The sequence below is a fragment of the Brachyistius frenatus genome, unplaced genomic scaffold (genome assembly GCF_029030835.1).
Source record: "Brachyistius frenatus isolate BFR_SWC_R1_liver_20210118 unplaced genomic scaffold, ASM2903083v1 Contig_3, whole genome shotgun sequence".
Taxonomy (NCBI): Eukaryota; Metazoa; Chordata; class Actinopteri; family Embiotocidae; genus Brachyistius; species Brachyistius frenatus.
The window spans coordinates 9,964,363-10,108,541 of record NW_027210602.1 but is presented as its reverse complement, the minus strand read 5'-3'; the positions used below and the strand labels follow the sequence as shown (position 1 = coordinate 10,108,541).

General features: G+C 40.5%; 1 protein-coding gene across 1 annotated transcript; it reads right to left on the bottom strand.

The window, feature by feature from the left end:
• Positions 1–58,499: 58,499 nt before the first annotated feature.
• On the bottom strand, positions 58,500–138,099 carry LOC138625296 (ephrin-A5b-like). Its single transcript, XM_069706122.1, has 5 exons — positions 137,225–138,099; positions 70,088–70,380; positions 61,737–61,802; positions 61,531–61,611; positions 58,500–60,603 (listed from the first exon to the last, which is right to left on the bottom strand). The coding sequence occupies exons 1-5, from the start codon at positions 137,347–137,349 to the stop codon at positions 60,479–60,481; spliced, it is 690 nt and encodes a 229-aa protein (XP_069562223.1). The 5' UTR covers positions 137,350–138,099; the 3' UTR covers positions 58,500–60,478.
• Between the last annotated feature and the right edge of the window lie 6,080 nt (positions 138,100–144,179).

Sequence of the window (144,179 nt, the reverse complement as noted above, 5' to 3'; positions counted from 1 at the left end):
GTCTGTTGAAATTAAACGTCCTACCGGAAAATCTTCTTTCCATTTATGTGTTTGGTTGGAAAATTGGGTCTGCAAAAGAAAACTGAGCTGTCAACCAAAGACAGACCTCGGGGTATGACATCCAAGGCCAGAGCTGAACATTGAAAGAGAGAATTGAAAGGACATTTTGATTCTTGTTGGTGACATTTTTTTTGCACTTGCGGGAAAATCAGAGTTCAGTTGGAAGCTGATTGCACCCAAAACCTGGGCTCATGTTTAACTGCACAGCATGAAAAACAGAGCAGAAGTGGGTATTCTGAAGAAGAGATCAAGAAACATTGATATCACAGGGATTTGAATCACATGTCAAATCCATCCATCCATCCATCCATCCATCCAAAGGAACTTTACTTGTAAGAAAACACCAGCAAATAATCCACTGGCTCTTCTATCTATTACTTTATGTGGCTTTCTTGTTTTCAAAATTTAGCAAGTGACTCACTGCCTAACAGACCGCAACAACATTTTTTAAATATATCAGACTAAATACAATACCATAACTGTAGTGGAAAGCTGACTGCACCACAGACCTCTCAGTCAAATAGTCAGCCCGGTCTAAATGGTTAACCCTCCTGTTGTCCTCGGGTCAAAATGACCCGCAGCTGTGTTCAACCAAGTTCTATTTTATTTCTATATTTTTATATTTTTTGGGACCATTGGTCATCATTCTTTAAAGAAACCCTCACAGCCTCCAATGATCCCCCAAAAATATGAAAATAAAATAGAACTTGGTTGAACACAGCTGCGGGTCATTTTGATCCAAGGACAACACGAGGGTTAAGTTCATGTGGAAATGCCTTAAAGTGCAATACCACCCATGGCTCCAAAAAGGCTCTGGCTACATATACTCCCATCAACTTCTCTCATGTAATACAAAGTGACACATTTTTTTTCCACAGGTCATAATGGTGTCATTCACTAAAGTAACTCCTTCTTAATGGTTTTCTGGTGCTCCGTCTAAAAATAATATTTTATCATTAATTATATATTATGCCTCAAAACGGTTAGTTAGGGTGCATGTCTGTTTGATTGACAGGCCAGTGGCGCAGTCACGTTGGGCTGCAGGTAGGCGGGTGTAGTGTCTTCAGGTTACCAATCAGCTCCTCCGCTGCTCGTCCAAATATGGTCACTTCTGGCTCTAAAATAACAAGATAGTGACATAAAAAATACTGAACTCAAGGCTTCAGGGCGGCAGTTCACAAACCAGTGGATGACGTCACTGTGTGTTAGCATTTGGTATTACTGCATTCTTCTTCTGTTTAATAAAATGTTACTTCTAATGACTGATTTTAGGTGCTGAGGAACAGTTGAGGTCTGTTGGACTAAATGCAACCAAAGACAAAAGGTTGCATGCAAAAAAGAGTCAAGCGCTTTGCACGTCCACCATCAACCCCGAGCACCTCCTGACTCTTATGCAGTTCATAACTGTGGCGCTTCATTCAATAAAAAAACAACAACAAAAAAAAACCAATAGGAGACAAAATGACAACAGGATAACATGGCAATGAATTAATAAATTACAACCATGCGGCGATTTGAAGACTTAAAAAGTATGATTTTAGTCTTACTTTAAATAGATATCACTTCACCAGCATAGATTAATATCTCGTTATATTAATATTAGGATTAAACCCTTTGAGACCAAGCATTGTGTCTTGTTTGTCTCTAAAATATCAGCTGGTGACCTTTAGGGAGGAGTGTGCCATCTATCTTCTGATATTAAAGCATGAAAGTCAAAGATTGGATATATGAGGTTTTGTCAGGACGGCGGTGATCTGCCAGCATGACAGACACATTATGAACAGCGGCTGCATCGCTGCACTTCTCCTCAGAGCTCCTTAAACTATTTCCCCGCAGCTCATTTTTAACCTGCCACACAGCCGTCATCATTTAGCCCCATAATTCCCCAAATTCACGCATAATCAAACAAATTAGCCTTTATGCTAATTTCTTATGACTCAATTATGTTAAAAGCCTGGCTTGAATGACAGTCATAATTACAGCCATAATGCCGGCAGAGATATTACTGGCGAATAATACGGTAATGGATATCAAAGGAGCAGGCTTCATCTGCTGTATGGAGACGCCGCTGAGTGGGTTAGCAGGAGTAAATAAACTCTGATGTGTTTGCTGATGAGCTGTTTTTGGTCTATAGCACTGCTGAGACTCCACAGAGGTCAGAACAACAAACACACTGATGGATGGATTTGGTTTCAACTCTGTGCCCTTATTTAATTTTCATCTCTTTCGAAGGTTTTGGACACTGATGTTTTACAGAATTTAGAGATAATGTGTTTTCTTCACCTCATAATCTCAATGTGTGATTTCTCACTCTATCTATGTCACTAGGACGAGTTTATCTCAAGCAGATGCTGCCCTGAGTCCATCAACTCTTTCCACCCGAGAGGTTTTTGTACCAGGAGGTCATAACTGTCATAAAAACACAGTAACTCCAATGATGAAAAGTCACCCCAGAGAGATGTTGTTATATAAACCTCCCTGACCCTGTCATCTGTTCTCTAATTTACAGTTTTGATTAGACACAATTCAAAATCTAATTTTTTTTGTTTTGTTGGAGGTTTGAAAGTGTCACTCTTGCCCGCTGATGAGGAAGAGGAGACTTATTCAATTTCAAATTTGTATCTCTTATCCATAGATGGTTGGGCCCAACAGTTGTGGAGCTGCCACTGACTGAATCTGAGGACGTTTACAGGTAGAAATTAAAATAAAGAAATAAACAAAACAATGCCTGAGGTTTAAGAGGTGAGATGTGCACCGACATTTGGGACTGCCAGCGAGTGTTTTTTGGAGTATTTCAAAGTAGCCATGATTTGTTTATGTGAAGTTATATGTACAATTTGGATGCAGTTTTTTTTTCATAGTTGTGTTGGCATCCAAAGACCTCCATTTTTCCTTGGATTTACACAAATTATATTTTTTATTGTTGGAAACCATTTTGTATCCAAAGGAGAGTTCAGTGCCAAAATATAAAGTTACAATTACTGCATTATGAATCAATGGCAATGCTGAAGAAGTATAAATGACCTGTCCAGTGATAAAAGTAAACTAATCTGACGGGGAACAAGAACGAATGACTAGAGGGCCACTGACATTTAAATGCGATCAGCGTGCAATACACCCGCCAGTCCACGAGAAGGACAGCGTGTCAGTGTGACGGTTGGCCTCGCCTTGGCGTGAAAAGTAGACGCACGAAGGTGATACGATGCGGGTCATTTGATGAGGTACAAAAGTGCGACAGTCTGTGAGGAAGCAGGAAGATTGGATCAGTAAAAAAACAGACTTTTTCTCAGGAGAACAGAGTTTGAGTCCAGCAGTCAATGACGTATATTTCTTTTAACGGAATCTTCATTTTTCGTGAGTAACTCTCCTGGTTTTGTTTTCCTCATGATAATTAGGAGTGTTTTTCCCCCCCTAAATAACCACATGGTTTTTCACACCAATCAAAACAGAGACACTAACATGCTGTCCTCTAGTGGACCGCTGGGTGTATAACATGTGTTGACATGATACTGGGTTGGTAGTGTTCTTTTTCATATTTAATGGCTAAATTAGTTTCAGTCTTTTGCATCCCCCTCTCATTTTATAATTCAGCCTCTGATGAGATTGTATTGTCGTGAAGACCTTTATTAGAAAATGAGGACGAAGAGGATTTATTTTCTTTGATTACATTTTTTTGATAAAAAGATTAAAATTTTTAGCGCTACAAGATCTTGTTCAAGTTGAGGCCTTTCCTCATATTTTATGGAAATGTATACAAAAGCACTTGTTTTTTTAATTAAATGAATGTGTAAGATAATCTGAAATAATTTGAAATTTCCTTGACATTTCAATGTTTACCATCACCATCACTGAAATGTTCAGCGATTAATGATGCTGCCATTCACTGGGATGATGGATGTAATGGGAAAGGAAAACGTTTGAGGAGCACTGACCCAGAAAGAGATGATCACCTACAGTAACAGAAGCAATCAGTTGATTTCAGCCTTCATACTTTCTACGTCCCTCTGAGACACAAAGATGTAGCAATCAGAGACTCGACCTGCAGTGGAGAAGAGAAGGCAACAGTTCTTCTGGCACATATGCTGATTATTATCTCTGTTTATTACAGTCATTAAGTGAATCTTAATAGAAGAATTCTGTTCCAAAAACAAGATATTTGATGTGAACACAAGATGGATAGTTTTAATAAAATGAAGTCAAGTCAGGCTAATTTCTTAACAAACGGCAGGAGCCAAGAATTGCTGTTGACAGAATGAGACATTAAGAAACCTGGACAGTGGATTTCTTTGGGGAATGATTTTTCTTTGTTTCATGATGGATTGATTGCAGTTTGGAAGCTGTTCATTTACTCCCTGGCTCCTTATTGTCGTGGGTGAGAGGTGAAAACTCAAGACTTGGCTCTTCCCTGTGGGGGGATTTTGCAACTCGTCAAAGTTTCCTCTCACCATTATGCGTTCTGTCTCAGATCTTTGTCTTGGTCTCGGAGAAAAACAACAAAACATGCGGGTCCATAACATTGCTTCACTTTACTGCGGTGTTGATGAAAGTGCTGCCTTTTGTGGGCGAATCTCTGAGCGCTGTGACAAATGGATCCGGAGCAACTGCGGAGTAATTGCATATTTTAGGGCCCTCGGATGAATTATCCAGCGCTGATCCGTCATTATAATTCCGAAAGTCAGGCCGTCATTTGCAGTGAGGAATGTTGCTCGACACTGGTATTTGCACAGCTGCAGGGGGTCATAAATTATTACAGAGGACACATGCACATTAGTTCAACTCTTTCATCACAAAGTCTCAAATAAGGTAGCCTCCTCCTTCCTTCCATGTTGTCGAGGAGGCTCTCTGCTGCTTCCTCCACCTCGTTTTATTCTATGTCTGTATGTAGTTATTTAACTGAACAGTCAACTCACACTTACTTTATTCTCTGGAGTATTTAAGACACCACTTCTCGTCATCCATTTCATATAAAACTGTCATATTCACATACTTAAAAAGCAAAGATAGATGTAGCATCATTTTTCAGTGCTAAAAAAACCCCAAAACATACAGAGTACAAAAGCCCTGTTTCCCTTCCATCATGCAAACCTTTGAGAACCTTTGAGGCTTTGACACCAAGTTCTGACTAGTGGTTCCACTATGTTGGGAAACTTATGATATACGTTTATTAAAAAGGCAACATTATGTCTGAAGCCCAGTTTAAACCAAAGAGTCACAAAGAGATGATTCAAAACTTGCTGGTTTACACCAAAGCAACTAAACGAGACGGAGTATCATCTCGTTAGTTACAACTCAATGTACTTCTTTTTAACTCCTGTTTTTCCACAGAATACTTATGGGGCTAATGCTAATTCGTGGCATGAAGTTGACACAGAAGATCCTCCTTTTGTTTTGTCAATCCCCACCTTCTTTTTTCAGAGCAGTTGGTGTCTCTCTACTTAGCAGGAAAACATGACCTGTCGTTTCTCACATTCTGCCAACTGCCCACTTTAGACTTTGACAAGCTGAGTCGCAGGTGACACGCTGAGCTGGCTTGAGTTGAGCTGAGACAGGAAAGTCTTTACTGCTGCAACGTTCTGAAACAGTTGTAAATCTTTAGTGTGAAATGGTCTGATGTCCCTCCACATTTACCTGGAATAGCTTTTAAACATAAGATTCATTACACTGATTTAAGAGGAAGAAGTGAAGTAATTTCTTCTCTTCCTTGGCCATGTTTCAAGAACCTTTGTTATGTTAAGGTATTGAGAAGTGCTCCTCACTTTCACTGTTACTCTGACTCCTCAGTTCTTGGTTGGATGTAACAATTGTAATTTGATACACTGAAGGTCTGGTAATATTTCTGATCTCAGTCATCCTCGTGGAGAGCAGTGGAGCCTCCTGTAGGACCCGTTTCAATGACGTGTTGCTGCTGGAGTAAATTTCAGGAGAGGATGAAATCCCAGCTGCAGATTTATAAACCAGTCCTCGCTATAAATCTGAGTTGACATATTGGCACTGAAACCAATAGGGTACACTGAATGTGTGTGTGGATGTGTTTTGAGGATGTGTGCGAAGTGATGCATGTGTGTGATGCTCCTAATGTCTCTCTGTCTCTCTTAACGACTCTTCACTCTCGTTGTGAGCAGGATATGGATCACAGGCGCTCGCCGCTCGGCTGCCGCTGTTCGCCGTCTGATAACTCTGTCCAATTAGATGCCAGAAGCTGCTCAGGCTCGCTGCCTCAGCTTGCCTCTGAGGGTGACAAATATGACAATTACCTAAAGTACCAGGCGCTGCTGTTCCTTCCTTATTAGAGAATCAATCAGGACTGGGAGGGCCGGGCCCCGAGGCGCCGGCACTTCCAGAGCCCCGAGGAAGGAAGGCTGGAAGTTATTTTGCACTTCGACTTGAGGTTTTTAAAAGAGTTGAGGGTGAGTCTCACTGCTGGGTATAAACAAAGGAGTTTATTTCTCTCTTGAACTTTGCAACATCATTGTTGATGTCCTTAAAATCTAGAAAGACTTTTGCAGGAGCACAAATATACTTCTATTATGCGACGATAAAGATCTTGTTTACACACAGACAAACTAACAGCATATTAGTTAAACAAAACTCAAATTTATAGTGCCCTGTTAAATGTTAAATCCATGCTGATTCTGAGCATGTTACCATGAAGTAATTAGCACTAAACACAAATTTGGTTTCAATGTCATCAGTCTTGCAGGAATCTGGTCATGAATCAAAGTAGTGGACAAATAAATTGAGTCCTTTCAGGGGGGCTTGATCATGTCCAACAAATTTCATGGGAATCCCTCCAATAGCTGTTGACATATTTCAATAAAAAACACAAATGTCAACTTTTTGGTGGGGCAAGAGAAAATGTTACTAAGTGTAATAATTTGGGTATTAATATTGTATGTAATAGTATACATTACTATAGTATAGAATATTGCTCAGAAGGTAATAAGACGCATAATCTGGGAACAAAGGAATATGCGTGCAAAATTAAGTGTCAACGCATTCAGCAGATTTTTAAATATTTGATTGTAAAAGTGAAAACTTTGACCTGCTGATGGTGCAAAAGGAAAATCACCAAATTCAGAGAGATTCATACTCTTTAGACTCTGAATGTCTGGACAACATGTAACTGCATTTCATGTGATAGTTGTTACCATGATCGAACTGACCAACACTGAGAGATACAGTACACAAGGAAAGGGCCCGAGCCTGAACTATGCTGCCTGGAGCTCCACAAAGCTCAGTTCTGGGACTTGGTGCACTTCTCCCTCAACACAAGAACATTTATTTGCTGCTACTCTTGTCAGCCTCCTGGCAACGGCTCTGAGGAAAAGAGAGAGCTCATTGTTATCATTAAATATTTTCCTTCTTTCACCAAACATCAAAACCTAAATCTTGTTCTAACCTTAAAGAAGAATGTAGGTTTCACCATTGATATTATTTCAAATCAGTGTTTACATATTTAAAAAAAAACAACTAAAAATGTCTTCAGTTGACTTTATAAGAAATAAGGTCAGTTGTTTTCACTTGGTAAAAATATGCTTTCATGACAAAAAGTTCTTTCCTGTTAATTTTAAAATATATACTTTATTTATTAAATAGTAAAAAAAAAGTATAGGTTGCATACAAAACCTTGTTTATCTTTACCTCTTCATTTGTGACATGATTAAATATTTATTAAGTATTCATTTTGTTGTACAGTTCATAAACATTTTTGTGTAATCATTTTCAAAGACATTTGTGTGTGTTCCTTTTATAATTCACAAACACTCATTGTTTTGAATAATTGTTTTAAAAAAATGTACCTCCAACTTTGTGAAGGTCGATGAATGCAGCTTAAAGCCGCAGCTGGACCTCACGCCTCTCAGATGTGAGAGCTGGATGTAACTCCCCAGCACGACTGCGAGGACAGTCAGAGGACAACAGGGACACTTTCTGTGTCCTATGGGAAGTAAGAGAGTATGCTATAATAACTGCATCTCAATACACAGTTTTTTATATTTGAATTTTGAAATACAGCAGCTGGTGTTAATTGATGTGTAACAGTAACAGGTAAAGTATTCCCCTGTGAGATGGAATGATGTAGAAGCTAAAAGGTGCAGTTTATAGACTGTTTATAAAAGTGGACATAGCTTCTGGGTCTGACAAGTGAGGCCAATGGAAAAGTGCTATATAGTGCAATACCACCGAGGGCCATGAGGGCTCTGGTTACATAGACTCCAATTCAACTTCTCTCATAAAAGTTAAAAAAAAAAAAAAATGTCCACAAGTTATAATGGTGTCATTCGATAAAGTCACTCATTATTCTGTTTCAGGCAGTCCATCTGAAAATAATCCCATCAGTAATTACATCAGGCCTCAAAAAGTGGTATATTTGGGGGCGTGTCTGTTTGATTGACAGGCCTGTGGTACAGTCAGGTTTTGCTATCCGTGGGCGGGACGTAGTATCGTCGGGTTTCCAATCAGATTGAGTCAGATCCACGGCTTGCTCGTCCAAATATGGACACCTCTGGCTCCAAATAACAAGATGCCGATGGTGAAATGGCGAACTTCAGAATGTCAGCCAATGGCAACCAATGGGTGACGTCACGGCTGGTGGCCGCTCGGTGCATATAAGTAACACCAATATTAATTTCAGAAATTGTACTTAAGCAAATGCACTTCCTCCTGTCACTGTGTATGTGGTGCATATGTTCTTTGAGGGCAGTTTTTCACTGTCGGTACTTTCTTGTCCCCACACACACACACACACACACACACACACACACACACACACACACACACACACACACACACACACACACACACACACACACACACACACACACACACACACACACACACACACACACACACACACACACACACACACACACACACACATCATGACAGCTGACGTTTGAACTGCAGTAACATGAGATGGACCGCCTACCTGCTGTGAAGTCAGAGTCCTCAGTGGGACAGTGTTTCTCCTACTGGAAACCATTTTCACCACAGAGAGCCATTCAAAAAGATCATGAGTTAATTTCACAGGCCTATGGATTTCTTCTTTTTAATTTCTTTTTCTAAAGTATTTTCAGTATATTTCCTTTCAACTCAGATTAAACAAGAAAACAAGACTTGAATAGCAACATTCCTGTTCGGTAACAAATCTGTTAGGATATAAAAAAAACTAAATTCTTTCATGATTTTTGTTCTTGCTGTGTGTATTGGCTCATTATAAAGTTTACAAGCATGATTACCACACTACTTTGGAAATGACTACCACTAATTCCTGCAGGGGTGGTGTCTCATTTGCGCTGTTGTGACTTGTCTGTGTCAATCCAGATATATGTGGGTGTATTCTGCCTACGCTGTTCAGCTTTGACTGGGCCTACTGCAGTAATACACACCTCTACCAGATCCTGAAGACTGATGATAGTAAACAGTTATAGATAGAGAGATAGATAGATAGAGAGAGATAGATAGATAGATAGATAGATAGATAGATAGATAGATAGATAGATAGATAGATAGATAGATAGATAGATAGATAGATAGATAGATAGATAGATAGATAGATAGATAGATAGATAGATAGATAGATAGATAGATAGATAGATAGATAGATAGATAGATAGATAGATAGATAGATAGATAGATAGATAGATAGATAGATAGATAGATAGATAGATAGATAGATAGATAGATAGATAGATAGATAGATAGATAGATAGATAGATAGATAGATAGATAGATAGATAGATAGATAGATAGATAGATAGATAGATAGATAGATAGATAGATAGATAGATAGATAGATAGATAGATAGATAGATAGATAGATAGATAGATAGATAGATAGATAGATAGATAGATAGATAGATAGATAGATAGATAGATAGATAGATAGATAGATAGATAGATAGATAGATAGATAGATAGATAGATAGATAGATAGATAGATAGATAGATAGATAGATAGATAGATAGATAGATAGATAGATAGATAGATAGATAGATAGATAGATAGATAGATAGATAGATAGATAGATAGATAGATAGATAGATAGATAGATAGATAGATAGATAGATAGATAGATAGATAGATAGATAGATAGATAGATAGATAGATAGATAGATAGATAGATAGATACTTTATTAATCCCCAAGGGGAATTTTTTTTTCCGCTACAGCAGCATTTATAGATACAGAAAATAAATAAAATAACAGTAAAAAAATATTAAATATAAAAATGCACAGTATATACAATAAAATAGAATAAAATAAAATAGAATAATTACATTAAATTAAAACTAACTAAACAAAACTAAATGAAAGGCATGCATAATCATCACTGGTCTTTCATAGATGTTAATGCAGTTTGTACAGCTGACCACATTAGCCCAAAAAACAACACAAACCCCTTATCAGGATAAAAGTAGCACCAGATCAGCACAAACAGAAGAATACACACCGCAGACCCATCGGTTGTCACTGTCAGTTCATCACAGTAAAATTAAAAACGTACCTCGGTGACCTGGCCCTCGACAGTCATGAAGCCCTGAGCCTGGTGGCGTTGGCTCAGGGCTGTCGCAGCAGCAGAGGGGTTCAGCAAGGCCTCTACCAGCTCCTTACTCACTGGGACTGGATAGCTCTGGAAAATCGGAGTCGTTTTGTTCATTTTAATTCTAAATGGTGGAGACTGCCCCATGAGGGTGTAACCCCTTATAATATAGTTATTACCTGGTCTCCTTTTAACAGTGTCCTCCTCAAACAACTCCACCTTGGTGACAGATGCGCTGTCACACAAGGCAGCAACTTGATCTTTTTTTAATTATTGCTGATCTTGCCCAATTATTCACAAATACCCAGGACAGCATCCTGCGCTGATCTATCATGGCCACCACCAACATGTGGTCTAAATCATATGACTAAATTAATTTGAGAATTTATGCCTCTGGCTTCAACAGGAGATGTTTGCTGGTAGTTTGATGCATTACTTTGCTACAGAACAGACCTGATTGAGCCATTTACAACAGCGTGAAGACAACTCTTTTATGCACAGCAGTCAGTACAATGTACTGATGCCCTTTCCTTTACACTGCTGCCTCTCATCACAGCCATCTCATGGCAGCAGATTCAAGTCTCTAATAGGAGTGAGGTTCGGCTTGCTCACAATCAAGCCACAAGCTTGGCAGATTTGCTGGTTAAATTTTACATCTGAATATGAATGTGATTATTTAAGATTGCTATAAACTCTAAAACACAAAAATACATAAAGTTTGTTTGATATGGCCCTGATGCACAGACAGTTTATAGGGTTAGGTATTTTGATGTCCATCATTCATTTTATTATAAAGACCTTGGCTTATCCAACTCTGAGATGACAAAAAGTCTACTGTAAAAAAAAGCTAACTGGCTTCCCACCTTTCCTTTGTTACATAATGTAATATACAATATTTACAGTAGTTATATACACAGTATATGGTATATGAGACCATTGTTAAGAGAAGTGTTAAAACTGTCTGAAAATAACTGTTGTTTAGCTTTTTTTTATTTAAAAATATGATTTTGGTGGCTGTTCATGCAATAGAAGTATTTTCTCCAGCCAAGAGGATCCTTGATGAATAGCAGATATGATATCCTCAGCAGATACAATATGTTACTATGATGTTCCAGCAGGGTCAGTTTCACTTTTTATAACAACTGCTGTCCTTCCTCTGTGTAGCTCATCTTCAAAGTTGCAGTTACAGTCGATTAAGTGTGTTGCATTTTTCTTATTCCTGTTTAACCATCATAGTCAGACTGTTTATGGGCCTTTAATCATCGTTTATTATGTCTAGACCTAACTAAAAACATGTTTTCTCATCAGCGGACACACTTGACTGGCATTGACATGGACACATTATTTTCCTCTTAGGAATTCTCCCCTTCTGGCGACCCAGAGAGACTCCACCATACTGACGGGATGACCGATATCTGATCCTGCACAGGAACCTCCAAGATCTTCTTCCCAGCCAAAACGAGCTCTGTGTTTAATGAAGAAATAATGGTTCAGCCCGGTACGCCAGATCACAGGCCAACATGTTTTTAGTTAGTTCTCGGCAGGAAGAGGCGACGCAGATACTGCCGGGAGAAATACGATGAGCGCAGTAATAACATTACGGGCAAGAGAACATCACAGCAAGTTTGATAGAGCTCTTGTTCACATCAAGACAAAGAGAAGGGTATGCTTCTGATGTGGAATCACACTGAGAGGACCAGGATCAGTTCAACTAGGCAATAACTGTACAGGTGGTCACCAGTGGAGCCGACTGATGACTTACAGACATTTACCCTGTACTGTACTGCTCCACAGTCAGAAATATTCAATATCGATATTTCCACATTTTCAATTTTGATATTCTCTTTAATTGCTTGTGTATTTTGAATCGTTGGCAGAAGAGTGCAACATGTTGGCTACTTCCCATCGTACCCGCCGTTGCTGATATCACAAGCTGCTGCTACATTGTATAATCTAATGTAGCTAAATGTCTGTTGGTCCTTGAATAGAGGTAATGGTTAGTGATATGACATTTATTATTGCAAGTTTAGCTTACTAATATCATAAACACTGTATTGGCTTATCAGACTTTGACCTCGATGTTGCTCCAAGAATTTCACCTCTCATTGGTCTCTGTTCTCTGCTGGTGAAGATGTGTCAAAGGTTTTTTTTTTTTAGAAAACTCAGTACATGTACGACCGCCTCATCTCCCTCCTTCTGCTGCCAAACTCTGCTGCTCTCTTTACATTGAAAACAATGGAAGAGTCAAACATTTGCTGTGTGACAGCACCTTAAAGATCATAAAATGCTTTAAAACCTTTACTGGATTATAATTAAAATGCGCTGTCACCAAGATTAAAACAAAACAGTTTTTCTTACTTCACAAAAAGTTGACATTTGAAGAGACAGCAGCCATGAAGTGTATCAAAAAGGGATGAACCAGATTTACATTTAGTAAAAAATAAGGGTCAGGATTATGGTTTTGCTGAAGAAATGGCTGGTAGTGAACTAAATTGATATTTTCACCTGTAATTCTACAGTTTTCCTCAGAATCCTTCTGGTTGATATTGTCTGACTGCTCTGTCGTAACAGAAACTCTTTTGTCAGATGTGATGGTTCCTACCACCAGTACATGATGTTGATTTTAGATGACAAGTCATTGTATCACTAAACTAATCACAATTCATCCTGGGGAGGCAGATATATGCATGTTTGTACAAAATGTCATGGGAATCTATCCAATAGCGGATTAAACATTTTGCTTGAAACCAATCGTGTCAACTTTATGGTAACAATAAAAGAAAGATAAAGGGATCATCAAAGTCATTAGAAACATACAATTTGTTACCATTAGGGAAAACATTGGGCAGACCCTTCCTGCCACTGTCACTGATGTGTTGCTCAGCACAGCAGCCCTGAAAGTGAGACCAAATTTGTACCTTAAACATTTCTCTCCTGTTGAGCTCTCTGAGCTAACTGCAATTATTTCCCTCATCTGGATCATCTACCTGTGTCTTGGATCCCATACCCTTCCCTTCCCTTTAATTAATACTTCCATATTAGATCAGATCAACCTATCTATTGTAACCGACTATGTACCGCAGGCTTTTAAAGTGGCTGTAATTAAACCTTTACTTAAAAAGCTGACTCTTGATCAGCTGTTTTAGGAAACTACAGACCAATTTCCAACCTGACGTTTATTTCTAAAATCCTTGAAAAAGTTGTTGCAAATTAACTTTGTGATCATTTACAGAGAAACAGTCTGTTTGAAGATTTTCAGTCAGGCTTTAGAGTTCATCATAGCACAGAAACAGCTCTGGTGAAAGTTACTATCGATCTTCTAATAGCCTCAGACAATGGACTTGTCTCTGTACTTGTTCTTCTGGAGCTCAGTGCTGCTTTTGATACAATTGATCACAAGAATCCTTGGAAGGTGTTACAAGGGTCAAAGGAACTGCATTAAACTGGTTCAAATCGTACCTATCAGATAGATTTAAATTTGTTCATGTCAACAATGACTCTTCCAGACAAACAAGAGTTGGCTATAGAGTTCCACAAGGCTCAGTGTTAGGCCCAATACTTTTCACTTTGTACATGCTTCCATTAGGAGACATCATCTGGAAGCACTGCATAAACTTCCATTGTTATGCAGATGCCACACAGCTATATCTTTCTATCAAACCAAATGAAACAGATCAGTTGGTAAAACTTGAAGAATGTTTAAAAGACATAAACGCCTGGATGACCAACAATTTCCTGCTTCTAAATTCAGACATAATGGAAGTTATTGTACTTGGTCCTAAACACCTTGTTGTGAGGTGGAGTTGGACTGGACCCAAACGCAGACACAGACTCGGGTAAAAGTTCAAAAACAGTATTTATTTGAACAGGTGCCTAAAAATGGAAAGGTGAATTTAAACAATATGGGACCTTTAATAATTCTTTTGTTTTAAAAGTGTGGTTTTTTTTAGTTTTCATTGGTCTTTGCTTTTAAGATGAACATATTTTTTCACATACCACAATTTACCGTTTCCAATGTTTTGACTGATATGACCTATTAAGATGTCCACGTATTGGATATATTTATGTGTTTTGGAATGGAGGTGCTCAGAAGAAATAGCTTGTTTGGTTGAGAAGGTTCATGCATGAGCAGAAGCCCCCGGGGTCCTCTCATTCAATTGGCCCCGCTCCTCATGTCATGACCCTGCTGTGACCCTCATCACTTCTTACTTCCCCCTCCGCATTTTCCCACCGACATAATGACGCACTACTGATGGCCTTCTAGGCCTCTTTGATACAACCGCTGCCACCTTATTTAATTTAAACTAAACAGAAAGCCATAGGTCAAAGTCATTTCAAAGATGTGTTCCTACTTGTTCTTTTCAAAATAAACGTCACCCTGCTGTTTTAGTGACACAATGAAGAAAATAAAAGGAAGGCTTGTTCTCACATAAAAATGAAGTGTTAAAGCCTAGACATTGTTTAAGCTGCAGGTGATGTGTGTTTATAGGTCAGTCCAGGGGTTCCTTTTGGAGTGACAGCCTTGTCAAATAAACATCAGACTAAGTGTTAGCGCTTATTCCCTCGTTTCCCCACAAAAGTCAAACATGTCATGGTCATATTTTATGCTACTAGCATGCACTTCTCCACAGAGTTCGTCGTATATGTTTAACTGAATTTTAATGACCGCTCATGAAACATTTGTCCTAGAAGAAAAGGCTGAATAAGAGCCCATGTTATAATAAAGCAGTGGATAATTTAGATGCCGGGGAAATTTCATCTTAAACCATAAGGCAACGAGAGAGAAAAGCTCAAGAGATGCACATACCATTTCCCCAGATATGAATTTAAAGCTATCATACGTCTGAGTAATGTGCTGCTGCCTCAAGCTTTATCATGCAGACCCTAAGGACTTGTTTCTCCCACAATATTTACTGCCCTTTTGCATTATTCATAACATTGGTATCATGTTGAAATATATAGATATGTTATATTAAGATGGTATCATACATGCTCTTAATTTATATGTGCATTACATCATACACTTAAAGGACCACTGTGGTTTTAGCTTGGTCAAAGGCATGGAAATGTCATACCTCAAAAACTAATGGATAAATTGTAATAATATTTTGTACAGATATTTTTGGCCCCCAGCGGATGAACCCTACTTATGGTGGTTATCCTATAACAGGTTGACAATATCAGGGTCAGACTTCACCTTTGACATTCTGTCTGCGGGAAAACATTTGGTGCAAACGACATGAAGTGTGGTGCGATAGCACATGACAACACACCCACTCACAGTGGCTGAAAAAGGGTAAACAAAAACCTGACTCCTTGCAACCAGCGCTCCCAATTTACCTACTCGTACCCACGTTGTGTGTTTAGTGCTAACATTGTAAACTGTGAACATGATAAACATGGCACCTCTTTAACTTCAGCATGTTAGGATTGCCACTGTGGCTGTGTTAGCATGCTGACATCCTTGTTTGACTCAAATCACAGCTGTATCCATGGAGCCTACAGTTTCAGAGAGTTTCTGTAAAGTCACAGAAACACATATCTTGACAGCTAACGGCAGATTTCATGGAATTTACTGGACATATTTGGATTTCAAGACAATTAGTACTATTCATTTTGATGACTCCCTTAAAATGTTCTGCTGCGGATATTCAGGAACCTCAGAAACATTATTGTTTACTACCTCACCACTCCATGTAGAAAAATGGGGACTGGCCTTAAATTTACTATGAAAATGAATGGTCCACAGGGCATGAACCTTTTTCTTGTTCTTCTTGACCACTACTTTGGTCCCCATCAAGGTATTTTGAAAACTACCTATGGTTCTATTTCTTTTTGTATGGGCTCTCATTCTTCCAGTAGGCAATTATCAATTGTTCATGTGACTTTTTAAACTTTACTTAAATATTTTGGTCTAAAATTTCCATTCTTGAACCCATGAAAAATTAAGATTTTAATGAAAATGTTTTTTAATGAAACATTAATGCTGCCCAGATGATGAACATTTTGATTTTTAATGTTCCTATGATCTTGTCACCAGGGTAACCATTTAGATAAAATTTCCTCTCAACCTGCTTTGACCATGACAAGTTATATCAAATAATCAGTTGTCCAGATTTCTGTAAAATGCTCTGTAAACATTTTGTGTCAACAGCGAATTAATCCTACAGGGACATTATAAGTATTAAATGGTCAGATTACCATCTGCTCTGCAGAGAATGAGCCCGTTTGACATTAATAACCAGCTGACCTTTCTTCTTGCTACAACTCAACAAGCAGCTCCTTGTTCTCACAGCTGGAAGACAGCTTCATAAAGGCATAGTGAGAAATGACAAGGACAATTCAATGAGATTAAATGTTTCACATTTCATAATCAATAGTATTTTTGACACAATACTAAATGAAACAGTTGTGTAGAATCGTTGTTTGTGCACTTTTAAGTTCAGAAAAAGTCAATGTAGCTTATTTTCAAACAGGCTGAAGGTTATCTGAATAAGTGCTATAATCAAGTGGCGGGGCCTGATTGTGGGATTGCTGGTGGTGTTGTTGTTGGCACCATCACCTTTCCTTCTCCACTTCTTTCAGACCTGGATCTATATATAGAGGACGGGACTGTGGTAATGGGATGATAAATGGACTCAGCAAGGCCTAATTTCATGGGGCAGGAAATCACTGGAGAAAAGTTAAACTGTAGAGGCTGTAATTATCCTCAGGGAAAGATCAGTCACAAACTACAATCCAGGAAATGGATGTATCATGATTCATGGTGAAGTAACATGTTGTACATTCAGTCTTTCACTGTGATACCACCTTTGTGTGCTTGTGCCCATTTATGTGCTTTCTCAGGGGATATTTTCTTTTTATAAGTGATAGAATATTCAAATGACCTCATCTCATTCTGCTCCACACGAGACACTGAGCCACGCACTGTTATCCACTCACCACTGTTTCCTCCACAGCTGTAGCTACACTGCATGACGCAAATGCACAAATAAGATAATGTAATATATAAACCATATTGAGTGATATACCGTTCTATGATTCATGTTATTCTTTGGCACGATGTGAAATTCTTTTGCTGCCTGTTTAATGGCCTGTACTGTAAAATACTTTAACTTATGTCTTTGCATCTGTGCCAAGAAGAATCTGGAGATAAAAACTGGTTAGACCGACAAGTCTACAGTGTCAATGTGGCTTTACAGCTGTACCTGCTGGTGCAATGCTATATATCAAATATGTGTCCTCTTCAGGGCTTGTTGAACATTCTTGCACATATTTGTAGTTAGTGTAGTCATCTGTGACCTTAAATGACCTACTTTGTTCTTAAAAACAATCAATCCTCTGCTGAAAATAGTCCCCAACAAATGTGCTATTTATTTTTGCTTGGGTGATATTTTCCAAAAAACACAGTGCCCAGCTGTGTTAGGGAAGTACAGAGCCCTTTGAAAATTAAACTACATATTTGTGATTATGTTTGTAATATTTATGTCTTCAGTGTGAATCATGTATTTGGGCTGAGGGATACACACTAGTTAGACAAGTCAAAACGTTTGGAGAAATCAACTCATACACTGTTAGTTCCGGTCTTTTAAAGGGTTTTGTTGACAGTGACCATTAAACCTTCAAGATTATCTCAGTCAAACATACTCAGTATGTATGGTTACTAAAGTTTCTAACTTGTGGATGTGGAAAAATGTGTTTTTCTTGAGCTTTCACCTTTTCCTAAGCATTTGAGGAGTTTTAAAATATGACAGAAATTACACAATTACACAAACTTGGAAGTTTAAAAAATAAATATTAAGAAAAGGTTTGAAGAAAAATAATTACATTATTAGTGGTCTTATGTATGTCTTCAATGTCAAATATGGGGTTCAACACATGCCATATTGTTTATTATTATATTAACGACTATATGCACCCTCTTATTATCATTCCTGATAAGTATGTTGATTTCTTTAGAAATGCACAATAAATTCTGAAGTAAGTTAATTAAAAAGGGTGCCAACCATCTCCAGTCTCATCTCCAATTTAATTAAGGAAAACAGCAGTCTTAAAGCGACTCTCAGGACTAAAAAAAGAATGTTACAATGGGACGTTGACCTCACCATGTTATATTTAATGGCTGCATGATGCCCAAGTAACGTTTGTGGTCTCTCTTTTTCAACCAGCAGAGGGAGTCCTTGCCAATTCGATGATATCAAGTTACGTCTCCTGGTTTTAACACAAGTGTCGGTGTTATCTTTGCTAGCCTTTGTCATTTCTGTGTTAAAAAAGTTTTCACAGTGTGTGTGTGTGTGTGTGTGTGTGTGTGGTTGTGTGCGTGTGTGTGTGTGTGTGTGTGTGTGTGTGTGTGTGTCCTGTAATCCAAGCTGGTCCGGTCAGAGTGCTGTTTGGCCTTCTGATGCTCCGGAGAAAATATGATAATAAAGCTTCACGCAGGAAAGCCCTAATTAGTCTGTCACTCCTAACTAACCGTTCAAACCCCCTCCTCACCTCATTCGCCCTCTTCAACCCCCACCTACCACGGTATTTTCTCCCCTTGTCAGAGTTGGTCATGAGTGTCAGATTTAATCTGGTGCAGGGGTCGACCGAGCCCTGAGGCACAGGAAAAACCCATCTTTTTGACTTTGTGTGCGTGTGTGTCTGTGTGTGTGTGTGCATGTGCGTGCATGTGTGTGACAGAGGGATATATCAGACATAGGGAAGGATCGGACGGCAGAGAAGGAAACAGCCTGACAAATTCAATAAAACACCTCTGAAGAGCGCCCGCCGCACATTCTGCTTCACTTTGCCTCTCAGAATAAATATGAGTTTGTCTAAATCCGCCGCGCAGCGCATTACCGTTGTGTATAATTGTCTCATTTTTTTTCTGGACCGTTCCTCTATTCTCTTGTTTCACAGAGTGAATCCAATTACAGGTGTCACCATCACTCACAGTGGTGGATGGAGCGGATGATGCAGGGATCTGGACGATTGATTGGTTGTTTGCTGAGCGATCACATTGATTATCCATGAAATGTTCCAAGCAACAGTTTCTATCCCTCACTCCCAAATGAGGCTCCAAAGGGTTTATTTAAACTGTGGGGAGAAGTGGGACTTTGTCACCATTTTGACAGTTTTGTCTGAGTGATGCCGGAAGTAGATCCGGGATATCTCTCCATCTTTGTGGGGTTTGAAAAACTTGTTTCTGGAAACAGCAGAGATCAACCAATCAGAAAACAAATGATCAGTTTCCAAAATATAAAAGATGTGGAGTTTAAAAATAAATAAATAAATAAATAAATAATTAAGGACTTGAAACCTTTCCAATATCTAAGCTTTCTGATTACCTGAAGCCATGATTCTGGATGGATGGATGAATGGATGGATAGATAAAAATCTGCCAGGTCCAGATAACTGAATTCATAGTTAATGGCAGCATCATATATTAACGATATTAAAATACTTTTATAATGTTGAGTCATTTATTCGAACAAACACAGGATGAGTTTCTGGATGGGAAGCCTGTGAAGGTTTATGTTCGTCCTTGCGCTAGCAGCGTCGGGTTGGTTGGGGTAACTATAAATGTGGCAGATGTAAAGAAAAGGTCTGTGTTTTCCCTTTCAAATAATTTCTGTTAATCTTTTGCGTCCATCTTCCAGCCCTTGACTCAGAAATCACTGGGGATGCCCCAATCTGCAGATGAACTTGAAATCACAGATGTATCATATGTTTTTACCTGATGTTAACACCCTATTTGATATTTTAGGATGTAGGAGGGGTGACTTGGTGGCGTAAGTCACAATCTGCAATACAGAATGACAAGGTTCAAATCTCGGAGATGATAACATTTCTCTTAAGTTTTTTTTATTTAAAAACCCCACCCATGTTCTTTTTCCTAACCCCAACCATGTTTAAAAAAATTTCGCGCCTAGACAGTGCAAAGCGTGACCATTTCACGTAGTGGACCAATGTGTCTATTTCACGCTTTGCTGAGATAGGCATTTTGGTCAGCACAATTCCACTGTCCTTGTGTCATCAAATCTCTCTCTGAGATCCACATTGTATAAACCACGGTTTATTTGATACGAGCTAGTTTGTATGTAGTGCCATCTGACCATGTCACAAATTTAAAAAAAAGTGAAATCTGGTCGTCACGTAGAAAATGGAGACGTATCATTGTTTTACATATGAGAAAAACGGTGGACATTTTCAGACAGTCACTCTTGGAGAGTTAGAAAACTCACAGTCACGATGTCATGATGGCTTGATTGTGAACAATTTTACTCAGACAGCTGTTTATTTCCTCTCGGGGATTAATAAAGTATATACCTACCTACCTTAATGTTTTATGTAATTGAACAGGATAATTAGTGATTGCGGATGCTTGATATTTTTTTTTTTTTAAGTGTTCCTATTCATCAGCTGTTAGAAGTGCAACTTTAAACACGTCAAACTCATCAGAAAAGCATTGAGCTGCATTGAAACAGGTGTTTATTCTTCCATTTTCAGTGCCAAATATCCTCCTCGTTAAAGAGCAAAGATCGGACCAGATCAGTGTCACTGTGACTCTGAGCTAATCGGCATGTTTCCTCCTTGGAATAATGAATATTTTCCAGCCAATACCTTTTCAATGTATGCATTCAGAGGCACAAAAGCCACTTCACATTTTGATCTTCTCAGATGCTGTCAGTTAGTCATTGGAAAATCTGCAATTTGTCAGCTAAATAAAAGACGACAGCAGCTGCACACAACAGGTTTTTAAAACTCAGTTTGACCTGAAGCCTGAAGTGGACGCAGTGAACCTGAAGAAGCAAAGCATAAGAAAACCCCTGAACTTGTCCACAGCCTCTTTTTTTCCTCATAAAATCAGGCAGACATGGATCATTTTGTGAGCTAAGCAGAAACACAACAGAGGGAGTCTGTTTTGTTGGCCTTGCGAAGGTCACACTTAAGTGGAGGGGTTAGAGGTGTAGAGAACTCACGCCCTGCCCGGAGTTGCAGGGGGCAAGGGCAGGGCGCTCTAATCAGTGGGCACAAGCTTGAGAAAGACTCACGAAGACCACAAACGCACTCGAACCACTGAGTTTAGAGAAAATGGACATTAGTGATCCCTCCGCACACGTTTACAAGGAGTTCATTTCATGATTTCGGTTGCAAATTATTGAGCTGATTGGAACTGACAATCTTATTTCACTTCAACACGACTTGTAAACATGCATTTAATGAATCTGAAAAGCTGACTAAACATTAAAACCTATAACAAAGACTTGAGCATTAACCAACATGACATTTTTTTTGTCCAGTTTTCCTGATTCCCGTTGACATAAAAAAGCTGAAGAGTACCGTTTCATAAATCTTTGTTTCATTAACTCACAGTACATGTTTTACTTAGCCTCTCTACAAGACCAGAATGTGCTACAACAGCTAAGTTCATGCTGTAACTCCAAGTATAGGGCCGGGATTGGGTTTCTTCGATGACAATTCCAATAAAGTTTGACTCAAACCAGATGGCTACCACCTGAAAAATCTTCACTGGAGAGACAAATGTTCTTATCGTGCAATTCTTATTTAAACAAAAAAAAAAAGAAAAAAGAACACGGAGCACAGTCTGAGCTACAACATGTGAATTCTAAACTATTAAAACAAGCTCCCTACAGTTTGATATATATTAGTATAATGGATCTTCTGACAACCAGCTTGTCGGAAATTGGACCAAAAAGCTGCTCAACCTGCTGACCTCCCAAAAACCCTTCTGATCATCTAACAGCCATATTGTTGATCATTTGAGCAATTAATCAGCACTCTGACCTCCTCAGACTGGATGTCAGAGGATTGCTGATCTGGTCCTGATTATACAATAAGTTGGGGCGAACAACTTGATCAAATTTAATCTGCACAGTGTCTGTTGCAGTTCACTGCTCTGCGGATGGTAAAAAAAACTCAGATTTTAAACAATATTTTGAAACTGGTGGTTTACATTCTCATTGCATCTAAATATCCCTGTTAACTTTTCAATTATTTTGTCCTTAATGATCCCTACAGATTCTAAATAGAACTGCTTTGGTCTTACATTGCATAAAAACTCATTTCCAGTGAGCGAAGAGAAACCTTTGTGGATGTCACCCTAATTAAAATAATAGTTTTTTACACTGTCTGGATAATCCAAAAGCTTCATTTTTTTTCTCTTTCATATTTTCACTCAGTGGTTTCATTTTCTCCTCCAATTGTGAATTCTTCTCAATGCATGTAAACTACCTTGAACTGTTGATAATCAATGTTCACCCATAAAACCTGGTTGAGCCGCTCTCCGGGGCGAAGCGTGGTAGTGTCTTATTTATGAAATTCAATATGCGTGCAGAGAGAGTGGACTGCGGTCCTCGGGGGTATCAGTAATCGTCTGGAATAACTTCCAATTAATGAGCCAGATGGTATTTTCACAGTAACACCTGGGATGTCCAGGCACTCAGCAGGCAGGAATTAATTCCACTTAGAGTAATATTTCAAAAAGTGTTATCCCCTACATCCCTGTCGCTGCTTTTTTCCACTGCTGGCTGCTTAAAGCTGTAATAAATACCCTTTGCACCTCTCTAATAGAACAAGCCTGATTCGTCCTCCTCTCTTGTTTCCGAGGGTTTTCAGTTCCCAGTAATCCTGCTGAAAGACATAACTGTCTGGGACGACTTCCAGAGAAGCACAAGGGCAAAAAAAAAAAAAAAGAAGCAAATTCCATGTGTTGGTCTGTTTATAACTTAATATGCCACTCAGGCTCCCGCAGTGCGGACTGAGGGCTCGGACCCAGAGTGCACAGGCGAAATCGTGTTAGTTAGGCAAACACTGCAACATGACAGGATTAACCAGGAATGTGAAGAAAGGCACAGCAGACGGCAAAAAGTAGGCTCAACTCACCCTGTTTTTACTGAGAAAAAAGGAGTAAGTATAACTTATGACCAGTCAGTTGGTCGGCCACAGTCACCACATCGATAAATACTCATGTCACATGCAATAAATGTCTCGCTATGGGACCATTTCAATAACACATTTTGGGAAAAATGTACTCACCACTGATTCTTGTTTTGTTAATTTCATCCGTTTTTAAGTTTAGTTAAGTGTGGTTGTTTCAGGTGATATGGCGGTCTTAAAGTGGAAAGTAAAACATTAAACATTAAAGAAATGTATTTGTTAATACAGTAAAATAAATATTGACCAAACCATTCTAAAGAATAAAACATAACTCATAAACTGGATCAAATAAGACTACCAAAAAAAGCAAACATTTTCAAACTTCAGAATTTAAAAAAAAAAATAACACTCCAAGCCCAAATATACACAAAATACTCAACAAACAAATAAACAAGATAACAAAAATTATTTTACAATTTAAAAAATGAAATGAAAATACAGTTTGTTTTGTGTGCATTCATTATCAATTCAATTTGTTTTATTATTTCTTAATAAGAAGACATAAATAAATAAAATAAATAAAATAAATAATGAAAGTAAGGAAGTCATGATGTTTTTTTTTTTTTTACAGATCAGTACAATAATAAAATACGCACTAACAATAATCCTTACACTACATGCAGCTGCTCAGACCTTCAGTATGGGTGGTATGACTATCCAAAACATTACAAAGCAGACAAATATGAAGAGAAAATACTCCAAACCGCAGCGCTGAGGTTCATGTCTTCACCCCGGGCTTCAAGCCTGCAGAGCGCAGAGTAGTTCAATGAAAGGAGCAGTTCTTTACAACATCTGCTTTTAAGAAGTGTCATTTTATGGCAATAGTGATAAAAATCTGTGAGTTGAGACATATTTTCAATTGATTTTAGCACAATAACAAAGTGTTGAAGACATAAAGACTCGCCACCATTTCAGAAAAAGAAAGCAAATGTGAAAAGAGTTATCAAAATTCAATCTCTACAACTTTACCAAGTGCATTATCATCTGTGCAAATCAAAATGATTTTTCCCAGAGCATCGAGAGATGGATCAGATTACACATTCAATGATGTCAACTGTATAATACTGTCATCTTCCAGAATTATAACCATTACATTTCAAGACTTAATTATACCAGATATCTACATTTAACACCAAACCATTTGTCGCGGCAATAAATTCGAAATGCTCCATTAAAAAAAAAAAAAAAAATGAGATTCCTAATAATGAAACTTGGCATGTTTTGTTTGAGCCTCCTTGCTGCGACATTGGGTTTATTGTCAAGTGCACAATAGGCGTGCTGTGATGAGCTGCCTTTGATGATCATAAATGAAATCAGAGCTCATTATGATGACTTTGTTGATCATCAGCCGTCCCCCTTTTTTTTCTTCCTGCCTGTAATGATCAAAGTCGGCTGAAACGCGTCTCCCCGGGAATTTCTCGTGGTTTGCCGTCATCTTGTTTCCAGGGGCAGAGCTGTGGCCCCAGGGGCTCGGCCCTCCACATGGAAGACATATGCACCCGGTTATTTGTCCATGCAGAGACAGACTGCCTGTACTCTGTGATGTAATTAGTAGCTTCCCTTGTCAAGAATGAGGTTACTGTTTATCTTTGTCACAGCCTGTCCATTAAATCATTATTAGCTGGCTAAATGCTGCAGGAGGAGTTTGCTGCCTGCATGGCCGGTTCACTGAGTTATGACCGAATATCGTCTGTCTCACTGTCCTATAATTGATGGCCCTGGTTAAGCTCGGGCCGATCCATAAAGAGCAGTTTCTGCACTGTGGTTAATGCAGGCCTGGAAACAGAGGAAATATGAGATAGAGGAGGCAGTGAGTCACAGGAAGACATGAAAGTCCCCACATGAAAGCCAGAACAGACATTACACATCCATGTAATGTAATGTTGCTTATGTCCATTCTGAACACACAGAGTATTACTTTTCAGGATCTAATAAGAGAAAAACTAAGCAGCAGTTCTCCTGAGGCCATTTTTATGGTTTCCTTTTTTTTCATTAGTGTAGCGCAGCATTCAGCACGTTGAACAACTGGGAGTCTGAAGGCAGGCTAGCAGCTCTGTAAGGCAGCACTGGGCGCTGTGATGGTTTGAGCCAAATGCTAACTTTAGCCGACTAAAATACTCACAATGATAATAGCATTATGCTGGTGTTTAGCTGCAACGACACAATCTTAGTTTAGTGTGTCAACATATTACGCTAATTAGCATTAAAGACACATTGCAGGTATTTGCAGTCATAAACAGCTAAATACCATCAACCGTTTGTACAAGTTGTATTTTCAAGCCTACATTTTGGCATACGTTTTATAAAATAGATGTATGTCCTTGCTTGTCCTCTGTGCACACTATGAACAACTTTGGGATTGGACAGAGCGATGCACGATACCTTCATAGTTTTGCCTGTTTCATTAATTCTGCACAGCATTACCTGATCTTCATCACCAAGCTGCTGATTCCACTCTGGTCATTGGCCCGTCAATATATATACCACCAGTCCACCATAGTCTCCAGATTATCTTAGAGCATATTGCCAAGCAAGCCAGTCTTGTTTCCTGATTACTTGTTTTGACCTTTCACCCGTTAAACAGAGTTTAAATTATGCTTGCCATAAACAACATAAACCACTACAAACTGTTCCTGTCTGCCTGGTCTTGGCCTGCATTTGGGTCCTCCTCCCTGCTTCCTTACAACTTTGACACGATGTAACAACTTTGTATTGTACTAGCCATTTTTATTTTCATGAAATACATCACACAAAAAAGGCATACAAAATATGGCAATACAATCAAAACAAATGGGAGCCATGAATGTCTGCACTGCACTGCACTGCATTGTTTCAATCCGCCCGGTAGTTGTTGACATGTCTTTAAAAAATGTATCACAAAAGCAAAGTCAGGATTAATCCCTGTGATACCTCCATTGTCTGTGCCAAATTTATTGTCAATACATTGAGGTGTTAGAATAAGTAAAACCTTCGACTTGCTGGTGGTGCTACATTGAAAGTAAGAGAATCAAGTCAGTAAGACACATCCTCTGCGTACCATGAATGTCACAGTTCACAGAACAACAAAGTGACAGCATTCAGTTTATAAATGGATGTTGTTTTAGTCTTTAAAGTTTGTTTGGTGGGCGGCGGTAGAGGATGAACCCTGTTTAACATAAACGGGGTTCATCCTCTGGGGAGCAGGAGTTTGGTCAGTAACTTTGCCCATTTAGATTTTGTTATTTTCTGTATGCAAAGTTCAGCATATTGACCTGATGGTAGCCTCAGAGGGAAATCTAGACTGTAGTTCATCCTGTGGGGAGAATGAATGTGTACAGAAAATTCCACAGGAGTCCAAATAGTTTCTGAGAATGAGTGCCATTTTTGGGGGGGATATGGTGGTGCTAAAGGGAAGGAAACATCAGGAATCATCATCTGGGGACTGTGAATGCGAACTGCAGCTGTATGCTGTATGCCTACAATTCATGATGGTCTTTTTCACGAGGATTGTTTCTTTTCAAGGAATCCATGTTGAGAAGGAAAGAAATGCAAAGAGCTGCTTGTGATCGGTGCATCTGGACTTCAGACTCCCTTAACTGTTTGATGTCCACGGCTCTCGGCAAACCTGCAGAGGACTCACGGAACATCTGTCTTCAGCAACTCTGTATGAGTGCAGGCCTTTGTCTGTGTATGCAGTACCTGCGAATATGTGTGTCCCTGTGTAGTCCCTATTTGCCAGGAAGTCTGGCTGTGTGGGCAACATGCAGCGATGCATGCTGGGAGCCTGAGGCACGGAGATATTAATTAGCTCAGAGGAAACGATAGATGGCTGGCTAACAGAGAGCAGAACACAATAAAGGCTTTCCAAAGCTCAATTTTATTCTACCTGAATGAAATATCATGATTTAAACAGCATAATTTTTCCATCTGTTGTGAAAAACATACTTCACCGCTTGGCATTTTTATTACGGTATAGTATGACAAGCTCATATCATATTTACGAGGGAGGGTGAAGCAGGAAATACAGCGCTGTAAAGAGATCTCCGAACAAATAAAACAGCTTATACGCCAAGTATTAAAAAGGCAAAACTGCCACGATGTGGCTCTGAGTGCAAGTCTTCATTACAGGTTTCTAAATTGTTTTCCAATATATTGCAGGAGTGGGTGATGCTGTTCGACATCAGGTTTCCCATCAGGCAGGAAAACATTAATTGAAATTTCTTGTGCAGTGAATTTAAACATCATGTTTTCATCTGCTGTGGTATTTTGATTGAGTTCTTGATCTTTCATTTGTAACATTAATTTTTCATTTCTCCTGTCAGGGATTTGGTTTGAAATGAGGACACTATTATGCTGAATTATTACTGAATCAGATTGCTTTTTAATAAATAATTGTATGAGGAGATAATAAACGAGGTTGAAGCTCGTAGTCTCATTTATTTGTGACTGTAACAAACATGTTAATTGATCATTTTGTGTAAGTTGCTAAAATGAAAAGTGACACTGCAATGAGTGCTCTTATCTTTTGAGTGGGGAAAAGATAAATATTCTCTTCACTGTTTTCTTCTTAAACAGCCAAAACAATATCATGATAAAAATCTCACATTCATGAGTTGATCTCAAGTTTACAGGACAGTGCTTTATTCTCCCAGTTAAGAGAAGAATGTAACCCTTGTAACCTTTGGAAATTATAGATTGGCTTTAATAATGCAAGTAAAAGCTCATGCAACAGTGACAGGTGAGTAGTGGCCCGTGGGCCGAGGCTGCCAGTAAAAGCTTTCCTTTGCATATTTTTTTTATCAGACTGCTGATTTGATTAATTAATTTACAGGCTTGTGTGACTCCCATTAAAATTGACATCATTTCAGCAAAATATAAATATAGATAGGTGTATTATAGATTTAGATCAACTGAATTTAATAATGTTAATAATAATAAACTTTATTTGTGTAGCACTTTTCTAAACTTAAGTTACAACGTGCTTCACATAAAATAAGCCATTAAAACAAAACAAGTGAATTCTAACAAGCCTTAACAAAACAACACCCAACAACACAATGATTATATTAAAACAACCATAAAAACAAATTCAAAACAAATTAAAACAGGGTATACAGAAATATGAGTCGATCACTAAAATCAACTAAAATCAGCAAAGGCACTCCGATAAATGTATGTTTTAAGAAGAGATTTAAAAGATGTCACTGACTCTGCAGACCTTATTTCCTCAGGCAGCTCGTTCCATAACAAGGTCTAAAAGAACAAAAATGATTGTAATGGGCAATCAATCCCCTCATAGCCACATAGTATACCTGATGACCTGTTTTCTTCCATCTCCGTTCTGTTTTCCTACAGTCAGATTTAAGACGTTGAATATCACGATTTATCCAAGGCTGTTTTCTTTGATTTGATTTTAACCAAGACTCAATTAAAAGCATGAAATCTAAGTTGTTGGAAAATATAAAATCATTTAGAATAAACGTTTGGTTATTACATTACATTAAAAATAGCCATTTTAAGTACACTGTGGATGGATGCAGTAGTTGGAGCAGACACAGTGGTTTTTGGTGGGACGGAGGTACGCTTTTTGTAGTGGAGATTGCTTGTATGTACTTGCTTAAAAGTACACGGTGGACAAATTGCTCTGTTGGTTATTATGGTTCTGATAGGGAGCTGAGGTGGTGAAAGAGATGGGGAGATGGAGGAACAGTAGGATGTGATATCCACATGGTTGCTCGATTCACATACAGCGGAGGGCATTTCTGATGGACCTGACAGAAGTGGACAGTCAGTCACGCGTATGAGACCACACGGTGTACTTTATACTGTCAGCAAGCATAAATTTAAGTCTCTTAATGTGTAACCCACATTTAAAAATATATATATACTGTATATATTATATATACATTTGTTGATTCTTACAAAGAAAGCTTATTGTCATTTAAAATTGTATCTGCTCTCAAATTTCTTTTATTCTTTAATAAGAAAAGCTTGTAAAATGATGATAATAAAAATTACAACATAGTCTGTAAAGCCCCATTTCCTCAGTGCCTGAAAAAACAGTTTGGTCCTTTGATGAACAGTTCTGGAAAATAAAGTATCCAGGGCTGAACTTTGCTGTCCCCTGTCATATATGGCAATGATTTCATCGACTGATTACATGAAAGACATTTTTCCAAACCAGATTGACTGTGCTGGCATGCAGAGGCACTGAAGTCAAGAAAAAAAAACAGGTTTAAAGTCTTCAAGCTGGACAGGAAACTGTAAAACAGATAAAAAGACTGGAATGCTTTCATTTTGTATCTTTTAAGCTGAGTATTTTACCTGGACCACATGAGGAGTTTAAAAATGGTATGTCAGCCACTCGGATCAGCTAAGTAAGCTACTCTTTGTGGGAGTTATCTCTCGCTGACTGTGTAGTTAGCGGCCCTTATATGGTGCAGATTGCAGAGCGACAGGTTACCAACCCAGAATGCAGAAACAACACAAGTACACATGCTGCGTTATGGCTGTGTTTTTAATCTGCCTCTCATTATTTATCAATTTATCAATGTTTATCTCCTCAGCAGGATTAAAAAAAAAAGTAGCATGAGACATCAAGAACACTAGAATAGATGACACAATATATGTTTGTTCCCTATGTAGGGAAAAATAAACTCTGTCAAAGAAAGAAAGAAAGAAAGAAAGACATTTTCAAAAATGTATTAAAAATGAAAAACTGAAGTTTCTCATTCAGACCCTCTGCTGTGGCTCCAAATGGTGGTCAGATGCATCCTGTTTGTGTGTACAGCTGTGTTTATAACAACCTACAATTCATACTGCATGTCAGAACAAATACCAAGCCAAGTCTGAAGAACCCTCTTAGACCTCTATGATAACACTGTGGCAAGGCACAAGGGCAACATATGAACATTTCTAAATCTTTGTCATCTGGAGAACAGTGGCCTCAATAACTGAAAGCAAGACAGTGCTTGATCAGGCAGGTGAATAGGGACCCAACAGTCACCATAACAAAGCTTCAGAGGTCTCTGCAGAGATCAGACAACCTGCCAAAAGGACATGAATCAGACCTTCATGGTATAGGACCGCTGGACCGAAGCCACTCTGAATAAAAAACACGACAACCTGCTTGGAGTTTGTTTTACTGCATTTAAAGGACTCTAAAGCTGAAAACACACAGGCGCCGCAGCGCATCATGTGATGTGCCTCACCTGGCAGCAACAAGACGCACCGCACAGGAACAAGTGAAACAGCATGACAAAACTATGTGAATGATAAGCTGCCACTTGTCCTGGTAGTAACAGCATTGTGGGTCCCTACAAAAGCACCAGAAAGCAGTGAGGAAGTCAAGCTGCCACAGGAGCATGGTAGCAGATGAACCGCTACAGGAGCCATGAAGTACAAACAAGGCTTTTTTGTTTTCTGGCGAAGAGACGGTAGAAATAGGACAGTGGCATGAAGTGTCGCTGGGCAGTGTCCACATGCACCAGTGTATCAGCATCAGGGGTTTATATTGAAAATAATTGGAACGGCTTTTTTGATGCGCGCAGTGCTGCGCCTTTTGTGTTTTGACCTCAGGGTGCAGGGAAAAATATTCTCAGATGTGATAAATTTATAAATTATTTATAATAAAAATGTAACTTTTTGGGCAAAATGTCTGTTGATCATCAGACTGGTCATCACTTGCTCACCCACACAGTTGTCATGGTGGTGGCAGCATCATGCTATGAAGGTCTTTCTCAGCTTGCCTGGCTCCGCCAAACGATCGCTCACAGCTTGAGTTTTCTTCACTGTGATTATAGTCTGGAAACGCTGCTAATGTTAGCGTTTGCTCAGCATCTCTAAAGAGTGGAACAATTAGCGGTCCGTGTCAGGGGCTGAGTGTGTTTGCCTCCTTCACTGTGATTGGATGGCTGGGTGAAGTGACAGTGACGAACGCAAGTGATTGTTTTTCAATTCTTCTTTTTTTCAAACGTTCAGCAAAGCATGAACCGTCAAAATTATCATATATTTTCCCAAAACAATAGACAATAGTTGTCAGTTTCAACATTTGATGTGTTGTCTTTGGTCTATTTTCAATTAAATATAGGTTTACATGTTTTTTTTCAAATCAGCACATTTTGTTCATGTTTACATTTTATATCCCAACTTTTTTGGAAATGGGGTTGTAGTAAGTGAAGGGGTAGATTGGACTGAGAAGACCCAATGCCTGCCCACTTATACCACCAACCAAACTGCACCCCAGGCATCTCAATCAAACCAGGCATGCTCCCAAACATACCTCTCTTTAAGGACTAATATCTAATGAAGTAATTATTTTTTGAAAGACCACCAGGGCACCGATCAGGAGGGAAATTAACTCGCGACACCATAACTGTGTAAAAAAAAATAATTAATTTTGTATTTCATGAGAGAACTTTATGCTTTTTGAATGTGATGTTACTGGAGGCAGCATATTGAGAATACTTGAATACAAAGACTTTTTTTTTCTTCTCCTTTCTCCTTGGTGATGGTGTTATTATCAGTCGTAAAATAACTAGAGACACTGAAAGTTCAAAGTTGGGATGGCCAACACTTAGGAGTTTTTTTCCACATCACAAGTGTTTGTGTATTTCACACTAACTTGCTGTAGCTCAAACACACCCATTCTGTGCTTTTATCACAGTTATTTGACAAAAGAAAACAGTCCAACAATAAATAAAATAATTAATTCACTGCATTTGTTTATATGTAAATGAATGGTTGTTGTACAGAATGAAAAGAATGTTAGAATTGTTTATGGAGATGGCAGCGTGCAATCTGCTCATTTTATTGAGTTCAACTGGACTGAAAACAAGCGCGACATCGAGACCAGAATCACCAACATCCAGCTTTAAACCAAATCCAAAGAACCAAACTTTCTGTTCAGTTAGTAAGTACCCCTGGTAAGTGTACTTGGTGCACTTATTAATAGATATTAGTGGGTACAGCAGGCGATAAATAATTAATTTGGTCACTGCATATTTACATACTGTATAGCCATAAAAATAACTGTGTTTTTCTTTTGGTCGTAACAAACCTGAATCCACCACCGGCCAGGCCCAAATCAATGAGAACATGTTGATGACCCAGGTTAAAGACAGGTAAGTATAAACTCATTCTTTGTCAACAAAGGTGGGAGTGACAGGGTCCTGCTCCTGAGAAATACATGGATCCTCCAGCTGCCTTTAGTGCATGGGATTAATGGTGTCTTCCTTCAGCAGCAAAACAGGCTAACAAGCTAACTCAGTGCGCATTTATGTGTTTACCCTCCTGCATGTCCCGCTCATGCATCTCTTGGACATTCTGCTGCTGCTGTGTGGACAACATGACAGAATGAATAAGTCTCAGGAGAACAATGGGGTCAGTTGTATTCGCCGATAAACAACAACAACAACAACAACAACAAGAACAATAAGAACATCTCTGTGTGGCCTTGAAGGACTTTAGTTGAAAGTTTGACCTATAAAAATAAAGGTGAGGCGTAGGTTTTCTCCGGGTGCCCCGGTTCCCTCCCACAGTCCAAAGACATATGTGCTAGTTTCAATGGCGATTCGAGATTGTCCATTGGTGTGAATGTGAGCGTGAATAGTAGTCTGTCCTATGTCTGTCGTCCTGTGTTGGTCCAGTGATGGACTGGCAACCTGTCCAGGGTGTACAGTGCCTTTGTCCAAATTGGTTGGGATAATATATAAATAATAGGTGGATGGATAGATTAATCGATTAAAGCATAATTATTTTGTTTTTATAAAATCTCTTCTTTACATAACCTTCCTGATGTCGGACATTATCCCTGATTTTGATCAGGGAACGATCAAAATGAGGGATAATAGTTAGAAAAAGAAGAACCACTAGAAGAACCACTACCTGCTGTAGTTTCATGCAGGTGCCATGCTGCCTATGCTGTCTCGTTTGCATTCCTCTTTGTTCGGTCACTTTCAAAGTAGTCCAACACTTCCTACTGACCTGTATAAAAAAAGCCTTCCAGCAACTTAAACAGCAAAATCTCTCTTTTTCCTGGTATTTAACGAGTAAAAAATAACCCTTTAACATTCTGCTCACCCATTTGAAGGAGGTTTTTGGTGGAACTTTCAAAGGTAAGGAGAATTTGTATTGTTTCAGCAATCTTGCTGAACAATATTATGTAACTTGTACATAATTATTATTATTATGTATTATGTAACTTCATTCACCAAATAAATTCTAATATGGTTAAGATTATGTAATTAAAATAGACTGTTTGCTACACAATAAAAAGCTTCTGATATATTATCGTTAATATGATACATATAATGTTATTACATTATAAGAATTCTAAAACAATTTTATGAGCATAATATGTTACAGTCAAAATAAAAAGGAAAAAATAACAGCTCAACCAAATGTTTTAATTATTGTTTGGGTAAAAAGGTTGTGATGCTATAAAAATGAATGTATTTCATGAAACTATATATATATATATATATATATATATATATATATATATATATATATATATATATATATATATTGGCACAGATGCTAGAGCTGACCACCAACTAATCATAAGGTTGACAGTACAATCTGCAGGTCCACATGTCCACATGCCAAAGTGTCCTTGGACAAGACACTTGCTCCTGATGGCAGGCAGGCATGGACGCTCTGTGGCCGCTGGTGTGTGAATGTGTGTGTGAATGTGTGTGTGAATGTGTGTGTGATTGGGTGAATGGGAGGAAAACTTTTAAAAAAAATTATGAAATACAAATGTATTCCAAAGTAGCTAACACATCCACTAAATCATGATATGTGGCACATGGAATATGTTACCCACACATAGTAAAGTCGTCAGTATTGATATGGATGATTCTGGAGTAACTTTGCATTGGCTTGAAACCAAATTTGAAACTCATCATAGAAAAACATTAAAACTATGTGTTGAGCTGTGCATGAATTCTGTCAGCTGACTCCAAATGATTTTTACCAGCTGGGTTAGCTAATTTAGTTTTGACATCACAATACCAGGATGTTAAATTGTAGGTTACACTGGATTGCCTTAAATTTAATGTCCAGGATATTCTGGCTGACACCAGAGCCATTTAATCTCCTGATCCAGTAAAGACACTGCACACACTTACACAGGTTGCATACTGACAGTGTACTCACAGGACTGAGTGTCATGTCCTGTTTAGCATTTCCGCCATGTTAATTTCCAATGCACCAATTTTGCAGGGCCACAGCATGTTTCTGTAGGTACTTTGTACTTTTCTTATGCATTGCTTTACATGTATTTTTTTTTTTTTTTTTTACCATATTAGCCAGTTAGTGAATTCAAATCGTGAGATGGAAGTCGGAGCACCTCATTTTACCCTTCACTTTATTTTTTTTTATTTTTTTTTTACCAGTTCTGTTGCTATTAAACAATTGACACTGGCATAAGGACAAGTGTAATATATCTCCAACCTTTTTTTTTTTAAATTCCACCCTCACTGGCACCTACTAGCAGCTATGAATGAAAGGTGATTTGCTGGCCCTCTAAAAACCTCAAAGGTTGCAGCAGGATGCGGATGGAAAAAGCGAGCCGATGCTCTGCAGTGACGAGGTGAGAGCTGTTCTCGTGAGGCGGCGTAACGACTGCGATTTCCGCCCATTAAAAAGAGAAACCCCAGGTTCGCCCCGGCTGTCGTTAAGAGGTGGCTGCGAGGGTCAGTGCTGACACAGAGCTGGACTTTGATAGCGTGTTTCCAGCTAATTGTGAGAACACTCATTATGTCTGATAAAGAAGAACATAAATCTCAGAGAAGCTTGACCTGCTGCTGGCCCCAGACGTTTGGCGGGGGGAAACTCTCCGGGGCTGACTCAGAACAGCTAAGATCTCATTACGTCTTTGTCTTGACAAAGAGCCAGCAGCATCTTTGATACTGCCGGGGAGACCTGCCTTCATACACACTGGCTCTGTTCTGTGTGGCCGGATGAAAGCAACCTGAGACTGACACCAAATCTGGCGGTGCGTCTCTGATGCTGGTGGCTGGAAGTCCTGCCTCCCTCACTGAAAACATCAATGATGGGTCTCCAAAGAGTCTTGTAATCCAGAGCAACAAGCAGAGGTGAAAATACCAACAGCATCTGCACTGAATGACATTAAACCCGACCGCTTGGTGTGCTTCTTTTGTCACGTGAAAGCAAAGAAGATGAACCTCAGATCAGAGGATGGGGGATGAATTATTGTAGAAAAAAATTAAAAGCTGCTATTCAGCTATTCATCAATTCAGCTGATGACAGAAACCCACAAGTGAAGAAAAGCCATACAGTATATATATTGATGCAAGATTTGGTAACACATGATCATGTTACCATGCACTGGTAGAAAAAGACCTTAAGCTTAAGTCAAAGTAGCACCACTGTAGTGTATAATCACTCCTTTAAAGTCATGCATTGAAATTGTGTTTTGAGTAATAGTACAAAAGTAACAGCAGAGGCAGAGTAGCACCCGTATTACTGAGGATGTCAGACAATGAGCTGATGAATTAGATACTCAATGTCCCCTCAAGAAGTCAGATACAGCCGTTTACAAAAAAGGAGATTTGTAACGTTAAGAAGTATGTTTTATTTAATGTGTCAACATGTTGATTCACTTATTTGTAGAGTTGTGACAGTGGATGTATTAAGAGTGCAGGTTGTCATATTTCCTGTCACAGTGGACTGCATTATGAGATGAACGGCACGTCAACACGTCCACTGAACAAACATGAAGCTGTAATATTGTGAAAATGGCTGCTGCCCGACAAGCACACCAAGTACACACCCTTAATGTCGTCCTTAATGTTAATGTCGCCCAGATAGCTGTATGTTTATGATTTTCTTGATAAAATGAGTAGTAGCTGCTCCCATCGCCAATATATTTTGCCTTCACTTCTGGGGAGGTGTCATGTCGTTCATGTTGATATTTAGTCCCTTTATACTCCCGACCTGAAGACCACATTCCCACTGTTCCCGTTCACACATTTCCTCTGCCATTCTCCACACATCCGCCAGAGGCTCTCGGTTTTTCCCACTAGTCCCAGCTCACCCATTTCACCATGTGGTGACAGCACACAGCGGGTTTCCAGCTCCCTGAGAGCATAGTCACCTCTTCTGCATTTCTTATTGTGTTTCATGCTCTGGCCTCCCATTCTGGCCACCTTTTCTGTTGCTTGTTCCTGCCTGCCTTCATCATCATCATCATCATCATCATCATCATCATGATACATATTTTAAAGTCACTTTGTTGACTGCATGCCTGCCTGTCTGTCACACCGCATGTATGAGGCCCAGATTGTTGCTATGACACTAAAGTTAAAGTAGTCATTATTCAAAATGGCTGATTTCAGAATAAAATTTTATACTCTGAATGTTACTCAGTTAAATTTGTAGATGTAGGGCTAAAGCTAAAAACCAAACACACAGCAGTGATTGATCACTATAGAAAGAACACATTTCTGTGCATCATGACTGAAAATGTGATTTTTTTTTTTTTTTTTTCTTTTTGGTAACTTCCCTTAATTTGGCACCACTTCCCTCCAACACAGGTTGAACTTTCTCAACATTTCACCTTTCAGTAACTTCACAGATCATTGAAGCTGTTGAAAGTCAAATCTTTTCCCATGTAAACCAGATTTTTATAGATGGAAAGAGATGGTCTCTGTTCAGCGTGGGGAAATAGGTCGACTGGTTGAAGGACGTGGTTGACCTTTGAACTTGCTACCAAACTGCCAGAGGGCTGACAGCACACGGCGTGTTTCCAGCTTCCTTTCAAACAGAGGAGCAGGCCTGTACATTACTGCAGGACTTTGACATGCACTGTTATTCTAACACACGTCTAATTTTCTCCCTGACACATTAGAAGCCAAGACAAATATTAATTTTCGCTCTCCTGTGAGTTTGGATTATCGACCAGAGGTCTGACAGCACAGTATGGAGACAGCAGACTGGAACATTTTGCACTGCGGTGGAACGCCGACACCCATCTGAAGAAGCGTCACTGATTTAGACATTGTGTATACTTTCATTTGACGTGGATGTGTCCGTGTCCTCAGACTGTACGATTCAGAGTAAACACTGACGATAAACATTTTCAGAACATTCCAGCTCTGTGAGAGTCGAGGCAGAGAAACATCTGCACACTCCACACCCCGTCTGATTCAACTTTTGACCACCAGACTGAGCCAAATTTATTCCTGCTCTCATTTAACGATGTGTACTGGAATTTGAGAATTATTTTCTTTCCCTCAATCAACTTTTTCAAGTTCTCATGACAATCTCAACCCTCCTGAAGGTGGGGGACAGACGAAGGCATTTTGCGAGGAACGGTCCATGTCTTTGGAACTTTATAGATTTTGAGTAATAAATAAAATAACGGAGAACATGGAGAGTCTTGACTGAATAGATAAAGCACCTGTTAATGATTAACAATGTAACATTACTACCAGGTTGTAACAGCCTTACATGAGGGTCTGGATACTTTAGTCCTTTAGCAAATCAATCAAATGGGCAGAGGCTAGATACAGCTTCCTCTGTTGATACACTGAGGGATCTGACCCTTACAGGGAAGCTACCTTCCACCTCCAGCTTAGCCTCAACAGGGTGTTCAGAAAACTACAACACCAGCAGTCTGCCGCCGTATGGGCCTCTCATAGCCCTCTGATAGCCCTCGTCTAATGACCTCCCATAATGGAGGCTGCAGCACGCTGAGACCAGCGCGGTTACAAACACCCCTTAGTATTGGCCTCGCTCCCAACCCGACGATCTTGTCTCGCTAACCACCTCAACCCATGCAACACACTCCCGGTGGCACTGCTCTGTGGGCTGAGTGGCTAGATGTCATAGTGTTTGTGAAGGCGAATCTGTATGGGCACCCAGTTCTGGCCAGCCACTCTACTCCTTAATGTCAAAGGGTGTGGCAGTACCCAAGAAGTAGGTGCAATGCCTGTGTGTAAATTCTCCAAGTGGTGATTCTAGTCATCTACTTTCTGGGGGCAGCCCCAGTTCATGTTCATAAACATGACTTAAATAAATCATCATTAAGAATGTTTTTTTAAGTGTCAGCCTACAAATACTTTTGCATTTTTAAATTGGTGTAAAGAATGACTCCAGGGCAAAATACTTTGCAGAATGGGTTAAGAATAGTTAACATTCACACACAAACAATGAATATTACATAAATAATATCCAGCATACGTGATACTGTTCAAATAAAATATTCTATGATTGCAGAAACGATCAGAGTGATAAAGTGAGAAGAAAACCCAACACAAGTTTATAAAAAAAGTTGAATTGTAGTTTTATTTGTCATTGCTGATAATCAGCAGTCTGAACTGTTCAGCTCTGCGAGTGGTGCCTGTTAATGGCACAGCATGACAAATGGACCACAGTTACTCATCCATCAAACCATGTGAACAGGCGTCTGTAAGCCACCATACAAGCAGACACTCTTGGCCCTCAGGCTTGTTAGTGGAACTGTACTGTGGCATGGGAAACAGAACCAGGTGTCACCTCACTGTAAAGTTATGCTAATTAGCCCAGCAATAAAAACAGTCAGGCTAATTAACGAAGAAAAGGCATATAAAAGGAAGGAATGTCAAATAGAAGCGGAGGAGGGAACTCAAACGGCGGCTCACAAAAGGAAGGAATGTCCGAGACCAAACACCAGCTGAGTGTGTGCTGAACTGCTGAACGCGCTCCTGTTGGTCTTTAGGTTTCTGTCTTTTTTTCTTCTTTTTTTTCTTGCAGAGAGGTTGGGGGAAATGGGGATGTGGGGTTAAGGTGCACTTCCATGTGGTCTCTGGGGTTTGTTTCCTCATTAATGCCTGTCATGGCAAACAGATTATTCATTTTCTTCCTCAACATTAGTTAAATTATAAATGAATCTACAAGACACTTAAGGGACAACAAATGATCCCAAGATATATAAAAATGAATTTAAAGAATACAAAACAAAATTTAAATAAAAATAAAACTACAACAGTAATTTAAGACTTTTCCCCTTATTTTTTAAAAGCCCCTTTTCCCCATAATTTGATCTAAATTTGATTTGTGCCAGGATAAAACTGGATAAAACTAAGATGCTAATGTGCATGTAACCACTGACAAGCAGATATACAATGCTAAAAAATTGTTTAATTAACAATGTTAAATATTGGTAATTAAATGGATCATGTTCAGCATTACACATCATGTAGAACATGTGAAATAAAAATTAAAAAAAAAATCCTGCAGGTCACAACAGCATTCATCTTCAGCTTTATTTCAGTCAGCATATGTTCTTCCAGGTCTGCGGTGGGTCTGTCACACTATAAAGCAGCAGCGCAGCTATGTGTGGTGGTGGTACGCGTCTGTGCAGGAAGCTCCCTGCAACAAAACCTTAAACCGAACAAACCCAGCTGCAACAATGTGAAGCAGTAAAACGGACTAGAAAACGAAAAACAGGTAGAACTTCTGGACTCCAGCACACGTGTGCAGTACAAGCATTTATAACAGCAGCGTAAAGGACCCACACACGGGTGAACAACTGCAATTAAGATGACTGATTGTATGTGTGTGTTCCAAAGGGAAAAACTGGACACATGATACCTCAGAAATCAATATATTTTCCCATAAAATGAACAACCATACGGTATCTTTTCAGAGGTCACATAGTTTCAATATATCTTTAAAATGAATGTTCCTAGACCAGTGATTTTCCAAATCGTTTGACCTGTTTCTCTATGAAATGAGGGAATATCAAAGGTTATAACTACAACCCACATGCAACTTTGTAAACTGTAAACAGGTCTGTTTCATTTGGTAGATGAAGAGGTAAAACTGCCTCGTATTTAACATTAAAATACATTTATTAGAAAAACGTTGAAAAAACAAATGTTTTCAAAGCTTATTTTTAGTCTTGGTTATCGCAACCAGTCAGATTTCAATCCAATCCAACCAAACTACTAAGGCTCATCACCATCACCAGCAAATTCTAAGATTAAATTAGATTAGACGTTATTAATCCCACAGTGGGGAAATTTAACCATCACAGCAGCATATACACAGTATGAACAAATTTACAAATACGCATGCAATAAACAAAATAAGATAGGTAAAAAATAATTATTTTTGAAAAAAATAAGAGCAATAAAAGAATAAATATACACACACAGACAATATACACAAAAATAAATAAAATAAAATAAAGATAGATAAATACGGCTTGGATGATGAATGGAAAGAGTGAAATTTAAAGTAAAATCAGGATCAGTACATCTCAGTGAGGTGATGGCGGATTCAGTCGGATTCAATCTGTCTCGTGATGCATCTGTGGTAATCTTCAACTCTGGTGAATTTTAACTTGGCGAATTCATGCAGCTGACAAACTAAGATCTTGCTATAGAATCGAGGGGACCAACTCCTGCTCTGTGACATCAACCGGTCCACGAAAAAAACAAAGTGGACAGTTATGAAACAGTACAAATTTATATAGCTAGAGGAGAATTAGCAAAGCTTGCTTGACAACTGAAACTTTCAAGCTTACAAGCTTTGTGAGTTAAAACTGTCAACGGTATTAGCTCACCATATAGTTTACAAACTACTCTAACGAGTAACGACATGCAGATTACACAGTTTTGACACTTTCTGGTCTTTAGACAGGACAATACTATTTTCCAATGTTTAGAGTGAGATAAAATACATCAGGGAATTTGTAGGTAACATAGGTGTACAAATGTTGTTTTTGTAAAGACACATTTCGATGAGAGCTTCCCACAAGTCTAATAATACAATGTGTGACAGAAAAAAAGGTTTGATTATTCTTTTAAACTATGCTAGAGCTTGTATTTGAAATTATTTAAATAGACACACCTGCACTCAGTTGCCATGGTTGCAGTGGTTTGCCTGCAGGTGTTGCCTTCATATGAAGCTGTGTGTTTCCTGCTCTGTAAGCCAGTGAGTGTGTTGGTGATTTATAGGACTTCCTTCAGCGCCCTAATAAACAGTCACAACCATCTGGTATGAGATTACTATGCTCTTACAAACAAATCGTATGCTGAGCAAAATGTAGGAAAACCTTTTATTTACAATCCCTTAAACGGCGGCACTTTGAATGTGTTTCATGGTGTACTGGCGTCTGCAGGATGTTGAGTGCTGCTGGGAAGCAACATGTGATTCAACCAGAAAAACACTGCAAATTGGATGAGAGCCGTTTTTACAATGAGCACCATCCGCTCTCTTTTTCATGTTGACTTTTTCCAATGCTTCCTCCAGCCCGGGAGGACCGTGGAGTTGTTTAAGATGTAAGAAGAGTTTAGTCTTTTTATTGTAGAGAAAATAACTGAAGTAAAAACCCAAACAAACATTAGTCCTAATGAGGCCTAAAACGGTTAAAGACAGAACAAACACAACTGTTGAAAATGGAGCTGGGAGTGCGGTGATGTCATTGCTAGTTTAGGATAGCTGAGCTTTTAAATACATGGCTGCACTGCTTCAGCTGACTGGAATTTGTGCTCTTTTGTCAAATTTGCATTAAGTGTGACTCCTTAATTATACACCAACTGATTCCCACAGGTCAGATATGTGTGTGTGTAGCTACTAGCTACACAATGTAAAACATCTTTCTCACCAAACAATATGTGCTATGTCCTACAGTAAAAGACAGAATCAGGCAGATTGTTGCACTGGAATTAAGAAACATGACACTTTTGTCTGTTTTAAAACAACAGACCTTGTGGTGTAGAAATGGTTTGTGAATGTTTGCACATTTGATTTGTGTTCAAACATTTTACAGTCAGACAAAACCCTGTGTAAAACTATTGTTTCGTTGCCAAAATCCAGTTCCTAAATGAGCCACTGCCTCATCAGTTCAGTGCTTTTTTCAGTATCTTGACATTTCCAGACCCCTCACCAGCAACCACTAAATATTTAAACAGTCTACAACATTTTACATCCGTGCTGTATTTGTAAAAGGTTGATACTTCAGACAATCAGTTGTAATTTAATACACATCCCTACAGAGTTTGAGTCTGGAAATTTCAACTCAAGTATGTTTGTTCATTCCCTCAGGAGAGGAAACTTGTGACCTGATGTTCCAGAAGCTTAAAGTGCACCTCAAGTTGAAGCCTATGAAGACAGAAGAAACCACACCACAAACTTGGACAGAGTGACCATGAGACCATCATTGTAAATACTGAAGACAACACACTGAATGGATAAGTAGCCATGACTGGAAGTTCTGGCTGTTGACAACCCTACAAATCCTGCGACGATGCTTATTCTTAAAGATTCTTGCAACAAAAGAAACATGGATGGCAATTGGAGGCGTGTAGTGTTTGTATTCAGGACCGTTTTCCCTGAGTTGGAGGATGGAGAGGCCTGCACTGTACAGAGGGTCATGGAGGTAAGGCAACTTTGAAAAATGAAACTAACTTCAGATAAAGCTGGTAATTTAATGGTACGTCATTGGGTATCAGTCCTAAATATCAATACTGTAAACATTTTTGTCAATGTCTTTCAGAGACTTGATCTGAACACCAATGATTAGACTCTTTACCCCCCCCCCCCCCCCACACACACACACACACTCCAGTGTACGACTTTTATCTGATGACTTTTAACACCAACTGAACCAGATGGAAACAGATTCATTCCGTCGTCGCCCCCCTAATCATATTCATATGTGTCACATATGTGCATTGAGGAGAAATGTATACAGTGCATCCGGAAAGTATTCACAGCGCTTCACTTTTTCCACATTTTGTTATGTTACAGCCTTATTCCAAAATGGATTAAATACATTTTTTTCCTCAAAATTCGACACACAATACCACATAATGATAACATGAAAAAAGTTTGTTTACATTTTTGCAAATCTATTAAAAATAAAATGAAAAAAATCACATGTACATAAGTATTCACAGCCTTTGCCATGACACTCAAAATTGAGCTCAGGTGCATCCTGTTTCTACTGATCATCCTTGAGATGTTTCTACAACTTGATTGGAGTCCAACTGTAGTAAATTCAGTTGATTGGACGTGATTTGGAAAGACACACACCGTCTATATAAGGTCCCACAGTTGACAGTGCATGTCAGAGCACAAACCAAGCCATGAAGTCCAAGGAATTGTCTGCAGACCTCCGAGACAGGATTGTATCGAGGCACAGATCTGGGGAAGGGTACAGAAACGTTTCTGCAGCATTGAAGGTCCCAATGAGCACAGTGGCCTCCATCATCCGTAAATGGAAGAAGTTTGAACCACCAGGACTCTTCCTAGAGTCGGCCGCCCGGCCAAACTGAGCGATCGGGGGAGAAGGGCCTTAGTCAGGGAGGTGACCAAGAACCCGATGGTCACTCTGACAGAGCTAAGGAAAAAAATGAGGAATTTTTTTTTATTTAATCCATTTTGGAATAAGGCTGTAAGATAACAAAATGTGGAAAAAGTGAAGCGCTGTGAATACTTTCCGGGTGCACTGTATACATTTCTCCTCAATGCACATATGTGACACATATGAATATGATTAGGGGGGCGACGACGGAATGAATCTGTTTCCATCTGGTTCAGTTGGCATTAAAAGTCATCAGATAAAAGTCGTACACTGGAGTGTGGGGGAGGGGGGGGTAAAGAGTCTAATCGTCGGTGTTCAGATCAAGTCTCTGAAAGACATTGAAAAATGTTTTCACAGTATTGATATTTAGGACTGATACCCAATGACGTACCATTAAATTACCAGCTTTATCTGAAGTTAGTTTCATTTTTCAAAGTTGCCTTACCTCCATGACCCTCTGTACAGTGCAGGCCTCTCCATCCTCCAACTCAGGGAAAACGGTCCTGAATACAAACACTACACGCCTCCAATTGCCGTCCATGTTTCTTTTGTTACAAGAATCTTTAAGAATAAGCATCGTCGCAGGATTTGTAGGGTTGTCAACAGCCAGAACTTCCAGTCATGGCTACTTATCCATTCAGTGTGTTGTCTTCAGTATTTACAATGATGGTCACATGGTCACTCTGTCCAAGTTTGTGGTGTGGTTTCTTCTGTCTTCATAGGCTTCAACTTGAGGTGCACTTTAAGCTTCTGGAACATCAGGTCACAAGTTTCCTCTCCTGAGGGAATGAACAAACATACTTGAGTTGAAATTTCCAGACTCAAACTCTGTAGGGATGTGTATTAAATTACAACTGATTGTCTGAAGTAGCAACCTTTTACAAATACAGCACGGAGGTAAACTGTTGTTTAAAAAACTAAAATATATTTAATCCATCTTGGAATAAGGCTGAAACATAAAAAAATGTGGAAAAAGTGAAGCGCTGTGAATACTTTCCGGATGCACTGTACTGGACTCCAAGATGGTGCGCTCTCATAATGAAAACTGCTCACGTGGTGCATGTGGCAAAAACATTTCAAAGCTTCCAGATTTCCTTCCGAGTTCCACATTAGTGTTTCACTGCTTTGCCCATTGATGTTATATTGTGATGATGCAAGCTCTGCCCTGTCTAAGCGTGACAGTTACACATTTTCCTGTAGTGGACGAAAATGAAATCTACTGCATGCGTAGAGCTATTTACAGGAACATGAAACTTATAGCTAAAACACATGGTTGGCGTTACTTTTTCAAGTTTTGCTGAAGTGGACTGGATTGTCTATTTCACGCTTTGCCATCATACTGGATTGGATGATGTATTGAAAATATAACTCCCTTTGTAGTTGTTGGGCTGGTTTTACAAATGCGAAACCTCCATAGATTCAAAATTCACATTAGAATAAAAAAACAACACAATAATCTGCCACAATATTTCAGGTGTGTTGAGAAATCGCAGATTCGGCTGATCTGTCAATAAAGTAAATACCTACCAGTCATCTCAAAAACTTAAGTTTTTGACACTCATGAGCTGATGTTGATCAAGTGATAAAATACTTTCAAAGGTTAATGCTTCCCCCTGCTCTGTGCCTGTCATGATACTGCGCTCCGTTTGTGCGCAACATAAACAGTCTCAGAACGTTCTGATCCATCCTCATACTTCCTTAAAGCACAAAACATATTATTTTTAAGTGAATGAACAACTTACAACCAGCCGCCACAGACTTTATTCCCTGAAGACCAGTGACTGTTCCAGTTGTTGCAGTAGTTGTACTACTTTGTACTAATTACACCTGGGCAGGGGTCGTCTCTGCAGTGACTGGTTGTGTGTTTGTGTGTGTCTGTGTGTGTATGTTAAAGTCCGTGTTGTGGAGCTGGCCCGTCTGTGAGCTGGCTCCTGGGATCCCAGGCAGTTACATTGTTGAGTGTAAGTGTGTATCTACATAAAGTAACTGTGTAAGCGTATGTGTGTGTGTGTGTGTTCCTGCATGCCAGGTGGCCTCCTGAGGCTCCGGGCTGGGAGAACACCTGCCTGTGCACCGCCTGCAGCCTCTGTTGTCCCCTGTGTTTCAGCTTGTTGTTGTGTAACAGTTACTGTAACATGCTGCTGAAGGCGGACTAAAACACTGCTACTACTACTTTTACTAGTACCTCTGCCACTACTACTTCGTATAATAATACTATACTAAAGCCTCCATTAATTAGCTCAATTCCAACACATAAAAAAAAATTCCTCTAGAATTTAGTCACCACAGGACAGCGAGCGCCCCTCCTCCAGATCGTGTCAAAGCCTGTCACAGCCATGGCATCAGGCGTATAAGACATACGCACACGGTACCTAATGTCTTATGCATTGTGACAAGCAGGTAGGAAAAGGTCATGTGACGAAGTAAAAAGGGGGAAAGGTCTGTACACGGAGGAGGTTGGGGATGGTTGGATAGAACTAACTCACATGGGAGACAAGAGTTCAAGTCCACGATAGAGCAAAAGTCAACATGGATTTCTTTAAAGTAACCCAAACCAGGATCTTTTCATAACCATGACGACTTTGCTTTAAGAAAAAGCCAGTAGGTTAGGTTAGGTTAGGTTAGGTAGTTACTTTATTAATCCCCAAGGGGAATTTTTTTCATACAGGAAAGCAATAAAATAATAATAAAATAATAAAAAGCAATAAAATAACAGTAATGAATATATATATTAAATATAAAATGCACAGTATATACAGTACAGTATATATATATATGTATATATAAACAACCAAGAAACACAGACAACAGTGTTATTGTTGTGTGATGGATTTTGCCAGAGGTGAGTTATTGTTCAGTCTTATGGCAGTGGGCAGGAATGATCTCCTGTATCTGTCCTTGTGACAGCGGAGCTGGAGGAATCTTTTAGAGAAAGTGCTCCTCTGTCCCTGCAGCAGGTGGTGGAGAGGGTGGTCAGGATTATCCAATATGGATAATAGTTTGTTCAGCGTCCTCCTCTCCACCACCTTTTCCAGGCTGTCCACTTTGCAGCCAATGATGGAGCCGGCCTTCTTAACCAGTTTGTTAAGTCTGTTGGTGTCGCCGTAGTATTTGACGTACTGAGAACGTACTGGTCAAAGCAGGGGTCAATGTTTTCAACTTCAATGAAAGGATGAACTTTCTTTCTGGTCACTAAAAGAGAGACAAAAAACAAACAAAAAAAAACACCATTAGGGTGAATTGCTAGCCTGGTTTTCTTTGCTTTGAATACAGTCTGGGAACTCTGCCCGTATTAGCGCTTGCACAGCCACTGAAGGGCGGACCAATCAGGGACCAGTGTTGGTGGTTAACCACGTTTGTCCCGCCCCACCTTCACTTGGACGGCTGGTGAAAGTGACCAGACAGCATTAACAGTTTTCAACTCTCGCTAACTGGAAAAATTGCCGGACGTTCAGCGATCAGCACAGAATAAATGTTCAGCACCTCGTCACACTGCTGGGGTTCATTAAACAATTTGAAAAATATGCTGTATTCAGGAAAAAAAACACTTTGGTGGACACGTGCTGTTGGAAGTTGCAGTGGTGACAGTTGGAGTGTCGGCCGGTTTCGACACATGCTGATTCGTTAAAATGAACTCGAGGTCTACGCCAAATAGGATGGAACAACTGCAAACGATTCTCTATGGAGAGTGGCCATGACCCCTTTCCATGTAGGTAAAATCACTTCATGAAAATGGGTCTGCTTTGCACCAGGCTAATGAATTGCAGGAACACCTATCAAATATACGTATGTTCTCATCAAATAGCAATAATGTTAAATGTATGTGCTTGCATCTCTCTTATCTGTCTCTTTTTGACCTATCTCAGCAGTGCATCTCTTGATCTGTATGTTGCTTGTTTGGTTCCCAGCTACATCCAGCTCTGTGTTCTGTTCTGTCACTTTGTGCATGACAATGTCAAGACTCTGCCTTTTAGTTTGTTGGGTCTCCTGTTTTATTTTGAAATCACTTGCCTCGTGTCTGTTTGTTTTACTTCCTGCTCTTGTGGGGTTTTTTCCAAGCCAATTCTCGTGCTCACCCGTGTTTCATTATCCCATCAACACTCTGTGTATTCAGCTCCCGATTGTTTGTGCTCATCCCTGTAGGTTCACAGTTATCCAGCCGCTCTCGTTGCCTCATGGATTACTTTAGCCTTTTTAGGCCGTTTTCTTGCTCGCTCCATGTCAAAAGAAATGTGATATAAATACAATTATTAATTATATTTGATAGATGCCAGTGGACAACAGCATTTTATATTTAGAACTGTTTAAGAGGAAATCTGGGGTTGCCATTTTTAGTTTTGTAAAACCAATCTAGAAAACTAACTCACTAGATTTGTGTTTTGGATGCTATGTGCTTGAATGTCATTCGTTGGACATTTCATATACCGTATTTTTCGGACTATAAAGCGCACTTAAAATCCTTAAATTTTCTCAAAAATTGACAGTGCGCCTTATGTATGGTTACTTGTTGTGCTTATTGATCGATTTTATGTGGTACAATGCGCTCAAAAATCTGTCGAAATGTGTAAGTACGACTTTGGTAAGCAACGAAGCCGCTCCGCTCAATGGAGCATTACGGTACGCTGTGTCACGACCTGATCGGCTCCGTAACAGGAATGTAAATGTCTAAACTAAAAGCGCATTCATGCGAGGCAGCCCGCGCCCGGAGTTTGATTTACCGGACTGTGTTGTTTTGCTTAATGCGCCTTATAATCCGGTGCGGTTTATGTGTGAACATAGACACGTTAATTCACAGTGCGCCTTATAGTCTGAAAAATTCTGTAATTATACACATTATATTTGGTTGTTTTGCTTCACTTATGAGAAAGAGACCTTTATTTCCACATTGTATGAGGCTTGAACATCTAGCCCAGTTGTTAGCATTGTTGCTTTGGTAATTGTGAGTCCATGAATTTGGGGGAGGCGGAGCATCTGAGGGAGCACCAACGGGGGGGTTGTTTGTTGGGTTATAGGGTTTAAATATGAGTAGTCTTTCACCCAGAATGGTAGACTCCACCTTTAAACATGTTCCCACCATCCACACCCAAGTCTTCACTATATGTACAACTTGTATTGAGTGTGTTGAATAGAGGGCACATAAACACGTTAATTTCTGGGTGAAATAATTAAAGCTGTAGATATTTTGGCAGGTTATGTATTCATGTGTTGAGGTAAGTGCAAAAAAGCAGTGTGCGGTTTATTCACGTAGCTCTTGGACAGTTTCATTTTTCTCCAGGTAGCTCTCGGAGGAAAAAAGGTTGGAGACCTTTCAACCCATTCTCTTTCCTTTTGGTCTACTTAACAGCATCTGTAAAGCAGTACTGTATTGTACAGTTTGAGACGTGTTCAGGCTCCAAAATGTTTAAAGGTACTTCAGCTACAACCATGACATCAACTGATACTAAAAACAGCCACCGCAGCGGGACGTCCTGCTGGCGTCATTTATGCAGAACTTTACAGCAAAGGCTCAGTGAGTTAAAATAACAGTTATTATTGGTACATGACACAATACATAACACTGAGATCAATGACAGATGGAATAACATTATTTGGGTGCTGTAATGTAGAGAGGAATAACTAATGATCAATCACAACGTTCCGTACTGAGCTGCAACAAGACGCCATTTTGGAAATATAGATTCTTTTTTTTTTTTTTTTCTGAAGCGTCAGCTCTACCATGCAGACCTGTATGTCTCTGAATAATAGATTCAGCCAGTTTCAGTGGCCTTGAGTCAATCACAGTGCCGTACTCTGTGTTTTCTCTGGCTCAGCTCTCTCCTTTCAGAGATCCAATTCAGCTCTGAGCCAGAGCTGAGAGCGATGAATATGTTCTATTCCACTCAGTCTTTATTTTTAGGTTTGAGTAGACTTACAGATGGCCTACATAAAACTGAATAGGGCTTCATTTTAACAGCAGAGCAGAGAATTGGCCTCCGTGCTATTGTGTGGTCTTTATTATGGGAATACGGGGGAGTTCAGTAATACAGCCTGTCCTTTACTGTCCGCGCACATGGCCAACATGATTTTCCATGATGATTTCTGAAATGAGTTTGTCCTCGGGGTTTGCGGCTGCGCTGCCACGCGGTCGAAGGTCGGCGATTCTGAAGAGGGGCTGCTGATATTAACGTCTCACTCTCCCAAAACGATTCATTTACTGCGGCTCGTAGCCCCTTTCCATCTGCTCCAGCCTTCAGCTAAATTGAAGAGGACAGGAATAAAAGTTTAAAGAGGAAGCGTTGAGAATTAAAGTGGAGGTATTAAGGGGGGCTCTCCCCGTGAGATAAAATTAACACATGCCTGACGAGATGTTCTTAAGAACAAGACGACAGGAAAATTAATCAGGAAAATGATGGGTTGTGAATTAGGTGTCGGACTTGTAACCTACAAGCACGCATGCTGGATATTAAGCACACTCTTGCATCTCATTTCAACCTCACTGCCTGTCAACGTATCCCTCAAACCCTGATTTATTTGATTCTCGAGCACATAACTCCATCCTGAAAACCCACATCTTTCAGCTGTCTGTTATTTTGTCCCCCATTGCCATTCATCTCATCAGACTACATGATATTTTCTTACCTTTAGAAATGGAATGTGTCAGATTAAGTTATAAATTTTCACTGTGACTCTGCTGAGAAACAAGAAAAACGTCACTGTTCCATCTAAAAGCATCAACAACCAATGTTTACATATGCAATCACAGTTTTATGACTGAAGGTGGACCTGGACCCATTCATCATCACATGGCAGTGAAAATGGATTCTGTCTTTTTCTTTCCAAGTCAGGAGGAAGATGTTGAGTGTGTGGATGCACAGCATTTATCTGCAGAGGCTGATGTTGTGCTGACAAGTGTGATTAAGTTTGATATAATGCTCCTGACCAATCAACAACTGCTACTACATGTTTTTACCACTTACTTTATGGTTTTCCTAATAACAATAAAATCTGTAAAATTTGCCTAAAATGCCTTTCCAAGGTGAAGTAAACTGAAAGCTGTTCTTGAACTTTGTAGTGCATGCATGGTCGTGGTCTCTTTTAACCCTCGTCTTGTCAAAATGACCCGCAGCTGTGTTCAACCAAGTTCTATTTTATTTCTATATTTTTATATTTTTTGGGGGGATCATTGGTCATCATTCTTTAAAGAAACCCTCACAGCCTCCTTGTCACCAATGATCCCAAAAAATATGAAAATAAAATAGAACTTGGTTGAACACAGCTGCGGGTCATTTTGATCCAAGGACAACACGAGGGTTAAAAGGTGACACTTGTTGCTGTTGTGTTTTTTTCTTTTTGTATTCGTGATTTGCACTTCGGGACTGTCAGTTTTTGTTTTTGTGTTTCTTCTTTTTGTATTTATTATTTGCACTTCGGGACCGTAAGTTTTTGTTGTGTTTTTTTTATTTTTGTATTTGTGTTTTGCACTTCAGGGCTGCTCATTTTTGCAGCTGTGTTTTCTTTTTGTGTTTTGCACCTCAGGACCACAGGTTTTTGGGGAGCTTTTGCAGGTTTTTTTTGTATGTATGTGTTTTGCACTTAAGGACTGCTAACTTTTGTTGTTGCGTTTTCTTTTTGTTGTTGTGTTTTACACCTCAGTGCCACCATACTTACGTTATAATTTGGTGCTACATTAACAACAAGTTTGAAAACAATATACTCCACTCACCACCTCCAGCGTCGAGGCTCTAAGGGTTCCTGTCCTGTGACCTACACCCATCTGACACATCCCTCTACGAAGCAACCTCTCATCATCTAACTACCAAAACTTATAAGTCAAACTGCTATTACTTCAAGAAATAGTTTTCTGCTCCTAATGAGCGCCCCTTATTGAAATGTAAAACATAAAACAGCCCAAACATGTATGGTTGAAGATATAATTTATATAAAACAGAAGCACATTCCTGTTGGAGATTTTAGGATTTCTCTTTAATTGAACTAAAAGGCCTAAACCATGAAAATCCCACCTGTACCAAATGTACAGTAGATAGCGTTCACATAATTTTGACCATGTTGTGTATCTTTAAAAAAAAGAAAAATAATCCCACTGAAAAACTCCACTTGCAGCTGTTATGTTGATCTTCACTTAAGCTCTCGTTCTGAGACCAAACAAACAGCAACCAGCAGACTGAACTTCCTGCGGCGGACTTTGTCTCAGGGTGGCAGGTTTCTTCACAGCTAAAATAATGAAAGCGACACACTCACACCTCCTGCTAAGGCGTCTGCTGTGTGAGGCGAGCTGCAGATGGAGAAGCTGACAGGAAACAGCTTCAAGGCCTTTACTGCTTTAAAGAAAATGATGAAGTGGGCTTCTCATTCAACAACACCCTCAGTCATTGTCTCAGGTGGTTTAATGCAGAACTACACACAGATAATCAGCTGTGAACTCAGGCACATACTGTATCACACTGCTGTCCATTGGAAAATCGTGCATCTCCAAAATAGGTGATTTTAGGAAATATAAACGTGTCCCCAGGGTAATAAAATATTTTACAAAGGCCCCGCTCAGACATGTCATTAGTATGCATCTCGGAAAATCTGACCACAAGTGGACAGATCTAGTACGTCCAGACCCAGGGTGTCAAATACGACTGTTTTGTCACAGCCATTGCCGTCAGAGACATATGCGTATGGTATGTTATATCTTATGCACTGTGATGAGGTGGGAGAAAAAAGGTCATATGACAAAACACAAAAGGGGCAAAGTGAGTACAGGGAGGATATCTGGGGTGGTTGGAGGGAACAAATCCAGGACTTCCACCCAGGACAGTGGTGTCCAAACCATGATAAAGCAAATGTCAATGTGGATTTCTCAAACCATTATCTTTTACTAATCGTAGCCATGTCACTTTTGTTGCCTAAATGTAAGACACACATCGATATGAGACACAAATGGCTTCAATAAATCAACATTATTATTACACACTGGGAAAGAGAACGTGTTCAGTCTGTTCACCTGGCATTATTTTGAATCTCCAAATGCCTCTTGTGATCAGCTCTCACTTTCCTTCTCTATATGCAAATAAACACGTACATCACGTACAGAAACAAGAAAAGAAGAGTGGCAACAACAGGCCTTTAACACAATGAGACATCTTAGCTCATTAGAACCTCAATTTAATGCACATTTAATCTGCCTTTTTATAATGTATTTTATGTTTATGAACGTACAATCACTAGAGTTTGTAATTTGTGACCCAATCAGATTGGTTCATCCTCAGGTTATTTAATTGTTAAAAGTTGGTTTTAAAGGGTCGGGCTTCGCGTTGCAAAGATTAAATGAACTGTACAAGGGGACAAGTGCTCTTCCAATGTTGTAGGTCTGATGTATGTCAGAAATGACGAAAAAAATAAAAAATAAAAAAAAGGTTTTGGTGAAATAGGCCTCAGGGTAATAAGCATGTGTTTTTTCAATAAACAGGTTCTTCAGCTCAGTTAGCAGGTGTCCTACTTTATCTACAGCTCAGCTGCACTCGGCAGAATCACGCATGATGTTTTCTGTATTGGACATCATTTTGCATGGTTGTTCATAGAATGTCAGTTGGGTAGGTGGTCCCTTAATGTGGCCCAGGATGCATTTGTATTCACACTGCAAAAAACAAAAAAAGACCATATGTGGCTCAGACCATCTCCAAATGTGGTCTGACTAGATCAGATCTCAGTGCTCCCTGTGTGTTTACACCTTTGAGCTGTCCAATTATGATCCCATAAGACGATTGTTAATTCCAGGTGTAAACGGAGCCAAACTCCTGTTGCCTAAAACAAGGTCATTAATTCACAAAAAGTTGATATACTGGAGGTATAACGATGAGTTGTAAAGAAATTATCCCTCATAATCATCAGATTTTCCAGTCTTAAATTGATCCATGTAACAGCGGAGCAAATACAGCGAGTCTGTCTGTAGCTAATCCTGCTGCTGTGAACATATTCCTGGAGTTATCCTCCATAATCATTCAATAAGAGTTTAAACACGAGGAATCCCTCGGCCTTAAAGACTGATTACATCCTCCAGAGAGAGCTATAAAACACTGATTGCATGTTTACGTGTTGACACTTTATTCATCCAGTTCGCATAATCTCAGCACAGTGAGAACAGGAGGTGGAAGTGTCTGACAGGTCCCACAACACAGATAGCAGGAGTCTGGTTATCAGTGGGAAGTCCAGTTTGAGACATTTCCCCAATCAAGCATTTGCCAACATGGACCACGCAGACAACAGGAGGTAGACAAAATAATGGAAACTGCTCACGGTTAAAGTGCGACAGGTACAAACCTGTCTGTAACGGTAGGTCATCACTGCAATAACAAGTAGCAGCAACATCCTGTAGGCTGTAAAAGAGGTCGGCCAATCAGTGATTTGATGAGTTTCCATAACAACGGGAGGCAAGAGCTCAAAAAGGTCAGGATCTCGAAAGTCTGACGTGCAGGTGCATCAGTCAAAAACATTTTAAAGGTGTAAAATGTGAAAGGGAACATTTTGTTTTTCTTTTGTTTTTGATTTCACTTCACATAAAACTACACTGAAAAGGTGAGGACGTGTTTACACACTTTTTCAGTGATTTTTGACTTTGTATGCATAATAATTTCTTTCAAATTTATACTTTGCAAAGGTACATTTGAAAGTCCTGTTTGTGACAGTTTGCATTTAGTGTAACTTGATTGCAACAGGATGATGAGTTTTTGTTCTACTTTCTGTCTTAAAGTCCTTTTCGTTATTTCTTGGCTCACTTGTCTTTCCTACTCGTAATGCAACAGCAAACTCTTCCTCACTGTGAGTACTTTGTACTTTTGTAACAGTACATTTAGTCTTGTTCACTTTTGAGTTTTAATTTGAATTAAATGGTGACATGTATTCAAAGGGACAGTTCACACATTATTACACGTGAAGTTCAGTGTAGAGGACTTGACAGGTGCACTCAGTACTGAGGAACAAAGACCTGACCCGCTACCCGGATCAGACTGTACAAATTCTACTCATATTAATGAGGTCAGCTATCATTTTACTGTTGTATGTCTCAGGTCTGTGTCAATATGTCCAACATCTCAGGTCATATTATATCTGACACTCACCCTGGGAGAGAATGGTGTGCATAAATTGATTTTATCAATGACTTTGTCTTTGAACCATATAAAATAATGATTTTGTTTTCAGCTGCTTGTTAATTGATAGAATGAATTGATAGCTCATCCCGCTGCTGGTGTTGGTGTTCTCTCTCTGACCACATTTACAAGTCTATTACACTCAGAACTAATCGGGTTGGTCCCTCTTGGCTCAGGTTACTCCTTTTTGAACATTCATTCATGCTCTTTGGTTTCGGGAAGTTACCTACAGGTCCATCTCAGATCAGATCCAACATTTTGGACCTGTTGATAACTCGGTGTACAGATCTATGTAAGACTGTGGTCAGCCTGTGAAAATAACTGTGATGTCCTCCAAGACTTTGAAAGGAGCTTTGATGGGTCTAACATTTTAACCCTGATGAAGTCATAATGGTCCTATCATCTTGGCTTGGATTTGGAGACAAATTCATGCACCTGGATCACAAACTGGGAGAATGGAGTTTGAAAAGTGTGGGTATTTTCCTGTCAGGGAAGGTCTCATGAGAGCTGCTTACATTGACTGTGATTACATTTGACTCTTTATCATGTAGCTGGTGAAGTTTCTACCTTCACTTGCAATTTTTGTCAATTCTCGCAATTTGACTGCAAAAAAATCACATAAAACTTTACAAATCAAGCATTTTTAATCACAGCATGCGACAAAAAAACCCAACCAACTGCAATCCTGGAGGGACTGATAGGAACCAACACTAAAAAGCTGAAGTGTTCCTTTAAGTGAATGATTTTTTTTCACAGCTCCAAATCATTCAATGACGAAATCTTTGAGATATTTCAGCCAGTGATATGCTTTGATTCAAACAGCTCAGCGGCACCTCCACTCCTGTTGATTTAACTGGTTATTATGTTTGGCCAAAAGAAACCAGCATGTTCTTGACCTTTTTCAGAAAATGTCCCATCATGATTGTGTTCCGAATGCTGCGGAATGCCATCTTAAAGTTTCTGCAGCAGGTTGGTAAAAGGTGCTAAAGTCACTGCAGAGACAAAGGAAGGGAGAGAGAGACTGAGGCAGACAGAAATTGAAGCAGACAGCAGGAGAGGCAGAGCGGAGCGAGGAGCAAAAGAGCGTGTGAGAAGGAGTTTTCTTGGCAGAGCTCCCCGAAGTGCTGCACATTCCCGCAAGATTAATTGAAGCTGTTTCTGTTTTTGTTTTTTCAGACTGTAAATTACCTCCAGATTATAGAGAAACAGCTGTTCACCCACTTCCCCCGGACTCAGCCTGTGTGATTATGCATCGAGTGACAACCAAGACAAACATCGAGCACTCGCTTGAGCTGCTCCGACGAAGCTTTCACGCTTTTTTGATGTTCTTTCCATTTCACACATTTGCCACTCATTTACATATCAGTTAGTAAAACAAATGAGACACGATCAGTACAACGACAGAGAAATATTTATTAAATCTTTTTTTTTTGTTGGTTTTAGTTAGTCATAGCTGCTCCAACACGTGTATTTACAGAGAAATGGCCTTTTTGTAGAAAAGTCTAGTGAGGGATTGAGCAGGAAACAGACTAGTTTAGATGACTACAGGAGAGGATGGGACTCATAGGCACAAGGTACGGTTACAACAAAGTCAAAAGAAATGTGCAGTTTTGTGGCACATCCATGTCTAGTTGGGGAAAGAACACAGTCGTGGCTAAAGTAACAAAAAGCTTCCCAACATTGCGAGCATCCAGGAACACAGTGGCGTTAGCTTCAGGCTACATGGCACCAAAACCAGGTGAAGAAGAAGAAGTCCTGCGAACACATTGCCCTCCCTCCTCGTTTGTTCAAAAAGACATGAAACATCAACATTTGATGTGGAAAACAGACTCTCTTCTTCTGTCACAAACACATCGAGCTTTTACACCAATACAAGTCAATCGCATCAGTCGTTGTTATGGCAACCTTAACCGCAGCTTGGCTCGGAAGCAGCTGAAGATAAAGCGAAAGACCACAAATAAACAACATCCTGCACCTTAAAGACACTTTGGATGCAACAATACAATGAACACGACCGGTTGAACACAAAGAAGAGGAACACAGCTTTTCGAGCTCTCGGAGATCCGTCTGTTCTTTCTTCAGGCCCTTTGATTCATGATTGTAGCCCGACCATACTGCATGTTTGATATGTGCCACACTTGCACAAACATATTTACAGACAGACGGTGCAATGTTGATCCTGTTTAGTTTTTCCTGTTTCATATAAAAGACATATAAAATGAAATTCAGCATTTTTTTTTGTTTTTTTGTATCAAACTTGTTTTTTTCTTGCTAAGAACATTAATGTGTCAGTTAAATCGCCCTTCAAAAGAGGTGTGGAAAAAAAGAGAAAGTATCTAACACTGTATGTTTCAACAGACTAACTGTTGGATACACAGTATCCACAAAGCGAACTGATTGGTTTTTCTCATTGTGGTGTGGCTGGAGATGATTTCGGTGACAGCGGGCTTTAAACGTTGACTCAACTAAAATGTACGGAGGCCGGTGGGTGTCAGGAGTAAAACCTTTTCGATTCATGTGCTCAAACTACACAATTTGTGGCCTTACATTAATAAATTATCATCTCAGATTATACATTTGTGGGCCCAGACTAATGAATCTCCTCCAGCTAATAGCGTAATCCTATCATCCTCCGTTCTTGTCTCCCTTGCACTTTCAGCTTGGATTTAATAACATTTTTATTTAGATTTTTCCAGAGATAAGTGAACTACAACATGCCAATGGCTAAGGGAGAAAATTATGTAATCACAGATCATTTAATACAAATTTGTTTTTCAAAGTAATAAAATAATGTTCTGTCAGAAGTAATTAAGCACCGAGGGAAGAAGGTGATCATTCTACCAAATTGCCAGAAATAAATATCAGTGCTGAATATTGTAATCTGACAGATTTACTTGTAAACTGAGAGCATTAATTACTTTTTAAAGGGGCACTCCACCAATGTTTCTAATCAGGTTCAATTAACCAAACAATCTGAAGGAGTGGAATATATGTTTGGGAGGATCTGATGGAAAGCTATACTAGACATAATAAATCATTGGAGCAGCTCCTGATAAATATTTCTCCTTGACTCATAGCTGACTCTGTACTATGACCAAGTATTAGGGCCACTGTTATGGGAAATAAAAAACTGAAATTTCAATAACAACATTGTCATATACTTTCATTGTTATGGATATCGATGTATAATGGTTTTATTATTATTATTTTTAAATGTACAACTGTCAAACATTATGACTTTATTTCCGTGTAAAATAGAGTTTATTCATGTCTTTTAAAATATTTTGACTTTATTCTCTATGCTTTTACTTTTTCTTGCAAGATAAAATTTCACATGCTAATATTTAGAGTTTTTCTCAAAAGATTATAACCATCTGATTATATTCTTACATTACTTTCTTGTAAGGTGTTATTTATTTATCAAATTCTGAAAATTTGTATTTTCAAGTAAGACTCATAATGTTCCGACCTAGTGTAACATTTAAAGTTTAGTTCTGTGACTGCTGTTTTAGAATTCAACTTTAGATTCAATCGATTTTTATTTTCTCCACAAAATAACAATCTGATTCCCCATTTGTTTTTTCTCCGAGAGTGGCCCTAATACTCCTTTGCACTGTTCCCATGAGCAGGTACTACAGGTGTTTGTTTGCAGCAGTAAAACTAGTCGGGCTGTTTCATTTGGTGCCCAGTGAATGTAAATGTAAAGGTGCTTCTGAAAGTGACGGGTGGAGAAGATATGTTCACCACATGTTCCTGCTGGAAAAGCAAAAAAAAGAACAGGACTATTCATCTCAGCAGGAGCACTACATAGCTTCACAACTCACTCTCCGTCTCTTTCCCCTCTCAGGTCCACCACTAGTGGAGTCTCAGTTTGCCCCGAGAGAACAGGACACCTCCCTCTGTTTATTCCACCTCTCTTGGTGGTCGATTTTTCATTCCAGAAATAACCGGTACGCGGGAGCCCCCGGTGTATTTTCTGTACAGACGCCACTTTACACGACATCAAAGAGGGTGACTGAACCGCAAAACCAACCGCCCTACATGCAGTACTTCCACCTGCTTTTGTAACTCACTCACTGTCTCACTGAACCATCTTTTATCCACGGAAAACTTTTGCTTTATTCAAGGAAGAGAATTCCCCGATTTTTTTTTTTTTTTTTTTTTTTTTTTTTTTACCTCATGTTAGGCATGGACACATCCCTGAACTCTGTAGGAAATTTGCCTCTATTTACAATAGTTGTGTTATGACAGTGATTCACAAAAACAATAGTGTAACAGTCAAACTACATATGTGACATTTGTTAATGACAAATTCGAAACACAAATATTCTACGATCTCTACACCCTGATAGCACATCAGACTTTTTTTCTTCCTGGACTTTATATTAAAAACAATTAAAATCCACCATCAGCGATCAGTCCAAACAGATACGTAAACTGTGTTTTTTTTTGTATAACTGTATCAAATGAACTGTCATGTGAACTAACTTAATGGTTAAGTGTATTTGTTTTTTATTGCCTTTCTACTGTACCTACCGACTAAACCGGAACAGAAAAAAGCACAAAGACTTCACAATAAATAGGAAAATACATTTTGCAAAATACCAAATCCACTTCTACGCGCCGTTCAAATATTTTACTGTACACCCGTGTTGGCTGCTACAATTGAATTACGTGATTTATTTAAAAAAAACAAAAAAAACAAAAAAAAAAACATTTATCGATCATTAAATCGCTGCTATCCAAACACTAAAAGACGAGTGCTTTTCTTTTTTTTTTTTTTCGCTCTCAACAAGGGTCCTCGACAGTCTTAGATGATGCTTCCTTTTTAACCTGAGAGGAAGGTTAAGTCCTCAAAGGCCCACCCCGTACCCCCAACAACCTTAACAACAGTCTCCTAGCAACAGCATCCTTCCTTGTTTTTCCTTTCTGTTGGCCCGTATGAGATGCGTCACTCCCGGATCTTCTTTGAAACTTCTTCCACTTTGATGTGGGATTTAATCATGTTTACATGTCAGGGGTTATGTGATGTTCCTGAACACACACAAAATAAAAATGGTACATCTGTAAACTTTTAAGGGAACCTGCTGTGCTTCTTTGCCATTCAAGCTAAAGAGTGTACTGATTGTGTAGATTGTGTTCTGTGTGTTTATATGTTTAAAAAGCATGTTTGTGTGCTTGTCTTCAACACAAATAAATGGTATAATATCTGTATACTGTGAACGGTAGCGAGGCGAACAGGTAAGAGACGTTTTCACCTTCAGGTGCCTCGACGTCAGCACCTGCCAGAAAGTCAAGAATCACACTAGTTGGCATTTTACAAAGTCAAAAAAACAACAAAAGGCTTCTGTGTCGAAGTCCGTTTCTCTCTCTTTTCAACGAGAGATTGTCAGTGTTTCTGTTTTTGAAAAAGTGCTCCTTGAGGGGATGGGTTGCAGGGTAGAGCGGCCTGTGGTCCAATCAGGACAGTCCATTCCTGTGGGGAATTTCTCAGACTGGGCGCTATAAAGACAAGATGGCAGCCAGGAGCATGAGGGCAGAGCTGAGCAGGAGGACTGAGGTCTGGTGCCGACCAACAGAGTTCACGTTCCTTCTCGCTGGCTCTGGTGACTCGTGACTGATGCCATCTGAAGGAAAAGGGACACAAATTTACATCAATAACATGGAAATATATAAAATGAGGTGTTGAATTTGAATTGTCTGTGTGTTAAAACAAAAATGACAGACACTTTTAGAAAGGCCGTTAGTCACACTTAAGTGAACACAGGTAACACATACTGTACATATACAACTTCAGTCAGACATACAGGGGCCCCCAAAGGCTTCACTTTAAACCTGTCAGTTGGTTTGTTGTAGACTGAATGATGGCAACTTTGCTCGGGCATACGAACCACCAGAGTAGTTTATCAGTGGAGACATCACGGTCCTTTTTGGGCAACACAGTAATAGTTTTCCCAGGTCCCTTTTGCATATTAAAAAAACCCTGTAAAAATTGACATTGCGCGTCCTGCTAAAATATATTTATTTGCTTTCTTGCTGAGGTAGATGAGAAAAATACTAGTATAATATACTAATACTACTAGTTTCATATCTCTAAACATAAGCTATACACCAGGAGGTAATCAGCTTCGCTTTGCAGAAACACTGGGTTTTTTATATGGGGTTATGTGTGCACTGTTTCTTGGTTGCGCACGGTGACTTCCTGGTATTTTCTTGTCATTTTGCCTCGCTACTGATGAATATAGGAGGGGATTGGCCATGACTTATAATATTAGCATAACTGATGTAAAATGGTTCAAGCCTGGTTAAATCTGGTACACACTATAATGAAATGAGTCACGTCATGATATTTTTGCTGGAAATAAAGTCGTGATTTTCCTCATGATTCTTCAATTCTTAATCTATTCTTAATGTATATTAATGAATCATGATTTACAAAAGGAAAGAAATCAGCAGATGTAGAAGTCATAGGAAATCTAGATCCAGAATAACCTGTGCTGATCCCACTTTATTCTGTGTCTAACACACGTGACAGATTGTATATTCCCACCAACCTCTGGGTTCTAGGGAGTTGTGACTATTGTCGTCAAAGTCGACTCCTTCCTGCACGCTCCCAGAGGTTTTCACACAATTGTCTTTGAAAAACAAAGAGATGTGAAGATTAGACAAGTCAAACGTCACTCGTCCGCAGCCTGATCACAAACTGCTGCACAACAGATCGGAAAACTGGGCAGAGCAGTCAAAACAATCTGCGACTCACTTTGAGGCCTGACGAAGACTTTGAGTCGAAGGCAGCTCCTTCTTCCTTTGTCGTCAGTGATGGAGGCTGTGGACACGTCATACAGAGTTAGGAAACAAAAACACTTCAAACACATTAACCTTCAATGTCACATATCAAAATAATTCCTTCATCCAATCTAGAGCAGCACGTTGAAGGAAAATGTCATTACAAATTAAAATGTCAGTTAAAATGTCACTATTATTACTTCACTTGAATTTTTTAATTTGACAAAAGACATCATTACCCTTTATAATCTAATTGAACAGTTTCAAGAATAAAAGCACCAGAATTTCACACCATCAGGTTTTTTGTTGTTGATTCCAGTAATTCTTACACCGATTGTGAGTAACTTCCCCTCAGACTTCAATATCGGGGTAATAATGGGTATCGAACACTGGTCTTGAATGGGTTTCTAGTTTGTACGAATTAAAAAGCAGTATGTTCCTAACCGGGTCTGGCAAACTCCATTCAGGATTGTTTTCTCGTCGTTGTGTCCCAATGGGTGTAGACCTTGGGTTAATTTTGAAACTACTGGAGCAGCCTTTAACCAATCAGTATTGACAACCATATACCCCATGTTGTGCATCAAAGCTCTACCACCACTGCCGCTCCCCTAGTCCTTGATTGGTCCACGTTTCAAGATGACTGGGCGAATCTTAATGTCATCAGGGTTTTCAGACTATGGTGCTTCTTTAGTGTTTGAAAGTCATTAATTTAACAGTAGACATTTTCAGCTCGCCAACTGTTAAGTAAACCTTTCCCCCATGTCTTTAGCAGAGGGTCTTCATGAATCCTACATTTTTGACCAAAAACCTGACACACATACGTTTTTAAAAATCGGAAAAGGATCTTGCTGGAGTACATTAGAATATACAAGAATAATTAGACTGAACTTGGAGCGTTTTGAACTGATTACACTTATTGGTTACTGGAAACCAGGTGGACCCAAGAAGACCACTAGTCCAGCCATCCTCTAATGATGACGTGTTCGTAAGTGTTCGGACAGATTCCAATAGACAAAAGAGTGGCCTTAATTCTTCATAATTTGATCAATAATCAGTAAATGCTGGAAAATCTAAGTTCAAATCGGTTTCAACATTTTTCCAATTTCACCAGCACTGCTGTCATGTTGGCCTGGGTATCAAACCCCAGTACTTTCTTGGCTTGTCTGACTAAAATGTTTCTGTAGCGCAGAGTATTGAAGTGTATAGAGCTTACGTCAAACGTCTGGTGTAATTGTATTTTGGTAGAGTTTTTGTACCAGTGCTTTTATTTTATATGTAATGAGTTTGGCTTCTTTTGTCACATGAAAAAAATGGGTTCTATAAAAAAGAAATGAAAGTAAGCTTTTGAAAAAAAACATAGTTTTGGTAACAGTAGAGTAGCTGATAAAACTTCACAATAAAGGTACAGAAAATCAGTGTCAGGCTCAACAGATTCTTGTTTTTTTTCACAGTTAACCTTTAATAGAAAACAACTGATTCAAAGATTTTAATCATCCACCTAAAATAAAATATTTATTTGCTTTCTTTGGAAAAAAAGTCTGAAAACCTCACAACCACACATGGTTCACGGAGGCCTTTGTATGATCACCTCATCTGCATCTAGAAAGGCAAAAACATTGTGTAGCCTGATTACAGAATAAGTTTTCTGATCTGACCTCTGCCAACCCACTCAACGTTCCCCATTTACATTCACGTCACAACTTCACCTGAGACCTCTTCACTCTCTAAATCTACCTTTCATTCATAAACATCAGCAACGCAGCAGAAACGAACAATCTGACAAGGTCGATTGTTTCTTCATCAGAGGTATTCCACACTTATATTCCTTTGAAATGCAGTCTAAAGAGCTCCATCTCGCTGTCTGAATTTCCCTCTCATCCTGATGTAAAAGCATTTCGGCTCCATATTTTATGACAATGTCACCCTCGTATTTCCAAGTCTAATTTGACCACGGCCACTCATTTCTGCAGATGTGTGGCATACTGTTACATTCACCTACAAAATCTAATTTCCTCTGTTTCCTGATTGTAAAAGGCAACGATTAAAAACATTTTTTGGTGCTGTGATTGTTTTGCAGAGCGAACAAAACTAATTCGTTTTCAAGTAGAGCTGGGGGCCGAGTGCTAACAGAGCGACTGAGGGTTTCTCCAGCTGTGACGAATTACTCGCACTTTTTTCAGGAGTATTTTTATGTTTTGTCCGGCCTCATCTCCATCCCACAATAGATGTTCTCTTTTCTTTTTCTTTCTCTGACATTCGCCTCACATGTCTCAATACCGTGACCTCTTGTCTCAAACTGCTCTTGATCTGACCGCACAAACACACACACAACCTTGAAAGTGTTTGGATATTTGTAACTGTGTGTTGAGTATGATTGCGTGCATGTATGTACGTTGTGGTTTCTCGAGTATGTGCATCTGTGCATGGACGTGTCCACAGTTTGTCCCCAGAGACTCTGCTACCCCGTCGCCCAGACGCTCCGTCTGATGGATTCTGGCCGAGCGGTAAATTCCTGATAAAAGTAAACCATGTCAGTGTTTCCACTGTCGCAGATGACTCGGGCTCTTATTTCAAACAGCACTTTATCAGATGCCGTGCAGCTGTGAGAGGAGATAAAAATCATCTTTAAACTTTATCATGAGAGGAATATTGGAAGCTAAGCAGCAGAGGGTGGAAATAAACGAGAGAGAAACGTTGTCAATCATACTGCTTCCGTCTGTGTCAGCGGGTATCAAGTAACTTACCTCACACCCCAATGGTGGCTGGAACACAACCAGACTGAACTGAACTCTGACTGGCCAAACTCTGTCTCTTTATTTCTTTCTCTCTCATGCTCCTCTTGTCTACTTTTTGCTTGGCTGTTGTTATCTCACTGACTTTCTTTGACTCCAATAAAAAAGTGCATTTCTGCACTCTGCACGTCTTCAAGGAGGAAACGAAGTTCTCCAACTTTCCATTCAGAACATTTGAACAATTTTATGATATTATTCAGATTAGGGCTGCAACATAGAATCATTTTGCATATAAGATAATTTCTAGATTAAACAATCAATTGTTTTGTATAAGGGCACTTTCACACCCACTTTGTTTGCCTCTGACCACAGTCCAGACCAAAGGATGAACATTTTATCTGCCTAAAAGAGGTGATCTTGGTCCAGATTAAATTGAGCCATGGTTTGGTTTATGTGCAGTGTGAAAACATGTTCTGACCAATTAATGTAATTTAAGGCAGTGTATCATCTCTCAACAAACAATAAATAAAATAGGAAGTAAAATTGGTAGCAGAGGGGGAGAAGAGGAGAGTAATTAAATAAAATGTTGTCCATCAGACAAAGCAAAACGCATAAAATTCAGAAATCTACAACTTTTTTTCTGAGGGGAAAATACGTACGCTGTTTCGCTATAATAATTATAATAATATAGTGGCAACTAAATGAATCTGTTATTAATTTTTCTCCATTCAAACAAAATAAATTCAAGATGATGTTCCACTAACAGTCCACATCCCAGATATATTCAATTTACAATGATGTAAAACACACAGAGGCGGCAGATCTTAACATTTAAGAGGCTGAAGGCTGCATCTTGACTTGATCAATAACTTTTACATTTTTCTGACGAGTAACCATTCGATCATTTGAGCACTCTTGCAGATGTGTTTTTCAAGGTCTGTGTAAAAATCCATAAAATATTCCAAGGGTATATTTACCACAGTCACTAATCAAACAGTAACATACAACAAACTGCAGGTAACCATAGAAACAATGCATATGCTTCACACTACATTGCTAATGAATTCAGTGTAGAAATAGACACAATTTAACCTGACTACATAGCATCATACTGACATCGCAGTTATAAGCTGAGACTGGAGAGTGAGAAAACGCTGCCGCTCTTTGTTTTCCTTAGTTAAAGGACCACAGTAAGAGCCTCATAATGCACCCTGAGGTGTCATATATCAATAAACCTTGTCCTGCATTGTGTTTTATGTGTTGTGGACAACTTGTTGTTGCTTTGACGTGTTTTTTTTGTTGTTGTTTTTTTTATGTTTTAAAGGTAGAAACAACACAAATTTATTTTTTATTAGTTGTTTTCTCCTTGTTGCAGAATCCTTTCTTCTTTCCTTCTGTTTTTCCATTATTTCTCACTCCTGTGCTTCATCTTTCTCTCACGTTGTGTCACACTGTCCCCCCCCCCCCGCCCCCCTCACCCCTCCTCACCCCCATACCACCTTCACAGGTTCCGACACACACGCAATTACCCAATCGTCTCTCTCCCTTTCTCTCGTGTCTGTCACTGAGGTCAGAGTCTGGGTTTTCTGTCCTCGAGCAATACAGCCGTGCTTCACCATGACTGTAACTCCAGCTCTGCCTGCAACTCTAGACTGCAGCGTTAGTCAGGTCATCCGGACACCGCCTCGCCGTGACGACGAGAAAGCTCCCGCTCACACGCTCAAACACACTTTACACGTTCAGTTATGTGCTGTGAGACTTGTGATTGTCGCATTCGCACAGTCGGCACCGGCAGCACATGTCACAGATCACTAAACAGGCCGGGATGCCGTGTAAGGCTCGGCTTTGGTGTGACCGCGTGGTGAATTAGACAGATCCTGGTAAAAATACTGTGGGATCAGATGTTTTTCTTGTGATGATCGGTTTATCTTAGGGAACAAAGCCTTTTGTCTTTGCTTCTGCCACGAGAAGCTGAAGGGGAACTGTCGGGGCACTGTGCTGCCGGGGTAATGTCATTATCGATGTAGATCTGCGCTGGCTGTACAGAGCGGGACCCGGCGTTTGAAGCACCAGGGCTTTACAGAGAGACAGTCATCTCTCTCACACAGGGAGAGCCAGACTCTCAACTGTCTCCTCTGAAAATTGGATTTCTATCCCCTGAGATTAGGATCAGGCTTCCCCCGCTCTACTGCGGCTCTATTAGAAAAACATGCCGCCCTCTGAGGCCAAGAGAAGCTCACAGCACAGACCTGGGCATCATCTCGGTGACCTTTGACCTTCTGGGACCAGTTGCAATACTGATCCCACACCAGGGCAGCTTTCCCCTCGGTGTCTGTCTGTCTGACACAACAACCCGACTGCAGGTGTCATCCATTTGACGTGGCCCCGCCCCCTCTTCCCCCCACACTCGGGGCTAATGTCGATCACCACAGAGGAGGACAAAGAAGTTTCTGTCTTCACTGAGACAAGCAGACATGACCACCCTTTAATATGTCATTTACATACCCACTTGACAGATTCTCCATCCGTGTTATATGTATAACACTGGTATGAACTATCAGCTATTGTTAGGCATTGTTAGAGCAAGACCCCGTCAACACAGAATACGACACTGATACCAGCAGCTGATAAAACAGCGTTTACTGTAAGACGGCTGGCTTTTCTGGATCTGGGAAGAAAAAAAAAACAGCAAAAGTCCATCTGGAAAAATATGTTTCTCATGAGTTAACAGGAAAGTAATAGTTTTTCTGGCATCAGAATTTCAAGGCTTGCAGACAAATTTTAAAGTCATTGGAGTTTTGGTACATACAAGTCTCCATTTAAGTTTTTAGGTTTTTTTGGGATTGAATGGACATCATTAAAATATTTAGTTCTATCATAAAAAAAAGTCAAAGGTACAAGCCTGTGGACATCTTGTTGTAGACCTTTTGGAAACACAACATTCAGTCAGCAAGCTTTTTTTTTTAAGCTTTAGCCTCTGAGCTTACAGTTCTGTTTTGTTTATTTTTCTGGCTCCAAATTTCTTTTGTTCACTCTAATCGCTTTCAGTCTCACTGGCAGAAGACGTGAAAAGCTCTAATAAACTGACTTTACACGACCTCCCCTGCAAACAGCAGAACAAGTGTAGAAGCATTTAGAAGCTAAAGAGAAAGATAACTCCCTCTGAGCTTGGTGGGAACCAAAATCAGAGCACTCTGCTGTTTTCTCTTAGTCCTGAGAATAGGTGTAGTGCTGTCAGAGGGCAAGAAAATTACTTTTATTTTCCCCCAAACTCAAACATTCTCATTCTATTTATTCAATCCTGTTGACCCTATTAAAGTTACTGAATTACAGTTATTACAAACTCCACACTTCCTGTGTCTGTTTCGAATCAAAAGCCATCTAGCTTTACAGTCGACAGAAACCTTTAATTTCTTAACAAGGCTTTTACTCTGAAACATTTGCAGGAACATGTGACTTAAATCGGGCAACAACACTTTAGGTGAACAGTCCAGAACAGCTGTTGAAAATAGCGTGATTATATTGTTGACTTCTCAAATATGATATTAAAAATAAAGGAAGACACAAACTATATCTTAAGATGCTATTTTCTATTAATTAGTTATGCATTTTTATTATTATTATACCGGGAGATATACATTTTTCTATGTTGAGGAACATGGAGGAACATTAAAAGTAAACAAAACCTCTGAAACCTGCATCTTCCCCGGCGACATGAAATGCTCTGACTATAAGGCCTTGGTATGTTCCTGGAGGTGTCTTTGCCATTTGTTATTTAATCCCGTGATCAGACCCCGTGTTCTTAGAGAAAAAAAACACAGATCCGACAGATGAGTCATGAATTTGAGTCAGCCACAGATAGTCCATATGGCCTGAAACTGCTCAAAGCCATATGGATTGTCTCCCTGCCTTTCTTTGGACCATCAATCATCATCAAAGTCTACAAGAACCTCACCAATGGAACAAATGAAGCTGAATTAGGCAATCTACGACTTTTGTTATCGACATCCAAGGACTTGCAACAACATCAACAATTGTCTGGGAGATCTATCATTAGACCGCAATTTCCCTAAACAATACAGCCACGTTTTTTTGCCACAGAGTCGAGCAGACGAGCCAATTCACACAGAGATCCAAGAAAAACATCTAGAGACGGGTAATACATCATAGTACGAAATACTGCAATAAAAATACAGATTGAGACTTAGTTAAACTCGCAGGAGGACAATCTTGATGATGTTGTGATCCCACAAGCTCACAGGAACGTCATCCAAGATGAGTGAGGAGTACATTTAAGAAGCGTTCAAACCCTTTAATGAAAAACTTTGACATGTGTTTGGACTGTTTGCTATGACATTTGAAATTTAGCTCAGGTGCCTCCCAATTTATCTTGATAATCTTTTAAATATTTCTACACTCTGCTTACATGTGGGCTACATGTAGTACATTCAGCTGATTAGACCTGATTTGAAAAGTCACACAATACGTATCAGAGCAAAGCCATGAGTTCGAAGGCATTACCTGCAGAACTCAGAGACAGGAATGGGTCGAGGCACGGAGCTGGGGAAGACCACAGAACAATCGGATATATTGAAGGTTCAAGTTGCCTCCATAATTCTGTCATGAATGAAGTTTGGAACTGTCAGAAGTCAGGAATCATCATTTAAATCATTGACCAGCCAACAGATACCAAAGCTCTGAGATTGATCAGATCAAAGCCAAATGTGTGATTTTCAGTCAGCTTTTTCAAACACCTGTTCTGGGTCTGGAGGCAACAAAGCTGCACCAGCACGGCAGGGGACGTATGTGTGAAAAAAAATAACTTTTAACCCATTCTCTATGGGACAGTTATCTTTATGTTCTTTGTTCTCCTGCCCAAATCGTACCACCTTTCCACTGACTCTGAAGTTCCTACCTGACGTGAACGGTCATTGTCAGCTAAATACTGCAAATCTAGAGTGGCGCACACGTTGTCTCATTTAGCTCATCCCTTCTGCCCCCGCAGGGCGGCGACTTCACTTATGAAAACATGCAGCTTGTTTTCACGAGTCTTCTCACGAGGAGCAGAAAGCTGAGATGAGCCAATCAGCAACAAAAGACATTCCAGGCAAGACCTCAACAGCGGAGATGTTTTGCTCCCTCTGGCTCATGTCTTGGCTTAGCCTTCAGTTCAAGGCCTTACAAAACAAAATCTGAACACTGCTGCTGTCTTTTCACAACTGTCCAATATGACAATGATGTTGATCTACTGACGAAACTTCCTAGTTGGAGCTTCATATTGTTGTAAACACTTTGTACTTGTGCTCAGACCTGAGTTTCAGCATGGATACAAAAACAATACTTTCTTGGTGCCTACCATAAGGAAATTGGAATTAATTTTTTTGCAGGAGCCTTTTTTCATTCAACAATAGAAGCCAAAGTTTTGAAATAATAAATGTTGCTTAAACACATGCAGCCATACAAGAATGTAGCTAAAATAACGAGATCTTAAATTGGCAAACTTCTTGCTAAAACAGTGGAAAAAAAGTGAAAGGACTCCAAATCTGACCAATTCTTCAATGCCAACATTCAGACTGAGGTAAGCGGTACTCACAGATATAATAATACTCTCTGCCGGGGCGGAACTCGAAGCCCAAGGAGAAGGGAGTAAAGAGCTGGAACTTCTCGGAGAACTTGAGTGGTCCGTTCGGCGACAGCGGCCGGTTGCACTCCCAGCGTTTGAAGCCCTTGGCGGTGTGGTCACAGGAGCTGTAGCCGTCGTAGTTCACCATGTAGAGGACGTAGCGCTCGGCGCGGTCGTCAGAGACCGGGCTGACGTAGTGCGGACAATAGACGTCAAGGTAGTCGTTGATGCAGACGTCGATGTGGTAATCGCCCCGGTAAAATCTAGATGGAAAGAGAGAAAAAAATATATACATTAATATATTGTAAGTGTTTATGTTTCTAAGTGTTTGAAAATTTTATTGCAGTTGTTAGAATTGCATTTATCATTTTTTTTTTTTCTGCAGGTGACATGAGAAACATATTCCCACCAACGGTTTTACACTATTCCAAGGACTGACGGTAATGCATCAGTAAAGGCAGAAGAGACTGTTAGCAATGAAAACATGGACGTAAACAATGCAGGTTTCAATGCAGAAATAAATGAATTTTGGTGACACACTAACGGTGAACAAAAATGGTTTACAAAAATCAAGGCATGGCAACTGACTGGAATCCAACATGAGGTTTGTAGCTCTGAAAGCTACATGACTAAAATCCTGTTTGCATCTACACCAAAGAAGCATGTGACCACTTACAAGACTGCATTCCATTGTGTTCACGGTCAGCAGCGAGGGCAGTTTTGTGTGTCAGCAATAATAGTAACATTGAATATTCTGCTGTTGGTTTAAGGTGATTGCTCTGCATGTTTACATGTAAAAACAATTGCCAAGACACCATCATGTACAAAACATGTTCACTGGTGATGACCTTTCTAATGATTTGTTTACCCGATGAAGATATGCTGAGTGTGCATGTTCTGCAGCAGCCCGCTTCGTGTTGTTCTCACTTTTAAGATTCAGATGCCCTGAAGCAGTGCTTTGCTAAAGGGTACATCAGGAGCAGCTATGTAAATGTGCAGGAAGTTCTTCATTGATTTGTTTGGGGAGTCTCTCGCCATCATGTCCGGCGATGATGCGTTTTCCAAAGATGGAATGAATACTGCAACACCCTGACGACAAGAGATGATACTTGAGGTAACTCAGCAAGGCCACAGCTGAATAAAAAGTTACCATATGTGCTCGGAAACGCAGGTCGGGCTGTGAAAGTCGCATCCAGGCTGGTTTTGTTTACAGGATCTCATCACGTCAGTCTCAATCATCCTGAGCCTTTTGTGAAACTCAACCGAGTCCCCCTGAAGCACACCAGCCTCAGCAGAAACCTCTCACGACCTACGCTAGTCAGTCCAAAGCCATATATCAATGTTAGCGCTCAGCAGCGATGACTTATGCTGGTGCTGAAATTAAAGTCCCTGAGTGTTACAGGGCTAATCCCCTGGTTAGCATGTGCCGTTAGCAGCTTTAAGAGGATCCCTCTGTAGAATGAGATTTTCATTAGCCCAATATGACAGCTTGATGTAGAAGCCCCTTGTGGAATCTGTGAGTCAGGGAAAATGAGGCCTGTTCTCAAGCCTCGCCTTGAAACTGCCCTGAGATTTTTTTTTTTTTTTTTTTGCCTGGTGTTTACTGTAAACCAAGCGGACAGGAGAAAGGGGGAGAAAAAGTGCAACAGCGAGATATGCCAGGTATTCATTCCTGAGGAGAGTGATTGGAAACACATATTCCCATAGGCGCCGTATAAGGTTGCATTTGTGAGGCTTTTAGCGCAGACAGATTAGGCTTGGACAGCCGGCTGCTTGTGTCTCTGTAGCTGCTAATGGCCCGCGGTTCAGTATCACTGACATACTGCGGATGTCTTCAATACTCCACCTCTGTTCATTGACACAGTGAGGGCCATCAGGGGAGACGGGGCCAAGGACCGTGTTGGAGCATGCGGCAGGCTCATGATCCGATACGGGCGAACTCGCCGGATCTCCACAGGGGGTTCTGCTCTGAATTCTAACTGGGCTGACCACAGATCTGATATTAATCCGACTTCTGCTCCTTGCTGAGGGACAATCAGCTGATCTGAAGCCAGGTGGGGCCGAAAGGGGGGGGTCGGGGTGCAGCTGTTGCTGCTGACATGTACATGTCCGGGAGGCATGAGTAGCATAAAGGGAGGTGTGTGCTCACCGCGGCCTGCTGGGGGTATCAGGTTGTCGTTACACGGATTATAAATGTGCTGCAGGATTAGTGTCCATCCTACCGGGTTTGTGAGGGCCGCAAATGAGTGGATGTGTGTGTTTGCACGATAGCGGGGCGTGTGGGTGTCTTGCGGCGTCATCAGCTATATTCTAATCTTTTTCTCTCTCTAATTATAGTCTGGTCAAATGTGAAATCAAAGTCCTTGTTTTCTTTCCTAGTTTTTTTTCTCTCCCCTCCAGCACCAGCTGAGCGCTTTGGCTCCAGGCAGGCCCAGCATGGCCCCTCTTTGCCTCGGTTTCAGCGTGGCTTGCTGATATTATGACTACCGGGGTCAGCCGGCTTCACAGTATCATGTCCTCAGCCACAGGCGCTGTGGGAGAACCTGCTTTGTCCTCCTGTGTCTTTACTAAGCTGTAAATGTTAGCAGCAGCCTCGTAAGTATCAGTGGCTGTCAATTAAACGTGACCCAGGAGTAACAGCTAAGATTAGTCCGGATTAAGAAGAGTTTCTAACTAATGCCTTTGTGAGAGAAAGGTGGGAAAAAGTTTGTGAAAGTTACGGTGACACCGCTCAGACCTGGATATTTGTATTCAGATACGTCCAGACGTGTGTATGTGGAGTCGGGCAGCGTTTACTCCGAACATCAACAAGCATCTCCAAATGAGTCTCCAGTGACTGATTAGATTTCACCTCTGCACTTATTGGAAAGCAATACGTACTATCATCACTCCCTCACTGTTTCGGGGCAAGAAAATCAAAACAATAAGTCACTGCTTCAGTCGTTCACTCAGCTTTTTAGATTCAGCTGTTTTTCAAAAAATCGTGGAAGAAGTAAATAAGTTGTTAGATATTGGAGCTACTTTCTACCAAAGAAACAGTTATTATACAGAAATAGTGGCACTTTCGATGCAAAGACAGGTTGCTCTCGTACTCTGAAAGCTTTAAACACCGAACAAATCACCTCAAAATCTGTGCAAACAAAACCAAAACTATTTGCACTGACGGATTCCACAAGACGTATATGAGAGAATAAGAAAAACATAACCAGGGAGAGCAATAAAGACAAAACTTAATATAAACTCAAGAAAGAAGAATTTAAGAAGAGGTTTAAGAAAGAGAAGTGAAGTCAGTGAAAGATCTACAAAAACAATAATGTGAAATATTACAATATTGTTAGTTTTATTTCAACAACATATTTTGATGGGATTCTGTGATTCTTTGATAAACTGGTGTATTTCAATTTTATAAGAGCTGCTCACATTGCATTCTGATTATTGTGATTTTCTTTCTGAACCTCTTCATGCATGTGATACAGCTGTAATTTAACCGATAAAACCACAGCATTGCAGTTACATGTTTGCACAAAAGACTCGCGCCATAATAAATTACAACTTCACAGCACCATGTCAGCGAAACAATATAACAAAAAGAAATAGGCAGAGTATGAAAATGTACTTCAGTCATCATAACCACACTGACAGAAAAGAATCGTCTCTCATGACAAGTTTCAAGTGCTGCTGAGTTGTATTTCAACTGTTGGTCATGCTGTCTGAATCCCGTCCAAACCTTCCAGCCATAACGGATGAGTACAGACATTTTACTATACAGAATAATAAAGGAAAAAAATATGAAATGTTCAGAATTAATAAAAAGAAATGTGGGGAAATGTTGGTTGTAGTGTGACAAAAGCAAGAAATACAGCCCCAACATTCCCCAGACACATGGGAGTGGGTGTTGTTGCAGCACCCTCGGCACCCGTCTCTACCGCAGGTATCACTGAAGGCGACGGGTCTCGGTGTGGAATCCCTTCAACAACAACGGCGGCTCATATGCACGACACATGATTGACAGAGGTCAGTGAAACCATTCACAATAACTTGCAGCATCCCTGTCTGTCTGCAAATTCTGTGATTCTTATTCGTGTCTTGGGTACTTTATTTTCGCCGTCTCTTCATGGTCAGACCATCAGACGTGGAATTGAAATGCAGGGTCAAACATGGCCGAACACGTGCAGCGGACAGGCTGCGTGTGGATTGTAGGTGTTTACTGGAAAACGCTCAGTGAGAGTAGCAGGAGCGACAACAGACGAGCCAGATGTTTGCCAGATGGAGAATATAAGGAGGTTCTTGAGTGGCACAAGGGAAATATTAGTAAGAACACAGATTTGTAAACACAAAGCCTGACTTAAGATGTGGAGAAATAGATGATGACTTTTGGTTTCTCCTTTTAAGCTAAATACTTTCTCCTGCTGATCTCTACTCTGATCTCTTCACTGAGACTATGAAAGCATCCGTCATCCCACTGTGGGCTGGACTGAAGCGTGAGAAAGAAACCTTTGTTCGTTTACCCAGCCTATAAACCTTTAACGGAATTTGCAATTTTCTTCATTTTCATTAACAGCAAGATTTATTAATGTTTTTTTCTAAATGCCTTTGTTGTTATAGGCTATTTAGTGAGTCCTTAAGCCCCCACCCTGGGCCGTTGTTCGGAGCTGCAGGAGGTGGCGAAGCCTGATCGAGAGTTTGGTGGTTTGATAGCGGGAGCCTGAGAACGATCAGACTTTGGCAAAAAAATAGAATAAAACGTGGTTCTACAGTTCAGTGTCAGTTATAAATGTGTCACAATGAGCCACTAACAAAATAAAAGCACCTCAGTCCATTTGTCTTGGGGATTAATGATCCCTGATTGGCTGAATTACTCAAAGCCAGTTAGAGGGGCTTATCAATGAATCAGTAACCGGAGCTCTTGACAAACCACACTATGGATAATCCCTCTTTTCAGTCAGCTCCCACACTTGTTTGCTTTCTTTATCCCCATCTGTTGTGCTGCTGTTACTCTGAGGCCTGGCACAGGTAAAACACGGCACAGCCAGTTCGACACAGAGAGGTTGGAGATGGAGAGGAGAGAGCGGGAGTGAGAGGAGAGAGCGGGAGTGAGAGGAAGAGACAGAAAATAATGTTTGTTATTCTCTATTTGTGGTTTAATTTGATTTTTTTGCAAGTTGCCTCTGGTTATTAACAAGTGTTTATAAACCCAATACAACTCACTGAACTCTGTAAGAACTTTGTCTTTCTTTGCTCTCTATTTGGTTCCAGATTACAAAGCTCTTTCAAGGAAGTGTAAATAAACCGTAACACTTTTGTTTCCAACACAACGCTTTAAATAATGTTTCAAACCTTCTTCAAGCTGTCAGGAATTACATTCTTCTGGAAACAAAATTCTGCATGTATTTACTTTTTCATTGTATTGGCATGAATAAAAAAGGGAAGGCAAACACATCTGGTTTAGCTTCATCAGGAAGTCACATGTTGTCATATTTAAACATTTTGAGTCGGAAATGCACTGGCATCGGCTTAAATAAAGACATTTACAGAGCTGATTTAAAAAATAATAGCTTATGTCAAAAGTTTTTTAACTACTTTTAAAAAATGTAAACAAAAATAAATAGGTAAATTACTGTAAAATGCACGGTTTGTAAGTGAATGGGATCAAACATGATTTCATAATACAAGTGGGTGTTTAGCTGATATCTGAAACTGTCCAATGTAAAATCACCCAAAGTTTCTAAAAACACACAAATAGTAAAAATACCAAGTACAGCACCTCAGTGTTCTCAACATAGCTACAACCCTGAATGAAAATACGTTTTAAGTGTTCTAGCCTTTCAGAAATTCACAGATGATTAAAAAAAAGAAGTTCTGAGAGGCAAAGACAGGAGGAGCGAAGACGAAGGAGAAGAGAAAACAAGATAACAAGGAGGGAGCGAGTTAAAAAAGAAAGAGGAGCCAAATGAAGGGATGAGGAGGAAGAGGAGGAGGAGGAGGAGGAGGAGGAGGAGGAGGAGGAAGAGGAGGAGGGTAGAGCACAAGATGGTAGAAGAAAATAGAGAGAAAAAGAAGATGGGAGCAGAGAAAGGACAATAAAAGTGAGAACAATGAGAGGAATGTAGCGGAGGAGAGAGTAAACTGGAGGAGTGACCAAAGAAACAGAAGGGAGAAGAGGCGGGAAAAAAAGAGGAAGAAAAGACAAGAGAAGGGAGCAAAAGGGAGAAAAATTATGCACAAATAAAGAAAGGGAGAGAATGAGAGAGCAGCAAAAAATGGAAGATGAAGAATGTGGAACCAACAAGAGGATAGAAGAAGGTAAAAAAGGAGGAGAGGAGGATAAAGCCCTCCTGTTGTTTTCGTCATGAACACAGTCGGGTCAGTCGAGGGGCAGCTTCCCAGGGTTATTCCACAAAGAGAGAAAAGAAGAGATGCTTTCAGCCCACATGAAGCACACATGAAGCACACATGAAGCTCCTGCACACACACACACACACACACACACACACACACACACACACACACACACACACACACACACACACACATATAGTGATAATGTCTGCACTGAAAGATGCAAACACACAAACCACAGACTGCATACTTCACTCTGCTTCTATATCAAGCCTCTCAATTTCCACAAACACACAATCAGAGCGTGTAGTTCCCCATCACAGCCTCTAGGGGGAACTCTTAATGGGGCCACAGAGGGGTGATCAGGTACTGCTCATGTGATGTGATGTCACCAGATGGGGTCTGTCTATGCTGGTGGCCTCAGGGTCGGGAGGTCTCCATCACCCTCCCTCCACCTGTCCCATCATTCATAGCTCTCCGCCGCTGGCAAGTTAAAGCCATTATTAGTTAGTTTGCTAATTATATACACACATCTGTCGGTGGACTCACAAACACGCACATACATACAGAGCGCATTTTAAACACATAATGTGTCTGCCAGAGGGCTCGGTCCGGCCGGGCGCTGACAGCAGAGGGATGGGAAAAAATGGAGCCTGTAAAGTAGAGACAGTTCTCTGTTGCAGTTTTTTTCTCCTGCTGGGAACAAAACCAGAGGTGGTGAATAATTGGCCTCAGATTGAAAACACATTTGCTGCTTGTGGGGAAGGCCCCTCGAATAGTTAAAAAACACAACAGAGGCTGGAGGGGGCGAGAGGAAGCCGAGTCAGGAAGAATGAGAGCAGACGGTGTGTTTATGGACGCTGGTGGTCCTGACTGTGCCAATCGCTAACGTGTCCTTCGGTGCAGCTGCAGTCGCTCTGCTGCCAGGCAGACAGACAGACACACAGAGAAGGTGTTATACAAAGCCTCATGTATATTCTAATCTCTATCTGTTTGCAAATACGGGTCCTGTTGTCTGTGTACCTTGTGTGCCAGTACAAACTGAGAGAACTACAAACTGCCAGAAGTGATGCTGATACCAAAATTATGCCTTTTGTTTTCTAGAAGTTCAGAAATGCTGAATGTTGGTTCAACACAAGCACTCTGGGAAAACTTTAGTTTTCAGGTTCAAAACTTCCTAGAAAGAACCGCCTATCTTCGTTTGAAAGAAAACCTGTTCCATCCCAGCAGGAGTCACGCCTACATTTCCCATTATACAACACAATGTCTGGAGTCTTTCATTAGCTCTCTCCTTTCCTGGTTAATGACAACTTCTTTACTGTTTAACACTCCAAATTTACAATTCAGGTGTTTTGCAGAGTCTAAGATTACCCTGGTGACATCACTATGATATCATCAGGGTAATTTTCACTTTACAATGCGCTGACAGAAGCGACAGAAGATGTTGTACAACTGTTTTAATGCCAAGTACATTGATTTTCATGTGTACAAGAAGTTAGGTGTCCCTTTTTATGCAAGTAATTATTAATATTGGATATGTAATTACTCACTATACATTGTAGGTTGAATTGTATTAGACCAATCTATGCATGTTCAGCTGATCCACTCTTCACTGAATGAGACATGTACAATGCATACAATTGAACAGAAATGTTTTTTTTAAATTTTTTATCTTGAGCATTAAATTAGTTTCCTCATTTACATCACTTAGGCCAAAAGTGGAAGACAACGTTCAGAAAAGTCACAGAGAGACATCTTACTTTACGACTATTAAATAAATGACACAAAAGAACATGGCAGGAAAACAGACTGAGAGACTTGATTTGAGTGACCTGACCGTTTAAGATGAATATTTCTGCTGTCAAACAAACTGAGTGAGACAAGTGATTCTCCTCCCGTCTTCCATGGATGAGGCAGGTTAATTACTGCCAACGCTATTCTGGCGTCAAAGAGGTCAAAGCAGCAACAGCAGCATGGGGTTCGTGTCAGTCAGCACACACACACACACACACACACACACACACACACACACACACACACACACACACACACACACACACACACACACACACACACACACACACACACACACACACACACACAAACACACAGCAGGGCTCTGTCATTCAGTCCGTGTAAAACCCCAAGGGGCCGACAGAGCGACTCATAAACCCACTTCGTTCTAAAGATGGTTGTTCAGGTTGCCATGACGGCAGTTTACAACAACACAATGTTACAACCACAGATTCAGTGCTTTTGACAAACACATACCTGGGAGTACATGCAGGCACGCACACACAGACACACAACCACTTCCAATGCCACATGACTCCAGGAGGCCGACAGCAGGTCCGGTTAAAATAACCTCACCAACACATGTCCCATCAGCACCTGCTGGAGAGGACTGAGGAACAATCTGCAGGACGCTACAGACCGCGATGATGTGTTTAACTATGAGTGTATTTACATGCGAGTCTGATGGTGATCGTGCAGCACATTGAATGAACACGGTCGCTCCTGCAGAGCACGGTGTGACCTCAGAGAGCGGCTCAACATCCCAGGATGCCTCCCGTCAGACGAGCTGCTCGCCGCGCTCGGCTGATATCGATCTGACACTTTAGACTCTGAGCTGAGGTCAGGGGTTAGTGACAGCCCATTATTCAGCCCGAGAGCCAGTGTTTGGTCCGTGTCTGAGGCCAGGGGATGGTCTGACCTCGCTGTCGTTCATCTTAGGAGCTGCTGAGCGATGGAAGGTTACGTTTAAAAAGTCTCTTAAAAAAAACTCAAATCCCCATGAAATGCTGTATGCTTCACTCACTGCTGTAGTTTCTGCATGTGACCTGGATTCCTGCCGTCTCTCAGCCTTCCTCCTCAGGGGGCATCTCATCATCCTCTTTTTGATTGTTGGTTTTACTGTACTTATAAACTCATTTGATTGTTATTACTTTTTTGTTTCTTTCATTTATTGTCTTTCTTTTAATTACCGAAAACTACCCAAATAAGCTGCCCAAATATTTGTTTTTAAATAACTTGATTGTTTTAAACTTTAGTGGACGATGTAGATAACAATCTTCAATCACAATATAGGTCTTTTTGTTTCACCTTTCATTTTATTAATCAGTTTTGTGATACCATTGAAAAAAGTTAAAAAAAAATAAAAAAAAACTGATGGAAAAATCTCTTTTGGCTAATCCAGCAAAACACAGCTGATGTAAAAAAAAAAACATAAAAATCCAATCAAATAATGGGAAAAAACAACAACAATAAAGTTAGAGGTGGACATAAAAAGTTGGACACATTTGCAGTCATGTAACAGTTGATTTCCTGTAAATTTGGGACATTGTTAATTTTTTTTATTGTACTCTATTAATCCCTGAGGGGAAATTCTTTTGCTACAGCAGCATCCCAGGAGGGAGCTGCTGCAACAGGGTGCCACGACCGCGGCGCCAACTAACCTGAGGTGCATGTTTTGGGTGTTGGGATGAAGCTGGAGAACCCGGAGAGAACCCACGCAAGCACAGGGAGAACATGCAAACTCCGCAAAGAAAGGTCCAGGACCGGATTCAAACCCAGAACCCTTTTTGCTGTGAGGGGACAATGCTAACCACTGCACCACCGTGCCGCCCAGAAAATAAACAGAAAACTACACAGAAAATAAAAACTTAAAGTGTCAATAAGACTGACATGGTTTTTCTCCATCTGCTTTTCTTGTTATTGTTTTTCTAACTCTTTTGAACAAATATATTTTTATGCAGTTATTTCTGTAGTCTGCAGATTTTTTTCCTGCCATCTTTCTGTACTGTTGCTATAATCAAGGGTAAAGGGCCAAACGCAGTGAGACAGACATAAACAGCGGACGCTTGCAGTACGTCCCTGTAGGCAGATGAGCTCCCACACATGGTTCCTTTGTGCATTCGTAAACATGTGCTGATGATGAATTTCACGCCTCATATGTAAAAACATAAAAGTCAACACATGTAACTAAAGTCAGAAAAACCCTAACTTATTTTGCTATGCAATTCAAATTCTTTCCTTTTCTAATTTTATTTATTCAATGCAGCACGTGTGTGATGTACACTGAGCTGTAGATGTGGACCACATGAGCACCACATGAGCACGTCATGTGTCTATTTAATTATTTATTGACTGAAACAACTTTTGAATATAAAAAAGGAGTACAAGTTGAAATACACTGAGACACACACACACACACACACACACACACACACACACACACACACACACACACACACACACACACACACACACACACACACACACACACACACACACACACACACAGAGTGACTTAAACCCAGATGCGAGTTAGCCTGAGCAGGAGTGGATTCTGCAGGAAGGCCCCACCTGAAGCGTGTTTGAGTAACACGGCCCTGATCCTCACACGGCAGGACCGATACTCTGACCTCTGACCTCCCTCCCCTGGGGCGATCCTAGCCCCCCTGTGCAGGCCTATCACTTTACTGCACCCCAGGGAGCTGTGGCCCCGCCCGCCCCAGGGCCCAACACACTCTGAACCCACAACCCGGGGCCGGGAAGGAGGGGCAGAGGGGTGAGGGGGGGGGGGGCAACAGTGAAGAGAGGAACCCACAACGTCTGGACTCAATCACACGCCCATGACATGCCTGCAAAGCTTTCACACACACCACCACCACTGCATGCACACATACACACACCAACACCAGCACTTATCCACCAGTGAGGTCTCACACACATCAAAGTGCGGTGCAGCTAACTTGGTTGAGTAATAGGCGTTCTGTGGGGAGATGGTGAAACGCTAAAAACTTAGGCTCGGAAAAATTTTTGTGTTCAAGGTTCTGAGAAGAGTGGGTGGAGAAGGGGGAGGGATAAAAATGGTTTGTATTCAGAGAAAGGAAAAAATAGAAGTGGCAAAGTGAAAGATTGACTAGTGAAAGAAGAAGCCAAAACTGACGTGAGAAAAATGTAAGGGACGTGAAGGAGGGAGCGGGGAGAGAGCACATCCCTGATTTAAAACTCCCACAGGTCCTGTACACCAGCTAGGAGGTCTGTGTGTGAGCGGGCTTCTTTCTCAGTTTATTTGTTTGGCCCAATTTCACATACAATGTCTCAACGGGTTGTACAGGCCCAAAGCATTGACGGTTCCCATCCCTGAACAACCTTTTGAATGAGACACACTGAATAGAGAAATGATTGCAGTCCCTTCATGCAGCGTTGCGACACTCAGGAGAAAAAACACATTTTATGTATTTCAATGAAAAAGTGCACCTCAGAGCGTTCTCTCTTTTTTTTTTACCTCGATAATTTTTCTGATTGTTATGATTATGATGTTGCAGCGCTACCGCAGGACTCTGCATGACAAAAGTTGAAAACATGGTAATGCTTTATCTTACCGGTCCCACATTTTCCAGCTAATTTCTTGGAAACTTCTCAGAAATCTCAGAAACCAGCCGGCATTTCGATGGAAATTAGAATACTTACTATAAAATGTGCAGCAAACAGAAAAAGCTACACAACAGTTAAATTTAAAAAAAAAAGGACATTTTCTTATCACCGTTGTTATCCATCCAAGTATCTTCGAAAGACCGAAACAAAGATTGGATACGGTAGATGTGCTACACGGATTCACTTTATTTTAGTCAGTCAGTATATATTTCTGAGGTCCCGTTGAAATGAATCAGGGGTCCGACATGATGCTAGACCGAACGCAGTGAAAATATGGGAACAAGATGAATGAAAAACAAAAAGTGAAGAGAAAGTGATGACGATCTATAGTAATTGTTCACACATTGTGAGCTGCTTCAGTTTAGGATTGCAAATAAATCAAGATATAAGAACCTGAGCTGAATAATTAGTTCAGTTGTAGTGTGAGTTGTAGAATGTCAAACCCAATTATTTCAGGAAAGGGTAATTATGTAGTTCAAAAGTCGAATCAAAACTTGTTCAGTCAGATTGCCAAATGTTAACTATTAGTTTTGTGAGACGCAACAGAAGTTTAACCATCTGAATGTAGTTAAAATATATATTTTTTCTCCATAAACAATAACATTTTCTTTAGCTCAATTCATATCAATTTAATTAATATACAGTGACATCAATTATTCCCCCACACAGATCAGATCATTAATTACTTTCATTGAAATAATTCCCTAACTTTACATTGGTAAAATCTAGATGTCCAATAGATTTATTTTTTTTATTCTTACTTTAATTTGACATTTTCATAATTTTTGACATTCATTTTGTCGTGCTATCTAAAGAGTTTTTCCTGAGGTTTCTGGAGGACTAATATTCAGAAAATATTCATAATTTAGAATTTTCCTGTGAAAACGAAAATTCAGTTAACTTGAAATTTTCATTAACTCAATATTTTCATTAACTTATTGATCTATTTCTGCAGTAAGGTTTACAGTGTAGCGGCTGTGATAAGTACAGCAGTTTCACACATACTAATACTAGTGTTGTAAAACTAATGTAAAAGTTGAACATGTCCATCGTAAAGGATGGCGGTGGGAGAACCAGTTAGGGGACACAACAGGCACAGAAAAAACAGCACATGTAACATCATGTAAGGGCTAAACATAGAAGCACCCTCTGAGTGCCCGGCATGCCAACGCAGAGCTGCACCACCTGGCCCCCTCAATCTGCCCCCGCCTCTTTCCCTTGACACAGAATGTCTGTCAGAGTCTTGTCCATCAGAGTCCATCTCAGATCTACGCATGCCGCCTTAAGAGAGCGCCGGCTCGGATTCACATTCGCCGCCTTTAGAAGTGCCGGACTCAGTTTCGCCAGCTCCACCTTAAAGAGGCTGTATTTCATATTCACACCCGCTGTAGCATTCCAGTGTCAGCGCCGGCGGAGGCCATGTTCCTCATTCACATATTCGGCGCAGTGAGAGTCGTACACTCAGTGAGGTAATGGCCCGTCGTTTGGGACTTCCACTGGGCAAATTTCAATGCATATAAAACGGTTTCCCACAGCTACGGAACATAAATGGAGGTGAGAAGTGCTCACAAAATTCAACAACCACATGTGAATATATACCTATTGATGCGCATGCACACAGAGATTGCAGGAGCTAAAAGTTTAGAGAGCCGTTTTTATGACCGGGAAGAAGAATAACAAACACACCCTTTCAACAAACCTTCAGCCATACAGGTCAATCATTCTGTATCTAATCTAAAAAAGCATCGTATTTGTTTTACCATTCAAGATGACAAAAGTGATATGATGAAAAGAGACAAATAAAGACAAAAATGAAACTTTTTCCAGGCATCGTTCTGTCAATAGTTCTCATCAGGATATTTTATTTGGAAAAAAGTAGTTCCAGTCCAATCTGTGTGAGCATATAGTGTACGGTGGATTATCCAGAGAAACTGCGATATTTTTCCATTGCTTTTGAGATTTTCAAATAAATGTTTTGCACTACAAATTAAGTCAGATTCACCTCTTTGATGCTTGGGTCGAGACAAATGTCTCAAAAGCAGAAGAAATACAACTACCAGAACTGTCTTTTTAGCTAGAACCACTGGAGGTAAGAGAAAACATGTCTCTTTGTTATGCAGGTGAAAAAACGGTTGAATGATTTTGAATATTTCACTAATTTGGAACCGGATCCAAAATACAGCCCGCTCTGAGAACCGAGCACCACAGTTAAATACTGTTGGGTAGAAAGCGGCATTGTGGCCAACTTTGGGAGCCTAAAGCAGGGCGTACCAACAAAAAACCTCCCTAGATAAATACGTTAAGAACAAAATAACACACATCCGCCCACATTTACACGCACTTTGCAGACACAGCTCATATTATTCTGGGCAAAAGGCCGCAGAGAGCACCAGAAATGCGGCCCGGGACGAAGCAGACCGGTCCGATACGGTGCGCTGGCCAAAATAAATATCACCAGCTGCTATCCAACTGCTGATCAGTATTAAACCAAACCAAGCCCACTCTGGCCCAAAACATGCCTCTCAGATGTTAGAATAAACTCACATCCAAGAAATATGTGCACGTCTTCCTCAAATCTTTGGCAACACCTTCATCAGATCTCTCTCTGGTCTACTCTCTGAACTTCACAACTGACCCCAGATCAGCTATCAGTGTGTTTCTCATTGCGATGAGCGTCGCTTCGGCTGAATCCAGTGCGGTTGTGAAACGGCCAGATAGGAACCACATGTCAGCAGCTGCACGTCCGTTTGAGGAAGGATTTACTGCGTCTATGTGATGATGGAGTGGGCCATAAAGGGGAGATAGAGACCCTGTTGATAGATCGCCTCACCGCGGGCCGGCTTCCATCTCTGAGAACACAAGCAGACGGCTTCTTCACCTCCACACTTTGCCGAAGGGAAGGAGACATAAGACAGATGTGTATCTCTTTTTCGGACAATCTCACCGTTAAAAATGTCCTTTTTTCTTTCCGTCCACGTTCCACCTCTGTATTTCTACATGTACAGTATGTGCCTGGGTTAAATTAGGCATTTGACGGCAACCAAATCCTCCCCTGCGCAGGTCATTATTGCTGTATTTTAGGGAGCAGACTGCAGTGATTAGCCTCAGCCTCTGAACCGTGGGCCACCTCATTTAACACACCACTTGGATATAATTGTTATTGGAGTGGAGATGCTAGCCTGCTGTTCAGACTTCAACAGGGAACAACTCTCTTTCTCTCCACTGTCTCACTCTGACACTTGCCAGCTTCCTGCACTGGTTCGATGATGAGAGGAAGAAAAAAAGAAAAGTCAAGATTTGGCCGAGCGCAAACTGAAATGAATGATTGATATTGAATAAGTTGAAGAGTTGATCGGTTGGACGCTAAAACATGGAGAAGGAGAGATATTGGTGCAGGTAACTTCTGTGATTTAAACGTCAAAGTGTTTGTGTAAAGTTGTGAAGGTTGTTTTTTTTTATGTCTGGCCTAAATGTAACAGATATTATAAAAGCATTTACATTAAGTTATAATCCTGAAGACCTTCATTCAAACCAGGTTTGAGATACTTATTACTGTATGACACATTATTGATAAGCCAATCACTGTATTCATGTATTTACCTTTCTGCATTATTATTGTCAGTTTTGAGAGAAACTGAGAACCATCAGCTCCTGGGTGTGGTGCTGCACTTAATGGCATCCTCTGCTTTTAGAAACAATTGACCAATCACAGATTTGTTGGGAGAGATTAAGAAAGGAGACTTGATCTCTCTGTTTCTCGACCTAACTACAGCGGTCAAAAACAGCAACAATAAAACAGCTCCAGTGTTTGTGAGATCGATTGCTGTAAACTGACCTGTGTCAGCATTAAAGGGGGTTAGGTTGGCTGTGCCTGCCAATCACTATTGTAGCTTCCAGGATAAATCAAAAGCGACATCAGCAGGACGTCACTGATCGGTTAGGCCTACACAAAACAAAATAACCCCTCTCTCAAACTTAAATTGACTAACATGTACAAGATGTCAGGTTGAATGAAAGAAGTGAAACTAAAAGACACAAAGTCTGATTATCAAGCAGCAACCAGCCAAGGAGTTCACAAGAAAGTAGACATGTAAGTGCTGGACCTGATCCGGAAAAACAAAAGTCAGAGCCATGAGTATAGAAGACAAAGTGTAGCTGTTGATGACTGTCATCTTTTACCTTCTATATTAAAACAACGTGCCACAATAGATTTAATTTATTTAGCGGTATTGCAAATAGATACAGAAAGTTTGGTTTTCCTGTTGAATTTCTGTAGAGTAGCTCTTCAAGATCAACAAACACTTTTTTTCCCAATTGTAAATCTGAAGCTTGCTCTCACCTGCAAAACACTCGATTCACTGCGATTCCGTGTGTAACTCAGGTATTAATTTTGATTAAGCGTAACAGCACAGGTCTCTGAACCTTCTGATCCACCCTCGTAAATAACCTAGAAAACAAATCCTTTTTGAAATTCTACTTAGCCTGGTGTCAAGCAATGTCATATTGTAGGTTACGTTGTTCTACAAAATTTCTGAGATTTTCAACATGAACATTAGTCTGTCTGTTTCATATGATCATGGAGGCAGCAAAACATATGTACTGTATATTATTAGTGGCATACCCATCATGATATCATGATATAAATTTTATTACGCCTCGCAGTCCAAAAATGATCACATCAGTGCTTCCTCATGGAAGTAGTTTCACAGTCAAAGAGACAAAGGAAGAGGTGAGAGTGAAAAAAGAGGGGGGAAGAATGAAGGGAGAAAATTGAAAATGAAAGATTTAAAAGAGGAAAGAGCTCAAACGGGGATAGAAACACATTGAATGGGAGTCTTGGGGTGGAGGGTTGGATAAATATACTCCACTGAATGATAGGCATTCTCCTCTCATCTCCCCCCGGGGAGACGGAGAGAGCAGAGCATGGTTGGACCTGCCATCTTAACCCTTCCTCTCTGCTCATTTTACACGACCGTCCCGTTCTTCATCTCTCCGCTTGCTCTTCTTTCACTCCCGCTCAGGGCTGCCATCTTAACCCTGCATCTCTAATCGTTTTAATACAACCCCTAACCCTGCGTCTCCTCCTCCCTCTCCCTGCCCTTTCACTGCTATTAGAAGCTCGCTCTCTCCTGTCCTAAATGGCATGTGACCGCCATTATCGCCTTGTGGAAAGAGCGCCGTCATCAAGTGTGCCATCATTTTCATCCATAACCATTAGGGAATGTTGTAAAAAGATACGACCACTCACATGGTGTCTTCAAATAATGGACTGTAGGCACACAGTTGGACTGTAGCTGCTCGCCAGCACCAGCAGACGGTGTCATTACATTTTACGACTTTGAGTACTTTGGCCCTTAATGTACATCCTTCCTCCCAGATTAGTGGTGGGCGAGACCATCCGGTTATCAAAACAGCCACAGGTTTGATCTGTGTACCAATTACCAGAGCTTCGAGCAGAGTTTTTGAGCTCAATCAATGCTGCTGTTATTTGACCGGGGAGTGGTGGGAACTCAATGAGCTGATGTCCTGTTTTATTAAGATCAAATCTTGATGTTGTACTTTTGTCAACCTGCCAACACCAATTCAGTTACAGAAATGTGATAAATACAAATAAATGCTTCTAATTGATGTGTTCAAGTAGTAGTGGTTACATAGAATTCACTCAGTGTGATACAGAGTAGAGATGATAAACCCCGGGGCGATCTTTTACCGACGGCATGTGGCAGACATGATGCTCTGAATGTGGTGCTAAGAGCACGATACTAACATGCAAATAGAGACAGTGCTAACTGGTGATGTTTAGCAGGTGTAATCAAACACTGTTCACCATCACGCTATGTTGCTCATTAAAATGTTCAGGGAGCTGCACAATCAGGGGAAATTAAAGTTAAGGTTAAGCTACTCCGCCATTTTCCTTAGGTCTTATTGTAGGCTAATGGTCAGTCCACAATAACACACACAGCCCACAGAAATTGTGCTGCTTGGACTTGTGCAGGTTTGTGATGTCACTAAGTCACGCTCATGCCACCCAGCATGGCCCACGGCCCAAACTATTTTGTGGACGGAAATACAGAGAGGTCATTCCTTGTAGCTGGTGAGCTACAACACTGAAGAAAACCTGTTGTTAGCCTTGGCATGCGGCACTCAGAATCAGCCAATCAGAAGAGATGCTCACTGCTATCAGTGCGCCTCAAAGACATAGACATATAGAGAAATAGAGAAACTATATTGTGATGGGTTTTGGTACTTAAAACTGCAAATAAAACACCAGAAAAGTGAAAAATATGGATCCTTTAAAGCCACAAATGTCGACCTTGATATGTGCTGCGGTCGGTAGCATTAATCCTCTTGGGACCATGAAAGTCTGTACAAGATTGAATGGATTACCATTCTATTGCACTTTAGCATCTATACACTAATGTCACTTTATTTTAATTACAACTTCCATTTGAGGGGATATTAAGAACATTAAAAGTTAACTTTGAGTGTTCTTCATAGTTCTTATGTTTGAGGATGAATTAATTAGGATGGATGTCAGTACGATTTTGTTTTCATGGTGTTGAACCATAGCTTTGGTCTTTGAAGCCTACATTATGTGATACATACATGTCAGTTTTGTTAGGGTTAGGACAGTTTCTGCTGCAGGTGGGAATTTCAGTGTAAGGCAAAACACTCAAACAACACCTCAGTTGAATGTGAATTCAGTGAATCCACAATTAAAATCTGAAAGTTAAAGATAACACTGAAAAGTAAATGCGAGTGTGGAGTAACACTCCAGCATAATCTGGAAAAGATCAGAATATCTGCTGCTTTTTCAGGTATACATGCAGGCAAAACCCAGAGCCACTGAGGCCAGTGTGTCACGTGCTACTTGAACCTGTGATATTTAGAATTGAAGTGAACAGAAATCACCACATGAACCACAGTTGTGTGCATGGAAGAGGGCCAGAGTTTAAAATCACTCAGAAACAGCATCGGTCAACACACATACACACACATACTGCACTCAGCACTCAGTAAGGAAACACACACAGAGTACTTCACGGGCTCAACACTTCTCAGATAGTGTTTACCCTCCCAACAACAGCCAATTACATGGACAGGGAGGCTTTCAGCAACTGCAGCAGAGCCACTGTAATCACACACACTCAAACATGTGGACATATTTAATGTTATTCTACACGAACACTGTTTGGGTTCAATTAAATCAAATCAAAGCGAAGAACATTACTCACTGTAGAAATAAATACACTGTTGAAACCATTTGTCAGCAGAGACTTAATTGTTAAACACCCTGAACTCTGTCAGTGCTGTCATTTCTCAAATCTACTATTTGCTCTTATTTTCACACAATTTGTAATGAACATTAATGAAAACTATCATACAAACAGGGTTGGGAGTGAAGCCATACTAACTCCAGGGTAAAAACTTGCTGTAGGCTGTTCCTCCCACTCTCAATGGATTATTTGTCTTATATAAATAAAATCGAATTCAATTGAATATCATATTTCTAAATAAATTCACAGTTGATTGATCCCTACCTGAAGTTCTGTGTTCTCCTATTATAATGAGTATTTACCTTTTTGTGTAATTTTACTTTTGAAGACTTAATTTGAAAATTCAACAGTTCGCTTTTTCACTTAAGTTTGTTTTCACTGATACTTACTACATTGTTCCTTGGCAGCTGTTTAGGCTTACAGACCCATAACATGAAGAAATGTTGATATTCATCCATGATCAGCAGAGAGCAGAATGTTGAGCAGAGACACGACAGTACTCAATAATAGGGATAACTCGTATAAAAATGTGTACAAAAAAATGTATTTCTTATCCCTTTAATTATCTTGCGACCCCCTTAAATTGTTCTTTGGACCCATTAGGAGGTCCTGACCATCAGTTTGGGTACTCGAGTACTTGGTTATATCAGCTCTACCAAAAGACAGACAACTGCTGATCTGGTTCTAGCGACTAATTGAATAATCGCGGTTTGTGTTGATCGGTATATTATTTTTCTGCTTAATCTAGTTAGAACTATGTGGTAGCAGCCAAGTCATATCTGAAACTCTACAATTGTAAACTTTTATAAAAGAACTTTAAAAAAAAGCATTAATCTATCTAACTAATATATTGAAAAACTAAAATAGAAGAAAAGTTCAGAGACATTTAATTGAGTTCATTTGATTGTGATGAGTTCATGAACCCTTTGTTTGCCGATAAAATAATTTCACATTTCTGCATGTTCTGTTGATCTGCTGCACAACCACTTGTAGCTCTAAATGACAATCATTATTTTGACCAAAGCTCCTGAACATTGTCTCTATTCTTCCTATAGTTGGTACTTACTCACATCATCGTTTATAAAGGCCAGATTTAATAAGAAAATATAGGAAACTTCAGAACCATCTTATTGGTCCTTCATCCACAGATCAAACTCTTCCATCTAATAGTCCATTCCCCATTTAAAAAGAGCTTAAAATTACTAATTGTCCAAAGATTTCTTGGTTGACCGAACATCCTGATGACCAATTAGCTGAGTAATGAACATAACGGCAGAAGCCTCTCAGTTCAGTCCAAATGAACTCCTTTATATTTTTCAGGTTTAAAGCACTGTTTTTGTATCACAAAGGAACAATGCAGTCTGCATTCACATGAAGCTGAGCGTTGCTATTGTAGGCTGAGGTCATCCACGTGGGAAGTTTTGTGCCTCGAGTAGAGACATCACCTCGCACATTCAACCTGTCCGATCGCAGAACCGTTTCATCACAGTGGAGAAGAGGTCTCAATTTAACACCTACAGGTCACAGAGTGCACCTTCCCTCTGTCATTAGGCGCTAGCTGAGCCTAACCCAGGGAGTAACCCGAGCCCGGCCCTGCAGGCCGCTAATCCGCCCCAACAAAGCCTTTTTGCTGCTCTGACAGCCTGAGCGATCATCACACAGGTAATGCAAACTGCTCCGACCCGACCACTGTTCACACAGGTGGCTTTACTGAGAGTGTTCCGTGTGTTTGAGTAGGTGTGTGTTTGTGTGCGAGTTGAGGTCGAACACATTTGATAAACAGTGTGTACCCTGCCTGCCTTTTTTGTCGTATGGACGAGTGTGTGACATGTCCGGACCTGTTGGGTTTCTAACGACACGAGACGGTACGACGGAGCAGCCGAGGAAGACAGACTGATTAGGTCGACTTTTCTCACGGCAGGTAAATTCTCAAATCCCCATAATCCCTCAAACGATTAAACTCCAGACAGGAGTGACAGCACACACAGAGGCACCACAATCCACAACAAAACAGCTTATTAATGAAACACGACATCTTATTTGTATAAGAAGTTATGGATTTCATGAATGCTGAATGTTTCCTATTGGTTGGCAGATGTCCATTACAATTAAACAGGTCAATTGATCAATGATGTCATTATTATTGTAAAATCAGGCTGCATGCACAGGACACCTTCAATCTTCCCTGCCTCTTTAAGAAGTATTGATTGTCTGCTGCTGCAAGAAAACAATAGAAATCAGTCCAGCACCTTATAGTCTGATGCCTGACAAAGTCTATTAAAATCTTGTCAGTAAACCAAACAAAAAAAGGGGATGTTCAAGTGAACATAACCATAGAAACAATACTGATGCTTCATGCTATGTTAAGCATTACCACCACTAACGTAACCATGGGATACACTGATGACAGACAAGGCTGCTGATTTTCCTGAAAAGACACAGCGGCGCTCCAAAAAGATGAAAAATGTAGAATTTGACCAATTCTTTGATAAGAAGAAACATGTTTCCACCTTCATTTTCTCTGTTCTTCCTTTGGTACATGTGCATGGTACAAGCTAGATAATGCGCTGGGAGGCGTTCTGATACAGAATACAATGAAGCGAAGGAGGATGGTTTACATCCACCTCAACACCCCCTTAATATCTCATCTTGAAACATCTGGTTGGTTATTGACTACTTAATTAGTCTAACAAAATTATATTTTATTATTATTTATCATAGGTAGTTATTTCAGTCAATATAACCACGTCGTTTTTCATGCATATACGAGGTAAGACACTGACACAGTAAGCTGTGGTGGACTGATGGGTGTATTAGAAGCTCTGGCCTGATACCAGATTGAGTTTCTTTGACGCTAATTGTCTTCAGTTATTTGCCATGCAGCAGCCATGAAGATTTATGGACTTTTAAGTCTACCCAAGGAAATGCTTTAGTATTTTGGACATGAACTTGGGTGGCACTTGCATTTGAACAGCAATAAAGTAAATACATTCCATCCCTAATAAATAATAATTGAGACATTTAAGGATAAACAGGCAACAGGGCATCTGTTGTGACATAAATAGAAAGTGAAAGGATTTTTGTTCAGCTGGCTGGTTGAGCTTCTCGAGGAGACGCAGGTTAGCCAGAGGCAAACAAACCAAGAAAACAACAAGAGTCGCCTTCAACAAGCTAGAGAGAGCAATTCATTCATTCCTGACTCATACAGACACACACACACACACACACACACACACACACACACACACACACACACACACACACACACACACACACACACACACACACACACACACACACACACACACACACACACACACACACACACACACACACACACACACACTGTGTCTGCTGCATTCCTGTGTGCCTTCTGGCTCTCGTCCCACCACACTTGTCACCGGACAGCGCAGGGCCCTGCAGTGTGTGCCGGGCCGCCTGAAGAGGCTCTCACAGGCCTGTTAGCATGCAGATGGTGTCAGGTGACGAGAGCCGGAGCTGCAGGACACAGATGGAGGCCCGTGGCTGCTGCAGCCTCAAGATTCAAGAGTTTGCTTGAAAAATGCTTCACCAACCTTTTGCAGGGAAAACGACATCACTTAAGCTTGACACCGAACTGCTCTTCACTAAATATCCGACTCTCTAATTATAACATTAATACAACATTTTTTTTCTTGAAATTACAGTGCAAGTTCTATATTTTACCCAGACAATTTTAGATATTTCAGGCAAATCAAATTAAGAATTAAGAATTTTTAAAAACTTAAAAAATATTGTTTAATATTTTTTTATATATATTTTTTTTTTTACATAAAACACAACCAGGAAGGACTGATTGGCAATGATCCCCAAAATTTTATCATTCAAGTATAATGAACAAAATATATCTGCTGCAGGATATATACAGTTGCATTTTTGAAATACATTTTTTTTTAAATATCAAATTTATGATTATTACATCTTAAAATCATAAAAAAGAACATTAAAAAGAAAGCTGTGCTTGCTCTTTACGCTATGCTAGAGTCAGATCTGTGTCCTAAGCGGCACCACAGTCAGAATTTTTCTTTAGATTTAAAAAAAAAAAAAAAAAATTGTATATTGTACCTTCAGAATTGGCCCCTAATTCAGGGTTTTATAAGGATGTTTGGGCGTTAAGCGTCTTGTGTTTCACAGAAGTAATAAAATGTATTCAGACTGTTTAACAGCAGCACAGACAAACACACGTGGTGACATCTGGATGGACAAAGCCAAAGTCGGACAGACGAACACAGCAGTCGTCGTGGTGATGTGTGTGTTGGGGAGGTTGGGGGTCTTAATTGGAAGAAACATTATTGCTCTTTTCGGCTCAGCGGCAGATGTGAAGCAGGTCTCCGACAGACAGCACATGAGGGGGATGTAAATGACCTTCATGACCTTTTTCACCTATCAGACCAGGATCTCTTTGTCTTGTCTTTTCATCACTGCTCATGACTTGAAACAAGACAACCACCTGTCAGTTTCAGGACATGTTTTCTTGTCATTTATTTCATTTTCCACAGCCCACCCAGTCCTGATTGACATCGAAAACAGCACGTTTTTCAGTCATTTGAATAAAATATGCTGATTTGACTCGAGTTGTTATCAGTAGGAACAGAGCCATCAGTGGCAGCTTCTTAGCTCAATGGCATTTAGAAAACAACAATGGACATCAGAAAATTTGATATTTTTACATGTTTGAGGGGGTTGAAAAATAAGCCGAGGAAATATTTGATCTACCCTGAACTGCTAGCTGTAGCTAGTTTCAGAATAGAATTGCTGCCCACACCTTAAATCTTTTGTGATTTCTGATCTAATGGTAATTGACTAGTACTTCCACGAGAAGATGAACCAACAGAACAATCAAAGTTTTGTAGTCAGGTTTAAGACCAGAGGTATCATCTATCAGGCTGGTATCACACCAAAACGTGCAATACACCTGTCAGTCCACTAGAGGATATTGTGTCCGTGTGACCTTTTCGACTAGGCTTATAAAGTACACGCATGTATGACCAGGAAGGTTTGGGCTGGTTGAATTGATCAGACACAGGACTTTCACTCAGGAGACAATGGCTCCAGTTGGTGAGAAAGTGACATCGATTTCATAGAAGAAACCGTTTTTTTTGCCTGAACACAGCTGCACAGGTCCAAATCAACTTACACAGTAAATAACTACTCTTAAATCAACATGCTTTAAGAGTGTGATTTAAGAGTTCTTTTCACTAATCGAGCGATATGGTAATCCTCAAGAATTCGCAAAGACTGAGGTTCAACTCTGGTTCTGAGCCCCAGTTCTTCGCTCAAGGGCAGTGGCAGCTGCACCTGGCATCCAAACTCGTTTTGAGCACGGAAACGAAATGCATCCGTAACAGTCTCAAAATGTACGGAGAGTTGGTATCAAACACATTCTTAGATATTGTTTTGGCACCAATACAAAGCTAGTGGTCTACGTGGTCTATGAAATCATAGTCATATCACGTATTTCAATATCAAACTTCCTTTTGAAAGTCTTGCACCTGTTCTTGAGTGTTTAGCCTCCGTTGCTTTCCAAGTCTTGTACTCGCTCTCAGATGGCTTCCCCTGCCGAGCTGCGGTGCAAACAGAGGAGGACCGGAGAGGGATAGGCAGAGACCCCACTGAAGGGTCACAAACTAGCTGTGCTCACTTGACTTCATGTCAGTCCACAGAAGAACAGAGGGAGGGAGGAGAAGAACTGCAGGCGATAATAGGCAAGGGAGTAGACGTAATTTACTTTTTGGTGGTTAATGCGCACAAACACCTGTCAGCTCTTGTCAACTAAAATATGTATACAATCTGTAATAATCACTAAATCCACAGTTACAGAATATTGAATAATTATATGCAGCAGTGTATGTATAGTCTACTCTGCATGGTACAGTATTTCTTGTCGTGTCTTTGTATGTTGTACGTGAGGTCCTATTTATGTTTTACCATATGTTTCAGTGTAAATTGTTGTCATAAAGTCCCTGCGGCGGCGTCATTAAAACAAATTCGCTCCTATTTAATGTTGCCGGGTGATTAATGGATTCTTGGTGGTCATTAAATGCTCGCTTGTCAAACAGTTTGTATGCATTTCACTGTTCTCAAATGTAATGAAGATCAAATAAGATCACAACAAGGATGATTAAAAGAGGAAAACTAATTACATATTAATAACTGCTAATGAATCGTTGACACGTCTTTCATTCTGGAATTCTCTATGGCTTCCTCTTATACTGTATTTGTCTATGTAAAGAGGAAATTCACCCGTTTGAGATAAATATTCACCTCTGTGTTTCCTCTCTTTGCACCAGTGATCCGACACCGGAGATGAGAGCTCATACTCATTCACACACACCTCCAGGCTGCTCTGCTTCTCATTAACACTGCACTGAAGTTCATATATGTATGCATACAAAGGCATGCACGCACATCCTGGCACAGTTGCACACACACACACACACACACACACACACATACACACACACACACACACACACACACACACACACACGCACACACACACACGCACACACACACACACACACTGAAAGCTTGCGAGTTGTAAATGAGGCTTCTTTCAGCGGAATCAGTCGGCATGCACATGTTCCAATATTTGACACAATTCTTTGCTCTTGACACACACACATCACAGAAGGCTGCGTTCAATCACTCACTAACCTACACTCACAAACACTCGTGGGCTCTGCCAGCGCTGCCTCCGGGCCTCTCGTCATGACTGAAGCACTCAGTGCCTAGATGAGAGCATCGGGGTGGCCCGGCGGTCAGCGGCACCGGTCCACAAATGACATGTCACAGATTCGGTGCCAGCAACGGCCGATATGAGCATCTGTGGCCGCGTTAAGTGGACGGTGTTGACAGTGATGCTGCACAATGGGATGATATTACAGTCGATGAGTTTTTAAATGGTCCCGAGAGGATTTCTCAGCACAGAGAGTCTGTTTGTCTGAAAGTTGCTGCGGATGGTGGTAAAAGACATGTGCCGAAAAGAAAAGACCACAGTGAGTAAAAACCACTGATTCAGCACCATATGAATTCTGATGTCAGGACTGATTTGAAGAGGTATTGAAAAGAATCAAAGACTTCAAGGACGGGGGAATAACCAAACAAGCATATAGCGGAATTTTAGACTGATGCCTGAAAGCGTCTCCCCTACCCAGATCGATATTCACAGCATGAATATATGGGTCTGCTCTCACTCAAGAGGTAATCCTCTCCAGTAGTTCCAGTAGTTGCATTGTACTGAGCGTAGACCTCAGGTTTATTTTGAAACTATTAGAGCAGCCTTTGACCAATCAACATTGACCATCGTGTGTGCCAAAACTCTACCACTGCTGTAACTTCTAGAAGAAAACAATTGACTTCAACACCATCGCACTCAGCCACGCCCACTGATCACTGCTTGGTCCGACCTTCAGAGTGGCTGAGCAAAGATTAATGTGAACGGGGTTTCAACGCTAAAATCACAGTGAAGGAAACTTAAATTGGAAGTAATCGTCTGACGGATACATGTTTGGTCTCCTCACTGCTTGACCAACTTTGGGACGCTACATCACTGCACAATTTGAAAAGGCCGGTCCTGTATGTGATGTCATTAATGGTAAAAGAGGAAGGGGCGGAGCCATCGTTATTGATTCATATGTTGATAACTTTTTCATTAATTATATAGTCAATAAAGTCAGTCAAAAATGATGAATTGAGATCTTTTGTCCAACAAACTGACCAAAATCCCAAAATATGAAAGTTCAGGAAAAGCATGTACGTGGACTTTGAGTTGGAAGTATTTACTGTTGTTTGTATAAACTATGTATGTATTAGATTATATTTTGTCCAGTATGTTTGTCCCACCAAATATACTCACTGCTGAAAAGGGCTTTTACTGTAAGCACAATTACTCCTTCCTCACTAAAAACTTCACCAACTTCTGAACAGTATTTAATTTTGGAAGTTTAACCGCTCGGAACAAGCTGTCTCCAACTTTCCATTGGGTTTGTGTACATGTAATTTGGCTGTTGGACCATAATTAGCTTCCACACTAGTTGTGAGTAATCCCTTCTAATGCTGTAAATATTGAACTGATTTTTCCAAAATAAAAAGAGGATCAGTGTATGTTTCCATCTAATAACTTTATGGGAATGTACATCTGCTGAGAGGATGTGACATAATTACACAAACTGCTTGTATCACGTGCTTCCAATTAGATCATAAGCAAAGAACTTGTTTTTAATTTTTTTTTTTATTTTCAATGTAAAACCAGAAAATGCAAATATGGAATGTACATTGTAAATTTAGTCTTCTAATACTGTATACGTCAAAGACCTTTTTTTCAATGGGGTTTGGCCTTTTCTAGAATCTATTTTGGGTGTTTTGGGCCAGCCTAAAGGGCAGAAACTAGCTGAACCATCTTTAATATAAGCTGTGAAGTGCCAGCTTCAGTTTCCAGTCAGCTCCAAATCGCCAGAATGCCAGGCACAAGTTTTTTTTTTTTCTTTCTTTTTTAGTGTGACAGCTGCGATAAGCCCTACTGTACTCCTAAGAATAAAGACCGATGGCTGGTTTCAGGCAAAGGAGGAGGGGGAACTGGTGAGGGATGATGGGTGGCTGGGAGGGTGAGAGTCACAGAGGCGGAGCTTCATGGCCCTTCACTGCGACTCTAATCCGACTGGGCTCAGGAGAAGGTGTCGGCATGGAGAGGGGACCTGTCAGCACCCACAGACACCTTCCCTTCTCCCTTTATCCGTCCCCCTCCCTCCATCCCCTCTTTCTCTTTCCCTCCACCACAGCATTCCTCAGATAAATGGCAGGTAGAGAGGAAGAGGCGGAAGGGAGAAAGTTGAAGGGGCAGCTGTGGCTCAGGACAGCGGAGGCGCACTGGGTAAAGCCCACCACTGATAAGCGTATCTCCCTCCCTCATGTGTGCCAGACAAAACCCATTTGTTTCTCATCTGTTCCCCTGATTTGGGCCTGACAGCTTGGGGTGAGCTGTGGAGGACCAACGACAGAGTGATGGAGGAGAAGATGAGGGAAAAGAAGACAAGACAGAGGAAAATAAAAAGAAAAGAAAAGGAAAACATGTCTTTCACTTCACTAGACTTTGTGGTTTGGCACCCTGGCAGTGTCTTTCTCTCTGTCTGTTACACACAGATACACAGGTACCAGACATTGCTGACAGGATAAACCTGTGATAAGTTTTTTTTTTTTTTGCTTTTTGGTGGCAGCTGAATCAAGCTGTGAACACAACACTAACCTACTATCACCTTTTAAACTGATATGACGTTCACACCTTAGTATGCCACATTAAACTGCCAGCAAGCAGTTTCCTATTTCCACATTCAGCAGTTCTAAGCAACATTCAAATCTTGTTTAGTCCGATATTCGTTCTCCTTTCAGCCTCATTTTTGGTCGTCACAAATTCCTGAGTAAATTTAAAACTGTAAATGTGCCACTTTCTACATCAGCTAGCAGATAACTTTACCATTTGGTAGATGGTGTGCAGTGAGGTTCTAAGACCTTTTTTCACTGCTTTATAGCTACTGCTACCAAATGAAGTAAAGTTGAGCGACATAAAACCAAAACAATGAGCTGAAAGATGCAAAAATGGTCTGAGTTGCGTGATAATTCTCTGTAGGTTATTTACTATGAGTAACACCACATTACACATTTGATATATTTTGAGTAGAACAATGTCCCTAATAATCATATGCGTTATATACCATCCAGACACATTTTCAAACATTTAAAAAAAACAACAACATAGTTTTGAATGATATGTCCAGTATGTTTGTCCTAAAATAAATTCAGCTTTCTTTGAGTGTAAATCTCATGGAAAATCTTGTGAAGATGAAAGTTCTTCATCAAACAGCAGCCCTCCACAGAAGGCATGTGGTGCAGCTGTGACTAACCAGCTGTCGCAAAAGAGAAGGACGGACGTCATTCTAATAATTTACAGAAGCGACTGCAGAGAATGAGGCCTAACGAGGAGGAAAGAAGTGTGTGGTCCCGCATAGCTCAACTGGCAGAGCATGGCACCGCCGCCGCCAGGGTGGCAGTGGTGAGGAGGGGCTGGTGCTGCACTCCCAGTGGAGCCAACAATGCTAAAAATGTATGCACGCATGGTACAGTGAGGCACTTTGGATAAAAGCGCTCGCTAAATGGTGCAGGAGAACAAAAGGGAAGATGAGACAGGCGGAGAACACGTCTGCTGTAAGTAAAAAGACTCCCTCTCTTTTTCTCACTCTGTGTTATTCCCTTCATTTTGCTTTGTGTGAATGTAGGTCTCTCATCCCTCATAATCCCTTCCCCAAACACAGATGAGTAAGTCTTGACACACAGCTACATTGCCAGGCTCGGCCCTGCCTGCCGGGGATTTACTACCTAAATAAACACTCCACACACACACACACACACACACACACACACACACACACACACACACACACACACACACACACACACACACACACACACACACACACACACACACACAAAGGCACACACTCGCATAAAAAAATAAATTGAAGCAATAAATTGACTCTGTCATGTGTCACTAGGGCGTGGTGATGGAAATCGTTGGATACCTGAGATATTGGTACAGATAGCAGGACAACAGTTTTAGTGATTCTTTGGAGTAATAACCACTTGTTTTTCTGCAAATCACAAGTGTTCTGAAATGATAAATGGCGTCTGGATACTTGGTTTGATCAGCTCAGTTGCTAACGAGTACCTTATTCAACCTCATCTCAGCCTACAAAAACATCAAGGGTAGCAGGCTTCTCAATTTTAGCCCAGATTAAGTTCAAATATAAGGTAAATGATTATATAGTTGTAGCTCATTAATAATTCCATTCGATGGCTGCGGTGCAATTTTGAGTGTCTCGTGTTTAATGTGCTCTCTGTCAGCTGGTGTCTTCAATAAGACCAAACTGACTCCTCATTAGAGGAACAACGCCGCTCATCATGTCACATGAATTGTAGGATAATCTCTTGTTAAACTTTCATGCATATCATATCAATATTTTATGCTGCTCATTAGTTCTGCCTCTGGACATCCAATATTTGGAGCGAGTCATTATGGCTTTGTGAAAAATAAGATGTTAATGTAGCCTGGACCGGATTCAGGTTACAGACTGTGAACAAGTTATTAGGCTGTAACACAAAGTTGCTATATTTTGGCCACCTCGACCGTCAAAAGCTGATAGCACACCAACAAGTTGAGGTTATTTGTAGCTTTAGTTTCTTGCAAATGATTAAAGCTAAATCTAATTAAATTTGGTGAGAGGATTTAGATTTGATTAGTGGAAACTCATACTTAAACGTGTAAACCTCAGTTATACAAAGAATACATCAAAATAGGTCACAAATCTGACCAGAGATTCGATTCCACTTGTTTGATTTTCACAGGTTCGGATAATTGGTGCCATATAGACACATTATTTAGTGCTATAAACACACCAAGGTTCAATAACCTCCATTATTAACAGATGAAATAGCTGTTGGCAGAAAATGTGTATTCACTCCAGCTCTCCTCCAACTTCAGCAGCCTTCACCTGAGATGTGCCACACTGCCTGAAAGAATTTAATTAGCATCGGTCTCAGCGGAGGTTTTTAGTGGCGCATCAGCTCAATGCTTGTCCAGAGGCCAACATTAATTCTGGGGAGAGACCCAGTATAAAACAAAGTTAAAATCTCATCTAAGACAATATAAAGTTTTATGTTCCCCCTAATGTGATACACAGAGCCGCAGAGACCAATGGCTCCCGCGAGGTTTCCCTCACAATCCTACTTCCTTCTCTCGGCTTAGCCTCTTCCCTCTAATGACCGCGCCGCTTGCTGGCACACGGCCCGCGTCGATCTCTGGCCGCCCATCTGGACCGTGTGTTGCCTGCGTGGGTTTGTGACGAGCCCGTGACGGCTGTGCACGGAGGGATACGTGTGTGCACGGAGGGATACGTGTGTGCACGGAGGGATACGTGTGTGCAAGGAGGGATACGTGTGTGCAAGGAGGGATACGTGTGTGCACGGAGGGATACGTGTGTGCACGGAGGGATACGTGTGTGCACGGAGGGATACGTGTGTGCACGGAGGGATACGTGTGTGCACGGAGGGATACGTGTGTGCACGGAGGGATACGTGTGTGCACGGAGGGATACGTGTGTGCACGGAGGGGTACGTGTGTGCGTGTTGCATGTTTTTTCCCGACACACCTGCTCCACATGCAGGCGGAGCGCGGCCCGTTAGCTCCACTCGACACATCGTGTTGTACTGTTAGCCAGCGTGGCGTGGCTAATCCGGAGCATTCGGGGTTAGCCGGAGGCTACGGCGCCGCTGTCGTTCCACTCCGTGTGAACGGGATGAGAATGTGGCACAGATGTTTGCCGTGTCGGATACATGTCACCATATCGGAGAATAATGATTTTGTTTGACATGCTATTGTTGATACACTGTCCATTTGTTCTGTGCCGTGGTGCTGGCAGGGTTATATTTCATAGCGTGCAAAAGAAACGCCTGCTCGCTCAATGTCAAGGTTCTCACGTACGCACATACGACGACTCAGCGAACGAGCAAAGGAGAACAACGTTTCCACTAAAGTTACCATCAGTTAACAGTCAAACAAATCAAACAGGATTTGCTGTCGTTACGTTCTCCGATAACGAACACAATCGTTATAAAAAAAAATGTAGGTGCAGGATTATTTATGGCTGCAAGCATCGCTGCTTCTGTGGATGATTTGATCTTTGGTTGAGTTTCATGTGTTTAACTTCTCGTGCATATCATGATTTCCTTGTTAGTTTCTAAACCTCTACAGTTGTTCAAACTGCTGCGCACACACTGAGTCAGCGTGACGACAACTTCCTATTTTTTTTTCTTCAAATTCAGCATTTTTTGTTGTGTTTTTTTTAAATGGAAGATTGATGTTCAAACTTTACTGTAATCAGCTTATATGTACTTAATAGTGATCTTTGATAATAGTGATGTTATAATTATTTCTAATTATGTGTCAGAATTAGGTGGTAGTGTTTGAGGGTAAAAGGATTAGCTGCAAATAGTTGACCAGCTGAAATAATGAACCGCTGCTCATCTAAAAAAAAAAAACATAAAAACTATGAAGAATCATGATCCTGTGGCTATTTGGGTCAATTCCTCACGCCTGCAGTTTAATCAGACGTAGCAGGGTAAGGATTATGTCTATAATGGATAGTAAAATTTAAGCCCCTCTTCATTTCAGCTGAGACAAAATGAAGATTATTCTGTTTGCCTTCATCCATTATACCCCATGACTTAAGGGCAACACACACCGGCAGCGTCAAACATGAATCACAGCACCAGAGCCTGGTGTTTTTAAGCCCACTCACCATCAGGTGTCATCGTGGGCTGACATGCGACAATGTCACCCTGACACAAGGCGGTGATCTGGAAAAACAACAATTTGATCACATTTGGCATGTTCTTGACTACTTCTTCTGTCTGCAGTGCACATTCGCTGTGTGCTGGAGGGCGTCAAATGACACGGTTGGTGTGTGTTGCCCTTTAGGTACTGGAATGCTTTTAAAGTCTTTTAGGAACTGTAGTTGTTGAATGCTGACAAAATCCATGTTTTGGTTGTTTTCTTGCTTTGAATGATAAATAAAAAAAATTCCTGGGGAGAAGTGTTAACTTGGTTTCTACCAAGAGACGTGTTTTAAGAGCTGGTCAGAAAACCTCACAAACATGTTTCATTTTTTCAGAAATAAAAATGCCTTTACAATTGTTTTATTTGAGATGTTAGCCAGGGAAGTGGTGGGAAGGTGTTATAGTCAGTTAGGAGGTACATTTTGTTTAGAGTCTTGATCAAGGACGCTGACACATGCATACCGACCTTTGCAGAAATCAAACCACATGACATTGAAGACAGCAATCAGGCCATCCCAACACTCCTTACATAAGCCTCCAACCTGCAGCTCTCACAGCTCTCCAAGAATAAAACGTACAAACAACTTAAGCAGGAAGACAATGAAGCCATAACTCTTCCTCCCTGAAAGGATGGCTATTATGACAGCGGGCCCATTAGCTAAATGGAGAAAGAGCATGTGCAGCATGTAGCTCTGGCTATATAAATCGGCATCCCTCACCCTGACCTCCAGCAGTCACTCGGAGGAGGAGGAGGAGTCAACCTGGGATAATTCCAGACACCCCATGATGGCGCTCCTTGGGTCGGGTCACCGTAAATCTCACGCTGATCAAGACCAAGTGACACCCGGGGACGTCCCTTTTCTCCACGGCAACACAGTGTCAGCGGTCACGAGGGACGTCAAGGACTTTGCCGTAACTAAAATGTGCTTAGCTGGGCAGCTGGTGGTCGGGACGCGACCGGAGTCACGTGTCCGCACTTTAAGTTTTTCCATTCAGGATATTTATGTGTGTCTCTGCAGGCCTTCAGCACAGAGAGAGAAAGGAATCAACTGTGGCCAATAGCCCTGTTAGCTAATGAGTCACACGTGCGTCGAGGTTACAGAATGACTTCCCCTGCGTGCTTTAAAGCAGATGAGGGCTGGAACCGCAAAAAAAAAAAAAAACGGACCTAATTTAAGGTCTTCTCCTGTGGTGGAGAAGTGTTGAGCGAAAATAACGGTCTTGAATCAAACGCCTCAGCAGGCTTCACCCAGCTCTGGGAAACTACACCTCAAAAATCCTCAAATAACGGCAATGAGCTTCATACCAACGACACGAGCCGGGCGTTAACAGACAACATATCCCGACAGAGTGGTGACGAGAGCTGATGTGATCAGTTTCTGTCAGAAAGGTGTGAATTTAAAGGGCTTCAGAGAGCGAGAGGCAGCAGATGCTCTGATGTGTTTATTATAATCAGCTCGGACTCGTTTTAGCTTTATTTATGAGATTTTGGGCAAAAATCCTTTATTTGCTTCATGAGCAGAGTTGTAATTATTCACCATTAAGGATTTTATATAAACTCACTAAAACATCATTCAACTCACAATGTGATCCATGCTGCCTTTCATATTTTTGTGTTTACCAGGTTCTCAGGAGCGGCCCCATTATGTTGTATTCACGACCTCAAAATGTTCTAAAAGTTCTGACTTCACAAGTTTTTGCTAACATTTTTTTAAATGTTGAAGGCCTTGGAGGTTTATATACTGAAGTTAATATATTGTAATTTTAGTTGTAAAAATGTTGTAATTTAATTTAATTTAAAGTCTGCGGACAATGTTGATGTTCCCAACGGCACATATTTTTCCTGTCATTATACCTTCGTATTTTGTATTTAAAATTTGTGTGTACAATGATGACAGCATAGTTTATAGTTGTGTGTGTGTCACAGATACAAGTTGAACAAGGAAAAAACAATTATGTCAAACATACCAATGAATGCAATGACTGTTTGAAATGAATGGGTTTGGTATTACACACTCAAATCAGCACATCGAGATGAGTCAATACTTTTCACACACCCATTAATCATGTTCCTCATCCTCTTGATTGACTCCAACATTTCAGGTTGCCGGTGCAAAGCAGCTTGTCATGAGGTGAAATGTGAAATGAAGGCATATTAAATCCGCCTCAATGCATCATGTCTACACGGGAGTGGCGTGAGCAGCATGTTAGTGTTGAGTGTGTGTCTTCACAGGGTGCGTTCAGGCACAGTATTGAGCTGCGGGGTCACCTGTGTTTTGGCAGCGCTCGGAGCCCAACACACAATAACTGCAGTTACGCACATATTCAAGTAAAAGAGATATGGCTTCAGATGGAAATTTCAAAGTGGGCCAACTCTCACCACATTTGCACTACAGCACTACTGACCTGTTCAGGTCCACATGACTAAACCAGCAGAAAAATCTATCACCGCGGCAGGCTCTCCTCTGTGAGTGACCGTGGGTCAATGCTGGGACCATCCCACCAGAGCTGCATCGATATCAGCTGTCTGGACGCGTCACCACACACTGGCAGGAATCCTGTCCTTTCGAAGAGTGTCACTGACGGATGTATTGAACTGTTTGGGAGCGTTTCCCCGGATCTGCTTTGTTTGTTTGTTTGTGTGTGTGTGTGTGTGTGTGTGTGTGTGTGTGTGTGTGTGTGTGTGTGTGTGTGTGTGTGTGTGTGTGTGTGTGTGTGTGTGTGTGTGTGTGTGTGTGTGTGTGTGCATTTGTGTATTGACGATCTCAAGAGCAGAAAGGGAGGATGGGATGTAGGAGGAGGAAGAGACGCAGTGATAAGGTCAGGCCCCATTACATCTCTGTGCTGATAAAGCAGGACACACTCACACACACACTCAGCCAGCCATACCACAACATCAAAGACTGATAACACACCTCAGTGTTATCTTCCTGTGGCTTTGTCTCTCTGTACAACACCACATACACTCTTTTACTTTTCTCTTCTTCTCAGTGGAGCGGGGCAGTCTGGGGTTTCAGTAGGGTGAATCCAGCTTTAAGTGTTTACGGGCGATCGAATACGCGCGTCATTCTGATGAAACATTTTGCTCAAAAACAAGATAAATCGACATGAAAAACAAGTTAATTTATCAACTGAAAAAGCAGAATTATACCAAGGTCAGCACAAAAATAAGATAGCTGTTCCATCCAAGCAACTATTCATTTTTGTTATGCAAATCAACTCTTAAATGTACCCCAAGATAAACACTAAAGAAAATACCAAGAACATTAAAGTCAGACTGTTCCGTGGTGGAAACCCAGTAAATGAAACACCGAAAAGGTAAACTAAACATTCTTGGGTATTCTTACAAAAGCGAAATCCAGACAATCATCTTATCCCTCATCCACTACAAAGCCCATTCAGTCAGCTCTTTCATCTGCGCAAACAGGGCAGGGGGGGACCAGAAAACATTTTGATTAAGTCAAAGTTAATCTTCCAACAGTTTGAACTCGCCGAGCTTTGTTTCGAAGGGAGCCGTCGGAAAGTCTCACAAAAACAAAAAATGTGTTGTTATGGTGTCCCTCGGGGTTGGAAAATTTATTTTGATGCAGTTGCATATCAAAGGCTCATATTTCTCTTTTCTTTTCAAGTTTTTATTTTCCTTAACACATTTCTTGCACTTAACAGGCTTTTCAAAATTCAATTCAATGATAGATGATAATATAAAATGACATGATAAATTTAGTCTTAACCATACACTGTAGAAACCTGCATTTTTATCTACAAATTTAAAATTAAACACACTATTGTTAAACAACTAAATTCCTGAGACTACGTAGCAGGTTTTTTTTTTTGGTTTTTGCAGGTTACATGTACAGAATATGTATCTTCAGTCTTGTGTTCAGTTGTCATCACATCTCTGCAACAACAAGACAGCAAATTCCTCCTAACGTAACTTATATTTCCTTGTGAATGTCAAGTTTAGAACTGTGAAAAAAAAAAAAATCATGAAATCTGTGCACTTATCACTATTGACACAGAAGAGATTATCTTTTAACCTGCCTAGAAGAAAAAAGTAGAAATAATCAGTGACAGACACATTTAAATGCCACTGTTATCTGAGTAACTCAAGCATTTTCTCATATAAAAGTTGAGAGAGACCTTCAGTTACCTTTGGGAAACCAGACCCTGAGCTGCATGATATAAAAAGGCCCTAAACCCGTTGATGAGGGCATAAAGTTAGTTATTAAAGTGCATAAAGTAAACAGTCAGGCTGAACTCGACTCCCTCGCCCTGGGCTGGCACACTGGGCAGCAGCGCCACCCGATCCTGGAGCCGCGGGGCCTCGCCGCCGTAAATCAAGAGGCATCCGAGACGCTGAGCTCGCGAATGAGACGAAGACGAGACCACAACCAGACAGACAGGAACGCTGATGTGTGTCACTGATAACACACACTCATACAGAGGAGACACATGCACACACGTGCACACATGCGCACGCGTGCGCACACACACACACACACACACACACACACACACACACACACACACACACACACACACACACACACACACACACACACACACACACACTACATTTCCCACTCGGCTCACAATGGAGCCCCACACAACAGCCGAACAAGAGGAGATCACAGGACAACTGACATAGTTGTGTACACACTAATTAGGCACACTGGAACAACCACAATGGGCTTTTTCATAGCCTGCATACACAAATCATACACACTCTTTCTCTTGCTCTCTCTCTCAGACACACACACACACAGACACACACACACACACACACACACACACACACACACACACACACACACACACACACACACACACACACACACACACACACACACACACACACACACACACACACACACACACACAGGATGGGTATCAGGATTGGGATCTCTGCCATGTTTGCTATGATACCCTCTTTGATCTGGGGTGAGAAGTTCCCTGCCCCTGATAATAAAAAAAAAGAAAGGAGACAGCCGGGTTTTTTTGAGATGGTGGCAGCGTTTGTTGGGAGTGTTTGACAGTCGCAGTGTGAATGGAGGATGCTGTGTTTTGTTCCGGCTCCGTATGAACAGACGTTTTGTTTGCCAGATGACATTTAGACAATGGCTGCAGGACGGGTGTGTGTTGGTGGAGGCGGTTGGGGGGGGGGGCATTGTGTGAGTGACGTCCGAAGCTTTTTGTGGACTCCTGAAGAACAGAGGGTCAGCGGGTCGAGACCAGCTGACCTCTGCTGACATCGAGGCACAAAATAACAGGAACCAATAATGCCTTGATGTTACTTTTCCACTTAATGCTTTGTTATTTGACATCAGCATCATGTTGCCATCAATCATATTTCCTGCTGCCACTGCTGCCTCTTACCCTCGAAAGCCTCCCTACTTATGTGCATCATTTGATTTAAGAGAGCTTAGTCTTCCTGTACAGCTGACTGTTTCTCTACTGGAAGTCTTTCTGAGGTAAATGGCTCAAATACAAAGAAGGGTTGATACATTTTGAAAACTGATCCAGTTTACAGAGAATTGTTACAGAATTTGCTGTTAAATATCCAGTTGGGGTTAAAACATTGTTTGTTTAAAGACCTTTTTATTTTATTTTACAACTTTAAATTTGACAAAGCAGGATGCTTCAGAAGCCATCAGTTGCACAAAAGGAGGTCCATTCAATTAAATCACTTTTGTGTTTTGGAAGTTGTGGTTGAATTTGGTATAATCTTATTTAAAGGAATAATTCAATATTTTGCAACTTACTTGTCATCCTTTTTATGTAGAGAGCGAAATAAAAAGATCAGACAGACTTTTATGTCTGTATGGTTAATATTATGTGAAGGGTCTTGTCACTACCGTGAGGTTGCCAGGCAACCAGCGCAGCCTCGAGGAAATCACGGCACCCAACCAAGAAATAGCTCAGCACATAACCCTGCATTAAAGCAAAAGGCTGTTGTTTTCATTATTTGTTTTTGGACATATGAAATAAACATGATATCAGATATTAATTAGAGCACTTCAGAGACTTTGCTGAAGAAGCCAGGCTAGTTGTTACTTCTTTTTACCAGTTTTTATGATAAGCTAAGTTAACAAGCTGCAGGAAGTTAATTTAATTTATATTTAAAATGCAGAAATGAAAGTGTCACACAGCAAGAAAGCAAATTAGGGTTTCCTCCAAGATGTTTCCTGTCCTTTAATTCTTTGTGTTTTTTTTACATTACACATTTTGATGTTGTAGTGTATCCCCAATTCTTCAAAACATAAAACAATGTTGGTCCACCTTTTATTTTTTTACAGCTAATTTCTGTCTTCTTTTCTCTCAAAATGCTTATCGTGGTTATGATGATCATTGGTTAGTAGTTGGTTAGTATGACCTCCTAAACTGGGATGAAACCAATAATTTCCCCCCCCATGTGCGATAAGGCAAAGCGTGCAAAATCAAAAATCGAACATGTGCCTGAGTTAATATTCAGGTCTACTTCTGACATCTTGCTGTGAAGAACTTCTTGGGATTCAAAGATGATATGGCTGCAAAGAAGAACACACTTTGCCAGTGTACTTTTATCACAGTTGCAGCACTGCAGGGAGACGTCACAAAATTCACACTACACAACGGCTTGAAACATCACCACAAAAGCGAGAACAAAAGTGTCAGAAAAAAATCTTCGATCCCGAACAGAGGGCAGGTATCACTGCATTATCAAACCTGACAAACTCACAGTCCTAAGAATAGGACAGAAGAAAAGAAATTCTCAAAATTAAAAATTGTGGGAAACAAATCGTTATCTGAAAATAGGGTTTCTCATTTTAACCAGCATCATAAAAACACTAGCAGGTGCAATCACCCACATTCACCAAACCAATGACAGTCCACACATCATCCACTCACACTGAAGAGTCTAACACTTGTGTGTGCACACAGGAGTGTCTCCAGCTGTGTGTGTTGAGTGACTTTCTGCCGGCTGTTTGTCCTCTTATCTCCGAGCCAGAGGCTGATCACCGTGATAAATAAACACACAAGAGGTCATTACACACACGTGTGGAAACATGCAGGTAACTGCAATCAGATCAGTTTTGGTATGTCTCGGCTATTCGCCACAGGTGGGGACTCAGGTAGGACCGGCGCTGATATCAACAAACGCACTTCAGAGCCGGAGTCGTCCAACACGCACAGAGCCAGAGGCCGAGCAGCATGGGTGAGGAGGCAGCAGACGAGAGATTAGGCCGCGACTCGGTGCACATGGCGGGACCTCGGACTCTCTCTGCTGAGAGCGGCTCAGAGTCTCCGAAGAAACTGTTGACACAGTTTGAGACGGAGATGAAGATGAATATCTGAGTGGATTCAATCTGCTCTGCTCCCTGCAGGTGGTGCTCTACCTGTGTGCCCCCGCCCCCGCCCCCACCCCTACCCCCACCACCCACCCCCACCCCCTCCCTCCAGGCACATCTCTCACAGTCACTACATGTAGAGGGAAACTTGTCAGGAGAAATCAAGTTAAAGATTCAGAGAAATAGTACCATTAGAAACAATAATAGCTCATCAGAACAGATTTCAATAACTGTGTGAGAGCTTTATACAACTACCTCTTTCACTTACATATGAACAACCGGTATGAGTGGCTTCCAGTCGAGACTGTTTGAAACATAACAACTCGTCAGGTAAACTAGTTATTTTCTAGCATCATGTGATGGATTTCCTTTACAAACAGATTGTTATATCAGGTTTAGGCATTGGGCTAATATTAAGGAGTGCGATTTATTCACTCCGATCACGTCTTTTCTTTCTTGATGCAGCAGGTTTGTTGGATCAGGCGTTAAAAAAAATAATCAGCAATCTGTATTTTAATGAAACACCACACATGTAGTAGTTTGTGTTTTTTAAATGTGATAATTTATTTGTAAATTGAACATTCCGGGGGTTTTGTACCGTTGGTGTCATGCATGGGTAGATTCATCAATAATGGAAACAGTTATTAGTTGTGGCCCTACTTCAGAGTAAGTCAGATTTATTTTTATGTGATTACAACTCTAGCAGTTTCTGTGCTCTGACTTCTCTCTTTATTCTTTTATTCTTACACCCTCTTTCCCTAATGGAGAAAAGTTAAACCCAGTCCATGAAGGGCAGAGGGAGGCCATCACACCACCCTAACTTAACTTGGCCTTTATCCCCCATGATTTAAACACCTCATCAAGCTGGCCTTACACCTCCCCCAGAAATAGCCACTTTCCATAGATAGTAAATAAAACAAACAGTTGCGTTTCTGTCTGCCTCCACTGCGGCCTGCTGCGGACTATCAGCTGCTCCGCGGCAGCGGTTAAAGGGAATCACATGTTTGGCCTGACATGAGAAAGCTCTGTCAAATGAGGAGAAAGAAAGACATTGAGAAATAAGTGTGTGAATAAGTGAGAAGAGGAGTGACTGGTTTTACTGGTTGCCTTCCAGCCTGACTTTGACTTCCAGCTCCGTACGCTCTGACCAGCTCGGTGAAGTAAAGAGAAACAGATTTTTATGGGAGGTTTTACTGTGTGTAAAATATTGGGTGATGATAAGGTTTTGTGCGGTTGCAAACCTGAGGAAAAAAACAGAAGAAAAGCGCCTCGGTTTCATTTTTGGGGTTCGTTTTCCCATCAATTTCACTCGAGTCTCTAAAAGGTCCATTAAGGCGAGTCGAGTAGAACAGCGACAGAGGGCAACCTGACATCCATCACCTCTGCCGCTTCACAGCCTGGCAACACACCCCAAAGAAAGCCAATGAAAGAAAAGTTGGTGAAGTTGTGTGTGTTGGTGTGCGCACAAGCAAAGCGCCTTCTTTTGTGTACAATCCTATCAATGTCACAAAGGTTACGCTCCCTCAAGATAACCCGCCGAGATCGCTGTGTGCTCCGGCTGATTTTTTTTCACTCCTCTCTTTTTGTGATTAGGTGTCAGCAGAATTTCCTTGGTGCGCAGACGACGGCTTTCATGTCGGGGGTTTCTCATGGTCTCATGGCCTATCAAGCCGACCATTCAAACACCATGCAAAGAGGTTGCAAAGCAAAGTACACAATGTCTGTTTGTAGTCTGGTCGCACAAACACAAATCCATATTTATCTAAGCACAACGACGTTCACTCCTGCACTTTCTGATTTCTGACAGCCATTTATTTTAGGTGCTATAAAGCTTGGACCATAATGGGATATAACAAGTGCAAACATTTTTTTTTTTTTACTTACAATAGCCACTATCTTGGAAAAGTTTCATTAAAAGTCTGAGAAATTTGCTTGAATAGAGAAAACACTGATAAAATCATGATCCTGTTGCCTTTGAGCCCAAAGACCTCGAGATCCTCTGATTGAAAACATAGCTACATGTTTTTTGGGGAGAGGAATGTAGCAGAAAAAACTTTGAGTCGGCACAGATGTGGCAGCACCGGCAGAATACTGTTTGGCAGAGAACACAGAGTCTCTGGAAATGAGATTTGTTCCTCAGCCACCACTTGGGTGGACTGTGGTTTGGTTGCTACTTTTCTTTTTTTACATAAACTTGTCATTTAGTCTCGTAAACATCCAGAAAAGACCGATGGCTTTGCAGGACTCTTGATACTGGGTTCACTTATAATCATTGGTGTTGTTTAAGGAGCATTTCATTTACTTCTATATTTCAGCGTGTTGTGATGTTAAGAAAGTGACAGGCATTCTCCATCGAGATCAATCTGGGATTCTGCAGGGTTGTTTACTGCTAATAAAATCAGAGCTCTTACAAATTAAATATAAAGTTCTCTCAATTTTGTGTTGAATTTTTTAATAATAAAATAAAAAAAAGTTTAGACTTCTGTAATTCTAGCAAATCCTTTAATAAAGATTTTTCTTAGAGTACTATTAAATAGCACAAGCTGCAGGTTTATCACAGATGATTAAAAAGGGCAATACAAATATTTAAATTCTCATCACCGTAGCCATAGAAAGAAGAAATAGAAACACAAACTGTAAAAATTAGATCTCATATGTGCGCTGAAGGGCTTGAAGTTGAGATATGTAAGTAAAAATCACAGTCTATGCAGGTGACCCAAGTTTCTTCAAAATGAGTCTGTTTCTTTGTGAGATCTACTCAAAGATATTCTGGTCAGAAACGTAATTTGTCAGAAACCAAATTTGACCTGTATTAATGTATTACCATCTATATGACATATGGTAACATTTGCTTTACCCTTAATTCATTTATTGACTCAGCTTTAATTTTTTGCATCCTGGAAACCTCCTCAGCTCTACCCAAAAAAATACAATGTCATCATCTGCATAAAAGTAGAGCCTGACACATTGCATTGATTTTTGATATTTTACAATTCATTAGTAAAATTTTTTTATTAAATTGTTCTTATGTTCTGATTTTGGTACTGTAGGTCATATATTTAAGTTAACTGGATTTGTAGATGTTGGAGACTGTGACAATAGGTTTTTGAATGTTGATTCAATTCTACTTTCTAACAACAACAAAAAACAAGATTCAGAAAATGCTCTTAACTTCCCGGAGTTATATAATCATGCTTCAACATCATATATATATATATATATATATATACATATGTAAAAAGAAGCTGTAAATTGTGTTGGTGAATGATAAACCATCAAACTGTACAGTTCCTGGTTAGTTTTAAATCTTCTAATTTTTATCCTATCACAACACCAGCACAGACCATTGTGTTTTTTTTAATGCAGTGCTGTTGTGGGTCTGAGCACACACAATCCTGTAATGTTTGTCGTATTCTGGCTGAGGCCTAAAATGTAAATTTAAATGTGATTTACCATGGGAACTTTGTGGCATTCTTCTTGTTTTGGAGGACTGTGAAAAGAACCAGACTTGAGCCTGCTGAAAGGAACAGTGAGGTCTAACAGCCAAGAATCGGCTGCCATTTTTGATTTGTACATTAACCTAAGATATAATTAAAACATTAACTTATTAATTTAACTTTGTAATCCTATTTATACTAAAGGAAAATTTAAGACCGAACACAATAATTCATAAGTCAAGTTATACCAGGACTCAACCTCCTATAATATACCAAATCTTAATGTAGTAAGAGCCTACCATCAGTTGATTTCTTAAGACTAACGGTTATTGAAGGTGAGGGACAACTCTTGTGGGGGTCACACTTAGTGAATTATTCCTGGCATTTGGTTCCTACTTCAGGGCCATTAATTGATATTATCCCTCACACTTTCATCGACGCTGACATAAGTTAATGGTGGAGTGCATACTCCGCGATTACCCACCATGCCGAGCGTTCTTTCCATAGGGGTCTGTGCTGGGGTTGTGTATCCTGACGTGTCAATGTGTGTTAACTAACAGCAGCATGCATCAAAACACTGCAAACTTACAGTACAACAGTAGTAATCCACAATATAGGATATCATACAGTAGTATACAGTAGTGTAACTTACAAATAACAGTGGTCAGGGGTGTTTTCACCAGCGTCATATGTTTCCATCAGTGTTACCTTTAATACAACTGCTAATTTAACAGGAGTTAAAGATCCCACTCAGTTTGTTTCTATCTGGTTTAACCAGTGGGCAAGTAGTTACGCGTCTGGCTTATGCTCGGTATCGTTCATAGATTTCCAGCACTGATAGTATATTGACTTCAATACCAGTTCCTGAAAAAAAATGTAAACCAATTTTATAAAAACAATTCAATTAAAATGTTATGTCCCCTACACGTAAGCAAACTATTACTAGATACTATGATTTACATATGTTTCCTGAGCACCTAACGTGGAAGCTTTTGCCAGATGCTACAATTGGAGCTCGCACACGGAGAAGCCTCCTTTTACTGCACACAACTTCCACAGATATGTTGCAAAAAATGTGTTTGAAGAGAGTAAAATAAGGTGTTTTAATGTAATAAAATGCATTTTATCTCCCCAAGAGGACTGCCCAAGGAGTGCTTACATATATATGAAATAAATGGGTCACTGACACCGATAAGATTTACTCCTGTGGGAAAGTCACCTGTTCTAAAACCAGCGTGGTGTGGTGTAGATTTAGCCTATTGGCAATTCGGTACCAAATGACAAGGCATTTTTTTGAAGCCGATAGTATCAGAGTAATTCACTTTGTGCCATAAAAGTATCGAAGATCAGTACACAGCAGGACATCTGAGAAGATTAAAACACCTTGTTTTGGCTACTTTTCTATCTACATGATGACACAACATGGGGTGATGTAAACTATCTGGGAACAATGTGTGAATGCTCCCATGTAGGGCGCGCTGCGAGGCCAAAAATATATTGATTAATCGAATTATTAAAAATGCGCATTCGTACCCCCCACGTCATGAAAATGGATTGTCATTTTAATTTGTGCATGTTTTGCCAACACGGTGAACACGCAAAAAAGTTTGAACTAACGAGCTAAACTGTCAAGAGTTAATGCTGATGAATGTTTAGCACGTAGAAAGTGAAACCTTTTAGGGCTGCATGTGCTCTAAGAGCAGCACTGGTACACTGAGAGTGAGACATAAAACACTACGTACTGTGCTAAATATTGCAAAATATAGCTGTAAAAAAATGACTTCAGACAAATATCATTTTGCCAGCAGAAATTCATGATCGACACGTTTATTTAAAGCAGTTGGAGTCACAACATAACGTCTGAGTGGTCACTACATGATTAACAGGGCCAGAAAACACATTTCTCCCTTCCAGATTTTCTCATTTCTTGCTGCGCTTATGGGAATCACGGCTAGTTTTGCCCCTTCAGGCCTATAAACATTATATTCAAAATGATTAATCTGAGAAAGGAAAATCACTCTGTACCTAATACAAACTGGATTCAACTTGATGAGGTGTCACAAGCCCAAAAATATTGGGAACCACTTATTTTCGAGTAATAAATCACTGAATATGGAGAGATCGATGTGAGTACGTTCTTCAGTGGAGTGAAGCCAAGGTTTTGGATTTGAGCTTATGTTGCTAGAACATCATCAGGGCTTGCATTACTTTTTGTAACTAAGGGAATAAAACTGAGAACAGGTCTCGGCCCTGTTGGAGCTCATTAAAATGTTGAACAGTCTTTCACACCCATCATTGACATATTTGGGTGTTTAGTTCTTTGGAACATCAGAGGCCTGTTTTAGGAATTTCAAGGCCGAAGTGATGACCAAACAATAAAATGTGAAACTCCGCTGCCACTTGTTTATTTATTTCCTTCTTTGGGTTTTTCCGTCATGCGCCGGCTCAGTCAGCACATGCTAACTGTAGGCCAAGGCCAAACACCCTCAGGGAGCGACCTCTTCCTCGACACCACCGCCACATGATGCGGCTTCTTTCTGCCTCCCACTTAACCCTCACCACACACACAAATATGCTTCCTGCTGGCCAAAGACACAAAACAGACAAAATAAAAATGCCGAGCTGAAGAAGAATTGCGAATAAATACTCAGATGTAGAACAAAAATTATGCCGATGCTGAAGCCAAGCAGGCTGAAGCAATGCTGGCGATGCACCAACACACACACACACACACACACACACACACACACACACACACACACACACACACACACACACACACACACACACACACACACACACACACACACACACACACACACACACACACACACACACACACACACACACACACACACACACACACACACACACACACACTTAGGTCTGCAGCAGAGCGAGGTGTCAGAGCCCGTTAGAGGCCTTTGGCTGGACGCAGATCCAGAACAAGCTGGACAAAAGCGTTGCCTGTCTCCCCTCATTAAGTGATTTAAGATCCCGTGTTCCCCCGACTCCTTTCATCGCTGTCCAAAGTGAACACACTTAAAAAGCCCAACAAGAATGCCAGGGCCTGCTGACATGAATGGGGTGAAGAGGGGCAGGAAAGCCAAGTTCATGGCGGAGGACCAGGGTCTAAAGCTGAGCTACGCTAGCCATGCCTATTAGCCTGCACGCAGATGTAGAGGGGTGTGTGTGTGTGTGTGTGTGGGGGGGGGATCTAGCTTGAATAAACCGGGGTGCGAGCGAGGCTTGGCCCGGTGGGAAACAGCCGCCACTTAATCCATTAACAGTTCTTCCTCCACAGAAGAAGCAACGTTTTTCCCATGAAGGTTTAGTTTAGTAGAAATGTGCCGTTTCCACATTCCTGGCTAACAAGGCGGTGCAATCTGGGGGAGGAGGGAGCCGATGGAAAGATGGAGGAGCTGGATGGAACATCGGAGCCGCGTCCAAAATCAACCTCATGGGAGCGCCGGCTTGGTTGAGTGGTGTCATAATTATGAGCGATTAAAGCAGACTATCATATATCACACAGTTACCAGGGTTCCCGATGAATACCCCATTACTGCCCGGGATCCAGGTTTGGACTAGATTTGTCTGGATGTTTCAAAGGTTTTAGCAGCTGCTGCAGAAGCATCACTATCTTTGCAAGTCGAGGTATTCTATCGAGCCCTACACTTTTGCTTTGTTAAAACAAGTGAACACATATATCAGAAATAAACGTCTGTATCTTAAAATCAAAACTGAACAGGAAGCAGTAGATTATTGTCATTGGACCCCAAAAGAAGTGAGTCTGACTGTTTTACTTATTTCGAGAATTAAGTATCAATATCTGAAAAAAGACACAGAAGGAAGCTTAAAAACATGAATAAGATTAAAGGAAACGCACCAAAAATCTTCTTTTCATATCATTGTGTTAAGGCCTAAAAGTGTTGATTACTATTAAAGTTAAAACAAGAATTTTATTATTTCAAAAAAGACATTTCAATTATGGGGATCAATATCTTAAAACAGAAGACGGAACTAAGTGTCAGCATTCCAGAAAAAAGGCAGACAATGCAATCCATCTTATTAAGTTTTTTTGTTTTGTTTTAATTAATCACCGATGTAAACCTTTTTTTGTTAATATATGAGAAAAAAAATGATGAAGTTTCCAGATATCAGCCTTAAAAACGTTGCAAAGAACACAGCAGCTGTTAGCAGCAGTAGATCGTTATCATGCTAATATCATAGGAACAATAAAAAACATGTAATGCTGTGAAAAAGTTTACAAAAAGATGGTGGTTTGGTACTCACAAAAGTAACGTGATGTATGTTACATGAATTAAATAGGTTACATAAGTTAAAGAAGTTATGCAAATTGAATATGTTACCTAATTCATGCACATAAGCTAAAATAAGTTCATGTTAACTCAGGACACAAACAACAGTCTCCAGGGGAAGATTTCAGTTTTTGAACCATCGAACTACCCACAACCTCCTCATTTGCTCCCGTCATAATTACTGCGGCTAGTAGTGGTCGAATAGTAGAAGCAGTTCGCCCATTCCTCAGCATAAATACGGGAATGATGATAACTGATGAGGACCATTTATTGCGTTGATAACATCTGTATTGTGTGAGCAGTTTCTTGTCATTTTTGTCAATTGCTGACCCCTAGAATAATCTTTCTTTGAAACACGTAATAATCTTGGTGTGTGTTTTTTGTTTGTTTTTAATGGCACCTCCTTACGACAAGACATAATAAAGCTGTTTATAAATAAAGAAAATAAAATCCCAATTTTATCCATTATATTCATCAAATTAATCCTGAAATATTGTTTCATCAAAACAAGTATTAAAAACAACGTTGTAGTTCCAGAATAGCAAGAAAGCCTTTTATTTTAACACAATCAAAACTTCCAGGTACATATCAAAGTGTAAAATCCTTGATAAGACAATGATCTTTTTGTCCGTGTGTGTTTTGGGGTGAATTTCTGGCACTCATACACACATACACACACTTATAAACATACCACACAGCTTCAATTAATACCTGAAAGGCAGCAAGTATAAAAGCAGGCTCCTGTGGGTCATTATCTCATCTGTTAGCATTGAGATTATAGCTGAGAGCACCTCCTCAGATCCATCACCGTGCATGATCTGTACTTAAGAAACGACTTTCTGCAGCCACTTTGATGAAGGCAGAAATGTGTTTGATGTCGGTCAACTCTGAGAGATGTGACGGGGAGAGGAGAACCCCTAACTGAGCTGACGTCAAGACAGCTACAATTCTGGCTTGTCTGCCGCTGCAGAGCTGCAACACGGAGATACTGGCAGGAAGGAAAGTCTTCAATATGTCTGTTAAAGAAAAGAGCATAATTGGAGAGTGAGTGTGGTCTGAAGTAGACAGTATACAGAGAATGCAGAAAATGCACTATTTGGAATCGGAGGAGAAAAAAAAAAAAAAAAAACTTTGAGCAGCCAAGGTCCAATTAGTGTGGTGTACGATGTGGGATCCAAACATTTGTTTACAAGAGGCAGTTTTTTTTTCCACAGCTTTCTCTCAGAATCGAGGGACACTGGTCAGATTCCATGGCGGCTCCACAACAGAGTGGGTGTGGCCACACCGCACAAACCTCTGGGCCTTTTGACATTACACTGCGCAACCATGAGGTCAGAGGAAGGCTCTTTCTTCCTTGGCACAAAGGAGTGATTTTTCACTCTCCCCGTGAGAACAGCGGCGAATAATGAACTCTCGGGCCCCTGGTATCACGTTCGGTTTCACACGCGTCAACTCCATTCTGGAGCGGAACAAAAGGGCAGTAGGAGAAACATTTGTGGGGAGGGAACAGTGTGCTCAGGGCATGCAGGGTGAGTTTGATGCATTTTAAGATTTTTTTTATTTTTTTTATGGCAATGACACTCTTGAGATTAGGAGGAAATTGTTTTTTTATATACATGTGCAAAATCCTTCTCATAGCGGGATCTGATGTCTTTGCAGGCTTTGCTGAACCCGCAACTTATGGCAGCAATATAGTCTAAGTAAAATCAAAGCTGCTCAAGCTGGAGCTGCTGTCCAGCATTTGTACAACACAGTGAGTTGAGCAAATGCCTAGATCTTAGACAAATCTTATTTAAATCTTTGCACTGAAGATGCAGTCTGCTCGCTCAGTCTGGTATCAAATTCGAGTCCACAATCAATCAGACTCATCTTGGAAATCAGGGAAATAATACACACAGCTAATGTAAGAGGATCTGATTTGACTCCATTTCACCTCGGATCTCACTGCACGTCTCCACCCACACTGCTTCGGTGAAATACCTCTCACCACAACTCAAAGTGAATATTCTCCTCTTACAGCGAGCAGTTCCCAACATGCTTCTTGTGGCAGGAATGTGAAGTTTAGTCAGATTTCAGCCTGTTTTTTGCCATAATTTAAAATTCATGTTGAGATTTTTTTTAAAAAGCAGAAAAAAAAATGTGTTCTGCCAAAAGAACGTTGCAGTTAAAGTCAGCGAAACAAGCTGAAAATAAATGTTCTGCTTTTCAAACATCACCAATTAAAGCCAGTGTTGCATTCATGATTGCAAACTGGCCGTTCTTTGACCAGAGCTAACTGTTAGCACTGTTAGCACCACGCAAGTGTATTTGTTTCATGTTAGACTGCTGCAGTGCGAGAGGGAAAACAGCACCATCAAGGTCATAGAGGCAACATAGTCCCACATATGTTGTATCTTAAAAAACAGTTAAGTGATGCCAGCGAACTCGACACACCTGGTGTTTATCAGCTGCGTTTCCTGAGTCTTCCTGCCCTGCATGATAGTTTCAAAGTAACAGTGAAAGGTTCAAATAGGAAATCTGTTTGTGGAGTAACTCTATTCTTATCCACTCCAAATACCAGCCTATCTTTTTTAAACTTTTTTTTATTACACCATTTTGTCACTTTCTCTGTCTACATGAAACAAATGCTTTTAGACTCCAGCCTATTTGAAATAATTTACAGTTTTGTTTTTGGACTCAAAAAAGAAAGTGCAGACGCCTCACCTACTCCGGTTGTATAGACATGAAATTGTCTAAATTTGAAGGAGAAATTATTGGAAAAATAAATGATCCCCCCAAAATACACATCTAATCAGTGGAGCAGAAATTTAAGGCGCTCAAGACAGAACAGGGAATTAAACCTGAGACGTCCATATAAACCAGCACCGGCACCCGGCCACCCCGCTCTGTGTCATCTGCTCTGCTAAACTATGAAGTATTTGGGAAAGGCCAGACGGATTAGGCTGCAGTTATTCTGACATGAAAAGCTGCACTTCATTCAAAAGCTCTCATGGCTGATTAATCACAAATTATGATCAAACAGCTGACTTGCAGGATCAACATATGACACCCTGCTCACAAGTCTGCATGTGTTTGCCTCGGTGTGCGGACACGCATGGGTTCTGTGTGTTTGTGTGCGATCACCGTCTCCCCAACGTCTGCAGACTCATTTTCCACAGCAGACGAAATGTGTGTCTGCACCCGCAGAGTGCACCACCTAATTAAAGTCAGCAGTGTCCTGACTTTCATCTGTGCAGCATCTGAAACTTTTCTGTGCAGGATCAAAACCGGATAGATATTCAGATATTTATTTATTTAAATATATTTATTCAATAGAAGATCTGGTTCAAAACTGGACCACATTTTGAATGAGCCGTGAAAACATGCGTGTCATCTGGAGGCTGATCGAGCACTCAAATTGGTGAAAAAGTGGAGAAAGGTGGGTTTACGATAACCTCAACTGACAACGTCCACTGGGTCTTTGCTGCACACATGGAGGAAGTGACTCCAAGTCAATCCTTGCTGAGAGCTGAGGAGTCAGCTGAGCAGCCGGGGGAAAAGATGGATTTCTTTAGGGGGTAGAACAAAGCTGTGAAGTCTGAGAAGGTTTAATCATCCTCATATCTGATAGCAGAGCAGCAGCAGCTGGATGACAAACATCTGGACGCCAGGGTTAGCGGAGATGGATGGAGCCCCTCAGCCAGCGGGGGGGCTGTGAACGTATTGACGACCTGAACTGTTTCTCACTCAATTGTTCTTAAAATACATTTTTAAAGATATAGGGTTGATTGAACTGTAATTTAATAGTTTAGGAAGAGTTTTAAAATATTATATTCTAGGTCCTAATTGTGATTTCCTGGTGCAATATTAATGTCGTTTTGGGCAAAGAACAACCAATTTTGAAGGAGTCAGCACTATGACTTTTGGTTTTACACAAAGTATAAAAAAGATTAGAAAACCATGAACGCATATATATATATATATATATATATATGTAACGTTAACAATTAAACAAATGAACTACACCTAATTTTGGGGTTTTGTAATGGTGTAAAAAATGTTGGGATTCATCATTATTAACCAAAAATGTTATGGGCCTTAATGAAAATCTTGTTGTTTTCTATGACAAAAAATTGGGATTGGGATTCTGTGTGACGTGTTGGGATTATAACAACACAATTTGGTTTTACCATAACTAATGTGATTTTTTTTTTTGCCTTTTTTGGAACACTACACCAAATTTTGGGGTAATTCGTGCAACATCTTCCTTTATCACTACAAGAAAATGTGTATGTACCCTAAAAGCAATTTTTTTTTTTTTTACTTTCAAGGACACGACCACCTTTTGGGAATTGCCTTGTTAGCAATTATAATAAATTGGCGACCCCTTTGCAAATTTGGGGAACATGACAAACAGCCGATTGCACATATCACAAATAGCTAACTTTTCGGACACTACACCAGATTTGGATCTTTTGCATTCACTGTGACAAATTTTGGGATTACGCCAAAAGTAATTTTGAGCCTAATTTGGGGTTAGTTGCACTACGCACTGGGATCCTAACACTATAAACATCATAACTAACGTGTTTTTTGTAACACTACACTAAGTATGTGTTTAGAATGTATGATATCCTATATTGTGGATTACCAGAAGGCGTTTGTATTGGCCCATTAAAAAATGTTGATGTAAAAATGTGCCTTTACGGGTCAAAATTTAGGACATCTGGCAATATAATCAATATCGAGAGGTTGATAAACAGTTTTGGACAATATAACATTTAACAATACCAGTTTATATATATATATAATTGTTATTTAATTAGTTTCCATGGTAAAGAAATATTGTTCTTATATATTAGTGTGTTGCAATATTATTATTGTTTAATTTCAAACAGAATTTTAATCAGCAATTGAAGTTGTCATAAATTTAATTGTAAAAAAAAGAAAGACAGAAATGAAGAGCAGTGGAAGAGATGATGAGCAAGTGAGGGTGCATGAAACAGAGAATGCAAACTCAGCTCCGTGTCACCTTCTGACATTTATACTGCGACTGTTTCCTTGCCACAGTACATAGAGACCGTACAGATAGTTGTTGGCATTTCAGTCTACGTCTCCCAGAAAGCAGCAGGCTGCTGCAGCATGAATTCAACATGCTGCATTAAGAGCTTTTCTCCCTTCAGGCAACTGTAATTCTGGGCTATTTCGACCCTGGTGTATCTGGCACAGTTTTGGTTATCTTTGCTCAAAGGGCCAATGAAACCACAGCTGCTCCATGGCTCATTGGCTGCTGAGGGGTTATGAGTTAATCCTGATTGGTGACTTTCTGAGAGAACACACCCATGTTTTTTTTTTTTTTGGTATGGGGGTGCTTGGATCAAATTAGCATATTTATCCATTTTCATTGCAGTGTGGAGGATATCTAACCTAATTTTGGAATATTTTTGGGCTCCAAGTGACAAATATGCGATATCACCAAATGTAAAAAAAAAGACATCTCAGCTTGTGCTCTGGCCTCCAGAGTTGCTCTTGGAATCTTAATTCTACGCGGGAATAATCATCAAAACCATTTTAACAATCTTGAAACAAACTTTATGCCAGCACACAATAGTAAATATCTTTGCTGTAGATTGAAGTAATCAGAAAATAATCATTTCTGATTGGAAAAGTCAAGAAGTGTGCCAAACAGGCGTACTGCACCACGGCACCACTTCTCCCACTACACTGCTGGGTTGCTGGGCAAAATTTAGAACGGGCCTGCCTCCATACAGGAGTGGCTTGGTGGATGGTAAATGTGTGTGACGTCTTAGCCGGCGTGTTTCTCTAACCCCCCTGTGTATCGCGTGTCTAGACCTCACCAGCACTACTTCTGGAAAGATCATGTGACCCTCAAGGAGCATAGGACTTCAACAGCCACACATCAAGTCCATTTATTTTTTCTTCGTTTTCGATCAATTCTTCCCCTTTATTTCAGCCTAAAATCACACAGGCTCAAATAAGTGAAACTGAGGGAACGTGACAGAAGTGGAACCCAGCGGCAACGACACATGGCTGCATTAGAGCGAGGTTCAACCTGCTAATACCAGCTCGCCTTTGAAAATGTTCAAAGTCTTCCCCCCCTTAATTTAGGTGAATAATCAGTCATAAGACTTAAATATCAGATTTATTTTCAAAACAAGGCAGCGGAACGCTTCACTGATTATCAAAGAGATTGAGACAGATATGAAATCTGTACATTTTAACACAATCTCAAGATTTAATTCCTTTTAGGCTGAAGTGCAGATGTATTATGCAGTGAAGTTGTAGTAGAATTACAAGTTACATATTATTGCAAAATAATACATGTACTTTTATACATCTATTGCTGTATTTTGTGCAAAACATAAACTATATATGTTTTGTATTTCAATCCCAAATACATTTGATCCAAAATTATGTTCATGAAAAAAAAATGTAAGAAATAGTTTTAAATAAATTGCAGTTAAAAAAAATGTTTTAAACATTAGTATCATAAAAATATCTTTCAGTTCATGAATCGAGGTCATTTTTCAAATTGTGTAAAAGGCATGACATGAATAATAATACAATGTCTATGTAGATGTAGATAAAGTTTATCTGATTATTGATTAAAAAATGTACTTGTGGAGGATTTTAACATCACTGATGCAACTACTCAGCAATAAATTGGAACAACAGCTATTTCCATTTGTTTTTCTCTGTGATGGACATATTGTAACACCTACCATACAAAAATCACACTCCATTACAGAGATATTAATTCAAAAGCATCAAATTGCAGTTGAAAAAAAAAATCCATTCAGGAAAAGAAAAAAATAATTAGTGAACTTTTGGTGACCAGGCTTTTGCTACTTACAAAAGTCCACTAAAACTTAATAGTCACCTTCATCCAGAGACAGAAATATGAGCACGGAGCCATAAATACTTCTGATGGAAACCTAAGTAGCCGGCACACTCAGGAAACAAATAAAACATCTTTATGAGCAGGATTTTATGATCTTAATAGGCACACTCCCGGTCCAGTGGCCTCTAAGTGCTCCGCTGGACAGGTCTGTGTTTCAGAGCCGACTTCAGACACCAGCTACTGTCTGCAGATACACGTACAAAACTCTGCACAACTTACTGTTTTCATTACGCTGGATAATTTAAAGAACACTTTCTCTGCCTGTGAAATTGCAATAAATCCCCATTAGCCGTGACCAATTTTGCACATTAAGACAAAGAATATGAAACTAATTGATACACAGCAAACACAGTATGCCATATTGTCGGTGTAATAGAAGATAAGGTGAAGGAAACAAGAAACATAGGTTTTTAAACAGAATCTTTGATTTGAATGTGGTGATTAAACTGCATATTTTCCAGTTCATTTCATTCTAAAACCACATTTTCTTTTTAAGAAAAAATTAATTTGGTAAAGAGGTGATTTTTTTTTTCACTGTACAGTACAGTAATTAGTTTTAAGTATTTTGTGGTTGTACCTACATTTAAAAGAGGTTTTTCTGAAAAGTGGGTGAAATGATCACCACTACTGTCAGGTTTCCTATAGGATTCTCTTTTTTTTCTTTTTCTTTTATAAAAAAAAATATTAGTACTCAACAGTGAACAATTCAATATGAGTATAATGAGATTTATGATAGTTTATGGTGCATTAAATACAAAATATTGGCAGAATACTAACACATAAATGTTTGAACTTTTAACGTCTTGTAACCTTTTTTTTTTTTTTTTTTTTAACCCTAAACGTATCTTCTTGGTTCCAGAAAAGAATGTGAAGCTGCTTTTATTTTGTTAGCAACACTCAATCAATTTTTTGTGTAACTTTTCTTTTTGCTTAATAACTTGATGACATTAACACAAAGTGAAATTAAGTGAGGTAGAGGGCGAGACATGTCTCTTTCTCTGCGTTATATTTCTTCCCTCAGAGTTCGTCGGCTCTTTGAAGCCGGACGGGGCAGGTTATCTGAGACCTTGTTTCTTTTGTTCAACAGACAATGCAGGCTCGTTGGGCCATTAGTTTCTCTTTGTAGGTGCTCGTCTAGGTGTTATATCCACCCTGTCCCTGCTGATACCGCAAAGACAACCTAAAGAAAGCACCATGTGGACAAAGAAAGCCTTCTGGGGACGGAAAATACCTTTCCAGGCATTCCTTTCCAGTCAAAGTGGAATCGCAGCTAAAATGCAAATCATCTTAATAAAACATCAGATTCAACTTGAGGATATAAATCTACAGAAAAGAAGGTAATAGCAGCTGGCAAAAGACTAATAACAATCTCCTCTGATTCAAGAGAACGTAGTACTCTGCTCAAGTGGTGAAATCTCATTGGTGCAGAAAAGGAGAGCTGCGATTGGCTGAGGAGGGAAAATATTCTGTGTCGACTCAGCGCTGGGACCTGTTACGCCAGATGCCCTCCTCTCGTCCCCTGCAATGTTTGCAGCTCCACGCACGCGATCCCTCGCTCCGCTTGGCTGCACCCTCTCATCGCATTACTTCTGCTATTCTAACTCCTCCATCAATTATGCACTAGAATAACTCAGGGCCCTGATGGAGCCAAGACATAAAAGGGGATCATCAGCACGAGCGCTCGCAGCGTCTGCCTGCGTGTTCCCACCGTGCTGCTGCTGCGACCAGTGATATGAGCGCCAAGGTACCAGCTCACACAGGGCAGCAGCGGTGGCAAACACCAACGGATGGTGCATAGAACAAACACGGCTTGTACGATCATTGTTGTGTTAGTAGGTCAATCAGGCAGATGACATTGGAAAAAAGGTGCAAGTTCAACAAAGTCATAAAGCCTTATTTCGAGATGAGTAAAAGTTGCATGCAAAATGTGCTTATTGATGATGAAACTTGTTTCACGGTAACTGATCTAGATTCGGTGTTTATTTTTCAGAGGGAAGGTTTGGGTTAGCGTGGTCAAGAAACACGTCTGTAAAGCAGATTATTTGGTTGCCACATCACAAGAAGCTCTTAAGAAATGAAAAAACATGTTATATGCCTTTACCTATTTTAAATGTTTTATTTGGGATTACTTTTATAGCTCACATCAAGTCTTTTTGACGAGATTCAAGGTCAGAAAGTGTTTTGCAGTGGCTTGATGTTCAGGAATTTTGTCAGAGACATTGTGCCTCGCAGAATTTCTGTTCGATACCATTTTGTGCTCCTCCTTCATTGGCCCACATTCAGCCTTTATCAGCCTTCCATGCTAAACGATCAAATTGAAATAGTATTTAGGTAAAAATGTTCAAATTCTACATCTAATTGATGTTTAAGTAGGATGATCAGCATTATCTCTGCCAATGCAACATTTTCCATTTGTGAAATAATGTTCTAGCTCTAAAATCCAGATTTTCTGCAAGCAAGAGGTTAAAAAAAACTGGCGGATCAGAAAAAGTTATTTTCATTTCCAACAGAATTTAACAGAAAATGTTCTGCAGGTCTCTGCAGTGGGAGAAAGAAAATGTTACCGAAATATATATAATTTGACAAAATATTGTAAATGAGCGTATCTTCCTCTAAAACTTGTAATTTGTCAATTTCGCTGACAGATTTGTTGCTCCTTTTTTTAGTAAAGTCTGACTTTAAGGGCTCAGTAACAGACACAAAAGACTTCAGAAGGAGGAGGTGTTTTCCAGTAGTTGCGTGTCGGATCAGAAAAGATCAGAAACTGCTCATGTGACATCCCAGGATTCGTAACCTACTTTTATTCCCTGAAACAAAATGGAGTCGAATTTGGAAAATGGCTGCCTGTGCACACACTCCGCCACACACCACAGAAAAAAGGCAAAAAGAAGAAGTCAGCCACGTTTATGGAAAATATACAGATCTTGGCAGTCTGAGAGTTCAATTAATGGCTCTGCAACTCAAACTGTACGATGATAAAATACCAAAAACAATTTAATCACGGTCATTCATCACCAAAGTAGCACAGGCCAGGAAAGGATTTGTGAGAAAAAAAAAAAAGAAAAGCCGACATAATGGCGACCCCGCCATTAAAGTCGTGGCGGTTCTGACCTGGATTTCTCCTGGTTGCGTGTGAAGGTTTGTCCAGATCTATCGTGAGATCACAAACAGCTTTTTTAATATTTCATTGGTCCCAAAGCACCAAGTGCGCTGAAATCCAACAGGAGGAAACACTTTGAGTTTCAACAGGCCAGAGAGCCACACAAAAGGTCCCGCAAAGTCACACCAAGTTCACGAAGCATCGTTTGTTCTTCACATACAGATAAATAACATTCAGCCTTTCAGTATTTTTCACCACGGGAGACTGAAAACAGAAAAACAAGCTCAAATTCCTTCACTGTTGTGGTATGAAAATCACAGTTCCCAACTATCATCAGATAAACCCTCATACCCAAGTGATTACATGAGACATTTGAACCCAGGAAAGGAAAGCGATTAGCCATCAGCAGAAAGGCATATTTTGCTTCATCAGAGATGTTCTGGTTTGTCTTTGTGGCTAAAAGAAAAAAATGTCTACTGTACGTGTAGCTCAGAGGCTTCATCACTCTGTGAATCACACATGATTCATGAAACTGACTGGAAAAGTAATACGCTCACACATCAGCTTCATCTGAATTCTTCCAAGATACACAAAAAGCTAAAAGTCAGCAGCCATCAGGGAAAATTGTCCCAATGAGGAGGAACACGCAGTTTTTGTTTCAGGCCTCCCTCCAAAGCCGCATTGACCCAAATGTAGTTCCAGAAACATTTACTTGGAGGTTTGGCCACTGCTGTCAAAATGATCACATTTGCTTTTGATCAAGTATGCATTTCAAGCCAGTTTACATTTCAGCTGTAACTGTGTATGATTTGAACCTTCTAATGTGCCAATTTTCTCATTACCTCCATTTGTCTGAAACCAGAACAGACAGCAAAGCCTTTCCTGTCACCTTGCATAATAAAATTGCTGACATCACAGCGAACAAGTCAACCTTTTAACTTTGGCAAATTAAACGTAGTGATTAGTACAAAAGACTGATTCACTTAAATAATCTACAAATAAGAGAGATCTGGAACATCTGCTTCTGAAGTCTTCCAGCTTTCACTCAAACTCGATGAATGAACTCATCTTTGACATTTACTCTACCTCAAAAAATAAAGTGAAATGCACCTTGAACTTCAACACTGCAAAAATGTTTCTCTTGTCAAGTCATATTGTTGATTGTAACTCATAAAAGCACAGAAGAAAAATACCCAGTCAAATGACATAACCTTAAACTATTTGCAATACAAATGAATGTGCTTCAAGATTTTCTGAAAAAACAATGTAGAGTGAGAACAAATGCAGCAGTAGAAACAAGAAAAAAAAATCCTTCTTCAATCAATTTTATGAAATCAATTTTAACAAAAAGAAAAGTATGTTACACAACGATACAAATATTTGTTATTTTGCAGCTTAGAGCTGGACAATATAACCCAGGTTTTAGCGACTATTCTACAAATGTACCCGAAATGCCTCACAGGCAAGTTATTAGACGTTAGCTAGGCAGCTGTGCACAGAGAAGCCTCCCGTCACACACAACTGGGACAGGTGTGGTCAAAAACAGAAGCAAGTAAAATAAGGTGTTTCAATTTCAGATTTATTTAAGGTGAAACCAAGTGATTTAATTACCTGCCCGATTAGTGCCTGTGTATGTTAAACCATAATGGCTCACGGTCGCTGATGACATTTACTCCTCAGGTATTGAAATTTGGCACCGAATCACAAGGTATTTTTTTTTTTTATATCTGATAGAACCAAATTGGTCTGTGCCATAAAAATATCGTCGTTCTGTAGCCCTACATACGACAGGAGAAAATGCATGAAACCAGTGGACTTGTATTGGGAATGGGTTGAAATAATGCTTCTGCACAAGGAAAACGGGAGCATGAAATGATTTTCTTTTAAACTTGCCATTTGTAAATTGTTTCACAGGAAACCTTTAAAACAACAAGCAGGTCTTGACAAACCATCTTGACTAATGTTTAGTAGTCACTGGGATGGCTGAGCACCTACCCGGCTATCTTTGATACTTTGTGATGCCCTGCAAACAGCAGCAGCCGGGCCCAGTCTGTTAGCAGCTTAGTGGCTCTTTAGGACCTTTTTGGAAGCACTTTTTAGAAGCTTTACTGCAGTCATTAGGAGCTAAGGCTGATTAATGTGAATGGTCAGGCAGGGCCTGGCTTTCTGAGGGAAGAACAGAGAGGGGTGAAGGGTCCCACAGGAAGTGTTTTGTGTCTCCACACAAAGGGAAGGCTGACCTCTTAAGCCCCTTAGAGCCTCTTTGCTAATACCCTCACCGGTGCCTACAAAGACACAGAGGATGCCATTTCACCACTCACATTTAAACAGCATACACAAGAAAGAGCCCCACCAAGATTAAAACGGCAGAAAAGTGAACCTCTGTGCAGCGGAGTGAGACTGTGTGAGATTAAGCCTGAAGAGTCCCCCACTAATACATTGACTGCCGCGCATATCAAACAGAAGAAGCCAAACTCACACAGTATCTGATCTTTACACAATGGCTCTTATCAAGTTATTTTATCTACTGGTGAGTCATAAATAAAGTTTTATTCTTGTACTACAGAAAGAATCTGGTACTGCAGAATATTTTTTTTAAACCTGTTCACAATACCTGTCGCTGCTGCTGAAATTAGATTAGATCTTAGATTTAAGGATTGATTTCCCACTTACTGTTCCATCTTCTTTTAAAATAAAGGTTGAGATATGATCTCCTGCCCCTGTGACATGCCTTAATCTGTCTACTTCCAAGATACGAAACATTAGTTCATCAGACCACGTTGATTTGTAGAGCATAAAGGCTGAAAGGATCACACGGTCGTAGATGATTTTTCACTTATTTTAAGCATAATATTTCTAGAACAATATTTATTTTATAGGGATTCTAGTGTTGCGTTTATTCTCGTCCCTTTTGTCGTCCCGACAGTGTTTTAGAAAATTCCTGAAATGATGGACGTTTTGCTCCAATTCAAGATTATATCCATTCTAGTGAAGCAATTTACTTTTTTCAAGACGTTGACACTTAATTCTCGAAAATTCCTGACAAAAGTTGACTTACATTGGGCTATGTATATGGTTGTTTCATTTATTTCTAAAGAATTATTTTTGGGTCAAGAGCCATTTTTTTTTAAGGTTTCTGGTGCTGCTGTATTCTTGTTTTTGTAAAAGTAGTAACACCCCTCCCACCCCCAAAAAAATTTAAATTAAAAAAAACCTTTAGCAACTTGATATATTGAAAACAGTTTGAAGTTATTGTTCTGCAAATATTTTCCATCGCTGTTACATTTTCAATATCAAGTGACATTTTTTTCTTAATTGTTATACATTTATTTACCTTACTCTGTCTTTTTTTTTCAGATAATGACACTCAGTTTTAGAAAATGATTGAAACAAGTTGACATGCGTCTCTATGTGCAGATTTTTTTTCGCTTGTGCAAATTCACTGTGATTTTTCTTTACTGTAGAGAAGTAAATTAAATTCATCCTGTATTCTTTTCAAGATACTCAATCTTAGAAAATTCTTAAAACAATTAGACTGCAATATGATTGAACTAACCAGCAATTTGTTCTCAGCAACATTTTATGTATGAAGAGCCACAGTATTTTCATGGATAGTAACGATGTAATCTGCCTTATTCTTGTTTTGGCAAGATACAAAGACTCGAGCTGATTTGTATTGGAAACTAGATGAGAGGATCATACTGCATTTTCACTTCTAAGTTTAATATTCTAAATTCAAGGACATTTCTTCTGGACTGATTCTAGAAAATTCTTGAAACAAGCTAACTACTCTTGGAACCTGGTTGGAGTAACCATGGTGCACTGGCAGCCTTATTGTTCATATTTCAGGAAAACAAGACTTTAAGTCTCAAAAATGTATAATAGAAGACTAGAAAATGATGGAAATTGTTATGATTAAAAAGTACTAGCAAAAGTTTCTTGTGAAAGCAATTAATCTGCTGTGTCACAACTTGGGAGAAATATTGCTATAAACCAATAAACCCGTCATACTTATTAGTAATCTCTCGTCACCAGTTTCTGTCAATCATTCCCTGGAAGCCTACGGCCCCTGCATTATTAGTCAAAGCGTAAAGGGAGAGCCAGGGCAGCTTCTCTCTGCAGGCAGGGTTGTAGACAGCATGAGGACTGACGGGTGTCTCCACAGGACAACTTCCCCCCCACTGCAGAAAGCCGAAACTCTCAGCTTAATTGACCTGAGGGTTTGGTCTTCTTAAGTACATTCTGTAAGGTACAACTGATTAAAGTACACAGAGTGGGAGGAAATTGACATGATATTAGTAACTGAATATGGGAGATTTCCTATCCTAGATGTGGCGCTCTTTCATTTCATGCACGGAGAGGCTGAGGAGCTGCGAGGAGGCCTAATGCTCCTGCACTTTGTAATAAAATAGAAGGTAAATCTCAGATAAGATGCCTCTCATGCTCAGCTCATTGATAGCTTCTGAAGCCTCCGGTGCAGGAAATCACATTCACTCAGCTCTCTTTGATGCCTTTTGAGATTGACACTTCCTCAGGGTGGAAACACTGGTTCTGACCCCACCCTGGGACTCCGCGGCCTGGACACTGCTACACCGTTGTAGCCTCTGGCCTCTGCTGCGGAAGTTTCTCTCACCCCCACAAGTGTGTTGTCCCTCCTGTTACAATCCCCCTGCCCCACCTAAAATAACATGTGCACATTCTCCGCAACCACCTCTCCCTCACCCGTCTCCTCCTTCTTCTCTCATTCTGTCTCTGCATAGCTAAAAAACGGCTACGGGCCGCTGAGTACGAGCGGAACAATAGCGGCCTTTCAGGCGGTCTGTGCCGGCGCTGGGAGAGGGCTGCGGTCCTGAGACCCAGTCAATATTTGGACGTGGTTGCCTTTTTGTGTCCGTTTTTAATCCAAGCGGAACCGAGCGGCAGGGAGCCGGGAAAAGGCTGAGAGGGGAAAGCGAGGGTAAACACTGGAAACAATACAAATGGGGCAACTCACAATGCCACAGGGAAACTATCACAACATCAGCTCGCCACCAAGTGAAAAATGTAGTATTGTTTCTTTAAGTGGAGATTAAAAAGAGAGCAGTGTAAGAAAAGTAAATAGCGGAGGTCATTCTGCTATGCACAAGGGTTTTTCTGAGGTATTACTTCCACCACAAATAACCAGGCATGTCCAAAGACTGAGGGAAAAACACAATTTGGATCATCAGAGAGGTCTTGTATGTAAATACTTCTACCAAAGATGAAAACAGACCCGTGAAAAGATTCTTTGATTGTCTTATGGAGAAATATGTTGCATCTGCTATGGGAAGCTTTGGATGGGCATTATCGGGGGATTAAAGGAAACCCCTGGGGTGACGGTGCTCTCCCTGAATGCTGGAATCCCTCTCTCCCCAGCTGTCAGGTCGTTAGTCCCACCCAATGAGCTTCTTCGATGAGGAGGGGTATCAGTTTCCATGGCGTCGAGGACACAAACAGCTAGGGAGATTAGGGACGGAACTCGGCCCTGATTCTTCGTTGATCCCACCTATCAGCAACAAATAAACACCTTGGGCAAAGGCAGCGCCTGCGTGCGGACCATATGGACCCGGGTGGGCTTTAATGAAGCAGCTAAATAGCTGGTGAGCAGGGAATTCACTAATAGCTCCTTGTCAGAGCAGCAGTAACTACCCGACTCTTACACTTTCTTCCATCATTTGGTTACTGACACAGCCGGCGAAGCTGACAGGGAACATCTGTGGCTCATTTTTCTTACATGAGCTTCTCCACCAGGAAATGCTGCAGCTTTTGTTTTACAGGTTTTGATCTATTGTTGTGATCGGGATGTTTTTATCTGGGTGAAACTCTCTTACAGAGCCTACCGAATACAGGTTATAAGGTGTAACTCTGACTGTTTAAAATGTTTTACAGGGCACATTAAATTCACTTTTTTTTTCATATTGTATGAAGTGTTGATAGTATGTAACTGATGGCTTTATCGATAGCTAACACAACAGCTAATACTTAATTAGTATGTGATTAATGAAGATGCTGTGTATTAACAACATTTAACGGCATGCTTTTTAAAAGTTTATAAATTATATTCTATGTTAACTGATGGTTAATAAAGGAATAATTAATGCTTTATTATTATTATTTAATAACCATTTACAACTTGTTAACTGTTTTGTCCTCCTCATCGTTCCTCGTCAGTATGACCAGAGTGACGGTGAAGCCGCCGTTGTTCTTCATCACCGTATCTGAAACCAAACCTACAACAAGCTTTGTAATTACACTTCTACAGATGTATTTGTTAAAATTCTTGTGTTTCTGGGGATTCTTTGATTGTCAGTTTCTCACTTTCCAATAAGCCTTTGTGTCTGTGATTATAAATGTTAGTATCTCTGTAATTGAGGGTCTTTTCACTTAAATATGTCAAGTCTCCAGTGCTGCTGGCCTTTTTTTACAACCTTGAACTGTTGAAATGATCACTTGAGGGGACGAATTATGAAAAACATATAAACTTATACAACCATTTATAAAGTTTAAAAAAGTGGAACCGAGTCCTTATGATTTATAAACTTGTGACACTGCTAATAATACTTTGTAGATATGATCAGTGAATTGTAGAGCCTTTACGCATCCCTCTTTAATTACAATATCGGAAACCACAACCAGAAAGAGTCAAACAACACACATACCTACATCCTTTTCACAGATTTCTGTGCTATTGTTGATATTTTTTGGGGGGTTTAAATCCAGATTAGGAGCATCCCCACACTTTCCAAAGAAGCGTAGCAGCCATGTGCACAGCTTGCGCACAGACACACACACACACAACACCCCCAGGCAAATGGAGCGATTCTGCATAGACAGAACAACGCAAAAGATTTTACTGCAGCCGCGACACCAAGCAAATTACAGCTGACTGACAAATACCAAAATGACACAATTATCTGAAGTCTCTTTAGTTCTTTTTGGAGGATTTAGTATAAAAAACAACAAGGAGTCATTATATCAATTTTATATGAGCAGTTTCTTTTGAACAAGCCTCCCTGATACTGGAGTTTTTTTTGAATTTCATTAAGTAGCTTACACTATCACAGCTCCTCGCTGTCACTATGGCAGCTTTTCAAACTCCAGGCGAGGATGAACCATCCTCAGGGCTGTAAATCCCTCCTCCACCGCTCCAAGTCCTGCTCATCTCAGACTAATCAGCATCAAGCATCAGCGCCGTAAGATTTTACTCTGAGATGAGATCACCGCAAACACGAACACACGTTAATCTAAATTACAAAAAGGCTCCTTTCAGCTCCTTTGGAACAATAGAAAAACATGAAAATGTCAATGCATTTCCATTTTTCACGACTCACTTCCCATTTCAATTCCAGAGCTCCTGTAGGGGATTTCATGAATGGCTGAGTATGGACTGCTGCTCCGGATGCCATTTTTCCCCACTTTGGTCAAATATGTAGCAGAGAAGGCAGAAGAGGGGGGTAAGAAAGCTCATCTGGAAGTTGGGACTGTACCGCAGCAGGTTCCCAGGGCTCCAATACTGAGCATAGTTACATTAAACAGCGGGGATCCAGGGCCCAGCGGGCTTGTATGGAATACTGTTAGGTTCTGCTGCGGGTCAGGGGGGCCCCCAGCCTGTAAGCATCGTCCTCTCTTACATTATACAGCTCGGGTCAGGTTTAGATTAAAGTCATGAATGAGAAAAGGAGACATTCATTTAGAGTTACTCATTTATTTAGCCTCCATTCTGGCTAGACAATGCCCAGGCGGGGTGCCGTGGCGGGGCCGTCATCGGGCCCCATGGCCGGCGGTACTGCCCCGGTTTTGACCCTGACAACGGTCCCCTCTGTGCTGCTTAACCCACAACTTGCCTGGTTACTACCGAGTGTGTGACCTCAGCATGTGTGGATATCTCACAAGACTGAGCCCCACGCTGTGCCTTGGCCGCTGCTGAAATACCCCTGTGTACCCCCTTATTGTCTGCCCCAGCGTGGGCCGGGAGGGGGGCAGAGAGGGCGGAGGGGACACTTGGACGGGGGAGCATGGCAACCAAGAAACCAGACTTGGGAACTGGGAACTGCTTGAAGGCCAAGAGGGGAAAAAAAACCCAACCTGCAGTCAGGGAGTGGGATAGAAAGCGCTTATCAGACTCAGATATCTTTCTGTTAGCAGAACAGGAACTCCATCGGCTGTCTTTAATGTCCCCATCACATTTGCATTTGTATCATCAACATCCTTTCAGTTCAGCTCCTCTATTCCAAACTCTCTGAACACACTTTGCCTCCGGGTCACCATTACAAAGGCCCACAGCACCCTTGATGTGTGTTTTGACTATGACGCCCAACAAACCAGTTTCTTGTCGCTGAGCAAATGTCGATGTGAAAGGACAAACTTTGACTCATGCCGAAAGTGCAGCCTGCTAATACAAGAGCGAAGAGAAAATAGTCCTGTCCGACTGAAACAAAGTGACACACACTCATTATATCACTATGTGCTCAAGTGCCAAGAGTGAGGCACTGAGTCACCAGGGGAGGTGCCCAGGCACACACAGGAGGACGTTTAGCAGGAGAAATGTCACATTAGTATCCAAACAGGCATCTGTGCTCATATCCAAAAGTTGTTGGCAAAAACTAATCAGGAAGGAAAGTTTTTAACTGTCAATCAACACAACAACTTAAAAATGAGCATCACTTTCAGAGCAAAGCAGTGTGTTACTCTAACAGCCGAATTAATAATCAACCACATAAACCAGAAGAGGACACCGAATATCTACAAACTCTCACAGGATGAGTCTCAGTTTGGCACAAACACTGCTCTGTCATTTCTAATCAATGACAGCAGATTGACTCAGCATTATATTAAAGCAGTGAAAGCAGCAGGCACAGCTCCCCGTATTACATTTCTAACAGCACTTGTTAACACTTCTGTATTTAATTTTCAAACTCAATGTGGAGCAAACAGTGAGCACTGATGTGTAATAGCGCGTAACGATGCGTATTAGCGGACAGTCTGTGTGAAAACGTCCTCGTGTTCCGCTGAGATTTATGCTGTTAAATGTGCACAGTGGACAAAGACGATTCAGATATGAAGGACATTTAAACTGTAATCATCACAACAATCCATCCATGGGGTCAAAAAAATAGAAGGCTGCAGCAAGGTGTGAAACAAGAGTCAATTTGTCAACCTTGTGTTTGCAGAAGAAGCCTTAATGATGAAGGTAATTCAAAGCAAATGTTTTGTCATGATATGCATTGTTACAAATTGGTGTAATAACAGATTAGCTTTTAAACTGAGAGTATCAAATGTTGTGCTTTGCTTCCTAAAGTGGATTACTTTGATTAATTTAAGCACTTGTAAGTCTACAAACGGAGCACCGAGTGCACCGACAGGAATATACAGAGCATTAAGTCAACCAACTGCTGCAAACCGGTCAGAGAGCAGCTGCAAGCGGGCAACGTCAAGGCTGTAGTGAGCCGTCTCATGCGGGCGCAGGGAGCTTCTGTATGCCGGTGCGTCCCTACGGGAAAGCGGGTGTGCGGGTTACTTACTTGGGGTTGGTTCGGTTCCAGAAGACGGCGTATCGGTCGGACACCACCTTGGAAGCCGGGTCCTGGCCGTACACACACATCCCGATGATGAGGATGAGGAAGAAGATCATTTCCACCTGCAGCATATTTGCTCTGGAACTCCGATGAAGACAATTTGATGTGAAGTCCCTCCTGGTTCGGGTTAAAATGTTCTGATGAACGTGGTGCTGAAATGATGTGATGACCAGGGATGACAGCCCACTTCGCGCTTTTTATTCTCTCCTTTAACAGAATGAAACCTTCAATGTCTTTCTCTTCTTTTAAAGCAGCAAGTTCAGTCTGCGTTTTAACAGTCAGTTCATTTCCTCTGCACTGAACTCCTCATTCACTTTGATAAAATAACAGATCGACTTCAAGATAAAGAACCTCTCAATATTTCTGCTGAAGCCACGAACGGTCTTCCGTCGGCTCAACTCCGCTCCGCGCAACGAACAGTTTCTCCAACTCGCAGTGAATGTTCCAAAGAGGAGGCAACGCTGCAGGGAAACAATGTAAAAGACAATAAATGTCCCTCGGTGCAGAAATGAAAAGAGCAGAGACACAGTCTTCGTGCCGTCCGTCTTTCTCTAGGATCTCTCCTCCTGTCCGCTGCGGATCACCAACAAGACTCAAACCGGCAGCTTCAGCTGCAGCTGAACCCGTAGTTTCCCGAACACTCCGGTCCTGCCGAACAGCAACGCATGCAGTGAAACAAACCTCTCCGCCAGTCGTAAACGCACACAATCTAAGGGTCGGATGTCCCCTGATGAGCGGCTCCGCCACGTAACCGAGTGCGCACGAGAAGCGGTGTTATGGATCTGGTAGAAGCAAACCAAGTCGGCAACGCTCTGGCTCCTGCTGCCATGCTCTCCGTGACTAACCCCCCCTCCCCTCTAGCCCCAACGCCACCCCCCAACCCCCGCTTCATCCCTCCTACTGTGCCAGCCGGGGAACACTGGAAAAAATGTTCGTCTTGACGGTTGAAGCGTTTTGTCTCACAGACTGTTGAATCTTCTGGAGGGGTTTTTTTTTGGGTTTTTTTTTTCCTAAAAGGAAATGAAGAAAAATGCAACATGGATTCAAGAACTTTGCTTTATTTTCACTTTATGATGGAAATCTTCTCAAAGCAGATCAGTAGCTTAAACTTTGAAAAGACGATAGAATGTCGCCAATTCACGGGGAGAACAGTTGGTGTGTTCACTGCATGGGCAGGATGTCCTAATCAAGTTACATGTGGGATTTTGAGTGCAGCCGCCGCAGCGATGTTTGTTGTTGCAGATATTTCTTGCAGTGTACAGTTTCACGGTTGCGCGCAGCCTCATTGGCTTGGATTTTGAATGACGGGCGTTTCGCTTACAAAAACAACATCCCTCCTCCAGGGGGGCATTTGTGCTTCCCAGACCTGCAGACAGATCTCAGATCATTTCAGAAAACAGGCGACGCAACAGGCCACTTTCACCGGCTCAACTTTATTTCCATTACAGTCGTCGAATCTGTGTAAGTTGCACTTTCTGCTTAAAACGCCTCAAGTTTTAGTTAAATGCGACGTAACCAACTTTCAACTGTTTTCACTGCACATATATTTTCAATCACTGTAATGAATTTAAAGACGCTATAATTTTGTTAACAAGTGAACTCCTCCTCTGGTGTTCTCTCTTTTCTCTAAACAGGCTTCAAAAAAGTTTCCACTTGCCTGAAACCAGTAAAAGGATTCTCAAGTATCTCTGTGAGCAGAGTTTTCACTTGTTTGGGGAAACACTTTTTTTTTTTTTTTTTTTTTTTTTCCATTCTGCTGTAAGGTTTACTGTCAGTAGCCCACAGATGAAAATCGGATTTTATTTCTATCTTGTGATTTCCATTGTCCACACATTCATAGAACAGACATGACACAACTTTGCTCCTCACCGGTTTCAGTGCTGTAGATGAACAACGTGCTGCGCAGTGGTTTGGGTTCATGACTCAATGCGCCACGTAGTGGTGAACATTGGAAAACCTCCACGAACTGTCAGGATTCAGTCTTTTTTTCAGGAATTCAATCCTCTGCTCATTAAAGAAGAGGTCATATTAACATTTTGTCTGCTGGATGAGTTTAGAGGACAACATCACCAGGTGGAGTTGTAAGCTTGTCCATTTGGGAGTCAGAGACAGACAGAGCTCAGCCTGGTAGTTGAACTAATCCTCCTTACAACAGTACCACCGAGGAAGATCGTCTGAGGGCCGCCGGGCTCGACAGGAGGATTGTAAACTTCACTGAGACACTAAACAGTCATCACATTGTGGCTTCTGTTCACAAATAGCCTGATTTATTCCACCTGAAAAGGACCACTGAACTCCATCTCACCTGGTTCAAAGTTTCTCTCCACCTGTTTAGCCCCTGATTGCCACAGAGTGTAAAGTTATTTCAAAACTACTGGATTGCTCAGAGTACAAAATGAAATTGCTTCTCTAAAAGCAACAGTTAAATGGATGAGATGAGATATTTTTACGCATTATGTTTTGTTTTGTTTTTTCAGCTTTGAGGTGAGCAACTGCAAAATGAAGTGAAATAGAAAAAGCATTAGGTAGATATCACAACAAACACCTTAAATATATATCAAATCAAATGCTTGTCTATGTGGGACCGGAGCAGCAAAGTGGTAAGAGGTTCACTCTGCTGCCTCAGAGAAAGATAACTTTAGTGAGTTTGTATCCAACAAGGACCTTAGTAAAAATGTTATCATACATTGTATTCTCCTAGCACTCGGGTTGCATGTTCATCTCAGGTAGCTAAGTTCTGGCATCTGCTGTTTTGAGCTGTGAAAACTATTATACGATCTTTTGCCTTACAAAGTATAAAATTTGGCCTAAAAAAACGAAAGCAGTGATTTCTACGTAGTTGAATAATCTATAGAAACAGTAAGACTCACTCCAGTCCAAACTTCTGGCACCATTAATTACACTTTATCTGTTGTCCCATTGGATCAGTAGTAACCTCTGCTGCATATTCGTTTGCAGAACTGCTGACAACATAACCTCCCAGTTTGAAAGAAAATGCTGCTCTGCACTTAAACCGGCACCCAGGTGCTGTGAAATGTTCCTCTGACAGAGAGTCTGTAAACAAACTTCTTCATCATTGTGTCTGCATTTATTTTTAGTAGCAGGGCAGCAACAAGACTCTCACGAGGAAAAACAGGGTAAAAACAGCTCTACCCACTTTTGCATTGAGCGTACTGAGAACAAAATATGTAACACTTTCATTTACAGTCAGTTTTAATATTCAATTTAACTGAATCTAACTCAGTGCAGCGTTAGGAGAGTTTTTCATTGAGGAACGCAAGACAGTAAAACTGTAGTTTTAACAAGTCTGGCAGATTGTTGATCCTGAGGTCTGAAACTCTGACCAAAACCCGCACGTTTTGTTAAGAATACTTTTCCATAATAACGCAGTTCAAATTTCCTTTATGAAGTAAAATTTCCTGAAAACAAGACTGACCTACTGAAACACCAGAAACACCTGCTGATACATGAACTCACCCAAAAACAACAAAATAAAAATGAAAACGCTGTGACATGCACCTGCTGTACACCATTACTCCACAAATCACTGGTGAGCGAGCCGAACCCAAACTCATGTGGGCTTTGTTTACAGTCAAACCACCTCACACTGTGTTTGTTTGGGTGTTGTGGTTGAGGCCATTGTGTTCTTGCATGCGTGTGTCTTACAAACTCATCAATGTGTTAATGTGCATACACAAACCGGCAGGTCGAGTTATTTGCGTGCGCTTGCCAGCTTGAGTGTATGCTTCTTTTCTGTGTGTGTGTGTGTGTGTGTGTGTGTGTGTGTGTGTGTGTGTGTGTGTGTGTGTGTGTGTGTGTGTGTGTGTGTGTACACCAGGCTGATCCACCTCACCCAGGCAGACTAATCCATGAGCTATAATCACCTCATCTCCCCAGCTAAAGTGCCTGTCCTACTTCATTTATGGCTGATATACGTCTGTGTTCCCCAAGACAATGGAGTCATTATAAATTAGGGTCAGTGGGGCTGCCAGCACAACGCACAGCATCCTAATGTTTCGCATGGCCTTATGAGTGGACTGACACACACACAGAAGAATGAGATTTCTGTGAAGTGTATATAAAATTACACACAGTTTTACCACAGGAAACTGAATCACGCTCTATGGCGAGACGAGCGGGAGCTGTAGATTGTTCTTTTTTGTTGTTGTTATTGCTGTTGTTCTTGAATGCAATCTGCAATAAAGCAGCACCATCAAAGTGCCACTGAGCGTTTATGTTGTGACACAGGCATCGCAGCCCTCCAGTCCTCTTCCATTAGCAGCTGGTAAACACACTGTTCTGCTCTGCAAAGAAAAATCCATTTCAATATTCCTATCTTTCAACTAAAGAACTAAACAAATCACTTATTTTTATTCCCACAAGTTAAATATCAGCTATAATCGTTTGAGCATTTTTACGTTTAATTAATTAATTTGGACTTTTTCAAGACTCCACAAAAGATTTGTTTGTGCTTCATTCACCAAGCCCAATTTCATATTAATGTGATTTGTAAAAGTGAAGTAAAAAGCAGTAGAGACTGTTGTCCAGCACCAAAAATGTAGTTTTTGTTGTTTAGTGCTTGAATAAAAAATGTGGACAAAAGTTCAGTCAGTTTTGCAGTTTAACCTTTTGGTTTTTATCAGAAATAATTTCAAAACTATACTATGTTTTATTAAATAGTTTTACACCTATAGATTGTGTATAGAAGTAGAAATAGTCTTCGATCTGGAAAGTAAAGCCAAGGTAGATGTGTCTTAAAGTGCAATACCACTGACAGCCACTCGGGAAATGATGTGGTGGGCCTTCTGAAAAGAATTACATCATTAATTAGAAATTTGACCTCAAAGAGAATTATTTTTGGGTGACTGTCCTGGTTTGATTGACAGTACAGTCAGTCAGGTTACCACTATAAGTGGACGGGCCTACTGTTCTTAGGTTCTCAGACAGATCCACCCCTCGCTCCTCTCCAGCTCGTTCAAGTGTGGTCACTTCTAACTCCAAAAAGCCAGTATGGCGGCGGCGGCCAAAAAGCCAAACATGAGGTTTGAAAACAACAGTTCACAAACCAATCAGTGGGTTGCTGACTGTTCCCACCACTAAATACTGGTACTCATTAGAGTAATTGTAGGAGAAAATAAAAGGCATGTGTCCGCTCCAGACTAATGACTTGTTTTGTTCAACCATGTTCGAAGGCAGAAACGGTTCCACTTAAAAGACTTCAAACCCGTCCTACTTCCACACCTTGGTTAAGTTTAGGGAAAGGTTGTGGTCCTAGTTTTAAAAAGCAACAATGGTTACTTTTTTAATATTCAACCAAATCTACAGCACAATGTTTCCCAGCCTTGACCACAGAGGCTTTGGAACATACGGTAAACCCAACCACATGTATAACACAAGACACAAACTCCATCCTCTGGTGTCAAAGTTCCTCATAAATTCACCATTAAAGACACAACATTTTCCAGTGAATGGTATCCATCAGCTTTTATGGCTTTCCATGGCGAGATCCCTTACCTATTTCAGACTAATCTCAAATCTCAATCAACGTTGAGCTGCATATGAGCTCTTGACCGAACTATGAAACAACCCACAGCTGCCTGAGAAACACTTAATAGCCAAGTGTCCAATTACTTTTGAATCCTTGCAATTTGAGCACAATGTGCTTAAAGTGCTCCTGCAGTTTTTTTTGTATTTTTTCCGATTTATGTCAAGCCTACTCAAATTAAAGCTGAGACTTAGCATTTACATGTATCTGTTATATCAGTGCAAACTGAATGTGCTGAAGTATAGAGCCTGAGGAACAAAACAAAACAAAAAATTGCCCAAACAATTATGGCCTGGACAGCTACGAACTATTGATCTATAAATACATGAATGCACTGTTACTGACAGCTACTTGAGAGGACTGGTTATCAGTTTGTACTTATTCTATGAAAATTATACTCTTATACTCATCACACTCTCTTTAAAGGGACTTACAAAGACATATTTTTTTTTATATTTTACCCTAATAAAAAGGAAACTGATGCCACACCGAAGCGGTTAGATCTTTGGGGAGTTAAATGTAGGTTAAATGTCAAGGTTAAAGGTTACATCTGCTCTGACTCTGTTTAATACAGGGCAGCTTCTGGTGCATATCAGATGCAAACACTACAGTCATACATACCAAGGCAATTTCTTGGAGATACAGTTTTAATTTAAAACAAATCAAAGCTTATTGTCTTCCTGCTGAAAGTCTAGAGTGTGTTCTGGTAACCTGCCCAAACTGCAAATTAATGCCCACTGGTGTTTATGGTCACTTAACATTCTGCAAGCTCTGCTCTGCTAGGTTTCAAAAGGGTTTTATGAAAAAATTGTAAAGGTCAGCAATAATTATTGGAATAAATTGTGTGTTAGATACAGACTGATGAGTCATGTACTTCCCTTTCTATCCATTTCTCCACTTCCTTTTCCTTTCATCTCTTTTCTCTTTTCCTGGTTTCCAACTGCTTGTAATGCTATCTCCATCCCCTCATGGTAAAGTAAATGTTTATCTCTCCCCCAAGGGAGCTGTTTATTCCTCTGTCCCTCCTTCTTCATCGCTCATTCAAAAACTCCAGGGTGAGCCTCCCCAGCCGGCCTTGCATGCGGCTCCATACAGGATTTAGATGTTCAGGTTAGAAGAAGAATAGCCTTTAATAAAACATTTGACCATAGTGAAAAAATATACAAATTAAGGTGAAATAGGAGTTGAGAGAGGGGGGTGGTGGGGTGTTAGGAAGATGCCTGATGACAGGTTGACTCAGACCCAGAAAGATGTGGGAGGTCTGAGTTATTCCTGTTGAATCTGCACTTGTAGGTCTGTGTGTGGCACCTGGTTGAACTCTTTTGTATACATGACCTCTGCAAACACAAATACACA

Bases quoted from the DNA above. Each gene is read 5' to 3' on its own strand.
- LOC138625296 (XM_069706122.1), bottom strand. From the start codon at position 137,349: ATGCTGCAGGTGGAAATGATCTTCTTCCTCATCCTCATCATCGGGATG. The intron at 61,803-70,087 runs GTGAGTACCGCT...ACGTGTCCACAG, and splicing joins CAGAGAGTATTATTATATCT to CCTCCATCACTGACGACAAA. The intron at 60,604-61,530 runs GTTGGTGGGAAT...CTTTTCCTTCAG, and splicing joins CAACTCCCTAGAACCCAGAG to ATGGCATCAGTCACGAGTCA.